Here is a 114,088-nt window from a genome sequence, read left to right as displayed (position 1 = left end):
TGCCAGATGTGAACCAAAGCAATGTTCTATTACTAGACTTCTGTGCAAACCACAAATTGTCCATAACAAACACCATGTTCAAACAAAAGGGCGTCTATAATTGCACATGGCAATAAGAGACCCTAGGCTGCAGGTCGATGATCAATTTTGTATCATCAGATCTGCGGCCATATGTTCTGGATACTTGTGTGAAGAGAGGTGCTGAGCTCTCAACTGATCACCTGATCCAAGTCATGTGGCGGGGTTGGATGCTGGACAGACTTGGGGCGCCTAAAGGTATAGTAAGGCGGCGACCTCCAGCTCGCACTGTAGCAGTTCGCAGCTGAGTGTAAAGTGGCAGGAATGAGAATCGGCTCCAAGTCTGAGGCCATGGTCCTCAGCTGGAAAAGGATGTTGTGCCCACTCCGGGTCAGGGATGAGTTACGGTCCCAAGTGGAGGAGTTTAAGCAGCTCAGAGTCTTGTTGATGACTGCTGGGTGTGGAAGATAAACAGACAGATTTATGCTGTGGCTACAATGATGCGGTTGCTGCTGAGTGTAAAAGCAAAGTTCTTGATTTAGCTGGTTGAGCTACGTCCTTACTCTCACCTATGGTCCTGAGCTTTGGGTAGTGACCAAAAGATTGAGATCACAGATACAAGAGGCAGAAATTAGCTTTCTCTGAAGGGTGGCTGGCCTGCGAATGCCTTGGTGTTCCTTGGGATAAGCTGGAGGAGAAGGCTGGTGAGAGGGAAGTCAAGGCTTCTCTCCTTAGGCTGCTGCCCCTGCAACCTGGCCCCAAATAAGGAGAAGAAGATGGATGGATGGGTAGACTGATGGATGGATATGGGATCATTTCAACAGGTTGCTCTCCAGTGAATTCTATTGAAAATGTAGCTGCATGGAACAGACTGCAGCATTGTAAATAATAATTTCTTTATGCAGTTTAACTTACCAATGCAAATGATATTGTGGGATTAGTTTCTGATCATGATAATATAATAATAAAAGCAGCTATGAAAAATATATAGATATATAGTGTTAGGGAAAATATTCTAAAACACTTCTTCAGTAAAGACTCAGAGAAGAGAAACACACAGAACTTCTTGCTAGCAAGGGCAGCCTCCAGACTGAGACTCGCACTAAGAAACTGCCCCGGTCTTTATTTATACTTCAGTGTGTGTGTGTGTGTGTGTGTGTGTGTGTGTGTGTGTGTGTGTGTGTGTCCTGCTGATCAAAGGGTCATAAAACATGAAAGCACAAAAGGTATATCCTTGGTCATAAAGAGGGTAGTCTCCCCCACCCTAGATGGCACGGTGAGGAAGTCCAGCAGTTAAGGCACTTAGACTAAAACAGACATAGCTACGTTAAAACAATAAAACAAGGTACGACCTCTCCCATGCTCCCAGGATGTGGGGGTGAACCAAGCCTGCTAAAAATCACACATCCTGTCACTACCAAATAACTACAAACAGCATCCTACCATAAGCAAACTTATATCACTAAAAGATTATACTGACTACTAAATACAATTTTCCATTGACATATAGAATAAAATATATATTGTTTACCATACTATGCTGTCTACCTTTGCACTTTTTTTGAGATATTGGGTGGACCCTTTTCTCCCACAGAGAGGAAAGTAAATGAGTGTGAGGCTTAAAACAAGAAATCATTGATAAAACTATGTTGTTTAAGTTGTATAGCATAAGTACAAAGTATGTTATAGTGTAGGTACTTCCAGTGTCCCTAGAAGCTGTGGTTCAGGTCCAGCTGTTCCCTGGCAAGGAGAGCACCATCTGATTTGAGGATTGGATGACAGTCGGTGAGCACAGAATATCAGCTTGACATAGTGGTCATATCTTATTTTTCCTGTATTCAGCATTGGGTACAACCCCCCAACCACCAGTGATATGCCTAAATATCTTCACTTTTCAGCCGTTTTTTTTTTTTTAAATCATTCAGAACTATTCCTGAAGACTACTTAAATAAATAAAGAAAAAAAAAACTCCGGTTTACTTGTTGTTTAAAGATTGTAGTCATGAAATTTTATTTTAGGACACAAGAATGCTTTATGCGTTTTAAAGTATACATTAGACCACGGTTTAGATGGGTTTTGCTTTTTGGCCTGTATTTGTATAGCGCTTTACTAGTCCCTAAGGACACCGGGCACACTGGCGCCACCGGGCCCTCTGACCACCACCAGTAGGGAACAGGTGAAGTGTCTTGCCCAAGGACACAATGACCGAGACTGTCCGAGCCGGGGCTCGAACCGGCAACCTTCCGATTACAAGGCGAACGCCCAACTCTTGAGCCACGATCACCCAACTTTGCACAATTTATATGTAGGAAAGCCCAGTGGAAAACGTGTCTTTATCTGTCAAGCGTCTGTTTGATTAAAAAAAGAATGTTAATCATATTTTGGGGGGTAAAAATACATAAGAAAACAAAAACGAAAGTAGCTAAGCAACAGTTAATATTTACCTTCGCGAAACGTATCCATCTAAATCTGCCCAAACTTACTGATAGCGCATAAAAAAGTGCTCACAGTTGAAATCTTTGCCATGTTTTGTGGCCAGTGCAAATTCCTGCTGTGTTGGCTCATTAATCACGACTACCATAAAAAGAACCAGTTGGGTTACATTTTACAGTTCAAATGGGCGTGTTTACTTTTTTTTTTTCAGGGATAATATCATATGATCCACATAACAGACTTCCTGTTTGTTGAAGAACACATCCACAGCAGCACTGTGCGCTGGAGGAAAGCAGCTTTTTTAGAGGTATGGTTTTTTTTTTTTCACAGATAGTTAAGGTGACCTAGGCTAAAGTCCAGTAATGCGACTTATTTGACTTTATTGCAAACAGATGACTTATGGGGACAAGGGGCATAAGGGTCACTTACCATTCCGTACTTTTAGCATTATAAGAATAAATGAAGTAGAAGTTACATTCGGAAATACTCATGAAAGTAATGAAAAATAGATGGGGGAAAGTGATCTGAATGAAAATTGTTCGCTCACATCTCTGCCGAATTTTCGAGTAGACAATACATGTGCTGTCAACTCTGGTTTTACGTGCACAAAAGTCTCCGCTGAGCACAAATTCGTTAAAAATGACATTTTGGATGGAGTTTGGCACGGTGCTGTAGGAAGATCGTAAACTCTCTGTTTGAAAAAAAAGAAACAACATTGTTTTTGTAGCCGGGTGGGCACGTGACCTCACGCACAAACATGGCTGCACGCAGAGCAAAGCAGTAGCGCTGTCAGTGGTGAACAAAACATCTAAAGTCAGCTTAAAGTCATCAACCTACACTGTTTAAGCAGCTTTCCCACGACGCGACTCCGAAATATGCGACACAGCAGAATCTGGCGCTCGGTTAACCACAGGAATTAGTCACGACATGTCGTCATCAAAGTTAGCTAGTATAGCTGCTAAAATCACGACGTGGTGCTTTCTTTCCTGTTGCTTTTTCGAGCTGGACACCTAAAAACACACCCAAGGTTTGGAATTTAACTTAGAGGTTAGCTGAACGTCTTGCACTGAAAATATTGTTATTATTTTGTTGAGGGGAAAACGACAACAACAAAAAATGATTATGATTTGTAATCTGCTTTAATGGGACATGACCGCATCCATGTACACGTCACCGCCACTTCCTCACAGAAGTATCTCACCTGGCTGATTTAATAAAGTGGTGACCTGCAACCCCTGGTTAGCTTAACCTCTGGTTTCTCCTATGTCCAGCAGCTATGATGAGTACAGCTTGGAGCACATGAGCAACCTCATGGCCAGCAGGAGACAGAAAGCCGGGGACGATGGAGAGCGGAGTCTCATAGGACCTCCATCTAGGCATGTGGATGAGAATCTCCCAGACCGGGATGCCCCCAAGCCGCTTTTTGTCTATTTGTTGGCGTTTTTCTCTGCCTTGGGGGGATTCCTCTTTGGGTATGACACTGGAGTGGTTTCTGGAGCCATGATTCTCCTCAAGAAGGAGATGAACCTGAATGCTCTGTGGCAGGAGCTGCTGGTTTCCAGTACTGTGGGAGCTGCGGCGCTCTCTGCCCTGAGTGGAGGCTACCTGAACGGGTGGCTGGGCCGCAGGATCTGTATCCTTGTGGCCAGCTTTATCTTCACTGTCGGTGGCATCATCTTGAGTCTTGCCCCAGACAAGGTGGTCCTCCTTGTTGGCAGAATTACAGTTGGTTTGGGCATAGGTAAGTTATTTTTATTTAACACTACAGCTTGTATCAAGGTAAAGTCACCATTATGATTTTGCTCCTTATAAGGAACCCTTTGTTTGACTCTCATTATTCAATATTTGCCTTATTCAGACACAGAGCTCTGAATTATACGGCAGAGTTAGGATGTAATATGAATTGTCTGTGGGAATGCATCTGTTGTGCATTAGCATGAAACTGTTCCTCTCCTTGCCTTTAGGCATTGCTTCCATGACTGTTCCTGTGTACATCGCAGAAGTTTCCCCTCCTCACCTGCGAGGTCAGCTGGTCACTATCAATTCCCTTTTTATCACTGGTGGCCAGTTCATTGCCAGTGTGATTGATGGGGCTTTCAGCTACGTGAGACAAGACGGCTGGAGGTACGCAGCTTTGATGCTCTCTCACCTGTGCTAAGGGCTTTAGTTTAGTTTGGTTAAATTTGATTTATCCCTTTTTTACCATTATTTGGATCTTTGCCGTGAATGCCAATAAGGGCACCAGAGTTTTCAGATTCCAAGAAGCTGCATCTTCTCCATGCTTTAGGTACATGTTGGGCCTTTCCTGCCTTCCTTCTGTGCTGCAGTTCTTCGGCTTTATTTTTCTGCCCGAGAGCCCCCGTTGGCTCCTCCAAAAAGGCCGAAGCCTAGAGGCTCATCAGGTTCTCAGCCAGATCAGAGGAGGCCAGAACATTGATGAGGAGTATGACACCATCAGAGCCAGCATTGAGGAAGAAGAGAAAGATTTAAATGGAGGTAAACGATGTCTAGGAAAAGGGAAACATAGCAGGTGTTATGTGCGCGTGCTTAATCACACTGTGTGTTTTCTTTTTTTTCCTGGTTATTTTTAGGTGGGCCTGTTATTTTCCGTATCCTCAGGCACTCGCCGACTCGTAGGGCTCTCATCGTTGGTTGTGGGCTCCAGATGTTTCAGCAGTTGTCTGGGATAAACACCGTCATGTAGGCCGACTTTTTGTTTTGTTCAGTTTCAGACCGCATGACAATGCTAACCATTGCTGTAAAACCTCAAGCGCTACATCAGAGCAAGTGTGTTTTCTGTAAATCTGTCCTGTGCTGTATCCTAGGTACTACAGTGCAACCATTGTGCAGATGGCTGGGGTGCGTGATGATAAACAGGCAATATGGTTGGCCGCAGCAACTTCAGCTACCAACTTCGTGTTCACCTTGTTGGGAGTCTGGCTTGTTGAGAAAGTGGGTCGCAGGAAGCTGACCCTGGGCAGTCTTTTAGGTTTGTAATTATAGAGATTACTTGATTGATAGATGCATTTTTTTTTTAAGTTTGGGGGGGTGTTTGTGTTAAGTTAATTTAACACAATTTGTCACAAATCAAAAATAAAAATATAGAAATGTGTTCTTACTGTAGCTAAGGCCAAAAGTGTTTACAGTGGGCAGGACTGGGGTCATTTTCATGTAAACATCTCTGGGACTTTTGCAACCAGACTGACTTCTAAAGTAAAACTAATGTGTTTTTATGGTAATAGTATTATATTTGGTCAATGATATTATTCAGGTATATGAAAATGAACTGCTTGTTTCTGCAGACACCCCTGCCGTCTTTCTCAGTGTGTTTGTCTCATTATGTTTCCGATGCAGGAACTGGTCTGAGTCTGGCTCTGTTGGCAGTTGGGTTCTTGTTATCTGCCCAGAACTCTCCTCCTATAACCCTCCACCCATTAGACCCCCAAAACTCAACCTGCAGGACATATGGGTAAGAAGAAAAAAAAAATCACACTGCACTAATTTTTATTTGTTTTTGTATTGCAACATAGCATGCAGGCAGTTCGACTTCCTGTCAGTTTACACTATGTTGTCGTTCAACATTTGGTTGTATTATGTATTTTGTGGCTCAGTGGTGATGCTTATCTTGGTATTTCTTCACTGTTGTGACAATGATTTCGCTAACTTTCATTCTTGGAGTGCGTGTATGCATCCTCTGGTGATTTTTAACCCCTCACTCTTCCTCCTACCTCCAACAATAGCTGTATTTGCTTAATCTTTAAAGGCCTGATCTCTGCCGCTCAGTAGATTTGGTGCTGTCTTTTGTGAAAGCTTTTGCATTCATCTCTGTCCTGCAGGTCTTGTGAAGGCTGCATGCTGGATCCAGATTGTGGATTTTGTTTCCTTGAAAATGGCACCAACGTGTACGACTCTTCCTGTGTTCCTGTCAATCAGTCATCCACGGATCATGCAGCCTGGGGAAGGTCAGATATTTGGGGTCTTTTGTTTTTGTATAAAGGGAAGGTGTATGCATTAGCTCACAAAAAATGTAAAGGTCCGAAAAGATGTTCCAGTGATTTCTTTCTTGGATATGACTGCTAAGTGGATGGATGGAAATATGGATGATATCAAAAGTGCATAAAGAAGTAGTGAAATAATAGTGCTAACAAACTCATGGAAAACCTGCATAATATCATCTCAACTTATTCACTAATGCAATCATTTTCAAGGTAAAAAACCAAAAAAACCACAGGGATGTCTTGCAATGCCATCAACAGACATCTTTTACATATATAATGTTAACAAAACACAGAACAGATGCAGATAAAACTCTCCATTATTAACTTGAATGATCCTCTTTGTTGTAAGACAATTGTTAGAAGGAACAGAAGGGTGGAGTTTTATAGCTTCCTGTCTGTGTCACATTAACAGGATCCAGATGTGTTGTGTGTTTTAAGCTTGAGTTGCGTATCTGAGAGTGTGAGAGCACGTCTCTTCCTGACCTTCAGTTCATGTGTCTGTGAACATTATTTGAAGGTCCAGTTTTAAAATACTACTAAAAGTAGTGCTTGAAATATTACAATGCTGTCTATGACCTGCACTGTAATAGATTGTTTTTCAAATACTTTTAAGCTAATCTGTGTTATTTACCCCCAAAGTTGAGATGATTAGCTCAATAAAAGGAAAATGAAACAAGTATTCAATCCCAAAATTTAGTAAATCAAAGAAGCAAAATAAGTAAAAATCTAAATGCAATGAAAATAAAGTAAGTAAAACATTTGATAACATTATGTTTAATTAAATAAAATCTAAATGTAAAACAGTAGGGTGGCTTTATGAAGTACAATATGGTTTCTGTTTTTTATTATTATTATTTTTGTTTTTAATCCAGGTGTTCCAGTGGAACAGAAGCAAGCGACAATCCAATTTGGGCGTACAACTACTGTCCTTCGTCTTACTCCTGGATTGTTCTTTTTGGCCTCATCCTCTACCTTGCGTTCTTTGCTCCAGGTTTAAAATTAATTTCTTCTTGTTTTTTTTTGTATTTGTTTTTATTTTGTTGTTTAAATTATTATTTCTCAGTTCATAGCCATCCCCATCTTATTGCAGCTGAACCTAAACGTGCTGAGTCTATTCCCCTAATTTAGTTTGACTGTGAGGTAACTTGGACAGTATAAATGATGGATATGGCTACTGTGTGACAGTCAGTGAAGTGGCATTATAAAGCTGAGGAGTGAGCACTAGGCCTGACTGTTGCATGGCTGTCTTATTGGCTGAAAACTTGTGATGAACAGCCTGTCGTTCGAATAATAAACCATCTACCGATGAGTCGCCCCATCTGAAAATGACTTTTCTGAAAACACATGATCTCATTTAAAAGTTGCCTTATAAATTCCTTCCTTATAAAAGGCGCTTCCACCTTAGCATCACTTTTCAAACAGTCTGGGTCCATCTTTTATACCAAATCATGTCTATTCAAACATTTGCAAATTCGAAAACAAAATCATCACTTTTTAATGCGTTGTAATGTGACACTAAGAAACGAGTTATGGAAATAGAACAAATTTTCAAGATGTAGGAAAATGCTTCTTCATACTCAACCTCTTTGAATGTTATCAGTGTTATCCTAATCATGAAGGCTAACCAACAGCTAATATGTCGTTGACACATGTCTAATGTGATAAAATAATGCATACAATACACGTTACAGGTATGGGCCCCATGCCTTGGACAGTGAACTCTGAGATCTACCCACTTTGGGCGCGCAGTACTGGCAACGCCTGTTCAGCTGGAGTGAACTGGATCTTCAATGTCTTGGTGTCTCTGACATTTCTCCATGTTGCAGAGTTTCTTACTTATTATGGTAAGACTGCATTAAGATAGCAGCTAAAGTGTTTTAGGGTATTAAGTAACTGGAAACGCTAAAAGTATAAAACTTGGCAAAAAAAAATAAAGGGACAGACATTTTTATTGCTGGTTGAGTTGTGGTTAATTGGGTTAAATACTTCTTTAAAAAAAGTTAAAGGATCAGACCTCCAAGGAAAAAATGATATGGACTGGGTAATGTGTTTGGAACGTAAGCATCCCGAGTTGTTTGATGGAAATGAAAATTATTCAAAGACACCTCCTGAAAAAGTGAAAAAAATGATGCGGCAGCCTGGTCCATTTTCCCGATCTTCATTCCAGCTATTTCGCCTGCAGTGTGAAAGTAGCCTTAGACTCCATGGTACCAGACAGTGAGCACAGCGCCCACTAGAGGACATTGGGCCTTCAGGCCACCCTCATAAGGTCTGTTTCTGGTTGTTTGGTCAGACATTTACACCAGTGATTGGCTGGTGGTCATTTTGTAGCTCTGGCAGTTTCCATCCCGCCAGGAACAAATAGTGGTCCTGCTGATGGGTCCTACTGAAGGACCTTCTCAGCCTTGTCCAGCTCTTTTAGAGTAACTGCCTGACTCCTGGAATCTCCTCTGTGCTCTCGAGACTGCTGTGAGACACAGCAAACCTTCCGCATTAGCACGTATTGATTTGCCATCCTAGAGGAGCTAGACTACCTCTTGCAACCTCTATAGGGTCCAGATATGATCTCATGCTGCCAGTAGTGATGCTGACCCTGGCCAAATGCAAAACAAGTGAAAAAACAGTCAGAAAAGATGAGGAGGGAAAATGTCAGTGGTCTCTACTTGTAAAACCATTCCTGTTTTGGGGGTAGTCTCATTGTTGCCCCTCTAGTGCACCTGATGTTAATTTTATTAACCCCAAAGAAGCTGAAACTGATGAATAACCCCCTCTGCTACTTAACTGACCACATCAATATCCTGCAAGCTTAACTTGATGCTGTGTTTTCTGAGCAGTGTGCATAGCTTTTTAAGGTTATTTTAAGGTTATTTAGAGGAATTGAATTTGTTTATTAGGTGTTTTTTCCTATTTAAATATTTAAATAAACAATTCACACAACTTTATCAAGTTTAATTTACAGCCAAGAACTTCATAGTTTTGAGCCTAATTTCCAAAATCCCTGTATTCCAGGTGCGTTCTTCTTGTACACGGGCCTGGCCATGCTGGGTCTCATCTTTGTACTGGGCTGCCTCCCAGAGACAAAGGGCCTACAGCTGGAAGAGATTGAGAACCTGTTCGCAGGTCAGCTCTGCTCCTGTGGAGAGCCTTCACCCAACAGCAATCGTCATGTCCAATACATCCGGGTAAAAGGCAGCAACTACCTCCCCTCTGACAACGACGCCTCAGATGTAGAGTAGACTGGGATGATTTCGCTTTCCACTCTGTCCTTTGGTTTTCCTGGGATGGCTGCTCTTGCGGGGAGGAAAAGGTATTCACGGTTCCCTCTGGTGGGTGTGATCGAATGGGACCAAACGCAGGCTAGAGCTCCCCTGGGGTTGACTTTAACTGGTGCTTTCTTTCATTTAAGCAACTTTTTCAAATTTCTTTTTAGTTCTGCCTTTATCTCACCTGGAAATCGTGTTGCTTTGCATTTCTTACTTTTGAATATCCTCCTTATTTCTCATCGTCATTTATGCACTAATAAAAAGGGAATACTGACTGGTGTCTACGCAGTATTGCTGTGGGCACAGTTAATCTGTGACAGTGTTGCTGGGATCAGAAAATCCTTGTTTTACAAACTGATCAGACCACAATGAAAATGAGTGAAATATTTCCATTTTCTTGTTGAGAAACCTTTTAGAAACAAGCCTTTTGTTGTTGTTGTTTTAACCACACAGTTGGTTGCTGACTCATCGTTTACCCTCACATATTTAATTCCATTAAGTTGCGTGATTTCCGTCTGACCATCCATCTTTTATAAACTACAAAAACAAGATACGGGCAGAAATCTGATTGTGGTGAAATGATAAGGATTTGAGAATTTGAAGATCTGTGAAACTGCTTTCACTGATTTCTGCCATACTTGGACGTTTGCACATCTTTTCGAAATCATTAACATGGGGTTAGTCCTCCAATCAAAGCTGGTGTCAAAAATACTAATCACGTGTTTCTGTTGTCAACTAGAAAGTGGGTGAGTTTGCACTTTAAAGTCTTTTATTTTTTCAATAAATAATAAAATTAAGTGATAAATAAAATGTTTCCTACGTGCCAGATTGCTATAGCAAGTTGTTGTTTTTTTAGCATGATTTGGAATTCAGCCAAGCAAACTATGGAGCCGTGGAGTCAGACAGTGCCATAGCCTATATAACTGTAAGTAATGCATCGAGGTATTAAAGTGCTACAAACTTTGATGTTATGTTACTGTACAAAGAAAAATGCCTTTTTGATGTTCAAAATGTTCAATTTCATATCTTTGTTGTTGCAGCTGAGATAATGGTGACCAAGAACAACGTCCCACAGAGGGCTTTTGTACAGAATGTCCTTTTTACACTGGGATACTTTGATAAGTACCAGTTTGCTTTATTGGCACTGCTGGCATTTACAAATATTGATTTTTCATTAAATATTTTTCATGCGGCCTTATTTTTATTTTTATTTTTGTACATCAAGCACAGGCTAAGATGTATTTGGAAATTGTACAAAACCTCCACATGGAAACATGAAAGTGCTTGATACCTAAAACTACGTGATCTGTAGTTACAGGTCCATTCTGCTTTTGTTTGAAATGAATGGATTTCCCTCTTGTGCTGGGGGAAAAGAATAGACTCATGACACTACCACCTTTATATGAGACAGAGTTTTTCCTCAGGTGAACAGAGCTGATTGTCTTGACAGCTTCGAGGGGAAAGCATTTCAGGTTAAAAGGCCATAAATGAATTTTATGGATAAATGGATCAGCATTTTGTATATGAAAAGTTAACTGTTTGCAAAGTTACAATATATGTGTGTTTTGTTTTCTTTTCACCAATGTCATATTTGATAAATAAACTTGTCAAAAGAGCCTGATCTGTGAAGTCAGTCAGTTTTTGTGTGAAAAGGTCATTTGAGTGTTGCTCAAATGTAATTGAAGATGGTAACATGACATCATTTCTAAGAGTCTAAGACGGCATGAAAAATTGTTGAAGTGCTCACAACACTGAAACAAAGAATAACAGAGACTTTCCCAAAGATCCTGAGGAAGAACATCTCCCAGAGGCTGTTGGTGTCCTACTGCTGCTCCACAGAGTATTTTAATATATTACTTCTGTGTGTGGTTTTCCTCTTGTACAGTGGCACAAAACAAGGCGCTCCCGAGGGTGGCCCAGAAAACCATGGGATGCCCCCTACCTACTCTAGAGGACCTACATAGTTAAAGCTAATAATATAAAAGATCCTTCTGACTGTCCATGTCCACATGAATGTGCTCTGTGTAATTTGGGAGAGTGGGGAAAGGCAGCTTTGGTCTTTTTGTGTGTTTCTTGTACGGTTTTATATAGTTTATAGTTTTTATTACTGTTGTGAGTGATCTTTGAACTGTTCAGAGTCCATTTGACATTAGTGTACACGTTGCATTATGTCATATGGTCCCCTGCTCATCCCAGTGAACTAAACCGGCACCCACAGTCTTAAAGTGTGTGTGCACTCCTGCTTTAAATCTCAGGCCACTTTAATGTTGGCAAAGGAGAATCACATATGATTTTTAACATAATAACAGTGGTTGATTTCTAGCCCATTTTTAGGTGAAATACTTAATGCAAAGTTGGGATGGTGTTTTGGTGTTTTTGGTCACAAGGAGACCCTGATCTTGAAACTGCTGGTAAATGTTGAGTTGATGGAAAAAATCAGTAGTCACTGGGTCATTTCTGTTTTGTGGCAAACCAGGTGATGAACATTCAGGATGTTTTGTATTTAATTGGTTGTGTTAAAAGTCTTCACTTATCCCAGGTAAACTAAAACATTTGGAACAATCCAGATTTTGGTCGGGTAAAGACAATTTTTCGTTATGGCATGAGAAAGGGATAAAAACTAGAACATGTTGTAGATAAGATGGGAAGTTTATTTCAATTAAAGAACTTGTAAATATATAAATATAAAATATGTAATAGAGTAACTATATAATACTTTTACAGGTGTTTGTGGGGTGGGAAGGTGGCATTAAATTCATTAGGATGAGTTTTTGTAAACAATCTGACACTGTAGAAAAAATAAAAATGTATGAAAAAAAAGACTTGCATATGATCCAAAATCTAACAATGCAGCCACGGGATATCGAATCCTGACCTGGTCTTAAGGTTTGCTGAGTCACAGTTTTGGCTCTGTAGACGTCAGGTTATGTTTATATTAGAGAAGGGGTGCAAATTACACATCAGGTCAGTTATTTCTGTGCAGTCGTAGGATTTGATTTCCATTGTGACCAGATGTGTTCCACTCTTTCTAAGAAACATAAATGCAGTGTTGGCCCCTACAGTTCCTTCGTGTGGCACTGTGATTATCCAATCCACAAGATGGCAGTAAAAAACAACTAAAGAGAATAAATAGTCGCGATGAACGTTAGCAGGGAGCAAAAGAAAAACAAAAGAAAAAAACAACAAAAAACCCTTTATTTTATATGTGAGCTTAAAAAATAGATTATCTGCCAGTGCAATTTTAGTGACTTTTTTATATTTATTGCTACTGGGAACATGGATTCATATATTTGTTATCTGTAAACTAAATGATTGCTTTTTTTTTTTAAATGGGATGATTACAGAGTATATTAAATAATAAACAACAGAATATTGCCATTTATTTATTTGGTAATTTAAATGATATTGTAAAATTGCTTAAAACAAACGTTTTGATATGGTATTAAATTGAATTCGAAATATGTACTGATGTCATTTAGGATTTCTTATAGAGACTCGTGTTTGCCCATCTTTTGTAGTCACATGAAAGTCCAACTATCTACCTGCTAAGCTATCGAAACTTTCATTTGTGTAAAAGAAGCTTGTGGTAGTCCAAGGTTACTGCTATCAGAAGGCTGCTGGTAGATTCTCTGCCGTTGCTGACATGACTTCATGCCTGAAAGCCAAATGGCTGATGCTGTAAAGCGGTTCATGGTGCTGTGATTTCTCTAAGACGCACAGAAAAAAAAAGTTTTAAAATTAAATTAATATTGTCCCAACATTTTCTATCATAAAACGATGATAACTGTCTGGAAAATGTACATTTTGGGCTACAGATTCATTCTGGACTGTGTCACGAGCGCTTTTTATTAATGTGGAAATGCAGATTTTGGTACTCCTCCAATATACTTGGGGGAAAAATAATACAGTGATTCTTACTATCGCCTCACTCCCCGGAGAGGGCGTGGCTTGCTGACGCACTGCGGATCCCTCCCAGTGTCTAAACGGAGCGGAGAGAGGAACGGCGAGGCACCGAGGGGCGCGCGCACATGTGCGAGTGTGTTTGAACCAATGAACGCGTACGCGCGCGCCATTGGCTCACCAGCAGCCGGAGTGGCAGTGTGCAGACTCGAGTCGGAGCATCAGGGCCAAGTTGCGCAGAGATGCAGCGTACGTAGACGCAGCACGCGGGCACACCACCGCGGCTCTTCCCCGATATCATGGTTTAAACACCGTTAAGATAGGTTGTTGTGGGTTTTATTTTTTATTTTTTAATGGCGGCGCTGAAGTCGAGGTGATCCGCTCGCCAGCGGGAGTATAGTGCGCACTCCTTTTTTTTGCCGGGGCTAGTAGCCAACGCAGATAAATCCGCACTATTATTATAATTTTTTCTTCTACCTGCTGTTGCATAAGGAATCATGACAACGGGACAGGATGAAAGCTCTGTCCGTGTGGCATTGAGGTAAGGCGCTAAAGACTATTTAAATGTTTCCATTAACTCCCAAATGCGTAGCAACATTAATTGCCCGGTGCCACCTGTCAGTCAGTGCAGCGGGCCTCGCAAACACCTGCAGGTCATCAGCATCATCTTGTGTTCGCCAAACACTCTTTGACCTGGAAAATATTCCGCGTCGTGACGTTGCTGTTACCGGCTTTCAGGACATGTTTGCGGCGCAATTGTTTCTCACCTCAGTTTGAATGAGCAGGTTTTGTGTTGGGGGCTCACAAACATAGAGCATCACGCCCATTGCACAGGTACGCGCACGCGCGCACACATTCACGGGCCATCCTCTGTAGCGTGCATGCTGGGAGGAGTGACGATATCTTTTTGCAGCGGCTCTCTCTATCATAGAAAAGGAAACAGATGGAGAAGGTGGGAGAGAGCCAGTCGGCCTGTCTTCGTCCAACGGTCTGGCGTCTCATCAAAGCCTCCTGCAGAGACAGTGGATCGATGAAAGAAGAGCTTCACTGACAGTCAGGTTCCAAGGAAAAGGGCAGTGGGCCTATAACGCTGTCAAGCCTGCTCTTTGTTTGTAGACATTCAGTGGACAGCTCAGTCACGGCTCTCAGCGATTCAGTACTGTTCCAATCAATTCACCAAACGGACAGGCTGCTTCACCTCTAATTTCATGCACTTGATGTGGGCGGCTGTATTCATGCTGAAGAAGGCCGCTCACACCCAGATGGTGAAGTGGCACTGACAGTGACATAATGGGGAAACCAATCTCTTTCTCTCCCCTCCAGTCTGTCCGTATCCATAGTAATTATAAAAATGACTCATAATGGCAGTATAGTTTCTCATATCTGTTTTTTCTTTTTTTTTTTGGTATCCTCATATTCAGCTGCTCGCCTGTGTTCCTTGTTCAACCTTAAAGACACACAAGTGCCTCGTCATTATTTGTGATGATTATGTTTGTGCTGAGCTTCCGGATACCATTCCCCAGTATCCCATTTATGAGGGGAATAATTTATTTTATGCTGTTGCTACTCCATGTAAAACAGGGGTTGAATTGGTCTCAAGTGTTGGTTTCGAACACAGTTTTTATGGTAGGACATTTTCCAACAGAAACTAGTGATTCTGGAGATGTTCTGTTTTGTACCGCCTGTTATTTGTTGCCAAATAACTCCTGAAAAATTTGCCTTTGCAAAGATAGACATTTAGTGGTTTTAATGGAAGGATGAAAGCAAAACAGGCAACTGCCTGGACCTGCCCAGTTAATTACAAAACAGTTCCCAGAACAAGCAGCATGTTGCCGTCCCAGTCTAAGTGGATCGAGTGCCACTTCTCCCCTGTGGAGCCTGTAATGCGGTCAGTTGTCTCTCCCCACCTGGAGTCTACTCTGCTGGGGCTTTCCTGTTTGTCCCTCTGGGGCTGCACAGTTGGTTGCACTAAGTAATATAACGGCCCTGCGCTGCCTTACTGTAAAGTTTTGCTGTTTGTCTCGATTCTGTGGTGTGATTTGTAGTGTTGTTTTGCTGCAGGCACTTTGGGTTTTTGTTAAGAGTTTTAGAAATGTTTTGATTACCTTTGATGTTTGCAGGGATGTAAGGTTAGGAATGGAGCAGCTCCTATAATGCTACCACTATAATGACAGTATGGTTATACAGTGATACGTTGTGAGACTGTGTGATGCAATAGCCAAACAGTCCTGAAGAAATCAAAAGTCCGGAAATATGCATCTAGGAATGAACGAACTGTGGTGTCAGTTGTGTGCGCGTCAGTTAGGTCAAAGGTCAGTGGAGGTAATGGTCATCATTAATCAATTTTAATAATGCATTTCTTTTAAATCTGATTAGCTTTTTTCCGCTGAACACTATTTTACCTCTTAAGAGTGTTTAATATTCTTCTCTGCAAGTTGGTTAACTTCTGTTCACCCTACACTCTTTCAGTTAATTATCACCATCACAAATCATAAAGTAGCGACTGTTTTTTTTGCCAAATTGTTATCCGAACCATAATCTACTTTGATGATGACAATAAATTACCCCACAAGATGAAATGGAGGGGGTCTACATAGAATAGAAAACCCTTTCTCCTATTAGCGTACACATGAAGTCAACGTATCTGATTACAAAAAATCACCTGTCTAATGTAATAATTCATATTGATTCACACCTCATACATGAGTGTAAGGTAGCAGAATTATGATATGCCAGTTTCATATGAAAGTAAAACGCACGCCTGTCCGAATTGGATGCAAGTGTATTTTTAAAATGATTTGCATTGTCAGAGAGTCGCTATAGGAGCATGCAAATTGCAGTGAAAGTGTAGACAACCATTCACTTAGGAAGAGGTGAATGTTTTGTGTTGTGGTTCCACCAGCTAAAATTACAGCTCTGATCTTAGTAAACTGTACTTCAGTTTGCCATATGTGAGACTGGTTATTTGGTAAATGTACCCTGAAAAGCATAATTGAGCTTTCTCATAATGATGCCTCTAAATGTAATTCTGTTACCACAGAGTTTTACTGAAGATCAGTTTTCATCTGTAATGGGTTTTCTAGTGACAAATGCATGTGCATAGATGCTTCAAATTGGGCATGACGGTTTCGTTTTTGTTTTTTCTCTCTGCTAAACCCAACAAGCCTATGGATATTTGGTTAGGTGTGTGTCAACAAAAACGCCTCATATGTAGACATCATGGAAAAATAGCTGAACTCATCTTGCAGACCAACAGTTTTCATGGTTCTGTTTTATACAGGGTTGGTTTTAAGGACTAAAAGGACTTCTTAAGGTAATTTAACAGTTTAAGGCCAAAACTTTATGTTTATATAAAAAAGGCCATCTTGCGCTGTCAGACTTCTACAAAGGAACTCAAAGCCGAGAACATTTGCTTGTCAGTGTTTACTCGTGCAGAAAAATGGTGGCAGTAGAGGGTGTATTGTGAAACAGTTGCACAGTCGTATCCCTCCCTGACTACATTATATTAATTGTACTGTACCTGGTTTATTTGAACAGCCCATTATGTCATAACAGTCTGTTTTAAATGGTAGGTGTGCATTGATGGGAGGGGCCGAAAGGCTTGCAGTGAGGACTTGCTGAACCTGCCTGCTGTGGTTGTTATTAGTGTATGTAGCAGAATCATTGTTTTTAATGTGCTGACAGCTTAGCACTGGGGATCAAAGTGAGAGAGAAGTATCTTTGACTTTGTTTATATCTGCTGTAAGAGCTTAGCTTGTGCATTAACCACTTAATAACATAAAGTGGAGGAGCTTGCAAAATCAAAAGCCATGCCACATCTCACCTTGAAATTTACCTCCTCATTTCCCCTGTAAAGACTTGTTGTCTCTGATGCTCAGCTGAAGGCCATAACAATGACGATAATGAAATTAAATGGGTCCCTAAACCTCTTAAGACTTAAGTTACAGCCATGCTTTAATGTAATCAAGTGTAGGCATGCAGCAACTGGTATAAGTGGGTAAGGCTAAGCCTCAGGTTGTGGCTCACAAGCCAGCTGTAGAGACAGGACTAACTGTGGTGGAACAATCTTGTTAAAATGAGCTGCACGATTAGAGCAGATATCTTATATTATTGACCAGAATGGGCTTCAGCTCAGCTGACAAAAGCTGTGTGAGCCGAGGTTTACAATGCAAATAGAGATTAGTGTCTTTCATCGGAGAGGGGGGGGAAAAGGGCTCAGTCGAAAAATTGTAAAAAAAAACAACAAAGGGGGAAAAGCATGTAGCTACATGTAAAATATCAATTTGTGTCTGTTGTTAAACAGTTAGCTGAAGCATTAGTTGGCTAACCTTAACATACCTATTTTCTGTGTTTAAAAGCAACTCATGTTTTTGTATGCTACATAAAAGCTAAAGGTTTATCTGTCCAAAAGTTTATAGTTGAAGTGCAAAGACATGAATTTTTTGAGTGAAGTTTTAACAGGTTTTTGGACACTGTAACAAGGGCAGGGCCAGTAGGTTACTGGCAGAGGACCAGTTGGCGCTCAGGACATTTAGATTCGTGTTCGTCGCCCATGGCAGCACCAACTAAACACAGCCCCTCAGTTTAAAGCCTCTGCAGACCTCGCGCTTTGTTCACATCCACTGAACTGTGAGAGTCTGTCAGGATGTAGCTGTTGACCCACAGTCGTTTAGATGTGTCTGTGTGTGGGTTTAAGAGTGTGTTGGTCTTTACCTGCGTTCTTTTTTTCTCCCATTCTAGTAAATTGTCCAGTGTAACTTTTTTTTTTTTTAACCCATCACTGCTGGTTAAGTTTCAAATGTTAACCCTGGGACTGGGTGATCAGTACAGATCTTAAGTCCAATGGAAGTTTTATAGCTTTTGAGCTACAATCTCAAAAGCACAATTTCCCTCTGCTCTGTGTATAGGTTAGTAATTAGTAAATGCACAATAGTGGTGTTACATCTTACAAGATTTAAAGCTTTACTATTGTTTATGTGCACTGCTACCGTGTTGGAATGTGAAGTTGGGGTCTGGTGGGTAATCTGAGTTGAGGAGGCATTCCAGTGGAAGATTCCGACTCAGAACTCGGGATTTCTGACTTTCAACTGAAAACGGAATACAGCAAGAACCTTTTCATATTACTTGATTTAACAAAACACAAAATGTCAGTAACATTTACAACAGGCACATGTCATAGAAAACAGTATTTCTTGGTACAGTGATGTGATTCAATCTGTTATTTACACAGTATTCCACAAACAAGGGAAGAATAGTGTTTATTGCTGAGATTAACAACTGTAGGAGATTAATATCCGTCTGGAGGACCTGGTTTACTTTTTTGGCTCTGTCTAGATCAAAGAGTTCTTCTTTTGCCTTGTGTGGATTCCGCACACTTTTTCATTGTCATTCTATTTAAATGCTTTTATTAAAGAAAGGGCTTGATGGAGGCTTTCATAGGACTGTATTACATCTCTGCACATGCCTCTTGTCTTTTTAAGCAGTAGCCAAAATGTGTAAATACTGGCCAAGTTACGCTATGAATAACACCTACTTGGCCTGCAGCATTAGATGGGAAGAGGTATGTGATCCCAACAAGAGACAGAGGCAAGCTTTGGATAGACTCAATTCATTATCATGTAACATAAGTGACCTTCATCATTTGTACTTCATGATCTTACTGTATAAAAATTACTCGAGCTGACAGCCTGCATGACTTTATAGTGGTGCCATTTAGGTTATCACAAAGCACTTAATCCTGTGTGATAAAGTGCTGTGATAACAGACTGTTAAAAGTGCTGCACTTCACTAAGATTATAGTCCTTGGTTAGTATCTACAATGTCAAAAAATAATGACAAAATGCCTTCTGCAAGTTCCAAACTAGAAGTGATATATTTGGTATGCTGTGTCAAAAAACTATTTGAGTATTTTAGCTTCACAAATGTCAGTAAATGTTTTGTATTGTAAGTTTGTAAATTGAATATCTTAGGATTTTGGTTGGAGAAACGAGCAGTTTGAAGACATAGAATTAGATTTTAAGGCACATTTTACTTAAAATACATAGCTCTATGTATTTGTTAGGAAAAGTTCCACAGCAGGCCTTACATGCTCACTGCAGCAGGACCACAATATCAGGAAGTCAAATTATCTTTAGTAACTGACTTTGTCGTGGTGACGGACTGCCCTGTATCACACTAATTTGAGTGTAGCCCAGATAACACTTCCAGTGTTTGGCCATCATGACCTCCTTCTAGACAGAAGGCTCTTCCATTCCAAGGCTATGCTAAGCATAGCCTACACTTAAGCTCAACTTGCCTCAAAATAGATTCCTGACTGGCCGCAGCACTCCTGGAAGACCTCAGTTATCTATATCACAACCTCAGGAGTCAGCACATTTCTGCCAGATGCATCTGCACCGATGCAAAGAGCCTTGTGCTGTGCAGTCTGCATGCACCACATGTCAACATGTTTTTTTTTTTTTGTTTTTTTTTTAAACAAGAACCGGATTTCCCAAATTCTCCTTCTCCTCCTCCATTATACAGCATAAAAATTAGATGGTTACACAGAATAAATTGGATGTAATCATAGAGTAGCTTACATGCAAACCACACCCTTAGAAAAATGTTATTGGCTCAGTTGTTGGCACTGTCTTGCTCTGGCGCACTTTGCATTGCTCCTTTTTTTCCCCCCTAGGTAGTTTTCTTTCCCAGTCCTTTAATTTTACCAGCAGTGTACCACTGCTTGATATGTATGCCTTTTCCTGTTCACTGTACAGATCTGTCCAGTTAAGGACTCAGCCAAAAATGAATGAAGTCTAAATGTAGAACAGAAGCCACAAATAGGATGTGGATGTAACTTAACTTCTATCATCCAACTGCCTGCATAATCACAAATAGGACTCAGACGGTCACAAATAGCTCTGTTTGCATAGCAAGCTGCCACCTTATTTATGTCAAGAGACTCTCTATAGTTAATGGGGACAGATGTTTTTTCTATGAAGTGATCTGTTTTTATTTGTGAATCAGATTTTGTTTTAAGGTTATGTTGAAATGTATAGATGTTGCTGTGCTGATATGGAAGATGCATGTTTAGCTTGCAGTCACCACGTTAGGGACCCATGACTATGTTAGCACTGGAATCCATTCATCTGGCACTTCATGTTTGTTTGTTTTTTCTCTAATCTAAAAAGTGTGACGCATGTTTTAATATTATAGTTAGAGAGACATTAAGGATGGTGATTTTCAGTTTTACTTCACTTTACATGTCAGCTTAGCAGGGGTGTTTTTTTTTTTTGTTTGTTTTTTTTACCTAAACCAAAGTGAGGTTTGTGTATTCCACCACAGTAATGTGATGGCATTGAATTTGGGTCGCAGTGTTATCTTTGGTTACAACACTGCAACTGAAGATAGGGTTATTTGCCCTTAACGTACAATACCACATTTGGTGAAAGCCAAACATGACACATATTAGCTTATCAAAGACCTCATACCGTCTGTGGTGAAGGAGTGGTAATTTGGTCTCGTTTTGGAGCCACTAGACATGGACACTTAGTCTCTGAACTCTGCTTTATACCTATAACTACTGACAGTTATTGATGAGAATTGGCTCATGCAACAGGACAGTGATCCTACACACAGCAAATCTATAACAGAATCGCTGAAAAAGAAAGGAATGAGGGTGTTGCAATGGTCCAAAGGTACATTATCAATCGTTGTTCAGCTTTGGATTGGATAGTCTTTATTTTCGCTGGAAGCAATTTTGATAACAAACTGTCATCAGCTATGCTAGTACATACCACAAATAGTTGCCTTTGAAGCAAAATACATGATACTCGAATGAGTATTTGTTGAAAAATAACCGTTAGCTTTATACATTTTCATTAAATCCTTTGAGGATGTCATTATGTACCCTTACCCTATCCTATCTGATTAATCGCAAAAAAATGCATCAGCAGATGAAAATGCAAAACAAAAAACGGAAAAACTGAAATTCTAGCTGTTATGATATCTAATTGCTGGAGGAGTAGTGGCTCACCTCTGCATCACATCTTCAATTTGGATGAGGAGTAGCAGGCAGTTACTTGAACAATAAAACAGCTTCTTTGCTTGTCAAACACCCCTCCTGTGTTTAGATGTCTTGCACCTAAAGTGCAGCCTTGGATTAAATCCTGCTGAAGGCACCAAAGTGCAAATGAAGTTCCACCACCTGCTGGCATCATATGGCAGCTGTTTGACTCAATCTGCATATTCATGAGGTGTTAGTCTTTCACTTTTTTTTGCTGCAGATTTAAACACTAAACGTGGACAATGCCTTTGTTAAATCTTTCTGTGTTGATTGGTCACCCACTGTGAAATAAAGTCTTGTATTTGAGAGCTGTAAATAGTTAAGTGCAGAGTCAAAGTGCCTTCCACTCTGTATTGAATGGTGTGTTTACCTAACCTGTTATCTTCTATCTGGCCTGAAAACTGCAGATGGTGGCTGGCTGTAACACACACAGTTTTTAGGGCTAGCCTTTGTGTCGCTGACCCATGTTTGACACAGAAATGAGATTCCTATGTCAACAACACATGGTTCAGTGACACTGCAGTCTAGGCCTAACTCTGCCTCTATCACAGAGGAGTGTGCTATCTCAGGGTACATTTTCTCCTTATTTTGTTGGTTAATTGGGGGTAAAACATTTTTAATCACAAGTTTTTGTTTAACAAAAAATACAAAAAAATTATTGTGTGTTTAAACCTGTTTTAACAGACTCGTATTAAAATAATGTGATGTGTAGAATCCTTGTCTGCTTTCCCTGTATGCTGATATGTTGTCAGTACAAACAATGGCAACAATAACATGGGCCTGGATTCTGGAGCATGGACCTTAGATTCCATATTTAATATTTAATTAGCGTAATTTCGTCTTCTGATTGTAAGTTATCTTTTTTAGAATCTGTTATGAGATGTTTGCGGTCATTACTTAACCAGACCCACATTAATGATGTCAGAGTTTATTTGCTGTGTGTGATGATCCACATTGAATTAGACACCTCGTATTAGATTCAGCATGTCTGTTGTGTCAGTGTTTCCAGTCCTGAAAAGGATGACTCATTCAAAGCAACACCGGAATATCTACAAATAAAGCCTGACAACCAGATTAGAAGAAGAGGCTTTAAAATTACTCCTGTGCCATCATTTTTTTTTTTTTTAATTAAAGCAGTAATTAAAAGGGAACATTTCTCTGGCTATGCTCTCACCACATATAGTTTGACACATTTTGCACTTCAGTAAGATCTGTCGTGGTAGGTGTGAATGGAGCAATTCAAAAGTATCAGCAGAGAGGAGAGGTGACTGAAGATTTTGTGCCTTGGCCCTTGGACCAGTGATTAGTTTTTGGAAAATCTGTGTTATGCTAGATGCCGGTGATGTGTATAACATAATTCTCCATAATCTTTGGCTAACTTTGGCTAAAATTTGCTGGAAATTCACTGAAATTAGTCTAAAGGTTGTTAGATGGAACTGAGAGTTAAATTACTTTACAATATATTTAACCATTGCAATTCCCTAGCTGAGGCCTTCTGTTTCCTAACCTTTCCCTCTGGTTACGATGGGGCAGTCTGCTGTCTGACCCTTGACCTGCAGGAAGCAGCAAAGTTGTTATCAGCATGCCACAGGGATTTGGCATGCCCTCATTTGTTTTCATAAGCACGGTTTCTGAAAAATGAGTGGGATATCAACACATATCCAAAACCTTATTAGAGGAATCATGATAATAAAGGAAAATTGGGAGCAGGGCAAGGTCAGATTTCACACGTCACGCAGACTGTAAACCAGTCAATGTGCCCCGACAGAGGCATGGGCGTGTGCCTTGTTTTTGCAAGTGCTGACCTTGTGCAAAGTATGTGGTGAATTTGTTTTTTCTTGCTTTACAGCATGCTTAAAAGTGTATCAACACAAGCCAGCAGCTTCATTATAAATATCGTAAACATTTCAAAATTAGATCAGTTGTATGTTTTGTGAATCACTATGGCAAAGAGCTTTATATTTTTTATTCCTCATAGTCCTAAGATGGCATTTGCAGCAGTTGGTATCAAAAGCATTGTTTGTGTATGTTTGTGCATTTATCTATAATTTCAGTCCAGAATCAATCCAATTCTATCTTTTTATTAAAGTTTTTAGCATTTGTGCAAAAGATTTGTGAAGCTGGAAGCTGGGGTGTGATCATTCTCATGCCCAGTCTCTTTTACCTGTTCCAGGATTAAGTTGCACCATGAGGTGAGAAGTCTGTTGCCAAAATAAGCTTTGTTTATGTTGAAGTGATTAGGAAAAAATTAAGGGCTTTTCCACGGGTTGTGAGAACCTTGCCCTTCCTTTAGGGTTTGTGCAGCCCTACCTCTAAATAAACAATGTGAAAAAAGTTGGATGTGCACTTACTCTTTATTGGAATTCATATGATCATTTCAGTATCAAACAAATATTGAGATGTGCGCATATTAGCATCTCTTTCTTCTCTTTGAATAGATCTGTGATCCTAAATAACCAAATATTGAAATGAAGAAACTAATTTGTTTTCATTAGAAGAGATCAAAAGCTCAGATACTAAGCGTTTGGTGTTTGTTAAAATTGTCTTACATTGTGATTTAATCTTTCTTCTGTAAGTGTTTCTTATGCCTGATTTTATTGTGATGGCAAGTTTCATTTATCTGTAAAAATTCCTTCCTTTCCTAAATTGAGAAATGTGTTTTACTGATTACCAAAGCTATTAGTACTTAAACTGAATCTAGAAAAGATGTACGTAGAGGTGTGAAAAACTTGTTTCAAATTGTTATATTGAATGTTCATTTGCTCTGACTGATATGTAACCGGTCTGTATAAGAATACATTTATGTAGAGTTTGTAAATATTTTTTTATGTGTGCAAGTATCAGTGAAGCACATGGTACTAAGATAAACCTGGTAGTACTTTACCTGTTTGAACTACATCACAGTGGATTGTATTGGAAATAGTTGGGCCTTTTTTATAGTATGTCTGTATAGTGTGTGTGGGTATGACTTTGGAAACATGGTGGAGGACAAGGGAGTCCTCCACCATGGGACTCTTCAAAAAACGTTACAATTATCGTACTACTGTAGTACGATAATTGTAACGCTTTTTGAAAAATGAAAATTCCTTATTTTATTATTTTCTGTTTTTATCCTCATAAACATATTTAGATAAAATGTAGGAGTCAGGCCAGTAAATTTAAACAGAAGCCAGCCTTTTGTCTCAACTTAGCTTTGGGCTAATTCATGCATCACACCATAATAAAATACACTTAATTTCCCATCAGCAACTCCTTGTGGAATTAATGCTTTCTTACTTTGGGCTTGGCTGAGTTTTAAAAGTTGAAATAGGGAAAATGATCCCAGTGGTCGGTAGACTGGTATTTCTCATGCTTGGGCTACAGTGGTGAGGATGAATAGGACTTAACTAATGTGTCACAAAATCAAGAAAACTCAAATGTACCAATTTGTAATTTCTTAATATCTTTCTAAAAATAATTTTTTGCTTTTCTAGTTTTACCCCTTTCAGTGTAACAGTACATTTTAAATGTATTTGGTAGCATTAAAGATAAAAATGTATATTTTAGTATGAAAAATATAATTCCATTTAAAGAGCTTGCATATACTGGTGGATTAACAATTACAGGTATGTATGTATGTATGTATGTATAATTTTTTTTTTTTTTTTTTTTTTTTAAATTAACAGTACTGTTAAATTAGGGCAGTTGTGTCATAAACCTTATATTTGGTGGTGGCCTAATAAATTTCTTGAGCACTGTAGACGGAGAAAATATTCTTGCCTAATTTCTTGGGCCGGTAGCAATTTAACCTCATCCTCAAGTCTTTGATGACTGCCACGAGATGCTGAGTCTCTTTCTGTTGCCCCTCCTCCTGGCATCTTTCGGTCGACCAGACCAGCATTATATCCTGCTGTGATCGGATTATGACTTTAATTCTTTGCCTCTATTACTGGTCACCATGGCAACCCCCACCACCCACCAGCCCTTTATTGTCATGCGTAGTCCAGAATGTATATGTGTGTGTGAGTGTGTGTATATATATAAAAATAACATTGCTAGTGATGGATTTGTGTCTTGCTGTAAGATGTCAAAAATTTATTTATATATATATATAAAATTTTTTATTTTTTTTCCCCCTCCTCTCTGGCCTAGTATTATGTCTAAAGTAGATGCTGCTCTCAGCTCTTTGTCTGGTGCTGTAGGTGGTCCCGTCAGGCTGAATGGGCAGAGCATGAAAGCACTTCTGGAGTTTTTTGATGGTAAAAATGCACTTTCTCATTGTACTGTGGGACTCTTTAAAACGATTCTCCAAATAGAAGCTGCCCAGGACCTTTTTCAAGCATTTATCGTGCATTGTTACGGTAGTTTTCTTTAAATGCTTTGTTTGGTTACCACCTCCTTCATTTGAGGTGGTAAGCCAACATGCCTACAGTAGGCATAAAGTGAAAAAGATGGAATGTAACATCCACTGCTGCCTACCAATGTCTCATTTCTGCAGTGAAGTCTCTCTCGCAGGTTTTTAATTTTGGTGAAGGCCAGATATAATTGCTGCTCCAGCTGCGTTAAAAATATCTTTAAATATGTAGTCAGCCTCTCAATTTCCCTGCACAAACCAGCAGAGCTTTAGCTTTAATCCCTGTACTGCAGAGTTGATTACTTGCATGTAAGTGTAATAATATGCAACCTCTGCCAGCATGCAGCATGTTTACACGGAGAAAATGCTTGTAGCTAACTCAAATGGTAAGATTTAATTGATAACAACGTCATTGTGGATTGGTTCATTTGTTTAGCTGTCCATGTGCAAAAAGTTAGGCCTACACAGGTTTTCAGCATCATCATCTTTTAGTTTACACACAATATAGAAACGGTTAACTGATGAACTTTAAAATTGCTGGTAGGCTTTTTGAATTGTACAAAATATCTGGTTTGGTAAGAGCTTCACCATGAAACCCTTTTCTATAAAGTAGAAGGAAAGTAACATAAATCTGCACAAGCACGAAACAAAGAGCTTTACACACATCTCCACCTAAAGCAAGACAATGCATGAAAGGTAGTGTATTTGCAGATTTTGAGAATTACCTGGTTTGTTTTAAATCTTTGGGTTCAGGTGATTTTTGCTATTGTCATAGAAAGGCCTACACACATACAAGTGTATTTCTAAATGACAGCAAAGAGCTTCAAAGGAATTCAATTTGTGTTCCTGTTATTTTCAACTTGCCTGGCTAGTTCTGAGCTTGCTTAGAGAAGGTGGACCCCACCCTGGTGGTGCAGGAGTGATATTTCAGAGCTGATAAAGGAAGCTAATGAAAACTGTCTCAAAGCAATTCAATGTTAAACTAACCAGTGCTTCATTACTCTGTTTACAACCATAAGAAGGCATGTAGCCACCAGCCTGCAGCGGCTGCTTTTCCCAGCCATTCACACAGACATAATTGTCTCCTCTGTGAAGGACATGGAAGCTTTGACGAGCCCAGTTGCAGGTGACATCATCTGAAGCAGCTACGCTGCTGTCCTCAGCAAATCTCCATATAAAATTCTGGCCTGTTCACTCACCCATCTACAACAACCATTGTGAGGGTGTTTTAGTTTTATCTTAGCTTTGACCTTTGTCTGTGTTTGAATTACTAAGGATTACTGTGTTTTTCCTCAAAAACTAAGATGGAGTGTGCATTTGAGAAATAAGATTACTAAAAGGAAATGGGACCATTAAAAAATGACCACTAATCCTTGCATAAAGTTGTGCAGGAATTGCATGAATTTAATACCATTTATCTCATTTAAACTTTTTTTTTCAGACAGCCAAAATTAAAACTTAAGGTTTTGGTGAAAGTGAAATGACTTTGTGGAGTCCTACACAGGCAGACAATTACACATTTATGCACTCCATCCCTCCTTTTAAAGAAAGGTGATATGCAGCACCTTTAATGATTTATTAAGTAGCAGTGAAAATGTGATTTGGTGGCAGTTCCAGGGATTCGGGGTGTGGTAGCAGGTTTGGGCGTGATCCAGTATTCATAGCTGAATGCTGGCAGCGTGTGAATGTGTGGAAGTATAAATGTAATCATTCAGTCATACAGTTCAGTATACGTTAGTGAAGCTGTCTTTCAGGTGGATCCAACTGTCATATTGAAGTCTAATACTTGCCAAATAAACTCATATGATCTAAGAATTTAATCAAACTGTTTGCCAGAGAGAGTGTGATTTGTATGTGATCCTTGAATTAGAATAACTTATAAGGCATACTTTTATGTTTGTGGCTGATCTCAAGCCACATACATAAAACACGTTTAGGTAAAATGACAGTCCCCATCCTGGCCACTGTATTCAAGACAGTGGTCTAGGTGAGTGACATGGCAGCTTCCACAAACCAGTGCCCGCTCCTGTATATTTTTAAAGGATGAATGTGTAATCAGTGCTTAGTGTATATTTATTAGTCCAACATTTTTTTTCTATTAAATATCCTCAGAAATTAATGCAGAAGCATGGTGTGAAAAAGTAAATACAGACTGTGATTCAGTAGCTTGCAGGACCTTTAGCAGCAATAATATGATGTAAATTGCTGTAAGACTATCAGTCTGTTATCTGTGGAGGCCTTTTGGGCCACTCATCTTTATATCTTCAGATCTCAGCTGCAGGCATTCTTTTATGCTCAGCTCTCAAGGTCTATAGTAGTTTAGTTGGGTTTTTAATTGGACCTTTGAAAAACCTTGGTGGTCACCGCAACGATTGGGGGACATGTGACTACAAAATAAGTTCAAATCATCACCCTTCTACCACTGTGCTTGATATGTTGGTGGGTATGAGGTGTTTGTGCTGATGTGCTGTGTTTGGTTTTCTCTAAATGTCCCGCTGTGCATCATGGTCAAACATCTCCACTTTGGTGTCTTTTATCCGAAGGACAAATTTCCAAAAGTCTTGGGGTTTAAGGTGCAACTTTGCAAACTGCAGCTGACTTTTCTCCAAGCAATATTTCCAAAAAAGCAATACTTGTTCAGTCTTTTGTAAATTGTACTCTCTCCAACTTTAACATTTTAAATGTTAACTGAAGTCTGAAGAATCTGATCTGGAGCTCTTGGGTTTTTGGTCATTCTGTGAGCACTGAGCTTATGATGATTTTCCTGGGACACCTCTCCTGAATATTTACCGCTTTTAAATCCTCTTTCTTGCTGCAGAATAATAGACTTCAGATTGGTGGAAATGGCTTTAATAACTATTCCCAGATTTATGGGCAGCAACAGAAACATCTTTAAGATCATTGCTGGTGTCTTGTGATAACATGCAACCGAGTGCTCCACACGAGCAAACTGCCAAAACATCTGCTTTCACAGAAGAGGTCACACTTGCTGATCTCTTGATTAAGTGCGTTTAATGAGAAACAATCTAGAGCTACCCTCTTAACTCCTATTGAAGCAGTAAGGTTAATAAGTTCTTAATGTCAAATTCACCTACACAAAAATAGCACAATCACAGTAATATACTGTATATCTGGGACTATAAGCAGTAAAACAACAAAAAAGTTCTTTTTTTGTTTTAATTACCTGTTATTGCTAAGATGGTGGCTAGTTATTTGTTCTAATACACAAGTTTGAATATAATTCTGAAAAAAAAATTGAACATAACTGTGTATAATATTAATGCTGAAATCCTGATGGCGCAGATGAAATGCAGAGTTAATTTAGGAAATGTCATCAGATTCCCAGGGTATTCAGAGAGACAGGATTACACACCCAATTAGTGAGTTAAATTATCTGCAACAAAGATACCCCCCACCCACCCCGTGTGGCCTTGGAAACATGTAATTGGTTAAATACGGTAAATTTGACACTGAATTTAATCGATTTTCTGACTAGGATTACATATTGTGCATTAAGACAGCAACATGACATGAATACAATAGAGCACGAGCTTTAACTCTGAAAGGTAGCATGGGCTGGTGCACTCTTGCTTACACAGGGTTTGTATTTTGAGCATGGATGACATGCAGCAACACCAGCTTCTGTATCTCAGTTGCTCTTCTGAGGCAGATTTTTAAAAACATATTTACACTTAGGCTAACTGGGACAATTACATATCTGTAGAGTAAATAGGATTTGCAACTTTCAGGCTACATTTCAGTTACTTTCTACGTACTGTGCAGACAAACTGTGCAGTTAAAGCAGAACCTCATAATCTCCTGAAGCCACACACTGCTCCGGCTGCTCCTGCTATGTGGATCCATGACAGTTCTGTTTTAACCGCTTGGGTTTGTGACGTACAATGGATCCTCCTCTACTGCGTCAAATGGTGACCAGAGGAGAAGACAAAGTGCAGCCAAAACTGTCTGCTGAGGCTTTTTTGGTGTTCCCAAAATACCTCTGCACGTCAGTGCACTCTCAGCAGACACACAATGGCACGTGTCACAAAACGGTGAATGTGACACTGATCTGAGGCACCACACTCAGGCTTGACTGTTGTGGACTCTTCCACAAAAACGCTGTTTGGTCTGTGGGTTGTAGAAGGAGCATTTTTCATGCAGCTTATTGAAATTCAGAGTACTCACAGATTTTTTTTAAAAGTCTTTTTTCATGTATTTCAGTGCTATGCACTAGGATCTCAAAAAAATTCTGTGGCTACAAACAAAATCAGTCGCCTGAAAACTGATGCAGTAAGAAATCTGAGAACCTGAGAAGCTTTAATCAAAACAATCAAATGAAAAAGCGTCCCAGCAAGCGAAGCATCTTTTGCCTGTGTACACATCTGTGACCATTTTGTTCATTATTCACCAACATTGCATGACCTTCTTACAGGACATTACCTCTCCTCCCTCGCCTCCATCTGGCCGTGTAATCCTGCAGCCGTGGCGTTGGTGTCAGTGCTGGGATCCACTGTCACACAGGCGGACACAATGGTTGCACTGTAGTCCCTTCACAGTATTGTTTTCCCCCGAACTCAGAGGCACAATAAGGCCCTTATCCACTCAGGACTGGCAAGCCTGCTGTCAGGTGCTTTTCTCCCAAGCTTGTTCGTGAGCTGAACCCATGAAGAGAATTTGTCTAAAGAACCGCTTGGAAAAAGTGTCTCTTTTGGTCCATATTGAACATGCGCAGAACATAGACTGAAATTACTTGGGTTTTTTTATGTTGTAGAAGCTGAAACCTTACATAAGAACATCAGATTCTGACTGATAAGCCCAGAAATTATTTAGTGAAAAATATGAGCATGTTAAAAGGAGACGTCTGGTAGAGCCTTACTCATATAATGTGAAACGTGTGTATATATATGAAACATAAACAGGTTTGCCAAACATTTCAACTTTCATTTCTCATGTATTTATTTACTCTTGCAGTTGAAGAGCATTTCCCTTAAACCTTCTTCTTTTCTTTTTACATTTTTATTATCAGCCAGTAAAAAGTTGTCTGAAATGGAAAAATGGCAAACATATCAGATTTAGGGATCACATTTGGAGGGTTGTCTTTAATCCTATTTTCATCTATCTATCATTTATCCAGCCATTTTCAGCAGCTGGATAGTGTAGTGGTAAGACTGCACACCTTTGGGGTGGGCACCCCCCCCCCCCCCCCCCCCCCCCCCCCAGTATCCAGTAAGGGTCCTGGCTAGACCCCCATGTTAAAAACCAAACCCTGGAATGGCGTGGCCACGTCTGCAGCCTGTCCACAGCTCGGACACAAAACATTTCACTGCATGTTGTATGTGTGTGTAATCATTGTGTATGTGACGAATAAAGCTTGGTTGTTGTTGTTTTTAATTCATAATTATAGTTATTTTTTTCAGTAAAATAGCCCTATTTCTTAGAATTGTCTCAAAACCAATGGAAGAAAGTTTCTCCAAGATTAGATGGTCAAGATCAGTACTTATTCTATGTTGGGCTGTAAGTAACAGTTTCCCACTACGATGGTTTAAAAGAGAAATTCCTCTCTCGCCCTGCGAGGCGGTTTTTATCCTTCAAGCTCGGGTCCTCTAACCAGAGGCCTCGGAGCTTGAGGGTCCTGTGCAGTATCTTTGCGATTCCTAGAACTGCCACTTGCCCTGCTCAGGTCCTCCACTGCACCGAGGGCTCCGAATACCGCTTGGACCACGGTTGCCTTCACCTTCCACATCTTGAGTTCTTCTCTCAGCCCTTGACATTTCTTGAGCTTCTCCTGTTCGTTCTTCTTGATGTTGCTGTCATTCGGTATAGCTTCTTTGCTTAGCATTTTAACAGCGCCCTGTTATCAATCAACCGACCTGCCTGCCTACATACCAAACTGACTGACTGACCAACCATTAAATAAGTGCTGCCGTTTGTGTTTGTCCTTGAATTCACGCCCTCTGTGGATATGTGGTGTGTGTGCTGTACTGTTCTTTCAACAAAGAAAGAAATGCTCATTTTAAATGCACAATGAGCACACACAGTGCTACTGTCTACCTTGTCTTACTCCTCCACACTCTCATTACTCTAGTTGATCCCTGCCAGATTTCAGTTGGCCAAAACCACAGCAGTTCTGTCATGCGCTCACACAGACACACTAAAGCACAGATTCACCCAGCTGGCATATTTTACAGATCAAAATACTGGGTCACAATAGGATCCAGAGTGTTGACCCTGTCCCTGCAGATCCACACATCTATCGCTGATGTGATTATGTTTAATCCACTATGTCCCTGTGATCTACCTATTGAAAAAGAACAACGTGTGGCTTGTGCACAGATTTAAGATGAATTTTGGTTAAGATGAACAGTTTGAACCACAGCTTTTGCATGCCTTTTTTTAATGTCATGCAGATGTGTGTTGTTAATGAGAAGGTGCCATAATATCCCTGTACAGCACTTTGATCTTCTGTTTACTTTCTTGTGTAGCATGATTGTGCTAACCTATACAGAAGTGCAGAACTAATTACTCTCTTCAACCTCAAGTGGTCTTGGCAGATGGCTGCCCTGAGGCTGGTTCTGCATAAAGGAGAGATGGTTTTCTGGAGACATCTCTCCTTCTGGAGATTTGTGATGAATGTTTTTCTAATTGGTCATATTACAGTGACCTGCAACCCAGGTGAGACATGGTGCTGAAAGAATCCTGGCCTAGAAGGGTCAGAATTTGTGTGACGATGTAATGCATCCCTTTCACATTTCTGATGGCTTTTTTTTTCTCTTTGTATTAACTGAAAGGAGCATTTTGCCCGAGTCATATAGAACTTTTAGCACTATTGTACACAGAAACAAGGAAACCTGGCAGAGCCTAATCACTGTTTCTGGATTTTCTGCAGGATTCGTCCTCAGCTGGCCAGGGAGAAGATTGAGGGATGTCACATCTGTACGTATGTGATGCCTGGAGAGCCTCAGGTGATCCTGGGGAAAGACAAGGCCTTCACCTATGACTTTGTGTTTGACATGGACTCGCAGCAGGAGACCATCTACGGTACCTGCACAGAGAAGCTGATCGAAGGCTGTTTCGAGGGCTACAATGCCACTGTGTTTGCATATGGACAGGCAAGTCTTTGTCCTTGGTGTCAAAACTGCAGCACTGCTGGTGTCCCTGGTCTTTTATGCACAATACTCTCTTGTTAACTAATATATTTGGCTGTTAAAATCTGCATTTGAAATCATGTGAGCTCCTCTGACCCTCTTTATCTGACTTATAATCTTGCAAGTTGATACTCAGAAAAAAAAAAAGGCCTGTTTCCACTGCTCAAAAACTGATTTGTGCTCATTTGTGCATCTGCATCATAACTGGAAAAAGTGCAGTAAAATAGACATTTTTCTATGATTTGCAGTTAAAAAAAAAATCTTATTCATCTTATACTGGTTCTTTACGTTGGTCTTTTTATTTAAAGATTTGGCCATGTTTACTGTTTACATTCATCACAAATGACAAACTAAGAAAAAGAAAAGCAGAATATTTCCATTGCATTGAGTATTTGCCACTGATGTTTACATAATCACTGCCAGCGATACTGCCATTATAAAGCTTTGTAAGGTATTGATAACTTTGTTTTATTCCTTAGCCATAAAAGGCTGATGGGGGTATTGTTGTCACCCCGCTGGCAGGCGGGTGGCGGGGACACCCAAATTTGCAAAGTGCAATAACTGGAGAATCTGCGAATATGGGATTTTGAAATTGATACCATAGGAGCATCTGCTAAAAGTGTTGGACAAGATTAAATCCCAGTGGCCTTGACAACAAGGTCAAATATCAAGTTTTCTGAAAATCTTGTGAATGCAATAAAACGAGAACATGGTGACGAAGGATTTTGAAATTGATGCCATGGGTATATGTGCTAGGAGGCTGAGTGGTAGCACCGACGGCAACCAGTTGCATCGTCAGCTGTAAAATCAAACACTGAAAAAAAATTAGTGGTGATGGCTATGTATTCTTGTCGTTAGATTTCTTGGTACTTTGTGGATAGATTTAACCCGAAAAGTCACAATTTGGCTAGTTACTTTTTAACAAAGGAAGCTTTACGCACAATAAATTGAAATTTTGTAGACAAAGCTTGATGTTTTGATGTTGTTTTTTTTCCTTGTCTTTTTAAACGGTTACATAAAGCACAATCATTTTTAACTTTGTGCCAAATATTTGTTGTCTACCTCAAAACCTTTCAGATATTAGATTGTTGTTGGACTTTTTATTTTAACATGCTGGGGTTGGTGAAATTGTTTTTGTAAATTTTTACTGTTTTAAAAATTTTTTAAATTTTACCTGAAGTAAGTAGTTCTCACTTTCACTCATTTTCAATATCATGTTTAATTAATACTAAAAACGAGTTCCAGCCTTTTAAAAATGTTTTTCTTTTTCAGCATTTCCATTACATGGAAATAACCTGTAGTTTCTGGTCCCCCTTCATCCCCCCTACAACTCGGGTTTCTTTAGCAGCAGAGCTCCTGCTGCATACGATTCAGTAGAGAAGTGAAGCGCACACACCTTGTAGACAGATATACATCTTTAATGTGTGTCCATATTAACCTGGATCTCCCTAGTAACAGCTTCTCTCAATGTTGGCCTACTTCTCAAAGCACATCCACACATTAAGCGCACACAGCGGTTGGTTTGTCCCAGATCAGATCTGCTTGCCTCTTAGGCTTTAGAGGCACTAATCTAGATTTAGACCGACCCACTCGGCTGCATCACAAGAACTCAGCTAGACTGGGTTACAGAAATAAACAGACGGCATTGATGTTGAGGAAAGAGAATAAATCAGTGATATTTAAAGCACTTTTGAATCTTCAGTGCCCTGGCTTAGTTTTAAGAAACTGTGTGAAATACAGCAGAATGTTTTATGTTTTTGTCAGTAGGATTGTAAAACTCACTGAGCAAATGCAGCCACAAGATGGCACTTTTCAGAGTTGCAAAGTTTACCTGGACTAGAACCTGCTTCATTTATAGCTCCAATGTAAATACACTGCTCATTTTGTAGTGTAAAACGTAATGGATTTTTTCCAGTGCTTTCAGAATTAGTTAACAGACACTGTGCAAACTGAGCTCTGCTAACACTGAATCTTTGCAAGCATCTACAGAGGCACCATGCTAATGCAAAGCCAAAAAGGTTTCTATTGTTAACTGATAATTATGCTGCAGTGCAATTCAGGTCATTTTACAGAGTGACAGGTTACTTTAAATAAAGAACTGAGTAATGTGTAATACATTAGTTTTTGAGGGCCATCCTTACCATGGTTACCACTTATGATGATTTGGTCCTCAGAGGTTTAAAAATATGAACAGAGCAAGATTTCTTTTCTTATTTGTTTTTGTTTTTTCGAGTTTCTTTTTTTTTTTTCTTTTTTTTCATTGGGATCATCCATTATCGATGCTCACACTTGAATATTTAATGTTAATTTCAGCATTCTGGTAAATGTCCAGAAAGAGGAAACACCAGTGGAAAACATGACATGTGCACAAAAAAGCTCCCTACTGTTTAAAGAAATCAGCCAAAGTGCTCTGTGAGCTCAAAGTAAAAACTGCTAAACAGATATGTGAAGTTAACAGTTATTGGAGATGCTTTACTTCTGCTTTACTAAGTAGCAAGTAGTAACAGCTCTTTATCACACAACATAATACGTTACTACTAGCAGTACAGAAGGAAAATGAAACTGATCGCAGCTGACAGCTTTACAAGTTTAAAACAGGCCACACTGTAATAAAATAAAAGCGATAAATCAGTCTAGTAAAAATGTTTCTCAGAACTAAAAGTTCTGCAAATTTTGACGTTTGAAAGCTTTCCGTGGTCATCAGGAAGGCCAGTCTGAATGCCATGTGTGCGGTTATTATATTTATTCTTCCCTTTCCATCCAGACTGGTTCAGGGAAGACGTACACCATGGGGACTGGCTTCGATGTCAACATAGCAGACGAAGAGCTGGGTATCATCCCCCGTGCTGTCCACCACCTCTTCAAGGGCATTGAAGAGCGCCGGCGGACTGCCCAGGAGCAGGGACGTCCTGTACCAGAGTTTAAAATCAACGCACAGTTCCTCGAGGTACACACCCACTTTCCAGCTTTTTTTTTTTTTTTTTAACCTGTTTTTTGTTGTTGTCAAAATTTAACCCAGTAAATGAAAACACACATTTCTTAAACTTTCCAGTGTCATGGGTCAGGCTAATATTGTTGACACCGCTGGTTTAACAGGCTTTGACATGGTGCTCAGTCATTTGAAAATATCCACACTACCACTGCAGCAGCTGTCGTCGGTGGGATTAGGAGGTGTTATGGGGCAGGTTGGGGGTGATAGAAGGTCTGTCTCTGGATAGAGAGAGTTAATAGGGATGATGTGACTTGACAGTTGTGCTAGGCCATCAGGCTCATCTTGAGCTGGGGAGGCAGTATAATGGTGATGGTCACACATGGCAAATAAGATGTCGTTTTAGATCTAAGGCTTCAAAAGTTACTAGATGGTGCAGATTACCTTAAAACTACTGGTAGCTGCTTTAAGTTTAACAAAAAAGAGAGAGAATGAAAGCTCCAAGCTGTTTGGCAGTGGATGAGATGTCTATATATCATTTAGACCCAATATTGTGAAACGTATACTGCTTTTTTTCTCAGTCGTTTAGTGGTTCAAGAGATATTTTCTAAAAACGTTTTAATATGTAGCTAATGAAACGCTCTGTTTTACTGCCATAATCAAAATGAGAGCAGAGTTGATTTAAAATAGCTGATTCTGTTATTTGACTCACCTTCAGTGATCACAGTGTGCTAAAAGCAGTGACCTTAATGAGCAGTGAGTCTTTCACTGTACACTCATTGCTTTCACCTCTCAGGGCTGTTTACTGTACGGGCTGCTGTAACTTATTGTTTGGCCTGTACACAGTATGAAAGACATAACACCCACTGGCATTTTTGCAATTTGTAAGTTATTCAACTTTTCCGTTCTGATTTTTACATAATGAGACGCTTGATCTCAGAATCTCTTCAAGAGATCTGAGAACAGCAAACATTGATAATAATATAGGGTAGTAGACAGAAACGACACAGCAATCACAGAATAATCTTTTGTTCCTACTAGTTTGAAATATTTTCTTGCGTCTTCCTGCAGCTTTACAACGAGGAAGTTCTGGACCTCTTTGACTCAACTCGAGACATGAAGCAGAAATCTCACATTAAGATCCATGAAGATGCCAACGGTGGAATCTACACAGTGGGAGTGACCACACGGACGGTGTCCTCCGAGGCTGAGGTAACACAGATTATGTGTTGCACTGTTATGCAGGTGTTCAGCGCGACATCATTGATTTCCCTTTAAGCATCAGTTTATTCTAAAACAAAACATCCCCAAGACAAAATGTGTGTAGGTTGGTATCAAAGATTTACTCAGTACTCTTGGGTATAAACCTTTGCACTGCTACAAGCGTTACTGGAGTAAAGCTTCATATATTCAGTATAAATATATTTTTAGCACTGCACTTTGTTTTGTGACTTTGCTGTTGTTTTTTGCACCAAATGTTTCAAAGTGGGTTCAACCATTGTATTAATATTTAATGCTCTGCCTGACTCTGTAGATGATGCAGTGCCTGAAACTGGGGGCTCTGTCTCGCACCACAGCCAGCACTCAGATGAACGTCCAAAGCTCCCGATCTCATGCCATCTTCACCATCCACCTGTGCCAAGTCCGCGTCTGTGCCTCTGACAATGTACGTCAATAAATCACTGCAAATCATGTCTGTTAGATCTTATCAATAATATCATTTCTTTCCTTTTTTTTTTCTCCTTTTTATTATCAATGATTGTTGGGGGTAAAAAAATCTGTGTGTACATGCTGCTGTCACTGAGTGCATTTACATGCATGATTTTTACACAGCAAGAAAATGACACTGATAATCGAGTCACCAACGGTAACTCTGAGATGGACGAGTATGAGACACTGACGGCCAAGTTTCACTTTGTGGACTTGGCCGGTTCGGAGCGGCTGAAAAGAACCGGAGCGACGGGTGATCGAGCCAAAGAGGGCATCTCCATTAACTGTGGACTGGTGAGTCTGCCTGTTCTTGCACCAGGATTTGTGAGGCAGCAAAGACTTCAAAGTCTAATGATATACTGCCATCTGGTGGCAGACTTTACAAATATACTTAAATTCAAAAATGAATGAATTATGAAGTATTTCCAGCTGAACAAAGTCAGCACAGTTAGAGTGACCAGGGATCCCACGTTGTTCCACACAAACATGCTGTTTCTGGGATGTGGCCACCCAAATCGCAACTAAAAAAAAGTAGTGCTAAAAGTGTTAACTGTAACTCTACAAATGGACTGATAGCAAATTGTTGCCTCTCTATGACATCCTGTCTCCCTTTGTCTCCTGTCTTTTTGACCAGCTCGCCCTGGGGAATGTAATCAGTGCTCTGGGTGACCGGAGCAAGCGGGCCTCACATGTGCCTTACAGAGACTCCAAACTCACCCGACTCCTGCAGGACTCATTAGGAGGAAACAGGTCAGAGGACCACAGATTTGAGCTTTTTCCTCATAAAAACATTTTGTCTTGATTTGTTTCTGATACGGCAACGATTTCAACCGAATATCATCAAACAACAGTATAAGATGATGAGAACCAGTGCTGTTACAGTATATTTAATTAAAACTGAACTAAAAGTAGATGTGGGGGAAAAGCAATTAAAATAAAAGCTAGACTTGTTTAAAAGAATTGAAACTACCTGGAACAATTTTGAGAACTTGGAAATAAAAATAAAGATATAGAGAAAATATCATTAGTTTTAGTGTTTGTTAGTTTGGAAAAAAAATTCTTAGAGCTTGCCTGAGTCAGTGATGAACGTGTGCATGCAATAATGATTAAAGCCACTAAAAACTAACACTGAAACAAATAAAAACTAAACTAAAACAAGATAATCCACCATGGAAACTAACTAAAACTAAATTGAAGATGAAAAGTCAAAATGGAAAAAAACCCACCCCAGCTAATTAGATGGATACAAAACTGTTAACTGTGGGAGATGCCTGGGTGTGGATACCCACACACTAGATTTTTCTGCATAATTTCCTTCTCTGACCTCACCAAACAATTTCCATTAGTGAGAACATCTCAAACATTTTATCTCTTATGTTAATGTAAGAAATAACTACTAGGTGCAGTGTCCCACAGTGTCATAATTCCAATACTGTGTGGAGATCATGTGTGAAAATAAATTATGAAATGTCACTTTCTTCTTTCTCAGCCAAACAGTGATGATTGCATGCATCAGTCCATCTGACCGTGACTTCATGGAAACTTTGAACACATTAAAGTACGCGAACAGAGCGCGGAACATCAAGAACAAGGTGATGGTGAACCAGGACAAGGCCAGCCAGCAGATCAGCGCTCTGAGGACGGAAATAGCTCGACTGCAGATGGAGCTCATGGAGTACAAGACGGTGAGAAGACGGGAGGAATTTAAAGGACAGGGATGAGCCTTATGTAAAATGGAAGGAGAAAAAACCCACGTGGCATGTCAAAAAAATTAAACTATATTGTTTTTGCCCCCCCTGCAGGGTAAACGTTTGGTGGGTGAGGACGGTGTGGAAAGCTTGAGTGACATGTTCCACGAAAACTCCATGCTGCAGACAGAGAACAGCAACCTGAGGGTGAGGGTGAAGGCCATGCAGGAGACCATCGATGCCCAGCGGGCACGACTCACCCAGCTGCTCAGTGACCAGGCCAACCAGACCCTCGCCCGTGCAGGTATGCATCAAACTTATGAATTAGTTTAAGCAGAGAGTTGTTGGGTTTTTGTTTTTATATTGTGCCGCTCTAGTCAGAGTTAATGCATGATGTGCCTTTTTTCCCTTCATTACTCTTATCATGTTTCTCTTACAGGTGAAGGAGGCACAGAGGAAATTGGAAACATGATTCAGAGTTACATTAAAGAGATTGAAGACCTTCGGTAAACGAATTCCGATTTATTCCCTTGTTCATTTTTGACCTTTTCCTGTATGTTTTCGCCTCCTGTACTCATAAACATTAAGACTACCTCATTCTTTTAACAGTCACTACCCTGAAATGTTTGATGACATGTGAGATCACAGTTCAAGTGTTTTGGTCTGGACTTTTGATCCCAGTCAATATAACACCTGTGAAACCTTCCCAGGATCTCAGTGCGGACCAAACTCCAGAGCTTTTTCTGATCTCAGTCTGGATGAAACTAAACCGTCAATTCTTTTTCTGCAACAAAAACAGACTTGGGATGGTTCAAACATTTAGACTAAATACTAAAATACAGTAGACACGGATAAAATGAAAAGGTAGAGATGAAATTAGCACGGGAGAAGAGAACTTTTTATTGAAATATTTTGTAACGATGTTATAAATAGTAGGCTGGAAAAAATAGAATTAGCCACACTGGTGACACGGTATCTTCAGAGGGGAAAGCAATGTTGTCTGAAACTGCAGCAGTGCACAAACGGTGCACACAGTTGTAATAAAATCATTCTGTTCATTGATTTAAATGGCGATAAAAATACTTCTTTAAACAACCTGTTTAAAAAGATTCAACCTGATTATATGAAATATGAAGTGTTTTAGTGGACTTTCATAATTGGCAATGAGACTGAACATTGTTATTTCGGCTGCTCTCTTTAGGGGGCACCACAGTGGGGTTGAATATCTACAGTGTTAAACACAAGCCTTGTTTTAAGCCTTTAAACACATTTATATTACAGATGAAATTCATTTGTGAGGGACCAAATCTAGAGACACAGTGAAGGCTCTGTATTACAATCTGTCGGTGTCTTGATGCTATCCTCAGGGCAAAACTCCTGGAGAGCGAGGCTGTCAGTGAGAATTTGAGGAAGAATCTGTCCCGTGCCTCCAACCGTCAGTCGTTCTTTGGAGGGTCCAGCTCCTTTTCCTCCACTCTTCTGGCCCCCGAGAAGGAGACTGCTGACATTATCGAACTCGCTAAGAAAGATCTGGAGAAACTGAAGAAACGAGAAAAGAAGAAGAAGAAAAGGTAACTGTGACAGTGAACAGAGCGAAGTTCTTGTTGTTTTTAAATGGTTTTGAGGATTGGCTCTGTTGAATGTTTTACTACAGTCGTGCATATATTTGAGTGAGTTTCATACTGGAATGGCATTTTTATTTATCCTAAACCATTCATAATTTTCCAAAGGCATGATTGCTTTACCCAGAGGTCAGTTTGACTTGTTTCAAAGGTTCGTCTTTGTATATTGGAACGAGGACACTTAAAAGCCACAAATAACTTATTGAATAATTTATAAACATTTGACTTCATTTATACACATAAACACATCAGCTTTATGTTTTCAGTCGTTAGTTCTCTGGTAGTGCTGTACTGTCGCTGCACTGTAAATTTCAGTGCAAGCAAACACAGCAGATTGATCGCAGGCTCAGGTTTTATTTTATTTTTTTAACTCAGAGCTGCCCCGGGGGCACTTTGGGGGCTGAAAGGTGGATTAAAGGTGTGGTTTTCAGTGCAGAGCTTCCTCTGACCAGTCTTCCCTCCATTCTTCCTTTGTTCATCTCTTGCTTCCTTCTCTCGTTTGACCCTTTGACCCTCCCTGAAGACTCCAGCTGCTGTTGGAGGAGAGAGAGAGGGAGGAAAGGGAGGAGGTGGTGGTGGAAGAGGTTGAGGATGCCAGGTTTGTCAGAGCTTCCACCCTCCTGTTGCCATTCCCATGCTTCCCCATAATTCAGCACTTTATTTTAATTTTATTGTTTATGTTTGGGCAGGTATTTCCCTGCTCTGACGTGAAACATACTACTGTCAAAGCACATCACCTCCCTGAAACACAGTTTTGCCACTTAATAAGCTTTAATCTCCTATTTTCAAACAATCTAAGGCTGGATGACAAAAAATCTGTATTAATCTTTTATTTTCTTTTTGATCACTTTACCCGGGTGTTTTTTGTGTGAAATGCTACCTTAGCATTGCTAGCCCCCCGAGTTTGGATAAAATATTTATCCAACAGATCTGCTTCATGGATTTGGTTAAAACATTTATTTTTCGTACTGCATTTTCCTTCCATGCTTCTTTACTTTGCCAGTTTTGACCAGCCTGATGAGATGCCTCCCTTCTTTTGTTTAAAAATACTGTCTTTTGCACAATCAAGCTTATAAAATTGGAGCAATCCCAACTTATATTTTGTGGTCTTATCTAAGTCTCACTGTGTAAGACTTGTTTATGTTTTCTCACAGAGACGAGTGTCTGCAGCAATCGAGTCATTGGAAACTAAACCTTGCATTGTGGTGAAACCAGTCAAAAAGCTTCTTTGCCAAAAAGACAGTGTTTTCCCTGATGTTAAAGATGCCATGCACAGATATGTTACTTACTACTGCGTTTATCCAGAAAATGAACGTTTCTTTATTGCCAGCAGATTAACGTGCAATCCACTTCCTGCAGAAAAAGCTTCCAAGTTCTCTTCTTACATTACAAATGGAAAACTGATTACAACGTCTTTTAAATCTTTCAGCGTCAACAAAGAAGAAGTTCCTGACAATGAGCAAGAAAAGGGTACAGAGAAGGAAATGACAGAGAGGGCCAGTGAGGACACGGAAATGGTATGACGGACTTCATTATGTTCCTCCATTATTTATATAATCAACCTCGTATATACAGTGTACTAACTAGTACTTTGAAATAAAAAGGTATTTGTTTTATGCTGTAGGAGGTCCAGGATGGCAGTGACCATGAGGAGGGAGAGGAAGAGGAAGAAGAGGAGGAGGAAGAGATGGATGTAGAGGAGAGCTCTGATGACTCTGACTCAGAGTCAGATGAAAAAGGTATCCTGCATGAATTTTTCTTTTTATTGATTTAATGAAACTGTCTTTAAAGTGTCACTTGTAAGCTTCGACCCCCTTTTTCCCCCCATTCAGATGGAAGATTTTGAGCCAGCTGGTTACACGAGATCTCGTTTAAATTCAGTACATTAGCAACTGAAAACAGACATGTTATGAACCCTGTTTAAATGTGTTTGAAGTTCTCTTTATACTTGTGACCCTCACTCATAGGCCGGCCATCTAAATCATTAAACCTTTGAGAACCCACTGTTCATGTGATAGTTTTCTTCTGAGTGACCTGAGAATTTTCTCTCATTCTGTTCATTCTCATTGAGGTGCTTATTACCTTTACCAAGAAAGTGACGTTTTTGGTGGCATTTGCACGTGCCTATACACACAGTAGCTCAAGGTTTTGAATGAATTTTGATCAAACTTTGTTGGGATAGAGTAGGGTCATGTTAACTATCCACTGAAACTTGCCTTACATCCACCAAGGTCTTTAAAGTCAGCTTAGGGCTGTGCGATATGACCAAAATCTTATATCCCAATATAAGAATTCTATCATCCCGATAACGATACAAATCACAAAAATGTAAAATTTTCTGTAAAGTCTGTGAATCTCAGGCAGCTCGTCTTGCAGGAAGTGTTTCCAGCTGCGCGTCATGTAGCTGGACTCCAGTGTTTTAACAGATGCATGAAACTATACATTTTTAGACATAAGTTGTAAAGGCCGCCGTTTTCTTTGTGAGTATTTATTACACGGCGTGCTGCGGGGAAAAGCCTGTTCTAATGTTTGAGTCTAAGGTTTATTTTTTACCACCTGGCGGCTCTTTTTTAATTCTCATCCGTAAATAATCTGCTCTTTCATGTGATTCCGTTTATTTTGAAAAGTCTCAACAGGATCTTGAGCTTTATTGTGAAAGGTTTATGTGAAACATAAACAAGCAGACACGCGATGCTGTTACCATCGTTGTTGCCAACCACAACGCATAAAAACAGGCGCTTGTCCGTCTGTAGTGTGGTTATATTAAATATAAGAGAAAGAGAGAACTTTAAGAAATTAATAAAGCCACCACAGTGACCATCACAACGATGAAAAAATATTGCCGTGAACAGTTTATTTTGCGACACCACGGAACAAACGATAGTGTAAAATGAAACGATAGACGTTTTTATATCGTCATCCGATATATATCGTTATATCGAACAGCCCTAAGTCAGCTTAATGATTTGTTGGCCTTACAAAGTGTGTTTTTACAGGCGTGATCTGTATTGTGAACATACAAAATGTACCGTATAAAGATTTAAAATATCATGCCACATTTGACCTCTGACCTCTCTTTCAAGGTCAATCATTTATTTTAAAATCATAGTGATAATAATGCTACATAGAGCTGTGTAAAACTCTTTCATACTGTCATTGTTTGTATTGACAACATAAAGGAATATTGGGAAGAACATATGGGAATTCTAAATCTCGCGTTATAGTTTGTATCCAAATATCATGTCACATTTGACCTCTGACCTCACTTTTACATTACACATCTGCTTTTCTTTCAAGTTGAAGAAAGTATTTCCAAGTCAATGAATCCATGTAAATGAAAAATTGTACTGAGAATTATGTCAGGTTTATTAAAGTGAGCTTCAACAGGACAAATACCATTTTAAAAAGGCTGCACTTTGTAGTGCAGTAAAAACAGCTGCAAACTTTTTAACCTATGTTTAAAAAGAACAAACCAAATTGAATATAAAGAAAATACAATGCTATTCCCTTAAAAGTAAACATTGTGCAGACAATGAACTGCCTTGGTGGGGGTTTGTGCTCACAGTGCTTCTTGTAAGGAGCATTTTTTGTTTTTAGGCTTCCAAACAGATACAAATTGTAATATTAGACAGTGTAAAAATTCAAGTACAAACTCCTGGTTACGTCCTGTTTTTCTGGGTTTTACATGGCTCATTATAGAATATACTGCCCTTCATGCATATACTCACTCCCAGACTTTGAGGGGTATATGCATGAAAGGCAGTGAGCAAAACAAAAATGTCTGCTTACATAAATTAAGACCCAATTACTCAATTAACAAAACTGGTTTACAAAAACATAATTTGATGTAATTGCTTGTGATGGTCTTTAGGCTCTGCCTAAAACTTTTTTAGGTTTAGCATTTCATGTTTTCAGGTGGGCAAAAACACCTTTTCTAAGATAAAATATGGAGTAGTACAAATTAATTTTCTTTCACTTCTTTTCAGTTTTCAAGTTGAACTTGGGACTAAACAAATGAAACCTGACTATGTGTAATCCAAGATTATTTAAATGGATCTTCTAACAACAATATACAAGAACTGCTTGAGATTTATGCCTGTACCTGTGGATGTCGATACTTAATCAGCTCGTCGGTGTCTCACAGAGAATTACCAGGCAGATCTGGCCAACATCACCTGTGAGATTGCCATCAAGCAGAAGCTGATTGATGAACTGGAGAACAGCCAGCGGCGTCTACACACACTGAAACAGCAGTACGAACAGAAGCTGATGATGCTGCAGTGCAAGATCCGAGACACCCAGCTGGAGAGAGACCGCGTCCTCCAAAACATGAGTAAGACGGCGAGGGAAGTGGGAGGTCACATATCAGTCAGAGGGGAGAGCACTGCAGTGTGTGACATAATTTATTTACATGTGCTCTGACAGTTTGGATAAAATCATCCACCAGGAGGCACTTGTGGGTTTGGTTCATCATATCTCTGCCTCTGATCATCTTATTTCAATCTCAAACAGAAAGTATATACTTATTTGATCTGAGCCTTTGTTTTTCTTTAGTAATGAAAAACCTGTTTATGAACGTGTGCTGGCAGATGGGGACAGTTAATACATCAACGTTTGTCTGAGACGGATTTTAAAAGTATGGATTTTAAAGCCAGACTTATTAGTTTTGTTAAAAAGCACACGCGCGCACACGCGCGCACACACACACACACACACACTAGTTGACCAACTGTGTGTAAAGCATGTTGTCTGCAAAGTTAAAGTGTGATTCTGTTCACGAACACTTTCTCCAGGTAGGTTTCCACGAAACAAAATCTGTTTTGTATTTTTAATTAATTAATTTTTATTTTTAGTAGCCTAATGTTGAGATTTCAGTTAGTCCACCTGCAGATAGCCAGGCACACACAGCTGGGGGAGCATGTCCCACAGCAGTGTTGGATTTAAAAAATGTTATAGTATTATATTTTTTCTGAATATTTTCAGGTTCAGTAGAAACTGGTACAGAGGATAAGGCTCGCAAAATCAAGGCTGAATATGAGAAGAAGCTGAGCATCATGAACAAGGAGCTTCAAAAGCTCCAGTCGGCCCAGAAGGAGCATGCCCGCCTACTCAAGAACCAATCACAGTACGAGAAACAGCTGAAGAAGCTTCAGATGGATGTGGCAGAAATGAAGAGGACTAAGGTATGGACTAAGGAGATATTTCAATCTTTTAAATCACGGCTTAAAACATATCTGTTTGAACTTGCTTTTTCTACCAGTTAAATCCTGGCCTTGTTTGCAGTGAGTTATTCTATTAATTTTTCTGTTTGTCTTGCGTTGTCTATGTTCTCTATCACTGTGTTGATGGTACAGCTTTACTTTGCTATAGCTATGTGCTATAGTTTACTCTTATTAGTGGTTTTTACCTGTGAACATAATTCCACACTTATATGACTCTGATGTTATAGTGTTAATTGTTTTATTGTTTTATTCTTTTATGTAAAGCACTTTGGCATGCCCTTGGCTTTTAAATGTGCTCTATAAATAAAGATTGTTGTTGTTGTTGTTGTATATAACTGTACCAGATATGACACTCGTGTAAACTGGAGATGCGGGCTCTCTAGTTTACATGTGTGCTGTTACTAAGCCCAATATTGTTTAATATGATCTATCCAGGTCCGTCTTATGAAGCAGATGAAGGAGCAACAGGAGAAGAACAGGATGAACGAGTCTCGCAGAAACCGAGAAATAGCTTCTTTGAAGAAGGACCAGCGCAAGCAGGAGGTTAGTAACAGTCAGTTTATAAACTTCTGCAGTTATATCACGGTCTGTGCCACGAGTTTCATTACTTTCTTTGATGATACTATATTCATGTTTCCTCCTCAGCATCAGCTGAAGTTATTGGAAGCTCAGAAAAGACAGCAGGAACTTATTCTGAGGAGGAAGACTGAGGAGGTGAGAGGCATCAAAAAATATTTCTGACAGAGGAAGCAGATTGAACTTTTTTAATTGTACTTGTGAGACTGTAGATGCAAGCATATGTCCGGTATATGTTGTGTTTACACATTTTTTGGTGTGACAAGTAAGCTCTGTGTGTCAGGTGACAGCTCTGAGGAGGCAGGTCAGGCCTACCTCGGGTAAGGTGATCCGAAAGGTCAATCTTCCAGAACCAGTCCAGGACTCCTCACACAGACCCCCCTCTGGACGCATGTACTCCTCCAGCAACAGTGCTCCCAATGGCACTTGGTGAGTCTGTGTGCACGCAAATGTTTGCTTGAGTGCATAATTTTTTACTTTTTTAAAGAGGCTGGCTGGAAGGAAGGTTCTGAGATGTACACATTGCAGAAATTTTCAGGAAACAGTGAACACCCTACCTGCCTCATTTCATAAAATGAAACCTAAATCTCTTCTTCAGTTATTTGCATCTGTGATTAGTACCCCAGGAGATTGCTGCAGGGAAAGATCATCTAATCTAAACAAGACTTTAAACTTCAAAAATGTCCCTGGATGGCACGACCGTGCTGCCCAAAGATCTAGGCAAAACTGTGGCTAGCAGTTGAAATTCTTATTAACAGTATAGCTTTAGAGTTGAATTGGTGGATAAAAGTATGGATAAACGGTTACAAGTATAAGCTGACCGCATGAAATGAAAGATAAACAGATGAATGTTATTAGGTAAAACATACGGTTAGTAGTTTAAAGTATTAACACACGGATGGCTATTATGTAAAACTTTTAGCTGTCAGAATGAATAAAAAAATCTATATATTTAATAAATTCTTAAAATGTGTACTAATTAAATATCCTAAAAGGATAAATAGTTGAAACACTTCACTAATCCTAAATTATGTTAAGCTAAAAGTCCAAATCCACTTTAAAATGCACACAATGTGAACATTTGAGTTGTTGTCGATGGAGGGTTTCTTAATCACTTTCTACATTCTCCCTGGATTTGTACATTTAGGTGTTAAATAAGTGGCTGTATTAATCGGACAGTTTACTGATGAGTGATGCTGCATGTACAGGTCTTCTTACAGGCGCACAGGAAGTGTTTACAGCACCAGAATGGCTCGCAACAAATGGCAGTCCCTGGAGCGGCGTATCTCTGATGTCATCATGCAGAGGATGACCATCTCTAACATGGAAACCGACATGAACCGCCTTCTCAAGGTAAAAACCTAAAGCAGGACAGTTGTATAGATTTTGAATGTTAGCAGATCAGGAGAAAGACCTAAAAGATATCTTGCTAGACGCCTGGAAGACATTAAATTGTTCTTTTATCTTCAGTAGGGAAATTTTAAAATCTATGACCTTGTGGCTGTTGTTAAGCGTAATGCAGCAAAAACAGTTGTTTCATTTAATATTGCTCTGCATCCTTGTGTGTTTCCTTATCAATGAGCTTCAAAGAACATGTCATTGCTTTAGGTTAATTTAATCATCGTCTGTGACTTTTCCCATATTCAGAAATGACTCAGTGATTGAAAATATATAAGAATTTGTTTCATTTTTAACACACAGCAAAGGGAGGAGCTCACCAAGCGCAAGGAGAAGGTCCTCAGGAAGAGGGACCGGCTGCTCAGAGAGGGGCCAGAGGCAGAGAAGACTGTTCTTCCCATCAATGAGGAAGTGGAAGCATTGACAGCCAACATTGATTATATTAATGACAGTATTGCAGATTGTCAGGCCAACATCATGCAGATGGAGGAAACCAAGGTGAGAGAGCCTGCTGATTCTGGAAATTGGCAGCCAGATATTGAAAACCTCAGACGGGTTGTTTAGCTTGTTTTAAGCCTTTTTTTCCTGAACTGAGATGTTTTCAGGCCTGCTTCCAGAATAAAACGACCGGGTGTGACTCAGCAGTTAGTGATGGTGATCTCTGCCTATACAGATTAATAGGACGACCCTCGGGAAAAACCTGGAAACTGTTCAAACTGGTCGTCAAATTGCATCTTTGTTGATTATATAGTGAGGTGTCAAAACTTGGGCAGAGGGGAGGTCGCCAGATACCATCTATATAAAAGAAATGGATAGACTGTGGAACGTGAATGACCTTCATTATGTCACAATCAGCTGAAATTCAGCGTTCTTAGCACTTGCTGACTGAAGAGTAAATTTGAAAGAATATATCTTTGATTTAAAATAGTTTCTTCTTTTGTATTTCTTCTTTTTTAAGCTGTATAAAGGGTGTTTCACTCTAACTCAGGAGAGCCCATACACATTTTTACTGTCAGGAAAACTATGAGAGAGTCAATACTGAAACTGTAACAACAACTTCATAGCACAAACACAGTGCCTGAAGTACCGTGGACTCCAGTTCCAAGAGAAAAAGTTGGCTTTCTCTGATTATTTTGCTAAAAATATGCGTTGTAGCACATAATAAACAACATATGGGCATGTTAACAAGGTTGGAAATTAAATTTCATTTCTGTTAACTATGGTCTTCAAATGTTACTTTTTCTTTCTCCCAGGAGGAGGGTGATTCTGTGGACGTCTCTGCTGTGATTGGTTCTTGTACACTGACAGAGGCTCGTTTTCTCCTTGATCACTTCATGTCAATGGCAATTAACAAGGTACCCTCCTTCAGAAAGAGAAATCACACCTGTTCAGTGAAAACATCACCATTTCCTCTCCTTATGAATAACATACAACAAACATGATTATACATAGATGTTATTTAGCTTACGTGTCTTTTATGTGCAAAATAGTAGAAACCTCTGTATGTAGAAAGAAATGCAGTTGTATAGTAACAGAAACTGTAGGACACCAGTTGACTGTAGGTGGGTTGTAAGCGACCAGGGGGAGAAGATGATAATAATAATAATAATTATACATTTTATTTGAAATGCGCCTTTCAAAACACTCAAGGTCGCTGTACACAGTAGAATAAAAGCAACATAAAAGCAAGAAGTTTACAGAATCATAAAAGCATAAGACATAAACAAATAAAAATAGGAGAGTGGAAAGGTTATGTGGGATAAGCTATTTTGTACAAGTGGGTTTTGAGTTTGGACTTAAAGAGAGAGAAGGAAGAGATGTTTCTTAAATCAGGAGGTAGGGAATTCCAGAGTCATGGAGCAGAGCAGCTGAAAGCCCTGCTCCCCATGGTTGCAAGACGGGGGGAAGGGACGGAGAGTGAAAGGGAAGAAGATCTGAGACAACATCTCATGTTGTTGTTGTTTGTTGTTCCTTCACTGTTGATCTTTTATTTAACCAGAATTCAACTTGGATAATTTTTTTATTAATAACTGATAAAAATTGCCACTGCTGTACAGTAGTCATACAGCCCAAGTATCAGCAATATGACATGCAAGCTCATTTGCATATGTGCACGATATTAAGTTGTAGCATCTGTTCCATGCATTAACTCAGAAACTTCCAACTCTAACCAAAAAATGAAATGAAATGCAGATGAAATGGCCTGACACTGTGGTCTGACCTCTTCAGGGCCTGCAGGCAGCTCAGAGGGAGTCTCAGGTGAAGGTGATGGAGGGCAGATTGAAGCAGACTGAAATTACCAGCGCCACACAGAACCAGCTGCTCTTTCACATGCTGAAGGAGAAGGCAGAGTTTAACCCAGAGCTGGACGCGCTGCTGGGGAATGCTTTGCAAGGTAGAATAAAAAAAATGAAAAGATACAATAAAATAAAAACGTATCCAGTTTGGACCAGGCCCTGCCCACCCACTGAAAGTGTCACTGATATCATGCTAGGCAAAGCTGAGATTAGAATTTAATTCTGGGATGTTTTAGATCTATTTCTCTCCCTGAGTGTACGTGTTTAAATTTAGCAGCATAAATGTTGCTTTCATACTCTTGTTAGAAATGATTTTGCTGTCAGGAGGTGCACTGGGTAACTGGTCAGTTGCATGATTGGGCCTTTTGAGGTGATATTGCTTGTTGCCTTCTGCCGAATAGAAGCTGGCGTCCCTGTTGTACAACCGACAGTTAATTCCATGGTTACATTTTGGTGCTGTGTACACAAGTATATACGATCACATTAGTATAATACTGTTTCTATTTACATGCTTGTAATTAAAGCTGATTACTTCTTTTTGTTTTGATATTGAATTTGCCAGCCTCTGTTCGGTAGGATGCTCTGACAGTTGGTGCATTTTATTTTATTTTTATATCTTTTTTTATCGATTTATTTATTTATTTATTTCGAATTTTGGGGGATGGTTTTTGATTTGTGCGTTGCCTTTTTCTGTTCCCCCATCTTTTCTTTTCCCTTTTTTTGTTTTCTTATGTGTTTACAGAGCTAGGTAACATCCCGCCTGGTAAGTGAAACCCTATTGGACTCTAATCGGTTATGAATGCATGGTTCCTTCCCTTTGCACTTTGAGAACTAACTGAACATAACATAAACAGGTGCATGAGGTGCAGTGCAACCAGGCTCCCCTCCATGTGTTGGCTGAAGCTTTCCCCTCTCCTTATCTGGATACACTCCTCCTACCCTCTGTCCTCCCCCTCCTCCTTGCAGCTCACATGTGCTACAGCCTCCATGTTTTAGCACCTGCTAACCCCAGACTCTTCTACAGGAACCATATAACGTGGATATTTTGCTCTGTTAGACCTTGTAGGTCAGCTGACCCATCAGGACCAGCAGACTAATGATTTCTTGCACTCGTCCACCCTGTTATCTCATGTTGGTTCTTTTACATTCATATCAGCTCCCTTCCCAATATGACCTCTCTCTGACTTTGAACCTCATCTGTTTTTGAGCCATCTGGTATTAATGAGCTCGGCGAGGGCCAGGTTTATCAATTAAACAGCATGGCGCTGTGCTGACATCACCCCTCATCTGCTTCATCTGTTCATTTTTCTACATGTTATACAAAAGAAATCAAAATTGCAAAGGTTAAAAGTTAAGTTAAGTCTCTAGCAAAGTATACTTACTAAGAACCATTTTAGCTGACCAGTCATCTCAGCTAAATCACTCCATCTAATATTCTCTGTTCACGGATCTCATCTGACAGAAAACGGGGACGATAGCAGCAGTGACGAATCTGCCCAGAGCCCCTCTGCAGAGGGAAAGTAAGTCTGTTATAGTGCTTAAAAAGTACTATAACAATGTATTTGTAGATTTAAAATATTATCTTGTGGCATATTTTGTCACATTTATGTTAAGTTGCTTCAGTAGTTCATGAATTGTTATATTATTGCATTATATACATATGATGTTTTATTGTATCTTTTAATGAAATTGCATTTTGTCTTTTATGTTCACATTAATGTTTATACTATTCTTATAATTAACTTGTTAATTATGAGAAGTATTGTTTAATTATACTGCAAAGCAGTAAAGCAGAGAGGAGCAGTGTAGTCCAAGCACATTCTATAATGAGTGTTTGCATTAAAAAACTTGTCTGTATTTCCTCCAGCACTCTGGCTACAGATTTCATGAAACTTTGTGGAGAGACCAAAACAAGAAATAAGGTATTGTAGAGTTTGTTGCACATGTTTGATGCCTTATCCTAAAACCATTTCTGTATTTTTAATTGTTCACTTATCTGTGCTGTACAGGCTCGCAGGAGGACGACCACTCAGATGGAGTTGCTCTACGCTAACAGTGACTCTGCCCCTGATGCACCTACTGTCGACTTTTCTAGTCCGATGTTGCCGTTAGCTGAAACACCCGATGCGGGCGGAGACATGGACTTGTCAGGCTCAGTCAGGGACTACGCAGCTCTCTCCCCTGGCTTTTCCTCTAAAATGGGCAGCATGTAAGTTCAGGCCCTGCACTCTTACTAACAGATTCATTCCTCCTTCTCTTTTTCCTGCATGTTGTTGCTGCGCTTCTTTGCTTTATTTGGTTATATATTGTTTACAAGCACCTTCACATTTTGCTATACCTTACAGCAATTGATGAATCTATTTGAGAAAAGCATGTAGAGACGAGCAAATATTTTGTATTGCTTGATTATTACTGTGCCCTGCAAAAGTCTCCCTTGCCGTTCCTCATTCCAGGTCAGTTGCACACTAATAAAAGAAATACTAACCAGGCTGCATTAAATGTCTCGTGACAAGCAGTGCTTTAAAATGGAGCCAGTTGCTTTATGTAAGAATAAACCTTAGCTGATAATAATCCATCAAAAATGATACAGTTAGAATTATATTTGTGGATGTGCAGCACACACTGCACTCATTGTTAAACATGAGCTTGACGAAGAACCATCACTGTTTTGGAACTGTAACATCAGGTAACTGTATTTCTGTGTGTACTGCATGCTCATCTCGTCATTGTTGCCATTATTTTGTATTGGTTTCATTTCCATTTGTTTTAAAAATCTTTTTTTTGTTATATTATCTGTGTTGTTTGTGGATAAATCGGTAAAACTGAACATTCAGTTCTGGCTCCAGAAATCTGCTAGGCGTGGAAAAGCGAGCTCCTGAGCCTTCCCCGCTCTCGCGCAGGAAGACCTATGACAAGGCACAAGCAGCGGCTGAAAGGGCAAAGGTCAAGGACATTAAACAGTAAGAGCTTGATGCCATCATCCTGGCTACAGAGCTTAAAGACAAAACTACTTCACTTTGACCCTACTAATACTCCTCCTTCTGGTTTCCTGGTTTGGAAAAGCATGTGGTGTCACCTACATAATGCTCTGCATCTTGTTTGATGACCGTCACATGCCAAGCTCTATGCTTCATTTGAAGTAATTTTTTCCCAACTTAAATAACACGTATCTTCTCTGAGCTCTAATGTTGAAAGCTGGTGATTACTGTATTTTTGATAGTTTGGGATCAAATTCATTGTTTGCTTGCTAATTGATTCGCTTGTTCCTGATGTCCTGTTCAGAAATCGCTCTCTTTACTTTTCTTTATCTCACCAGTAAGTTTTCCAGCGTAAGATTCAAATAGAAAGATTGAACAGTGAGCAAACAGTTATTATAAAACTGGCTGTGCATCAACTGAAAAATACTGACAGCAGTTTTTGATTATATCTTAAGAATTCTTCTTCATTGCCTGTCGTCCTGTTTTAGAATATGAGCAACTTCAAAAATATTAGTGCTGTGAAAGTGGTCAAGATGTATTTGTAGTACAGACTTGCAGATTAAATCTAAGTGGTTTGTAAAAGTAATGAAAAATAACAATTGCATTAACTATTTAGGAATCATAATTATTACATGTGAGCATTATGTCAGTATCTGTAATTATACCCAAGAGTCTTGATTGCAGTGGTTTTGAGGGTTACTGTTTAAAGGTAGTGTATAAAAGCTCATGACTAGATGTCAGTAGATTGCAGTCAACTGAATTCTATTCTTACCCTTCCCAATTTTAAGCACCTAATCCTAGATACAGTGGTCGGTTAAGGACAAACAATGCTGGCCGTCGAGTGTAGACTGCCAATCTGCCGTTTACCTCATCAGTATGCTGCTTGTTTACATCCATTTAATCTGGAGGAGGCTGTAAACCTTCTGAGTCTGATACGAGTTTATGAATCAGTGAAGCTCACTGATGTCTAATGACAATACTGAGGTTAGTTGTTGAGTTTTAGTGGATTTTGTTGCACTTAGCTACTCTTAGCTGGTGTCACTGAAACTTTCTTTGCAGTCGCTGTAACGTTGTTGGACTCGGACACTTGGTGAATAAACTCAGAGGGAAAGTGAGATTTTTATTTTTTTATTTTATTTTTTAAAAACATTTGAGTCCAACATTAGTTGGAATAATGTTAGCTTATAACCAGCAAGGCTCTGGTTTAGTTTTATTGTCTAATCTGCTGACAATAAGTAATTGTGACAATATTCAAAATAATTAAACATGTTTATGCGCATTTTTGTTTATTAGAGCCCTGATATCATTTCAGGAGGTGACGCTTGAGGTGAGGAGGATAAGGTGGAAATGAAGAAGAGAGAGATAAAAATATACATGTACAAATATTAAATTGTTTGTGGTCTTTTACAAGTTTATGGATGCGTTTTTATGACATGGCAGGAAAATGCCAGCAACAAGCCGCCTTGTATGGGAAGCATCCTGGGTTGCTGCATTTAAATTGTTTGTGTTTTGACCATTAGGCAAGGACACCCAACAGGATAAACTCTCTAGGCTACAGCATGGCATTTACTCTGCCACCACCCTCAGGCTAAACATGACATTTTTGTTAAAACGAGTCTCTTCATTTTTCTCTTCTTCTTTTTTTCATCCACCATCCACCAATTTCTTTCTGGTGTGCAGTGTAGTCACACACATGCTCAGCTATTGTTAGATTTAAGCAGTCATTAAAAGCTGTTTTGACACAAGATGAATCATTTTTCTTTAAATATATTCCAAAAATTACAGTGTTCAGATTTTTCTCCCAGAGCTCTAATTTGACCTCATTAAAGATGGATTTGGGGGGAAAAGTGTTGCGTATGCTGGGAAGATGGTAAAACCTGTTGAACTGGGGGATTTAGGACTGCATATAAATAAGGTTTTCAGTGAAACAAGGATAATAAATGCCTGAGGTCTGCCAGGCTTTTTGTGTAAAAAGAGAATAAATTGTTGCTCTAAAACAGGAACTTTAATGGCATGATGATTTGTTGACAGAATGATAGTTGCTTACACTGTCAACCAACTGGTAATCTTAAGACACCAGACTGAGCAGCAAACATTTCAGTAATCCTTATTAGCTTCAGATGAGTGTGAACAAGTGACAACGCCTTACTGCCAAAACCATCCTGCTGGTGGCTTCGATGACATAAATGCAGCATGTGCATCTGCTCTCTTCATGCAGTCCTGCCACACTTCTGCCAGCAGTGTTTTAACAGCTTAGTCCACAGTTTAATTATGCAGTAGCTTAATTGGAAGTGATTCTGCCTACCTTCAGAAACCTGAAGAGCTGCCTGCCATTTCCTGTCTCTCCCCTACTGCTTTTCTCAATAGCCACTTAAGCCGTATGACAGGTTACCTAAGGCATACTGCAAATGTTGTGCAGGATCAGATGGGCTTTCTGAAATGTTATTTTGTTAAATGCTGGCCAAATGCTTACTCTGTCCCAAGTAACTGCAATGATGTTTTGGTTAATACATGTGGATTTTGTACATAAATATAATAAAAGACAATGTCAGACATTCAAAGTTTATAAAAGCATATTGTACCATTGTAAAGTGGAGCCTGTATGCGTGCAGAAACATTTAAGACCATATTGTTTTTGATTCTTTGGCTAAAAGACTGCAGAAGAGATAGGTAGCCACTGTGACATCTATTTAGTTTCAGATTTTGTATTTTAAAGGCTCAAACTTTTAGTCCAGCAATTTTTGTAGCCCAGAGACATTGACATCTCTCAATTAGTGCGAACGCTTAAAATACATGGTATAAAACATAGTCGTGGCTTCTGTAATGGAAAAAAGAAGCCAGTGTGAAAATACCTTAAATCTATACGCTGAAAGCTGTGAGGTGTTGTTTACAAAATATGTCTGGTGCTACTGAAGTCTCTGGGAAAATGGCTTTGATTTGACCTCTGTAAACACTGTCCTGTTGAGTTTATAGGCTCAGTCACTCATTAAAAAAAAAAGTCTGTTTCCAAAGAGATTTATTTGTGGTATTAAAACCACATGCTCATTGGATAGCTTGTCACTCACTAATTATTGGCAAGTTTTAGAGTCAGAACTGCACCACCTCATCACATCAAGCTTTTTTCAACCAAGATGGCTGTGATGGAAACACTCAGGTCGAGGACTCAAAATGCACAAGCTCCTTAGACCATATCGATAGCAAACAGAAAATGTTTGTCATCTGATTCCTCTGAACTGGAGAGATCCACTTCAGTGACTTCAGTTAGCTGAGATGAGGCAGAGAAGAGGCCTTTCAGCCACAGTTGTCACACTTATTAATCAAAGTTGCAGCTCCTCTAACAAACTAATAAAGCGCTTACAAATTCTAAAAGGCACTCCTACTTCTCCATCCACAATCCATAGTCATGTTATATTAGCTGCTACACTCTGCTTAATGGAAAGTACATTCTCAGTGTGTGTGCAACGTCATTATGTATGTGAAGACATAATTTATCAGATTTGGAAGTAAAAGCTTTGGAAAACTATTACTAAATCGCTTTGGTAAAAATCTGTATAATTCCAATCGCTTTATGGAAGGTAGAAGTAATTGATGGGTATGGAAAATATAGATGCTCAGTATATTACACTAAAATGTATTCCTCCCATGTGTTATGTTTTTAAAATGCCTTTTTATTCATGGGTACACGCTCACACTACAATTAGCTCTTCTCGAGGTTGCACTGCAGATAACAACTCAGGAACTCAGGAATAGGAAGCAGTTAGTTTTATAATCAGTAGCTAATCAGCCCCCAGGAATATCAGAATATCATCCCCTCAGGGATGCCTGCACCTGTCCTTCAGCTTCCTCCTACAGTAGCTTTGCTCCACTCTCTGATTTCAAACAAGTATGAATACTTTCTTTTTGGGCTGTTGCTGATTTGCCATACCTATCCATCTGTTTTCTTCCCCTTAGCCAGTTCATGGTGAGAGTCTGGCTGGAGCTTGTTCCTGGAGCATGCCAGTCTGTTGCAGGCTGCAGGGCTGTTCTTTGGTTTTGTTCTCTCTGGGGTTTCTTCCCCCACTGCTTTGGCAACTTTGTGCGAGAGTTACCCAGGAAAAAAACAAACATGTTAAAACATGATTAAAATCAATGAATGGATGTCTTCTCCAAGACCATAAGATAATTGGAACAAAGCCAAACAGCGTCACTGTGTTTAGTGCATTGTTGGTATTGAACCTGAACCCTCTGCAGTCCTCTCCTGTGACTTCTGTGGAAGACTACAAAGCTCTCCAGAAATATGAAAAAGAGAAAACAGAAAAACAGATGTTTTTTCTCACATCTGTGAAGTTTTTCAGGCTTCAAACCTGAAGAACAAAAACCTACTAATGATAAGTGTCATCGTTTGGATAGCTCATGCTGCAGATTCGCTGGTTATGAAATTTTACAATTACACTATCACAGCCAGCCAATTAGTGATCAACCAGGCTTACTGAGATGCTGCAGAATTCTCAGTCCCCGATAAGAAGACTCCATGGGTTTCCAGTGATCACCTGTCTTCAGCTCTTTGGGTGTTTCAATCAATTATAGGCTGCAAAAGAAATCATCTCGATTATTTATAGGTTCTTGGCTTGTCTTTCCTTTCTTTCAACACAAGGGTGACTCCTTTCACAGCTGTCTCATCATTTTTCTCTTATTTTCATCTCTTTCTATTTTTGGTTTGCATCACTGAGAGAGCTGCATGAGTCTGTTGTGTGAATTTGTTGGAGTTTTTTTTCTTCTTTTTTTACTTTGCCATGTGTGATGCTGCCCTTTATGATGGTGGTTTGTTTGTTTTCCAGGGGCGTCATTAACCCGGTCCCACCCACCAAGAGCAGCCGGTCGTCGACATTACAGTGTGTTCATGTGGCGGAGGGACACAGTAAAGCTGTTTTATGTGTTGACTGCACTGACGACCTGCTGTTCACAGGATCCAAAGGTTAATGCTCACAATCCTCCCTCCTTCCTTCCTTCTTTCACCTCCTGACTCTAATCTTACACCTCTAATCAGTATTCTTCAGATGCCTTCTTGTTACAGCTATGGTAATTTATTACACTTGGACATGGTGTTGCATAACACCACATATAAAAGCCAATAAGGATTAATTAGGATTGTCATATGGTGGATAAATGAGGTGATGGAACATAAATGACATTGTCCAAGCCACAACATTGTTATGGTGATGGAGCTTTTAAGCATAACAAATGGATTTTAATGTGCAGGAAATCGGCTAGAGTGCCAATTTATCCCAGCAGGATTAATTGTGCATTCCAAGTGCAAGAAGGTGCTGTCCAGCTCTGTTTAGTTTTGCTGTCAGTTAAAATGGATTTTGTTTTGTATCCCTTGCACCGTGATAAATTTTATCCAATCAGTTTTGTTGTGGCGCTCTTCAGTTTTGACATCCCGTTCTCAGAAATGTTCTCTGTATTTTAATATTGTCATAAATCACAGTGAAAATGACAAGATGGTGTTTTAATTTGCAGACCGGACCTGTAAGGTGTGGAATCTGGTGACGGGTCAGGAGATAATGTCTCTAGCGGGTCACCCCAACAATGTTGTGTCAGTCCGTTATAGCTCTAGTTTGGTCTTTACCGTCTCTACCTCCTACATCAAAGTCTGGGACATTCGGGACTCGGCCAAATGCATCCGCACACTAACGTGAGTAAGACTATTTATTATGGACTGATGAACATTATGTTCACTTTCCTGGCACACACTTTCTGTATAGTTTCTATATAGCAAACTTACAACCCCGTCAGTTGGTATAGTTAAGCTTTATGTACTTAATATGGATAAAATAATAAGCACTTTAGTTTTCACACTTTTCTCTTGTTTCCCAAATATTTTTCTTTCCAAATCATTGAAAATGTTAAGTTGTACAGTCTATGGATTTGTTATTGTTTTAGCAGTATTTCTTTAGCTTTAAAGAAAATGAACATCAATTTGAGTTATACCCTTTAAAGCAGGAGTCCTGCAGGTTTTAGATATCACCCTGGCTCAGCACACCTGAATCAAATGATTACCAGGCCTCCGGAGAACTTCAAGACATCTTGAGGTGGTAGCTGCCATTTAAATCAGCTCTGTCTGTGAATCGCTACCTTATCGTGGTTTGTGTATCCCTTCGGATATGTTGTCTGGGGGCTTTTGCCCCCAGGAAGGAGCCTGAGTTAGTGCGTGAGGTTGAGAGGTACCAGCTAGATATTGTCGGGCTCACCTCTACGCATAGCTTGGGCTCTGGAACCAGTCTCCTGGAGAGGGGCTGGACTCTGTCTCAGTCTGGAGTTGCCCCTGGTGAGAGGCGGCGGGCTGGGGTGGGTATTCTAATATCCCCTCGGCTTGCTGGCGGTACGTTGGGGTTTTTCCCGGTGGATGAGAGGGTTTGTTCCCTGCGCCTTAGGGTCGGGGAACGGGTCCTGACTGTCATCTGCGCTTATGCGCCGAGTGGCAGATCAGAGTACCCAGCCTTCTTAGAGTCCCTGGGTGGGGTGCTGGAAAGTGCTCCACCTGGAGACTCTGTTGTCCTGCTGGGAGACTTCAGTGCTCACGTGGGTAACGACAGTGAGACCCGGAGGGGCGTGATTGGGAGGAACGGCCTCCCTGATCTGAACCTGAGCGGTGTTTTGTTATTGGACTTCTGTGCAAATCACAGTTTAGCCATAACGAACACCTTGTTCGAACATAAGAGTGTCCATAAGTGCACGTGGCACCAGGACGCTCTAGGCCACAGGTCGATGATCGATTTTGTAATCGTATCACCAGACCTGTGACCATATGTTCTAGACACTCAGGTAAAGAGAGGGGCTGAGCTGTCAACTGATCACCACCTGGTGGTGAGTTGGATCAGGCGGCGGGAGAGGATGCTGGACAGACCCGGTGCACCTAAACACGTAGTGAGGGTGTGCTGGGGACGTCTAGCAGAGGCCCCAGTCGGCAAGATCTTCAACGCACACCTCCAGCAGAGCTTCAACAGCATTCCGAGGGAGACTGGGGACATTGAGTCCGAATGGACCATGTTCAGCGTCTCCATTGCCGAAGCTGCTGCATTGAGCTGCGTCCGCAAGGTGGTTGGTGCCTGCTGTGGTGGTAAGCTCCGAACCAAATGGTGGACACCAGAGGTGAAGGGAGCCACCAGGCTGAAGGAGTCCTATCGGGCTTGGTTACCCTGTGGGACTCCGGAGGCAGCTGACAGGTATCGACAGGCCAAGCGAAATGTGGCTTGGGCAGTGGCTGAAGCAAAAACTCGGGTGTGGGAGGAGTTTGGAGAGGCTATGGAAAAAGACTTTCGGACTGCCTCGAAGAGATTCTGGCAAACCGTCAGACGTCTCAGGAGGGGAAAGCGGTGCTCTACCTGCACTGTGTATAGTGCTGGCGGAGCGCTGCTGACGTCGACTGAGAAAATTGTCAGGCGGTGGAAGGAATACTTAGAGGACCTCCTTAATCCCACTGACACGTCTTCCAAGGAGGAAGCAGAGTCTGGGGATGAGGGGAATGACCCGCCAATTTCCGGAGGCGCGGTCACTGAGGCAGTTAAACAACTCCTTGGTGGCAGAGCCCCTGGTGTTGATGAGGTCCGCCCCGAGTTCCTGAAGGCTCTGGACGTTGTAGGGCTGTCCTGGTTGACACGCCTCTGCAATGTTGCATGGAGATCAGGGGCAGTACCCCTGGACTGGCAGACCGGAGTGGTGGGCCTCATCTTTAAGAAGGGGGACCGCAGGGTGTGTTCCAACTACAGGGGGATCACACTCCTAAGCCTCCCTGGGAAAGTCTATGCCAGGGTGCTGGAAAGGAGAGTTCGTCCGCTAGTCGAACCTCGGATACAGGAGGAACAATGCGGTTTTCGTCCTGGTCGCGGAACACTGGACCAGCTCTTTATCCTCTCCAGGATACTTGAGGGTGCATGGGAGTTTGCCCAACCAGTCTACATGTGTTTTGTGGACTTGGAGAAGGCATTCGACCGTGTCCCTCGGGGTGTCCTGTGGGAGGTGCTGCGGGAGTATGGGGTGTCTGGCCCATTGCTACGGGCCATTCGATCCCTATACAACCGTTGCAAGAGCTTGGTTCGCATTGCCGGCAATAAGTCGGACTCGTTCCCGGTGGGTGATGGGCTCCGCCAGGGCTGCCCTTTGTCACCAATTCTGTTCATAATTTTCATGGACAGGATTTCTAGGCGCAGCCAAGTGGCGGAGGGCTTTCGCTTTGGTGGCCTCAGAATCTCATCTCTGCTTTTCGCGGATGATGTGGTTCTGTTGGCTTCATCGGGTGAGGGCCTCCAGCTCGCACTGGAACGGTTCGCAGCCAGTGTGAAGCAGCGGGAATAAAGATCAGCACCTCCAAATCTGAGGCCATGGTTCTCAGCCAGAAAAGGGTGGAGTGCCCACTCCGGGTCGGGGATGAGTTCCTGCCCCAAGTGGAGGAGTTCAAGTATCTCGGGGTCTTGTTCGCGAGTGATGGGAGAAGGGAGCCGGAGATCGACAGACGGATTGGTGCTGCAGCTGCAGTAATGCAGACGCTGCACCGGTCCGTCGTGGTGAAGAGGGAGCTGAGTGTAAAAGCGAAGCTCTCAATTTACCGGTCGATCTACGTCCCTACCCTCACCTATGGCCACGAGCTGTGGGTAGTGACCGAAAGAACAAGATCGCGGATACAAGCGGCGGAAATTAGCTTCCTCCAAGGGTGGCTGGCCTCTCCCTTAGGGTGAGAAGTTTGGCCATCTGGGAGGCGCTCAGAGTAGAGCCGCTGCTCCTCCACATTGAAAGGAGCCAGCTGAGGTGGTTCAGGAATCTGACAAGGATGCCTCCTGGGTGAGGTGTTCCAGGCATGTCCCACCGGGAGGAGGCCATGGGGCAGACACAGGACACGCTGGAGAGATTATATCTCTTGGCTGGCCTGGGAACGCCTCGGTGTTCCCCCGGATAAGCTTGAGGAGGTGGCTGGGGAGAGGGAGGTCTGGGCTTCTCTGCTTAGGCTGCTTCCCCCGCGACCCGGCCCTGGATAAAGCGGATGAAGATGGATGGATGGTGTTGGATCAAGGACACGTCTAAAACCTGCAGGACACTGGCCCTTGAGGCCTGGAGTTGGACACTCCTGTTTTTAAAGTTACACCTCCTGTAATGCTAATTATGCCTAATTTTTGCATATTTGTACATATTTTATTCATATATCTTCAGGTCTTCTGGTCAAGTTAATGTTGGGGATGTCTGTGCGTCCAACACCAGCCGGACAGTCACCATCCCTGCAGGAGAGAATCAGATCAACCAGATTGCGCTCAACCCCAATGGCACAGTCCTGTACGCTGCTGCTGGAAACTCTGTCAGGGTCTGGGACCTGAGAAGGTAAGCAGAGATACTCAAAATTAATGCAAAAGTAATATCCAGACAGTGGGTTAGCAGGGTGGCAGTCAGTCTGATTTAACAATCTGAGGGATTTTTCTTAAGTGAAATATCGTACTTTTTGTGTGGATTGTTTGGAGTTTGGTACAGATTATCGTGACACTTCGTTTTTATTTCCCTCTGCCAGCACAGTTGTTTTTGTTAACCTTATTTTGCTTGTCATTCTGTCTGTAAATATAACGTCACACAACAGCTTGAAAAGTTTTAAATGAATACTGATAAAAGTTAAAACCCCATTCTACACCACTACAATCTCTAAAATATGTCTTACATCCACCAATGTCTTCAAAATTGACTTAATGAATTATTATAAACTATGTGCATTACAGTAAGAAGTTATAACTCTCATAATTATAACTCATAACAAAAAACATTTCAGTAGATGCAGAAAGTTCCTCAATATGCTTTTTATTTTGTTAAAAAAAAAACAACCTTCGATCAAAAATGGGCACTGCCTTAATTTGTTTTTATATTTTAACTAACCAAGATTCAAACATTTTTGGATGTATCTGGTCTTGATTTCAAAATGCAAAACGGCATGGTGGAAGTGGGTCAACAGACCAATTTTCAGATAAATGGTCTTTAAAGTATTTCCTTAAAAAGGTAACATCAGTAACAGCAGTTTGTATGCATGTAAGGTTTTTAGGCAAAGTGAAGATTGTTGAGGAGAAAAGGTTTTGAGAGGGAGATGTGACCCAGCTGAGAAATGGTCAGACCCTTGTGTAACAGGAGCATTTGAAGAAGTCTAGAGTTTTTTAAAAGGAGGACGCCAAATTCACGTCTGGGATTTACTTTTTATAGGCGTAGATGAAAGTTTGATCAAAACCTTTTTCCTTTATTTTTTTTTTCTAAAACGTGTTGTATGGAGGTATTGATAAACACATGCACATCAATAACACTGACCGTGTGTTTATGATTTCCCCTGACATTTTCAGATGCATGACATGCACACTTCATTAGATAGTACAAACTCCAATTTCATTGTGTTGCCTTGGAACTTAATTGTGTATGAAAACCTGACAAGCATCCATTTCAAAGCTGTCACGCCTTTTTGACAGCTGCCTGATATTAGCTGTGATGAATTGCCTCTTTGTTCATCTTACGAACGTAACAGTCAGTAAGTGGTACTTTGGATGATTAAACTAACTGTGAATCAATATTCTGTATAAGAACGGTCCCATTTTCTCTGAGACAGAACTCAGCAAACCTCATTTTTACATATTTTCATGAGTGATATATTAAGTATATCATTACTTTAGTAATATCTTCTCTTTGTACTTTGATTTGATACATGTATTTAAGTTTTATTTTGGCATTTCCCCTGTGGTATTGGCTTGACAGTTTAACAAAAGACTCATTAACATTTCCTTTCCTGCATTAGGTTTGCCTCTACTGGAAAGCTTACTGGTCACCTTGGTCCAGTTATGTGCTTGACTGTGGATCAGTCTGGAAACAGCCAAGACCTGGTTATCACTGGCTCCAAGGACCATTACATTAAGGTGTGTTTCAGGCTTTCAAACTGCTGCTCTTCACATCTCTGTTGTTCACTTGTTTCTTGAGGCAGATGATAAAGTGAGATTCTTTGTGCAGCTGAGTCATCCAGTAATGCAATATAAGGACAGCTTAGGTTAGACATGCTACATAACCCATGTTTAACTGATTTTATTTATCTTTTGTTATAATAATCCTTATGTTCAGATGCATATCATCCCTTTTAACATGTATTGTTTTTGCTGTTGCAGCTGTTTGACGTGACTGAAGGCTCTCTGGGAAGCATCAGCCCTACACACAACTTTGAACCACCACATTACGACGGTATCGAGTCTCTGGTAATCCAAGGGGACATTTTCTTCAGCGGCTCCCGAGACAATGGCATCAAAAAGTGGGACCTAGACCGTAAAGACCTACTGCAGGTACTGGATGATCAATGCAAAAAGAAATATGGATAGGAGACATTCAGATGTTTGTTCCATTTGATGCAATATAGATTTTTTTTTTTTCATTTTGATTTTATAACTGTCAAAAGTAGCCTAAAATATTTTTATTTCCTCTTTTTTTATCACCATTATTGTCTTTCCAGAGATTTTTCTCCTGGAAAACCTGCTGTAAATCAATGTGCAGAAAACTGCCCTTTCTGTCACATTCTTTGTCACATAATGGCCGATAGTAAAGTAAAAGTACAGTTTTCACATGACTGTACATTAAGAAAAAGATGTCTTTCCATATGATACCCTCAAGTTACTGTAGCGATTGCATCATTATGATCATAATCTTTCAGTAAGTTACAAAAACATCAACCATTCATGACATTCTCACTATTAACCATACTGCTATACATCTCTGTGCTCAGCAAGTCCCAAATGCTCACCGTGACTGGGTTTGTGCACTTGGTGTCGTCCCCGGATCACCAGCCTTGCTGAGTGGATGCAGAGGCGGGGTGCTCAAGCTGTGGCACACAGACACTCTAGGGACACTGGGGGAGCTCAAGGGTCACGAGAGCCCCATCAACAGCATCTCTGCCAACAGCAGCCACCTGTTCACCGCCTCAGAGTGAGTTTTCCACACACACTGACACACATGCTTAGGCTCTCTGTTTGTCTCCAGAGAGGGAGACAAACAACTGTTTGTTTGTGTCTCTCTGGATATGAGGGAAAACAACTTCACCTGAGGCTCATATACACATGGGTAACAAATTAAAGTAAAAACATGAGCATTGACCCTGTGGTGAGTGGGTTCCATTGGGTCTGTTACGCTGCGAGCGACATTCTGCCAGCAGAGTTTAGATCCACTTGTCCTTATAAAGCAGGGTTTCCCAGAGTTTTGATGACTGAGTGACACTTTAGGGAGTGAGATGGATTCAGAGTTGTACAAGGAAAAATGAATACAAATGTCATGTACCATTATTGTTTCGAGGGAGGGAGATGAGGCTTTATGTTGATGATAACCCTTATTTTGCTCTTTTCCCCCCCCCCCCTTAAACTATCAGTGAATTGGCTGTTAAATTTTTTCTTCTTGGCTGTATTAGTTTATATTAGGTTTGGTCTGGTCTGCTAAGACAACCAAGAACAGAAGTCAAACTGGAGAGAAATGCTTCATTGGTCTTTGTTCTGTTAAATCATAGTATGACAAAACTGTAGTGCAATCTTTAGGTAAATGGTAATGGTAAATGGCCTGTATTTGTATAGCGCTTTTACTAGTCCCGCGTAGGGACCCCAAAGTGCTTTACACATCCAGTCGTCCACCCATTCACACACACATTCACACACTGGTGGAGGCAAGCTACAGTTGTAGCCACAGCTGCCCTGGGGCGCACTGACAGAAGCGAGGCTGCCATATCGCGCCATCGGCCCTTCTGGCCAACACAATTAGGCGGTAGGTGAAGTGTCTTTCCCAACGACACAACGACCGAGACTGTCCGAGCCGGGGCTCGAACTTTCCGATTACAAGGCGAACTCTCAACTCTTGAGCCACGATCGCCCTAGGTAACACGCAAATGTTAAAAACACCTCCAGCTCATGTTTCATGCTGTGAGAGAGCTGGCCTTAGGAAAGGGTTGCTGCAAATTCACACACATTTTCTCTTCTGGGTGATCTTTTGTCCTCTGATGAAACATTTCTTTCTGATCGGAGTGTTCTTTTCCTAGATGACAGATTTCCATCCAACCAGTAGTTTCAGTGAGCCTTTCTAGTGGCTCATAATGGATCAGGAGTTCACTGAAATACCTTATATTGGCTTTCCCCTTTAATTTGGCACCCCTCTACACGTATTTATGTATGTGATCAGCAAATTACATATACATATTGGTAATTTTATACGTAAATTCCAAGTAAAAAGTCTTCAAATCAGTGAAAATGTAAAGACATTAAGAGGATATGGAATATATTATAACTTTTGTGTCTTTGTGTCTTGCAGTGATCGGACTGTGAAGATCTGGCGTGCACGTGGTGGACTGGATGGCACCTTGGAAGTGGTTGACAGTGTAGACGAGGTTGCAAGTAACTGAACACGGTACCACTTGCCTGGTTTGACTCTAGAAGGACGTAAAGGCACTCCTGCCCTGCACTTTGACCCCTTAACTATCAAGCCTAAACGACGCACCTTCCATATCATGTGACGTTCATGACTGAGCCAACAGGAAACGGTAATCTCATCACAGTGGAAGCTAACGCATTAGTTCTTTTCTTTGACTCTGTATGCTTAGAGGATTTTGCTAATCAGGATTTAGTTAACTGTATTGTTAATGACTTCTATTTCTCTCTTCTTGCGCTTTAGACGGTTTGTCATTATTGTCATTGTTATAAGAACTTATATTCACAAGATACTATAGGATGTGGTGAACACACAGTAGACACTATCAGTGCAGCTCGGCTTACACGCAGCACAGTGCAACGATACAACACAGGCAACCCTGCCAAAAAAGGAAGTGGTGTTTTGTTGTCAGAGTACAGAAATACATACGTGCAGCAGAGCTAATGGGTTGGTAGCTGGTCTTCACAACCCACTTCTCTACTTTGTTGAGATTGTTTCTCTGCACTTGAAACAGAAGTGTTATTCCATCAGTCCTGTTTCCAAGAGCAAGAAAAGTGGCTGTGTGAGAAAGAAATCATTCTACCCCTTAACATCCTGCTCTAGCTTCTGTGCTCCCTTCAGTTTCTGCAGCAGCTTTAGATCAGTGACCAAAAATGTGTAACGTGTTCTTATTGCTGTCCTCAGCTGGACTTGTAAACAGAACACACTTTAGAGTAGCTAAAGTTTGACATTTAGGGAAATAAGCTCACTTGCTTTATACACTGCATGTCTTTTGACTGTGGGAGGAATCCAGAGTACCTGGGTTTTCAGGTACAACCCAGAGCTTGAACGGCAGTTTAGTGAAGGAGTCTTCAGTGTCAAGTTAAGAAGCATGATCATCATTACCCTTCAGTCATAAAAGGCGGATGGGGTACTGTTGTCACCCTGTCAGAGGGGCACCATGGACAGCCATTATAACTTCAGAACAAGATGACATAGGATTTCAAATTGATACCATACGTGTAGCTACTAAAAATCTCAGATGAGTTGAAATCTAGTTGACAAGGATTTTGAAATTTATACAATAGGTGCATCTACTGGACGTCTGTAGGGTAGTTTTATTCTGCATTCACTGGGCTGTGCGCGCCAAGAATTCATCTTCTGGGGGTCAGGTTGTACATCCTGAAGGGTCTGAGGACCAAGATTGAGTAGAAATGAACCAAACTTAAAGAATCTTTGCTCAACAACTCAACAACTCCCATACTCACAAGGTTTAAAGCTTATAATGCTAAGATTTTGACATAGTGGAGGCAGTGCACCACAGGTGTGCAAGTGGTCAGGAAAGGTTTTATAATAATGACAGCCATTTGAAGACCTATGAGGGACAATTGAGCAAATACAGCAAAAATCTTGAATTTATCTGGTAAGTGGTACAGTGGTTAACACAGGCCCCTCACAGGAATCTGGAAGCTGACCGAGGCCTCTGTGTCCCTGTTCCTGTGTGGATTGTTTCTGGGTTTCTGCACCCTCCCACAGCTTAAAGACATGCACGATGAATGAAATTGGGGAATCTAAATTTTCCAAAGGCATAAATGTGAGAAAATTAATTGATGAAGAATTTGCCTGGTGCAGTTTTTGTTTTTTAATTGGTGGAACTTTATCATAGGATCTCATATACCTTTAACCGCTGAGCACATGTAAAAAAACCAAACAAAAATCAACACAATTAGTCTCTGAGATTCACTTAATCCTTAAATGTGAGCAGGTTGAGCACTGATATAAGTCTGCACTTGTTGTCCATGTTTCATTGTGTGCACAAATATATCTTCACTCTTCACACATGCTGGTAACACTCACTAAACCTACACTGCTAAGTTGTGGTCTAATTCCCATGCTGCTAAGACACGTTCACCTTCCCAACCCTATAAGAGGGCTTCTTGTCGTGGGCTCCAGGTGAGGTCCACTCAGTACCGTAGTTGTGTATGTGTGTATATAAGTGTAACGCTATCTGTTTGTTGTTGAGAGGAGAGGCCTTCTGACGCAACCAGTGTTATTTTCCTGACTATTGACTCAACATCTGTCTCTGTTCTGATCTTCGTGGGGCCTTCCTGGAGGCACTCGTGGTCTCTGCAGTTTAACTGACCTGCCTGTCATGATTGTGCTGTCATTTATGAATGTTTGGTGAAACAGCAGCTGTAGGAATTATTCAACTACATATGAAATGTATGTAAACAATGTCTGTTCAAAACGAAAAACTAATCTGACTGAATGTTAGTTTTGTGGGACCACCGATCTGAACGTAGTCTCACACTAGAGCCCAGAGGACCGTGAATGGCACAAAGACTGACGAGTGCATCAGTAATGCTTTGGACTGAGCTTATCCTTCATACAGGTGGCAGGTCACGTTTAGTGGCCTTTGGTTAGTTTCTTTTCTTTGTTTTGTTTGTTATGCCCTTCTTCTTCCCTGTACCCATGACGCACCCCCTCCTGTTTTAGGAGCCATTCCCCAATGGCGGACTCTGTAGCGATTCTAATGTCAGATGCCTGGTCAGAATAAATGCCATCTGTCAAAAACAACCATCTGTGTGTGATTTTCTTGGTTCTGTATTCTTACTAGAGATGGCACGATACCACTTTTTTATGTCCGATACCGATACCGATATCATAAATTTGGATATCTGCCGATACCGATATGAATCCGATAGTGTTTTTTAATCAACAAAACTGTTTTTTAAATATCTTGCTGCATTTTGTATAAGTTCATACTCAAGTTTAAAACAACAACTACACTAAAGCTATTCTGTTATACCTGTATCCAAAAAAAATATTTCATAGTTCAGCAATACTGATCAATCTAATAAACTTAAACCTACACCATCCTCCCTATTCTGGTATTTTAAAGAGTACTTAGTGTAAATATTAAGCAACCTAACTAATAGGGTTCCAACTCCCAGCAACAACAAAAATAAATAAATAAAAAATAGGGAACCACCCCTCACCCTCCACCTCATGATGCTTAATCGACGTAATCAACCTTAATTTGATGCAGTGTGAAAAAAAATGCACAGAAATCAATTATTTTTCAAGAAATATTAAATAGATTCAACATCTTTCTTCAACAAAATTGCAGACTGCACAGATGGTACCTTCACAAAGGAAAAAGTGCTATAGCTTACTAGGGTATATATATTAGACTTAATAGTTACTATATACAGTAATTGACTTCTATTCATTTTGCATCAAATTAAAACTTTGGCTGTCAGATAATTATTTATTAAAAGCTCGACATTTTAAATGAGAATAAGAAAGAAAAGTATGTCTTTGTGCCCCCTTTTCCCTGTTAATGCCCTATCGGCCCCCCTGGCTAAACTTTGCTAGATCCGCCCCTGCACAGTTACCAGCCGTCAGCTACGTAGAAAAAGATCCTCGAGTAGAAAGTAATATTAAATACATTCTAACAACAGCTGATCAAGCTTAAACGTGCTGCTGTTGTTCAGCCGCTGGTTTCCTCTTTCTGGTGCAAAGTGGGCCAAAAGCAAACAAGAGAGACGGACTCCCGACAGAAAAGCCGATCAGCTGATGATTGAAGTAGCAGCAAGAAGAGGCAGTCGCTTGTTAAGCTTAACGCAGGAATGCTTTACAAACATTCAGAGATGGACTTACACACTTGCTTTACTTCTCTCGGGGATAACTTTGTCGGAGATGAAATGCCGGGTTGCTAGCGAAGCTCCACATGCTATCCAGACCACCGACAGGTCCCGCATGCCACAGCCGCTCTATCACGTGACCACACTGCTCCGACGTGCTAACGTTCTGAGGTGAGTTACGGCGTGTTGCAAGTTTTGTGAGGTGCTTTCGTGATATTTAATGGATCGGATTACATTTTTTATTTTTCTCCGATATCCGATCCAGTAATTTAGGTCAGTATCGGACCGATACCGATACGTAATATCAGATCGGTCCATCTCTAATTCTTACATACTATATATTATTTTTTACTATTAATATATCTGTAGGCTGATTTATTCAAGCAAACAAACTACCTCTAAATGTGTCTTTGGTTTTTACAAATAAGTTTGATAACTCAATATTTTATTTTTTATTTTTTTCCTGGACATCCTTAATTTTTCATCTTCTTAAAAAGTGGAATGCTAACCTGCTTCATTGCTGTGTTCAAGCTATCAGCTGGCCTGTGGGAACCAGGCTACGATATGACATTTGGCTACAAGAGGGCAATAGTTCATAGCCAGTGATAAACTGGGGAGAAGAATCAAGGTTAGGATGCTTCATCCTCTGAGTAATAAATGACAAACCAGAAGGAATTGATCTGAGGTGGAAGACTATCTGAGATCTCTGCAGAGGTGTACACTGGTGTGCCCACGGTAGCCCAACAAACCCTCCTTACCTGAAGACTCCTCCAGGAGGAAACAGTTCTTCATTTTATTGATTTGGCAGCACTTCACCTTAAGGGTCCCTTTATTTACTATTTATAGTCATTTCTTCCTCAACTCCCTCAGACTGGACCTCCTCCTCTCCTTTTCCTTCACATAACACTCTTATTATTTACACTTTTACTTAGTGGTTAAGTGGTTTTAACAGAAACTAACCCCATGTTGTGGACTTTCAAGCCAACTTTAACAATATTATGTGCAATACTATCATTTTCTTTTTTTGTGCATTTATTGCTATTTTGGAGCTCTTAGAAATGTTAATCTTTCCCCAAATCTTCAAGTTGGAGAGATTTAAGGTTCCTCCTAAGATGATCTTTCCAAACTTTCTATAGATGTTTTGTTTTTTTTCCTTTCTGCACACTGTAAAGCTACACTCTACAGAGCAGATGGCCATCTGACTGCTTTCAGAAATTAAACTGGTGAAAACTGGGCACAAGATGGCAGTAGTGGGTAACACATGCAAAACTGAACAGTGACAGTCAATGTACGGACTACAATGATCCTCTGCCTCCACAGATGCAGTTTACAAAACTCCAAGGCAGTTGTCTAATATTCCACATTGTCCTACTTGAAGATGCCAGTTCAAACCAGGTCTCTGGAAATCCCTGTGTGGTTTCAATTAAAACTGATCCTTTACACCCTGTAGATGTAATTGTCCTCTTTAGTTTCAGTACACCTTCATCTTGTTTTACTGTATTTGAGCATTGTAAATCCTTCATATTTTAGTTTTCATTTAATCCAGTTTCACTCCTGAGATCATGAGAAAAACGTGAGACGGACGTCAGACAGCAGATCAGACGACCATAAATCGAAGCAAATGGATGGAAAATTTTGTTTAAAGCCAGCCTCTGTAAAACTGACGGCGTTTTTATAGGAGACTTCTTTACAATACATTTATTAGTAACTGTTTCCTCTGAGCTGAGTCCTACATTTTCAGTGCACTATGTACTAATAAAGGACTGTGTACTAATAATTAACAATTTTCTCCTGCATATGCATTTTTATTATTACTACTACAACGGTAATTACTTGATTATCACTTGGAGCATTATTAATTTGATTATCTTTGTGTAGCAAGTAAGCTGCTCCTTCCTCGGGCAGATTTCAGTTTCTACCTGCAAATGTTTTACAGCAAACAGCTGTTTGCTGTGTTTACGCTTGTGTTGTTGAATAAAGATTCAGAGGAAAAACCTGAGCCTTTAGTAACAAGCAAGTACTGCTAATTAGTTTATGCTCATTGTTGATGATAAATTAAAAAAAAAAGACTGTTTGTACAGATGAGTCTAATTTTAGAAAGTGATAACAGTGGACTTATTACGTAAGTCTTATTTTTTAACTAATGACTCAAAATTGAAATTGATTATTTTAATAAGTGTTGATGTTAAATTAAAAAAAAAAAAAAAAAACTAAAAGAGCCTGGGCAGTTTTGGGGGAAACAGAAAAAAGTCTCTGGTCAGATGAAAGAAATATTAACTTGTACCAAAATGCTGGGAAGAGAAAAGTATGGGGGAAAATGTGCGGACAATCCCCGTCAGTATAGCACAGTACTTGAGTGAGCTGGAGAAGACTTCTAGATGGTGACCGCAATGATCCCATTAGTGTGACACATCATTAATTGTGTATTCTGGGTTTATAGGTTGTTTCATCCATTTGTCACAAGACGCTCTGCCGATCACAGAATGATTCTGTGAGCTGAGGTAAGCTCACCGCAGAATGATCAGAGTGTGTGTCGCATGGTGCACAGGTTACTTGGAAGCCCGCACGTTCTCCTTCCACTACAACCACTGACTGCTTCTTTCAGCTACAATGGTGAGCTGTGTGATTACATCGGTTACACTGGTTGTATCCTTTTGTAAGATAGGTGGTTGGTAGGAATCGTATCATCTAAAGCAAATGACAACAAATTTGTTTAGAAGATGTTTAATTATAGGCTTTGCTATTGTCTAATGAACACTCAAATGTTTGCACATGACTGTGGAGGGGCCCGACGGTGGGAAGCACTGAGATGCCCGGGGAAATAACACTGAATAAAAATGACAAGAATTACTCACCTCCCAACAGCATTTTACTCCTGTAACTGTAACATGATGAATAAATAATAGCTTCTGCTTCCACCACTATAGAAGTACAAATACACTCTGATACTACATAGATAAGGCTGTAGGACACTGTATAACATAACTGGAAAACCCTACATTTGGACTGCTTAAATAAAGGTGACTTGACTGACATCAATCTGAACCAGCGCCTAACATATCAAATCATAACACATCTGCAGCACTGTCTGACAGGCAGCACCAATCAGCAAACACCTGATGTGAATGTCAGAGCTGTGTGTGTGTGGCTGTTGCTGGGGTTAGGTGTCAAAGACTTAATCCTGTTTGAGAATGAAAGAGTTTCCTAAGCATCCAAACAGAGCCATGTGGCATTACAAAGAGTGGGATGAGTAATTTTGATATCTGCCGTGTGGACAGCCATCAGTCTATCAGCACATAAGATGACATTTACCAATGCTATTGGCTGATTTGTATCTGTTACATCACATCAAATGTTCAAGGATGGTGATTTATCTAAATAATAATGAATTATTTTTTTCCCTTGCAAAAAAAAAAAAAATGGGGAAAGGAGAACCTTTTAGTTGAACCATTAACCATGAGTTCTAAAGTTATCCCTACTCATAACTTCATAAGTGTTTGATTTTTAGGCTGTTTGAGAGTTTGGGCTGTGTGCTTGAGTTTAAAATAAAGTTCTGCAGGGTGAACAGAGGTGTGAGGAGGCTCGTGCAGCCACCGCAGCAAGACTCTGGCAAATTAAGAGAAAGGGAGAATGAGGAGACAGTAATTAGGGAGCAGCCAAGGCTTCTTCACACTCTGGTAATTTCAGCTCTATTTGTGGCACAAGGCACGAGTATATTGCAATTCTGTAGAACCAGATCCACTGACAACTTCAAGCAAAAAAAAAACTATCACAAAAAAAAACACTTGCAGCTTTAAGGATTAAAAGCAAAATTGTGTAATAGAAGTATTTTGATTAAGGTTAACAAGGAATCTCAGAACACAACTTTTTGCATTCCCGAAAGCTTCTCTGAAGCATTTAGACTTCAAATTCAGTTCAGATTTTATGACCAATTTTAATTTCCAAAGACTTAATATTAAAAGAAATGGAGAATAAGATCTAAAATTAATTCAGAGGAGGTTCAAGGGATAATAAAAAAGTTCCCCGATAATAAAGCTCATTTGTCATGCAGGTACAGCGAGGAGTTTGAAATAACACACTCTAAATCACCATCCTCTTTTTTTAATACAAACTTCATGGATCACACCCTTGGCGACTGTATAAAGCTGATATTGCACTCGAACTGAACAATGGCTGATGATGAATTAGACCCTTCATTCTGCATGACCCTACATCATGGCTCCTGGAAACTGCCTAAAACAAGACTTGAGTCTTCAGCTAAGTTAGCACCACTGCAGTTCTTCAAAAGCTAAATTCTGCTTTGTCACATGCTCACAACTAAGCACTGTCAGCCTATTGGCCACAACATTAAAAGCCCCCATGAAGTGTACAACATTCAAGAAAACTCTGACCCTTGTCTGCGTGTTATTTAACACAAACTACACCTGGGTGCACCACAATGGCAACAACATACTGCAGTGGCAGCTACCTCGTGATAATAATGATAATAATGGATTGTATTTATATAGCGCTTTTATGAGACCCTCAAAGCACTTTACAATTCCACTATTCAGTCACTCTCACATTCACACACTGGTGGAGGCAGCTACAGTTGTAGCCACAGCTGCCCAGGGGCAGACTGACAGAAGCAAGGCTGCCATATCGCACCATCGGCCCCTCTGGCCAACACCAGTAGGTGAAGTGTCTTGCCCAAGGACACAACGACCGAGACAGAAAGAGCTGGGGATCGAACCGGTAACCTTCCGGTTACAAGATGAGCTTCTCAACCCCCTGAGCCACGGTCGCCCCCATAGTGCTTTCCACCACACTGTGAAAACTGCATAAGAACAGCTGTTCGAACTTGACGGAGCACGAGGTGTTGACCAAGTATGCAGATTCTCCAGATCACAATCAGCAGAAGTAGGAACTGTATTCAATTCAGTTTTATTCATATGCCGCCAAATCATTTTATATTGTAAGGTAAAGACTGTACAAAAGTAAAGAGAAAACCTCAACAATCAGATAACGCCCTATAAGCAAGGACAGTGGGAAGGAAAAACTCTCTTAACAGGAAGAAACATTCAGTAGAACTAGGCTCAGGAAGTGGTGGCAATCTGTCACGACCAGTCGGACTCTATGAGGTATACGGACATAGTCCCAAGGGTTGGGAAGGGAAATTTCCTGATTTTAAAATAGAAAATAGCATAAATGATGAATAGGGGAGATCACTGTTTACAAATGGATGTGTGACTGTGTAAAAATCCCGGAGAAAATGAACTGCAATGAGCTGACTCTACTGCTCACTTGATTTACGACCTCAATTAACGCTTTTGCAATGAATTGATGGTCTTTATCACACGTCTTATTTAATGCAGCATGATGTTTGTTTTTATGTTGCTCCAGTTTAGAGGAAAGTGGATGACAGGGCAGGGTGTGTGTTAGGGCGTGGCTTCGTTTGACTGACAGGTCACTACAACTACCATTACTTTGTAGTGTCCTCAGTTTCATAGTCAGACTCAACGCTGACTCATAACATTTGATTTCAAAACCACAATATGGCAAAGAGCTGGTTTCAAGAGGGGCTCGTCCATCCGTTAACAATGTTGGCTCTTTCTCTAGGTTGCCACTTTGTACAGAGCCAAAGCAGCTGTGCTTAAATGTTTAGAAATATTACAAAGAAAAGGTATACACTGATCATTGCAAGACCTCATCCAGAACTCAGTGTACCTGTCAGCAAGTGCAATCTGCAAAAACAGTCATTAAATGTGCGAAGCTGAGACTTCGCACTTGATTAGGATTTTTGAATGTTGTTCTATTCCTGGCTGGAAGCAGAATCAGCAGGTGCATTAATTGTTTGAGGCAAGGTGCTTCCAACACTCTCGATGCTTTACCTGGATAGAGTCTGGATAAGGCCGTCTGTGATGTAACCACAGGACAACAGTCTAAGTATGACTAGCTCACCATTAAAAAAGGCCATTTCTCACTCAGTTATTTTTTAATGTCATGGACAATGGCTGTAAGATCATCTTTTGGTCATGCATATGTTCTACAAATGTCAGGTGCTGACTGCAGATGGAGATGAGCAGGCTGTAGAGCAACAAACTCAGGCCAGATAATTAGAGAGAATTTGGAAGCCACATTGAAAACTAACATGCAGAGAGATTGGGGTTTAGCTGATACTGAAAACATTAAAGGCAGAAAACAGCCTGTTATATTTGATCTAGGAGAGGTAATGGATGATTCCCATTGTGCAATTACAGCGACTTTAGTTTATTCTGTCTCACCTAGACCTACAGCAGGGAAAATAAGTATTTGACACATCAGCATTTTTATCAGTAAGGGGATTTCCAAGTGGACTATTGACACAACATTTCCACCAGATGTTGCCATCAAGCCAAATATTGAAGTCATACAATCAAATCAGAACATATAAGTATACAAGTTAAACCATAATAAATAAAGTGAAATGACACAGGGAATAAGTATTGAACACACTTTATTCAATACTTTGTAGAAAAGCCTTTGTTGGTGATTACAGCTTCTAGACGCCTCTTGTATGGATAGACCAGTCGTCTGCATTGCTCAGGAGTGATTCTGGCCCATTCTTCCACACAAACGGTCTTTAAATCTTGAAGGTTCCTTGGGCCTCTTTTATGAACTTTAATCTTCAGTTCTCTCCATAGATTTTCTATGGGATTTAGGTCAGGTGATTGACTGGGCCATTCAAGCAACTTGATTTTCTTTCTTTGAAACCACTTCATTGTTTCCTTGGCCTTGTGTTTGGGATCATTGTCTTGCTGAAATGTCCACCCTCTTTTCATTTTTAGCTTCCTGGTAGATGGCAGCAGATTTTTATCCAGAATGTCCCGGTACATCTCTCCATTCATCCTGCCTTCAATAATATGAAGTCTGCCAGTACCCCTTGCTGAAAAGCAGCCCCAAACCATGATGCTTCCACCCCCAAACTTGACTGTTGGTATGGTGTTCTTGGGGTGGTGAGCAGTGCCATTTCTTCTCCAAACATGGTGTGTAGAATGACTGCCAAAAAGTTCAATTTTGCTTTCATCTGACCATACTATAGTCGTCCAATAATCCACAGGCTTCTCCAAATGCTGTTGCGCAAATTTTAACCGAGCCTTGACATGCTTTTTGTTCAGCAATGGAGTCTTGCGTGGTGAGCGTGCATGGATGCCATGGCGGTTCAGTGCATTGCTTATAGTTTTCTTTGAAACAACAGTACCTGCTGATGCAAGGTCTTCCTGAAGTTCTGTCCGAGTGGTTCTTGGCTCTTGGAGAACCCTCCTGATTATTCTTTGGACTCCTCGGACAGGGATCTTGCGTGGAGCACCTGATCGTGGCAGGTTTATGGTGAACTGATGCACTTTCCATTTCCGGATAATGGCCCCCACAGTGCTCACAGGAACATTCAGCATTCTGGAAATGCACCTATAACCATTCCCATCAAAATGCTTTTCAACGATAAGATTACGAAGATCTTGAGAGAGTTCTTTGCTTTTACCCATCATGAAGTCTTTCCTGTGTGCCTTCTGGGTAATGAGGAGCCTTTATAGGCCATCAATTAGGACTAAAGCAGCTGATATCAATTAGTACTGATAGGGGACAGGATTTCTCTATCAATACTGACAGATTTCAGGTGATCTCCTGGCTTTCTATGTCATTTTGCCCCTTGTTATCTCCATGTATTCAATACTTATTCCCTGTGTCATTTCACTTTATTTATTATGGTTTAACTTGTATACTTATATGTTCTGATTTGTTTGTATGACGTCAATATTTGGCTTGATGGCAACATCTGGTGGAAATGTTGTGTCAATGGTCCACTTGGAAATCCCCTTACTGATAAAAATGCTGATGTGTCAAATACTTATTTTCCCCGCTGTATCAGTTCATCTCATGGACCTCGGGAAATGATTAGGTGAAAACTTCTGTTAAGTTTATCTGATGTTGAAAGCTTGTGGGTTTTTTTTTTTTCATTTTTAGGTATTGATTTTAGAAGTTTAGTCCTCATAACTAAATTTCAGGACTTTTACGGTTCCTTTTTTTCACCAGATTTACTTGAAAAGTATGTTAAAAATCCAAGAAACTCTTAGGATCATTTGCCATTGTCATTCAACCCATGTCTGGGGTTGTTCAATCTAGAAAAAAGTCATTAAGTTTAAAATGATCGCTCGGGGTTTATGGGATATTTTGTACAAACAAACAAAAGCAAAAAGCGAGCCCTTTATTGAGCTGATGAACAAACTAGCAATAGGCAAAGTACAAAACTTACTGAACATGACAAACCCTTGACAAACACTTGAGAACAACGACAGGGGAACTGAGCAGTACACTCAAGGGGCGACATCATGAATAATGAGACAAGGGAATTTAGACTCGACACAACGGACACTCGACCAGGGACTAAGGCAATAAAACAGGAAACACAACATAAGACTGTGACTAGGACTTGCCGACTTGACACAGGGATCAAAGTTAGGCACGGAGACAAAACACAGGTCAGAGATCCACTCTGACATCACCATTGTTGACGACCAGCTGTGTAAGTGTGAGCACTCATTGTAGCCTAAAAGCAATGAGGCTGTGTTCCCTATTTGGTGTAAATGCGTTATAAAGGGACATCACAATATTCAGGCAAATTAAATGAATGTGCAGTAACTAAAGCTGTGCACACTTATTTTTGATATTAGATTAGATAGAACTTTATTAATCCCTCGGGTGGGTTCCTCTGGGAAATTCGATTTCCAAAAAAGCACAGCACCGACAGAAGTTACAGAGTTACAGAATATTATATATATATATATATATATATATATATATATATATATATACACACACACACACACACACACACACACACACACACACACACATATATAAATACAGAGACAATATAAATAAAATATACGAAGGGGATAAATAGAATAAATAGGAATAAAAATAAAAATACAAGTGAATTGCACATTTCAAGTATTGAAAGTATTATCATAAGTATTATCATAAATGCATCATGGACAGAGTACTGACACTTGACAATTTTTAAATATCAGGGTTTTTGTGAACACACAATTATCATGATACTCTTACACTTAGACAAATGAAAGTAGTTTGAGGAATATTGCAGTGTTAATTATTTCCCTTTTGGATTTTGTTACAGTACAACATATTTTATTGTTTGCAAAAAAATGTCTAAATGTCTAATGAGACCATATACAATATGAGGGCTTATGAGTCTCGGCCTCATTATCAGTGACCTGAATTATTAGCCTAGAGCACATTTACGTACACCTAACTGCACTAGTCTTGGAATATTAGTATAAGGAATAAAAGTATTTTACTGTATAAGACCTACTTAGGGGAGCTGTAACATCCGTGTTAGAGAGATGCCGACCCAATCCAAACTCCCGGCTCTTTATTTGGGAAATTAAAAGGTGTTTAAACGGCTGCATGAACTTTCTGTCTGCTTCTTCAGACTAATTGGAGCTGACATATATGCCCATTTTTAGCTCCAAGGTTCATGCTGGGCTGGTTAATTGAGTTTGTTGTGGTCAGGTGGTTTTAGTCATCTGGCTTTCAGTGTGCCACCTTTTAACACTGCCCAATCACAATCTACTAAGCTTTTCTTTAATTTGACTGTTGTTGAAGGTAGCAGCTCACTCCACGTGGCCATAGATTAGAGGATGTTGTACAACTTAAAGTTAAAAAGAAAAATAACCCAGGCATGGCCTGATTATTCCATAATTACTTGTTTCTTTATGTCTGGCTGATGCCTTCTGTGAGCATTTAAAAGTTTGAATAAGTTATTGCAGTATTTAAGTCACATTTCTTTCCACTACTTTTTAATCCAACTCAAACCCTGACATTTTCTCCCACCCATGGGGATAAGTCACTTTTGTAGTCTTATGAATAATCCTTAATAATTCAGTGTGAATGCTGCCAATTTAAATGTTTTCTTTTCTTTTTTGCCATTTTTTTTTTAAGAATTCATTACTCCCTAAATGTGGAAAACTGGATTTTTGCAAGATTTTGTATTGGTCAAATGATTACTTGAGTATCTAAATCTCACTCATATAGGCATTACCAAACAAAGTACTGTCAGGCTACTGCTGAGATAAGAGATGTTTAACTGGTGAAGCTCACCGTCCACTCGTACAGACACATTCTCATAAATCAATATGTATTTCAAACCCAAAGGCCATGCTCTTCTGCAAGGCTGAACATAGCTTCCATTAAACTCCTATATGCCTCAAAGTAAATTAGGCTTACCATGGACCAAAAACTGAACAGGTCTGGCCCCCTGAGAGCTGGATTTCTTTCCCTGTGCTGTCCACACACAAACACAAACAAGCCTCCACCTATAACCCAAATTTGCCATAACCAGCCAGCCTGAACTAACTTGACATCACTGATTGGTTATCTTTTATAGAATCTGATGGCTGCCTCTCTGTGACCCATTTTTTGTTATTCTGAGCAGGATGCACACATTGAGGCTTTGCTGTGCTGAAGTCCTGACTGTCTTGGGTGTAACTGATTTTATTTAACATGTTTTATCGATTCCAGACCTTTAAAGATGATAGTTTCCCGAGTACTGCAATTTCAAACCAAAACAGAGCTTTACACATAACCCTGCACTCACCTCTAAATAGAAACGATCCTTCTTTTTGGTCCTCACAAATAGCTGTGGACTCCCACTTTGTGTGTGTGTGTGGTGTGTTTGTATATGTGTGTCTTCCCGCCCCTTCACACTGTCCTCTCTCCTCCGGAGCACAGAGCCGCACAGAGACCCGACTGTGGCACGCTGCAGGTCTGCGTCCGTGTGCTTTTCTCTCTCTCGCTCTCTGGTGTTTGGTTCTTCCAGGAAGCAAACGGCTCACTGAGCATCCATTGCGAGGTTTCCCCCCCTTCTATTTCTTTTACACCGCTTTTTCACATGCCGCCGTTACAGCGCTGGGGGTAGGGGACGCACTGTGACCGACCAAGCAGCGATGAATATGGCGTTTATTGGGGACGCGGACCCCTTCACCGCTTCGATACCTGCCACCAAAGTTGAACTGACGGTCTCGTGCAGGTGAGTGCTGACCACTTTTGCTTCACTGCGTTGAGATGTACAAAACAATAAATATTCCTTTCACTGTGATATCTGCCCGGGAGTTCCGTGCAGGCTGCATAGTAGGGAATAAACCCAGCACAAACTCGCTTTGCGCTCGTTGTTTCAATTTGATTTGTTTGTACAGTGCGGTGTGGAGTCACGCCACTTTTCTCTTTATACGAGAGCAGTGGCAGGTGAATGATTATATATTGGATTTGTGCAGGAAGGCACGTTTTCTTGCGCGTCTGTTGCCAGTAGTTTTCCTGTGGATGAGCGCCGGATGGAGGTCAGAGTTGACATGTCTTTACACTGCTGTCACGTTTCCGAGCTTCGGTGAAGCTGCCACACGCAGAGCTGCAGAAATTTATGTTTGCGCCGAAGCAAAGTGACCACCTCACCACGTCATCATCCTTACGAAATATTTATTTCATGTGGGAATTTCCTGCAGGGAGGACGGGTGGAGGATGCTGGAGCAGGCTGTTTGATTCGCGCTGTGGCAGTTTTACTACAGTGGACACGTCCAGTCAGCTTTTAAAAACACACCGACCATTTTCAGGCTGCTGCTTCTTACGTGGAAGGATTTGCTGTTTGTAATGATATGAAATATGCTATATCTGTCACTCTATCCATCCAATCATTTCTCCTCTCCGTGTATCATCTGGGGTCTCTCAGCAGGACTGTCAGGACTGTTGAGAAGATTAGGATTAAATTTAGATTCAATGAAATTTTAAAGTTGAGAAAGTAAGGTGTCATCATGGGTTTTGAGCTCTTGGATTTTTTTAAAAGCCAAGAAGACACATTTTAAATCCCATGACGCAATGAAAAGCAGCATGTGCTCTTCAATGACAAAAGTTTTTTTTAAATTGAAATATAGATCAGCGAGTAATTTTATGTTGATAGAATTGAATGTTTAGTGAACTACAAAGATCTACAGTACAGTGTGCTATTGCAGTGGATGGTAAAGCCCACTGTGTAAAGTGTCCAATCAAAGCAAAGCTTATGATTCACACATCACAGAATCTTTAAAATGGAGCAGAATGTGACTGAAGATTTACATAATAAAACAATCTGCATAAGCGCTAAATCGTTTAAGCCTCCTTTGAAGCATGAATTAAAAAGAATCAATCAATCAATTCAACACGATCAGTGCTGAATTGAAGCTGAATTTTTAATTTCTTTTTATTATGATCAAAGGTTCATTTGGTAACTTTTCAGGTGTGTGTGTGTGTGTGTGTGTGTGTGTGTGTGTGGGGGGGGGGGGGGTGCATCCATTTTCTCTTCTTCAGTTTGTCGTCTGAATGTGTAAAATCAGTAACGTGTTTTGACACAATCTGGGGATTTTTAGTTATCCTGGTTTGTTTGCCCCTAAACTGAAGAGGCAGTCACGCCCCAAACAACTTTTCAATATCATAATGCTGTATAAGAGTAAGATAAGTGACAAGGAATTCAGGGCATGTCATAAAACATTTTATTTGATTTAGTCGGTCGTTCAGGTCTATGTTCAGGCTGAGATCATGTAGTCTTTAAATCTTTATTTCACTGCAAAACTTTAATTCTTGTAAACCTTATTTGAGACTTTTAATGAACAGAAGAACAAAGACTTTGGACTCATTTAAATTCCCGCTGACCTAAAATCTGCCAGCTGTTTATGCAGATGGAGCTTCTGTTGCTGTTTTTGTCACGGTCCGGGGCAGCGGCCGTGTGAAGAGTGGAAAGGAGGACTCAAATGCAGCACTTACTCAGATGTGAAGGCGATTTATTGACAATATCAAACATAAAGTGGAGATGGCAAAACAGAACTAAGGATGAACTAAACTGGGTGAAACTACACAAAGGAGTGGCAAACCTGAACATGAAGGGAGAACAGCAGGGAGAGCACGCAGGGGATTTCACAGGGTATGAACACAGACGACGCGACGAGGAGCAGAGGAAATCACACACTATAAGTACACGAAGAGACACTGGGAAATCACACACAGGTGGGGGAAACAGCTGGACCTGATTAACCTGACGAGACAGGGGAACACTAACACCAGGGACCAACAGAGGGAGCACAAACCCAGAACCCAGTGTCTAAAATCCCAAACACAAACCATCCCAAAACAATCATGAATAATAATGAAAGTAATAACAATAAAGAACATAAACATAAAGTCACTGAGTCATGGTCGCAGGACCATGACAGTACCCCCCCCTCAAGGGCTGGCCCCCGACAGCCACAGAAACACACCACCAGATCCGGGCGGGCGGCAGGGGGCCCAGGACGGAGGGACCGGGCCAAGACCAAAGACGGAGGCCCCAGAGTCCCAAACAAATGTTCACAAAAAAAAAAAACTCACAGGGGAGCAGAGTCCAAAACACAGTTCAGGCGGCCGGCCACGAAGAAGGCCGTGGCGGCGCGTAAAGAGTTCGGGAGGCCGTCCACGAAGAAGGCCGTGACGGCGCGCAAAAAGTTCAGGGGGCCGACCGTGCGGAAGGCAACGGCGGCCACTCAGGCGAAGAGGGTCCGGGGGCCGGCCGTGCGGAAGGCAACGGCGGCCGCTCAGGCGATGGCGGTCTGAGGGCCGGCCGTGCGGAAGGCAACGGCGGCCGCTCAGGCAATGGCGGTCCGGGGGCCGGCCGTGCGGAAGGCAACGGCGGCCAGTCAGGCGACGGCGCCCGGCCAGTAGCCTAGCCAGCGGTCTAGAAAACGGCCGTTTAGCTCCAGACCCAAACGAGGCTGGGCCAGGCGAGGCTGAAGGCACAGAAGCCGGGGCCGCAGCGGGCGAAGATGCTGAAGACGCTGCTGCAGGCGATGGTGCGGATGCTGAAGACGCTGCTGCAGGCGATGATGCAGACACGAAGGCTGGACCAGACGAAGATGCAGACACGAAGGCTGGACCAGACGAGGATGCAGACACGAAAGCTGGGCCGGGCGAGGACGAAGCTGTAGCCGAAGCCGGGCTGGCCGAGGCTGAAGCAGAAGCTGAAGCTGGACCGGGCGAGGATGAAGCCGGACCAGGCGTGGATGAAGCCGGACCAGGCGTGGATGAAGCCGGACCAGGCGTGGATGAAGCTGGACCAGGCGAAGCTGACGCTGGAGCTGAAGCTGGGCCAGGCGAGGATGAAGCTGAAGCTGGGCCAGGCGAGGATGAAGCTGAAACCGGGCCAGGCGAGGATGAAACCGGACCAGGCGTGGATGAAACCGGGCCAGGCGTGGATGAAGCTGAACCAGGCGAGGATGAAGCTGAACCAGGCGAGGATGAAGCTGAAACCGGACCAGGCGTGGATGAAACTGAAACCGGGCCAGGCGTGGACGAATCCGGACCAGGTGTGGATGAAGCCGGACCAGGCGTGGATGAAGCCGGGCCAGGCGAGGATGAAGCCGGGCCAGGCGTGGATGAAGCCGGGCCAGGCGAGGCTGCGTCCTCAGGCTGAGGCGTGGTAGTAGCAGGTGGTAGCGCTGCAGGTGGTGGTACTGCAGGAGGCGGCGCTGCAGCCACGGGTGGAGAAGCAGCCACAGGTGGAGAAGCAGCCACAGGAGGCCGGACGGGCTCCTCGGGCCCCCCAGCCGACGTGGCAGCCGGTGTGGCATGAGGCCGGACGGGCTCCTCGGGCCCCCCAGCAGGCGAAGCAGGAGGCTGGACGGGCTCCTCGGGCCCCCCAGCGAAAACAGCCGCAGAACCAGCGGGCATACACAAAACAAAACTAGGAGGCACGTGGGCCTCTGGCACACACGAAACAAAACTAGGAGGCACGTGGGCCTCTGGCACACACGAAACAAAACTAGAAGGCACGTGGGCCTCTGGCACACATGAAACAAAACCAGTAGGCACGTGGGCCTCTGGCGCACGTGAAACAAAACCAGTAGGCACGTGGGCCTCTGGCGCACGTACGGAGGGCTGCAGCTGCGCAGAGCACTGACCCTGCTCAGGCAGTGACAGCCCGGTGCAGTTCACAGCTGGCATCTTGGCCTCCAGGGGTCCAGAGTAAGCTGAGGGCAGTAACCCAGCCTCTGGGGAAGCCCCGGAGTGAGCAACAGTCTCTAATGTTGCCAGCTTTTGAGGAACAGGTCCGTAGTGAAATAGTTTGTCTCCCTGCCCAGAAACAGCGGTGGAAAAACAGTGCGAAAATTGTGGCTCAGCCATTACCGGAACTGTGGGCTGTAGCGATGCTAGCGGTGGTGGTGGCTGAGTGGCTAACTGGAGCGGCGGCAGAACGGGTAATTGAGCCCTTGGGGAGGCTAACGGTTGAGCCACAGACCTGGGAGCTTGTGGCTGGACACAGAACTGAGCCGGAGAATGGTGATAAAGTCCTGGCTCAGAAGGAGCGGCAGAGAAACAGTCTCTCGGTTTTACAGAGGGTTTGTAGACGCCCACTTGCGAAGGATCCGTTACCACGAAGGTAGGTAAGCTATCTACACTGTCTCTCATCCCGCTCTGAATAGCCCCAGAAAACAGAGTCCCGGAATCTGGGGAAGCCAGAACATGTCGCTCGCTCACCGCCTCGGGCTGCTCGAAAGTAAAAGCAGACGGGGGGTGAAGTCCGAGGTCCAAAAGGAGGAACTCCCGCTCCCACGAACAAAGCGAGCCCAGAAGCCATGGGAGACCGGTCACCAGACGCTGTAGCCGCCTCTCTATAGCGCGCTGGGACGTGCCACCCGGGTTTTCCAGCCACCGGTCGATGAGCTCCTGTGTGGCATCGATGAGATTTTCCCGTAGCTCCCTGGATGGGTTAAGCGCTGCTGGGTCCATGTTGTGGTCGCGTCGTACTGTCACGGTCCGGGGCAGCGGCCGTGTGAAGAGTGGAAAGGAGGACTCAAATGCAGCACTTACTCAGATGTGAAGGCGATTTATTGACAATATCAAACATAAAGTGGAGATGGCAAAACAGAACTAAGGATGAACTAAACTGGGTGAAACTACACAAAGGAGTGGCAAACCTGAACATGAAGGGAGAACAGCAGGGAGAGCACGCAGGGGATTTCACAGGGTATGAACACAGACGACGCGACGAGGAGCAGAGGAAATCACACACTATAAGTACACGAAGAGACACTGGGAAATCACACACAGGTGGGGGAAACAGCTGGACCTGATTAACCTGACGAGACAGGGGAACACTAACACCAGGGACCAACAGAGGGAGCACAAACCCAGAACCCAGTGTCTAAAATCCCAAACACAAACCATCCCAAAACAGCCATGAATAATAATAAAAGTAATAACAATAAAGAACATAAACATAAAGTCACTGAGTCATGGTCGCAGGACCATGACAGTTTTAGTTCTAAGATAAAAGCTTTGCACAGCAAGTCAGCTTGGTAATGAACTTCATGATTTTGAGATCTGAACTTGTGAAGATATTTTGTGTTTGATTATGTATGTGTTTGTTTGTTTGTTTGTTTGTTTTAAGGGGAAAAAATGGCATCATAAAAGAAAAGCTCCCGCAAATTATGACTCATCTCCGCATTCTTATAAAAAGCTCTTTTTATTCATGCAAACATAATTTATGTGCTTTTCCTTATGCATATTCCTGACCGTGAAAAGAAGCGAGCAGTTATAGAAAATGGCATGGATGGAAAATGGACAAACTGCAGTGACATTTCTTTAATGCTTGCAAAGGCACTTTGAGTGACAGAGGCATTAGGTAATGCATTGTTTCTGTCACCACAAGCTTTCAAGCTTGTGGAGCCAAATGATAGACAAAATACACAAGTCACCTTTGACAAAATGAGTAAAGCTTCCAGGGAGCCAGTCGTGTATAGTGTTGGGATGTACAAGCTTTGCAGTTCACAACCAGCACAAAAATTATCCTAAAAAAGCTGTGCAATGGTGACGCATTAAACTGCACCACCTTTGGTTCGGGGCACTAACAACACTTGCAGTTTCATGTAGGCATTTGCTGTTATGTTTTTTCCTAATTGCAAAATTTCACCACTGTCTCATTGGAGCGTTAAACGAATTTTTAGGACTGACGACCAAAATCAAAAATAGATTCAGTTTTAGTGTCGTGTGTGTCAAAGAAAAAAGCCAAGTCCTGCATTGTAGGATTACTGCACTGCTTCATTGTTGTACACCAAACTGGCAGTCCTGGCATTTTCTTTTACCAAAGTTTGATATACTACATCATTTTGACACCGTTTTAGCTTGGTTTTCTTCTATGTTGATTTTAAAACAGGGGGAAAAAAAACCTACAGAGACAGATTCCTTGGATGAACGCATGCATTTTGTCTGGTTCTCTGAGCAGCTGCCTTATATTGGACTGTGGCAGAAATCAAGAACAGAACACCTATCTGAATCAGGTTATAGCTTAATATTGTTTTACTGTTTTTGTTTGTTTTTTGGTTAAGTGGATATTGGCTGTTAAATGCATCTTTCGTGTGAAAATCTAGTCCAATAATTCACTGTACTAGTTCATTTTTTTTTGACAGAACAAACATGCTTTAGCTTTTTGATCTGCCTGAGGTGAAACCATTAATAGCCACACCAAAACAAAATTTACCAGTCCTCAGCTTGTGGAGAGTGTGATTTTCCCACTTTTGTGTTGACGAAGCTACTGAAGCATTCAGCCCAGATAGAGTCCGTCGCTGAGTGAAAGCTCCCTCACTCAATAAATCCAAACCGTCTCCGGACCCGTCACATGTGCAGTGAAGCAGCAGAAGTGACAGATTGATTAACTCAAGACAAATATGGTGTGTTAGTGAGAAGAAAACCCCCGCACAGCCATTTGCCTGAGTTTCCTCACTCATGATCACGAGGCCTTGATGACACAAACACAAGTCAGTGGAGTTTAATTCTGTGCGTGGACAGTAGACAGTGAGCGTGGCGAGTCTGTAGAGCTGCACAGGCAAATGAACCTTGCAGACAGTTGGGCGTTTTGGGAAGTGTTTGTAGGGAATGATGTTGGTGTTCGCGTCAGCTCGGCTGTCTTGTGATCTGAGTGGTCCACAGCGGAGAGATAGTCATGACCTTTGGGCACAAAAGCTACGAAGTGTATCCCTTTGAAGAATTGACGTGCTCTGTGTAGCTGTATTGAAGCCGGACGCCGACCTGCTGAGAGGCTGGTCGATGTGTCACAGCTGATGTTGCACTTTCCACGAGGAAGGTGAAGAAAGAGACAGAAAGAGTTAGTGGAGCAGGGAAGGAAACTATAGCGTGCAGGTTTCTTAGATTTCTTTTGTTTTAGTTCTAAATACAAATGGCTTAAAACAAAAATAACTAGGTTTCTCTGGCTTTTATGAGAAGTGAAATAGCGTTGTTGTTTTTTCTCCAGTAAATTTAATGTCATTGGGAAGCACAGTTCAAGATTACTCAGCACCTGATGAAAGTGCAATCATCTGATTGGCTGCCTCTCGCAAACAGGTTTGAAATAGCAGGAGGGTGGAGCTTCTCTGCTTACAGCAGGAGCTCTGTGTCTGAAATGACCATATTAGGAATTTCCAGTGTCACCAACATCATAAAGAGGCAACAATAGAACAAAATGTGTGAAACAGTTTGAAACTTAAACTTTTGGCTGACAGGGATTTCTTTTATGCTGAATCTATTATTTTAAATGTTGTATTTAATATCAACATCCACCATAGTAACAGTAGCTGTATGACAGAAAACAGAGAAAAGTACAGCAGGTCCCCTTTAAAGCCTCTGTGTATGCTTTAAAAAGAAGCAATTTCTGGTACTGGTACTCAAATAACAGTAGCTTTCACTACCACTCTCACCCCAGGAGCCTGAGAAGAATGATGTGAAAGCAAAGAACACGCTGCGCTATTTTTCTTCAGTACGACTGTCTCATTTTCCACATACATAAACATGTAATCACACCAGCATTTTACACATTGAGGCTTTAAAGCTAGATAATGACTCCTTCACCGGAAGGCTCAGAATGGTACAGTCTCTGAAGATAAATTGTGGTTGGTGCTCTCGCTGTGGAGTCTGCAGAGATCTCCAACTGGTGCTGTGTTCTGCCAACAATTTAAACTCCTCTGTAATTACAAGAAAGAAAGCATGGCTGTGGTGAGGCTCATTTAGCAAACTAAAAGATGACACGTTTATTTGTCTGGTAACAGTGGAGCTTGATCTTTGTGTAGCACAGCTGATTGGGGCTGGTTAAAGAAATTAGACGAGGATAAATTAAAATCATTTGGTCCGGTAGAAATGAAGCTGACTGGTTTGACTGTGAATTACCTGTTAACCAGTTGGGGCTAATGATTAGAGCTAACATACAAAATGCTTTACGTCGTTGAAATATTATTTAGACATTTTGAGATTGCAGCAAAGCACCTAAGAAACAAGTTAAAAATATTAAAACATTTCAATTACATAAGATAAAAAATGTATAATTTGACCTTGACATATACAAAATGAAAAAGGCCAATTTATTTTGTATCAATATACCATCTTTCAACTTTGATAGTAAAATAAAACAGGACCAAAAAGGTACACAGTAGCCACAAAGTACAAGATAGCAGCGACATTGCTGCTGAAGATCAATCCGGTTGTTCAGTCTGACGTCACTAGCCGTGTCTGGGCCTAAACTCTGCTGCTGGTCCATATATCAAACGATCACTATGGCATTACTGAGCGTTGAAAAACTGTCTAAAGTCTTTCATCTTTAATAAAATGATCAGCGTTCTGCTCTACCAGGTGTAACAATTGAGTTTAACATCCAGGCATCCATGAAAACGAAATTTATGACATTTAACAGAGTTAGAAGTTAGCAGGAAGTTAGCTCGCTAGCTTCTATCTAAATACAATATAGCATGTCCTGACTGCGGGGTTTTGGAAACAAATTAAAACGTACAGCTCTGTTATCACTTCCAACATAAATGAAGACAGAAAACTAAACAGCAGTGACGTTTGTAGGGTTACTGAAGTTTGGCTAGCTGGTATATAATGATGTGCTACGTGACCGCTAGCGACACAGCTATGTTAGCATAATATAAACAAGCTAACTTTTTTTCCACTCAATAAAAGTTAACGTGAGTGTTCTCGTGGTCAGGAACAAATGTAATCGCATGGCAGGATGCTGTAAAAGGACCAAACTTCAGCCAGGAGAACAACTGAGATAATCCATCCACAATACGAGGTTAGTCATTCATATACTCCTGCATGGGCTGGGCTGTAGTTACATCCTAAGGTTTTAAAAACTGAGCTTAAATAAATGATCAGCGGTAATAAAAGCCGAGGAAGGTCAACAGTGATCACTGACTGTTTTAGGAGCCTTTTGAGATTAAATAGAAGAAAATACATAGCATTAAACATGTTAACAACACAAAAGCCATATTAAACGCAGACTACTTTAGGCCCGGAAATAGGATTCGCCACGTCATCACTTAAGGACCGGATAGGGGCTTCAGCTGCCTGCTAGGATATGAATGTTCTGTGGTTTTCACAAACTGGGAAAAGCTACCAGAGAAAACAGAAGCGCTGGTCTTCATTGTTTAGTTATGCATTATAATGTTCATTTACCCAGGAAATATCATAGATATCTAAATGTCAGTGGTGTGACTACACTGTATTCTACTTTGTATAATCACCATTTAGTTTACTTAACAATGAAAAGTTGCGTAAAATTATAGCTTGCCCACTTCAAATAACATCAGATCAAATGGAATGTGTTTACTATACAGTAATTACAATTTTCAAAGTCCAAAAAATGTCTGAAAAAAACTGATTCAAATACAGACTAAAAGCCCAGGACTTAGTAAGCAATAAGCAAATAGTATCACATGAAGAAATAGAAAGATCAATATGGGTTTTTTTTGTAGCTTTTTTGTATAACCAATAAAGCTTTTTCCATTATAAAAGAACTGCACACAGTAGCAGGATCTCCAACTCTCACAGGTTATTTGCACATTGTTTCACAATCTAATCACAGGGCTAAAATGATTAAAAACAACAAAGAAAGTGTTGTCATGAGGGGGAGTATTTTCAAAGCAGCAAAGCTCTTTGTGGCTGTGCACACTCTTACTGTATAATGAGGTGCTAAAATTCCTTCGTTACAGTTTATGTAATTGATCATGTTTTGTACTTTTTGTTTCAGTACCCGTTATTGCATACATTTCCACTACTGTTGTTTCCTCTTAATTGCTGCTTAGATCCACTGATTGCTAGTTAGCTCTAAAGAATTACTATTAAATCTTTAGTTCAAATAAAACTCTAATGAAGCTAAATGAAATGAAATCCGGCTAAGCTAATGTCATGTTTCCCCTCTGCTTCACTTCATCCTGCTTTACCTTGTTTCTTTGCTCCGTTCCACCTAAATTGTGAAGGATTTAGGGAGCAAAGAGCACAAAGCCAACAGATCAAGTTGGTCTCAGGTGGCGAGTCCTAAACGCAGGAAGGGTCGTGCTGGGTGGCTGCATTAATGAGTTTTCTGAAGCAGTCATTTGGTCGAATGAAGGCACCAGACAGCTGTCGGCTCTCAGAGGTAACCAGCTTTACCTGGTTACCTCTGAGAGCCGACATGCCTCCATCACATTACTAACCATCCCCCTCCCTCCCCCCACCTTTGTTCCTCTGCTTTCATCTTTTCCACAGCCACTTTCCTGCATCTGCGTGATTGCTGTGGACAGATTTGAAGACATCATGTTGATTAGTGTCCAGTATTTGATGCCTTTCTACTGAGCGCAATAGAGGATTTTTATGCAGATTTATGCAGTATTCTAAGTTCTAAGAAGCATTACTTCCAGGCTGTAAATATTAAATACATTATATGGTATTTATTGCTAAAATCCATTAAAAGTCCTCTTCAGATAATATACAGATATGCACCTGTATCTATGGACTGCGTTGTTAAAGTGCGTGTATGACTGTCCCTTTGTTCTTAGATGATAAAAAGATTATGGCAGCGATGAAGAGGATGACCAGATCGGTGATCACAGACCAAATAAGACAAAAAACTAGAGATGTCGCCATTAACTGGCCAGGGACTGGAACTGTTGGGTTTTCAGAATTCCCTGATGGCTCTATGACCGATTGGCCAACCTCACATCTGTCTAATTGTGACTTGGACCCATTCATGTTTGTGCAACATGCAGTCGCACAAATGCTTATCGCCACAAGCTAACATGTTGTTATGTCGTGGGAGTTCCTCACTGTAAATGACGACACAGCGTTTGCAGGAGAGCCATCACAAAATCTTTATAATAACAAACCTAATCAGACACTTATGCCACCCTCGCCCCGCTGAACAGGGCTAATAAATGCAAACAGACTAAAGCTAAAGCTGTCCAGAGCTCAGAGCCAGCCGCAAGACGAGAGTCTGGGTATGAAAAAGATCAAAAAGCTTGTTTGAGGAAACATTGTGGAGAAAAAGGTCGATGTCGTGTTATCTGGGGAAGCAATAAAAGCAATTAAAAATCATGTTAGTAACACTGAAATTTGTTTTGTTATATAAGCATGAGCCTGTTTTAGTTAAAAATGTCAAGTAAAGGTGAGAAGCAACTCATTTTCATTTAATTATTTCTATTTGTAATTATTTCTATTTGTAATTATTTCTATTTGTAATTATTTCTATTTTCATGTTTATTTTCAGTGAGAAAAGATCCTGAAAGAAAACTGTAAAATTTCATTTCTTTTATTATGAAAACAAAATTTTGCATTGTAGAAAAGTTTTTTTGCTTGTATTTTCTGTCAATTCTAGTTTCTCGGAAGAAAATTGGTGTTGGCAGGTCACACTTAGGAAAAAAATAAAGAATCGGATAAAAAAAACAAAACTGCAATCAATGTAGCTGCATATATCAATAATTTATCAATTATTGTATTTATTTTATTTTTTGTCAAAAAGTCTATTCAAAAACCTGAAAAGGTTTCAGTTTACTTTGAAACAGGAAAACAGAAAATCAGTCCTCACAGTGGCATCCTCAGCTGGGTCTGAATATTTTGGTATTTTTGCTTAAAAATGACCTATAATCCTTAAAATGATTGCACATTAATATTCCGTTGATTGTCTCAATGGTTATTCAACAAATCGGCGGAGCTCTTCACAAAAACGGATACTCTTTCTCGACCAGTCTTAGAAACAAGTGTTGCTAAGTGCACCGAATGACCCGATTCAGTCGCTTGAATACAGATTCTTTGGCAGCTTCATCATAAGCTATTATCAAAAATATATGGGCTAAAAATAGAATATGATGTAGCATGTGTGTAATGTAATTATGCAAATGACATTTAGAGGTTCTGGTGCAGCCTATAAAAAATGTCAGTACAATTAACATATAACCTCAGATTAATGTTTAGCTCCTGATTAAACTGCTGGAATCTTTGGGCTTTAAAAAACACAAAAACAAAAGTACAAATCGTACCTGAGAGGACATAAAACTTGACATTCCACAGCAGATTCACAAGAACTTGAAGGCATAAATCTTTGTAGTACCTGCCACATAGGTTCTGACCTTCACTCGAAGGAAATTTACCAGGACTTTGATCAAAAATGTAACCATCTTTTTTAAGTAGGGTGCTGTCATGGCAGCAGCTATTCTATTATATCTTGTCATAAATGACAAGGGAACCAGTTGAAATGCATAGTTCAGCTTACAAAAGTCCACAGCAGGAATGCACGCATATTGGATTGTGGTAGCAACATTCCTGCATTATTACTGGACTGAAGCTGGTTTGAAGCCGCCTCATTGGAGATATAAATGCCACCTTCTAATTGCATTAAAAAGACTGTTATCTTTGACCCCCCAAAAATCAGTTTCTCACCATTAGAGAAACTGTACTTTCACTAAAAGACATTAATAAGAGCATTGACCATGTTCTTCAGACTCATAAGTCATAGGTTAATTGTATCTTCCATCTATCATCTATAACACTCTTGTTTAATACTGGATCAATTTGTCATCTGAATTTAGGTTCCACCTTTGAACAGAGAGAGAAAATAGTTTGTTTGAAAAGTCTGGGTCCATATTAAACTGTTTTTCTTACCCACCTGTCTGGCCTGACATCCTGCCTACACCGAAGCTCTATAAAAATCTCACCTTTTATTTTGCTCCTTCTATGATCCACCGCACTCAAGTGTAGCTATGGCCCATAGGTTGTGCAAACAAACTCTGGGATCCTTAAGGATGGTCATTATAGAGGATTTATCATTCGTAGCAAGCAAAATATGCTTTGCTTGCTTTATAATAGCCATTAAAAATCTCCTTCTGTAACAATAGGAGCTTAAAGTGAAAGTGTTGTGAGACTTACTAATCTTTAGTTTGTAAAAAGCGTTCTCTTTAGTGGTAGCTCAACATTTAAAATATTAATAATGAAGCACACAACAAGGGAATTTTGTACCAGAAGAGCTTTTTTTAAAGGCATTAATTTCATTTATAACCCTATTACTATATAATAACTAATAATCGTTTGACTTTTGAACATAACAAGAAATCGGACTTTTGTCCCCAGTTGCCTGCACTGAAAACATATGAAGAAGAAATCGTTTCATAGCAAAGATAAGAGGAATGTCATTGTTCCAAAGCATTGTATGTTCACCTGAGGGGAATTTTCCTCTTATATGATTTAACATCAGAAGAAGAAGAGGATGGATGGAACTTTGTAGTTCACATAAATATTTAAACTATGACAATGCAACACCATAGTTACAGTTTCAAATTTTACATAATTTCTTTAACACCTATTATTGTAATTATGTCATACAACTAACACAGACTACTCAAATTGTGGCTTCTTTTCGTAAAGCAGGACTCTCGTGGTTCATTATTGGGTGAACATCAGTTTCCCTTGAAGATACAAACCCCCCTCCCACTCAGAATCTGAGAAAATCGTTCATAGTTAAGAGAGTTTCTCAGGTGTTTCAAGGCTAAACTGATCAAACCAGCCGAGTAATCTCTGTAGCTTCGATTGACTGTATTGATCTGGAGTTATCCTCCTAGCAGCTTGTGCTGTTGGTTACAGCATCTTTCGTGGGAACTTCTTCATTAACTGATGTTACGGCTCTGCAGACGACTGCTGCTGCTCCGAACAACACTCCACACTCTTGGAAGGCAGATGTCAAGCTCGTGTGCTTGCGTGAGGTTACGCTGTAAAAGTAACCACCCACTCCGCAGTTGCATGGTATCTGACTTTAAGACAGGGGTCGGCAACCCTAGGCATGCGTGCCACAGCTGGCACGCGAAGGGTTAACTGATGGCACGACCATAGCTGGACTGGCCATCCGGCATTTGCTCGGTGGGCCGATGGTGATTTTTCGTTTTCATGGGCCGATGATTTTTTTATTTTTTTTGTAACGGTATAAACAATGAAAGGTGGTGGATTGGCCAGATGCTGGCTGATGTGTAAAAATAACTCAGTTATTTGGTGGTGGCTGTGGCGGAGCTTCCACAGATTCAGTAACATTAGCAAGTGGTGGAGGCCAGCAGGTGGATGAGAGAAAGGGGAGGCAGGAGGAGAGCCCCGAGGCAGCCGCCGAGTGTCAGGTGAACTGAACTTCAGGTAAGAAGTTATGACCTGCAGTCTGTCTGGGTCAGATATAAACCAAGTTTAGGTGGAGTTTATTTTCGTTGTGCTGACTTTTTACCGTCAGTTACAATAACAAGTACTGCGTACTAGCTAGCATGACGGAGTTTCTATACAGCTGGGTGGGTGCTTTGATCAGAATCAGAATCAGAATCAGAATACTTTATTGATCCCTGGGGGAAATTATTTTTTGTTACAGTGCTCCATTTTAAACCAACATTAAGACAAGACAGACAATACGCTAACTAAGAATAGTACAATATATACATATATATACACATACATACATACATAAGTCACTTATAAATAAATATTTGGAAAAGAAACATGTGTAGTTGTAGCAGCAAACAGTGTGTTAAGTGGATGCGTTGTACAGGGAGATGGCCACAGGCAGGAATGATTTCCTGTGTCGTTCAGTGGTGCTTTTCGGTAATCTCAGTCTCTCACTGAACGAGCTCCTGATGTTATTGATAGTGAACTTTATTTTATTCATAAGGCTAATTATTAGAGTTGCCGACTGTCCTGTAAAAAACGGAATCGTCTGGTATTCAGAGAAAATATTACGTGTTTCATATTGAGCCGAAAAGGAACACAGTTTGTCCCGGACTTCAGCTACAATGAAAACGACACAAAGCTGGAGTTTTTCTGCATCTTTAAGCCGCACAGCTGCCTCTTCTTCTCTCATTCTCCCCCCTCCCTCTCCTGTTGCTACTTCAATCATGAAACTGATCAATGATCAGCTGATCGGCTTTTCTCTCTTGTTTGTTTATCGTCCACTTTGTGCCAGAAAGAGGAAACCAGCAGATGTCGCGCTAAACAACAGCAGCACGTTTAAGCTTGATCAGCTGTTGTTAGAATTTATTTAATATTACTTTCTAGTATCAGCTGATGTTTGCTGGAGCCACAGCTGTAAAAGCTGCTGGTCATGATGTTGGTTTGGATATGTGATGAGAGGGAAACATGAAGATGAAACCAGGAGATGTCCTTACTGAATCATCAGAGCTGTGATGGAGAAACAGGTTTACCTTTTAAGTGACATGAATGAGTTGAAGGGAAGTTGTGAACTGTTTCTGAGAGACAAATAACACCAGGATCCTTTTTTATGTAGCTGACAGCTGGTAACTGTGCAGGGGCGGGTCTAGCAAGATGTTGCCAGGGGTCCATGTAGGGCATTAACAGGAAAGGGGGGCACAAAGAAATACTTTCTTATTCTCATTTAAAATGTCTGGTTTTTATTAAATAATTATCTGAAGCTTACAATCAAAGTTTTTATCTGACGTAAAATGTATAAAAATCATACATATACCAACAAGACTGTACATCACTGTCACAACAGCGTTTGTTTTCATTCAAAGGCTTTATGGCTTTAATACCTGGTGGGCCGGTCTCTAGTCAAAATGCCCGGGCCGATTTTTTTGTCCCAGTTCAGCCCTGGGCACGACAATCTGAGAAGGTGCATTAAAAAATACATGGCCGCAAATGAGCAAATTCGCTCGCATACACATTAGTTGTGCCGCGACTTAATGACGGTATCTTAGCTAACAACCCCAACTGCCAGATTCAACTTGTAATTGGCTAAAAATCACTTCGCCTATCGGTGAGAAGGACGTTGTTAGCTTTCTACATTCCAACACTTCAGGAGCTTTCCGCTCAGCACAGCATCAGCACCACAGAAATACACGGATACATTCGTAGACTCGAGACAGAATTCACAATGCATTTTCAGGACTTTCAGGTGTATGGACCAATGTTTCTTTTCTGATCAAACCAGAAAGCTTTAATGAGCAGCTAGATTTGTCTCGCATTAACTGGCTGAGTTAATGCAACATTGAAGCAGCTGGAATCCACAGCTGTGCATGTTCATGGAGCTGCATTTTCACCTGCTGGACATCACTACCTGACAAGTTTAACTGTCTTCAGAACATTGCAGAGGCCTTATTGACAGTATCTCATGTTGTGACAGCCCTGTGGTCTCTCAAACTCTACGTGTACTTTTCTACTGAATTTGAGCAAGTTTTTATTTTGTTACTGTATCTGTTTATCATCTGTATCCTTAATATTAACCCCAAGAATCTTGTCGAAACTAAGGAACCATCATTTGAAGGTGAATAATAAGCAGATAAACTATCAGACTTTGTGGGAACGGGCTCTTCCTGAGGAGAGGAAGGTTTTCCACATTGCCCTGTGAACACTTTCACCATTTTATACGCTTTAAATATGGTAGAAATTGTTTACTTTGCTTTTAAAAAAAACCCCAACATCATTTGTGGTTAGAAATGCACGTGTGTCATTAGAAAAAGAATACTGGCTGATTTCCCCAGGCTAGCACTCTCACTGCTGAAGGAAAATTTAATCTCAGATGCTCTCAAAAGATGGAAGTCCCCCATCCCACCCGCACATGCAGGTATTTAAAGCTCCAGCTGCCATGTTTAGGTGCCTGTTACATAACTGGCGGGATTTCAAATGTAATTCTGGTGTTGAAGAGGGACTGCTAGCGTAAATGTTTGATGAACAACGATGCACTCTGTTTTGACCACCCAGACGTTTGCAAGGCTGCCTGTGCAGGAAAGGGCTTTTTAAAGAGTCCCCCCTCTCTCTGAGGGGCAGGTGGAAGCCCTCGGGTGTGTATGACTCATAGGGAGGTTACCGTATCCATAGAAGTGTGTGTATGTCTGCCTACACACACACACACACACACACACACACACACACACACACACACCACTTGGTGCTGTCTTTAGACTCTTGAGACACTCTGTTTTTTTCTGCTGCTTTTTTTTCTTCACTGCATCTTGTTTGCTGCCTCCACGCGTACTCCTCTGGGAGACAATCGGGTATACTATCCTCTTTATTGGACATTTATCTCATTTGGCAGGTGAAGTTGCCCACTTCTCACTCCTACGCAATCTTCCAGACTATCTGCCAGTCATAAAATACATCCCCGATATGACTAGGCTCAGTTCCATCGCTTATTGTCATTTATTTAACATCTCAAAGCTCTCAAAGGGCCAGTGGGCATGCCCTGACAGAGAAGCAGCAGAGCGTAGCGTTTTACCATCTGGGTAGCAGTGGGATTAGCACAACACGAGTGCCTGATCTAGATACATCACTAGCCATCAATGGCTTCAAGTCACTCGCTGCTTGTCACACAGGACAGGATGGGCGACTGAGTGCTTACCCTGCAGCTAGCCCTTCAACTTTTGTTCCCTGTGAGCCGTGCACAATATGGACAAAGTCGTGCTGCTGTGATTATCACAGTTTAAATTCATACACCACACAGCCTTCTTTTAAAGAGTCTAAATCTGATTTTTGTTTCTTACGCACACGTTACAGTTGACCTCAACAATCATGCTATGACTCAGTTCAGCTTTAGTTCTTGTCAGTAATAATAGATTTCAGTGATGACCATTTCATAGTGGATCATGACCTCAAAAGCCTGTTAAAAACTTCTTTTTTTTTCTTTTCACAGCCTGAGACAGCACAAACGCTTGAGCTCATCATCCTTTTAAATCTGTCTGTAGGTGTGACTTGTTTTGTATTTATTTTTGTCTCCTATTGTATATTTGCCAGTCCCCACACTTTAGAAATGTGTAGTATTTCATTGCTCTAATTCTCTGCTAATTACAAGCTATTATTGATTTTTAAACTATGTTTTTCTTTTAAAATGCAGATAACATAATCCCATCCAACAAACCCGGTTGTTTGCTATAGACAAAAGTGTTAATCTGTCTGTGTCTCTTTGTTACACTGACTCTTGGTTTTAGATTGTACATTTGTGGGTTTTTTTTCTTCTGATCATGCGAGTATTGAGCCCACATTATGCAAAAAATTGTCCAGTTTGAGAATAGAGTCGAAATTTTGAGATCAAACTCAAAAGGTTTTTCTGCAAATAAATTCAATATACCAAAAAGTCGAAATGTGGGGATCAAGTTGTTGTTCCCACGGCTGTTATACTCTCTGTGAAATGCTACAAAATACTTCAAATTTGGTTTTAGTAATAAGGAAATATTTCTCTTTTGTGCAAAGTCAGAAATGCTTTGATGCGACGATTACAGCCTCATGCCGTAAAGATGCAGTATGTTGTATCACAACACGCAGTAAGAGAGCTCTACACAAAGACTTTTGCATAATAACTTGACTTTATTCTGAAAATATTGTTCATAAAAAGCCAAGTAAACTTACGCATTACCAAGAATCTGAGTTACATTTAGTGCAAGACACTGGAAACTGGGTGGTGCTGTAAAATACTGTTGACCAGGCTACTCGTACTATTTAGCCTTTCTGGTTTGCTCAATGAAAGCTTTATGAAGTTCTAATGTAACATTTGGCAGGAGTACAAGCTGAGGGAATAAGCGAAGGGTTTGTTTTAGCCCCTTGGGTTGTTGTTGGACTTCTGACTACCTCCTCCTGAGACCTCAGGGCACTGTGAAGCAACTGACACACAGTTAAAACCACAAATGCTCCACCTCTGCTGACGTAACACGCCAGGTCTCCCTATCCTTATTCTGAGCTCGAGCTGCTTCTTGATTTCCTCATACACAGGTCTTAGGCATCTGCAACTTGTCATCTTCATTTGAATATTTAATTCCTTCAGAGCTGTCTTACTGTGGGATATCTCAGAAGCGCCGAGCATCTGCTTCGTGATGGAGCTCTTCGGTGCATTTATCCGTGCCCGTGCAGTGCTGGGAATGTCATGTAAATTTGATGGCAGCTTCCACAGTTGCTTCTGGCACTCCGGGAGAGTGCAAAAAAGTGAAAAATGCATCTTCTTTTCTGCTGCTTTTCCTGTATGTTTAAAATATAAATGGGCTGCACTTCAAGCTTGATTTGTACCGCTGCAGTGTGACTGGGTGAAATGGCTTTTGTTAATCAAGTCGTCGGAGGGTTCTGAGAAAACCAGTTGTCGGGGTCAGAATGGGAGCTAAGTAAGGAAAATTTAATGATGTAATAAATTTGTAGTTGCTCTTTATTTGTTGAAGTAGGACAGCTGAGTAATTAATTTTTTACGTTAATGGAAGTCTTTGTTTTCTTTCTCTCTCTGTCTTTCTCTTTTCTTTAGGAACCTGCTGGATAGAGACACGTTCTCCAAGTCAGATCCAAGTAAGCTTGTCTCTTATCACTCTCTCTGTGACACACATGTGCACACAAACAGATCAGTGCAACAGCTCCCAGTAGACCTAACACAAATCCACAGACACATATATATACGCACTCTCTCATGCACGTGTACAGGTGGATTTTAAATTCTACAGGCAAACAGACACAACCGCAGACAAACATCCACCACATGCAGGCAGATTTGGTACTGTGCAAACACAGCTTGCATGCACTACACATGGACACACACACTCTGCCTCGCCTGTGTGAATCAGTAGACATTTGCATATGTCAGGGGTCGTATTCGTCACTGTTCTCTGCTCCCAGTGTGAGTGAGGGGAACCAGATCATCTTCACACACAAACCAGCCGCTTCCCTCCTACAGATTAAACGGCACACATACACACTCCTCACTCACTTGATAGCAGGGGTTCAATTTGGCAACTGGTCCAGTGGTTTTTAAAGGCCCAGTGTGCAATCCAACAGCAATTTGCCTCAGTAGACGGACATTAAGAGCAGGATGAGAAGTCCATTTATTAAAAAAAAATTTTAATAAATGGACTTCTCATTTCAAAGAAGGGTTTTATGTTTAGGCAAACACTTAACACACAGGCTCTCTATCAGAACTTCATTCTTTTCTGTTACTGATTGAAATGAATTGTCACATCAACACCAGTGAAAACAAGATAACCAAACAGACACGCTGCTTCAAAAATGGAAATTAATGTTGGTGGTATTTGTTCTTCATATCTCATACACTGTCACATTTGAACCCAGAGTCCTTCTATGGTGCATTTATAATATTAACGAATAGCAGGAATACAGGCATCATCTTCAGATGTACCTATAGAATTTTTAATTGGGGGAAAAACAGGCTTGGTTTTCTTAAATAAGTACTGCAGTGCATTTTTGTTATTTAGAGAAGACGAGCAATGTTGGTACAATTGCATCTTCCTATTTTGAAGTTTGGTGGGGGGGCTAAAACTATTGTTATATCAAGAAAATCAAAGCAATTCCTGTAAAATTTGGGGAAAACAAACAAAAGGAAGATATGAGCAAATGCTGGTTTGACCCTTCAATAAGCTTGTCTACATAGGGTTAGAGACCACAGGGTTAGATACCAGTCGGCAACCCCCAGCACAACCCAGTATCGTGGCCCACCGGCATGCAGAATCTGCAGCAAGCTGCAGTACCAGCAGCGGTGAATGTTTTATGTTAAGTCAATATGAAAATAATGGCAGGAAAACATAAGAGACGATTAAGCCAGGTGGTTAAAATGTAAATATTAACCACAAGCATAATCGTTTGTGGCACAGAAGGACCCTGGAACCTACTTCATACTTTCCTTAGTCACGGCTGCTTGGCTATTGTTCCAATCTTGCTCTAAAAAAAAAAAAAAAAAAAAAGATTTCTCTTACTTTTTTATTTTTTCTATCAATTGATATCAGTATCAATTTTCCTCTGTATCAACTGGCACTGGTATCAAGTTTGAAATTCTTGTATTGTGACATCCTTGATAGGGGACGAATGGGGTTGTTGCTGTGAAAAGTGAATCCAAAGAGGAAGCACCTTAAATTTGGATTCTTTGTAACGGCTAGCTAGAGGTGACACCTCTGTTTTCAAAAAGAAGTCAGATTGCACAGAAGTCCAAGGAACAGACCAGTTTGGTTCCCTTGATCTCAGTCGAAGCTTGATGGTCTCATTCACTAGTTCCAAGTCTCCTTAAATATAACGTTTGTTTTTTAAATGATGTCTAATTTTAAAATCAAATACACAAGCAGAGTATGATTTAAGGCATTTCTGCTTTGACTGACAGTTGGATTAACAAATATGCATTTAATGACATTTACAAATCATCAAATGCAGATGGCAATGACTTGTTGATGATTGTTGTGATGGCCCATAATGGAAAGAATTGACAATATGTGATTCTAAACAATATCTGAGAAACTCAATAGCTTTGTTTGTCCTAAACACTGTGTACAGATCCTCTCATAGACAGACACACGTGCTCAGACAGGCTTAGGGATTGTAATGCATTTCCTTGTTGTTTTCATCTGTCATTCCTACTTTGTTTTCACCAGCAAACTGTGACACTCATGCCTGTTAACAGCCCGCTAAAAATAACCACGATTGAAAAAAAAACAAAAACCTCCACATTTACATGACATCTTAAAAGTTAAAATCATTTTTTAACTTCTGATCATCCGTGGTTTGTTTATCCTTCGTTTCTTTAGCTGAATTTCCTAAATATTAGCACTTTAGCACCTGAGCACTGCACAGCAAGCACTAGCATTTCTCCTTGGTTGGTGGTGTGTGAACCCATAATTGATGAGCTTCCAGAATTGCGGATTGGACCTTTAAATGTCAGATAGTGAGAAAGGAGGATGAGCATCCCTGCGTTTATGCAAGGAGGCACTTGTGCTGCGTCCATGTCTCTGCTCTGCTGACAGCACTGGCCCCAGTCACACAGCATTAGACCGCATCGGCAGAGCCACGCTCACACTCACATGCACACACAAAAGCGCACACATCCAGGGCCTCGGGCGAGCTCACGTACCATATTCATATTAGCTCATAAAACTGAACAACGGTCCAGTGTTTCTCTTTGGTGCATGCTTGTGTGCTTTTATGTGTGTTTGTGTTTTAGCAATTGTTCCCGCGGTGGGTGGATGTGCTTTGATCACACTGTTTCGACAATTGGGAAAAGCCCATTAAGAAGACGGGAACATTATCAAACTGTTTACGTTAAAAAAAGTCGCATTTGTGGTGCCTTTGTCAATCTCTTCCCCCCCTTAATTAAGGAAGAGTTAAAAGTACTGATGGTGAGGACGTATTGTGTACGGGTGTATGATCAATGGCTTTTTTTTCTCTGCACATTCACATGGAGACCATGTGTCATCCGGTCCTTCATAGCAAGATTAAAGGATGACAGTATATTCAACCAGCTGAGCCCTAGCGCACTGCACTCTGTACACTATGCAACTTATACAGACTCCAGACTGACAGACTGCCAAAACACAGCAAGTTTGAACACTTCTGCAGCCACACAGGAGGCGGGAATAAATTAGGACATGTTTTTTTTTAAGTTTGTACTCAAATTCAGTGTGAAATTTGTGAGGTGGGGAAAATAAACCCATAAAATCTACAAAACATTATTAATAGCTTATCTTGATCTTGACTCGACTCCAGGTCTATTCTAAACGATTAAATGTCAGTTTTGTGGTGGGTGGGACTTTATCAGCAAATCAACCTAACCTGATGTTGCAGGAAGATTTCTAAATCTTCATTTGAAGCTAACAAAACAAAGATTTTCACTAACGGCCACGAATGCTAATGAATACATGATTGCACTAGTCATGATATATCATCAGTTGATGACAGCTAATGCATTCACTTAGGCATAAATTTACAATTAATTAATGCTATAGTTAATTATAACGCAAGCCGTCTCAGTGGAAGGTGTTCCTTTAATAATCAGATGTCACAAAAATAAGTCTCTGGTCTGTCTGATTGCGGTTTTTTTCTGTTATTTTTTTCCTGAGAGGACCTTTCTGTTTTTAAGCTTTTATAAATAGCAGCCTCAGACGTATTTATTTCCATCTTCACCCTTAATGCTTGATGATATCAAGAAAGTATCAGAAACTGCAAATTAATAAATATGTATACCTTCATTATATACAAATAACTGTTTATTTTACTGTATTTCATCTTATCTGTATTATGAACCTTTGAATTTAAGAGCTGTTGGTGCAAGTGAACCTCTTACAGAGTTTATATAGCTGATATATGCTTTACTTAGGTAGGTAAACTCACTGAGACCAAGTTCTCATTTGCAAGAGAGACCTGACTCAGCACATGAAATGAGAAGAGGAAATGTAGCTGTAAGCAGTGATCAGAGGGCCGACTGCATACTCCCTATCATTTTCCATGTGGGGAAAAAAGATGAAAGAAAGAAAGAGGCATATTTAAAAAAAAATGAGGATTACAATAATACTGGTCTGTGCGAATCCTGTTTGTTTCCTGAGCTTCTGGTGACTTAACTCATTTTCATTCTTGATAACATAGAGCCGTTAATGTAGAGTGCCACTGTTTCTATCTAGTTGTTGGTTGACTTTTGTCAGAGTCAAGAAAAACTTTTTTAGACACAAATAATCATGTTATCTTGTTAAATAGAGACTTCATGCTAATATTGCAGTTGGGCTGAACTCCATCTTTCTCTAGCATTAATGTTTTTGTTTAATTATTAGCCGTTAGCCAGTATATAATATTGCTAATAGTTAAACCACTAACAGTAAAACGGGAGCTGTAGTGGCCCTCAACGAATTTCTTATAAAAACTGGGGCATCAGTCCTTAACATGCTTTGCCGAGTTTGTTGCGCTGCTGTTTATGTGTTCAGCTGCTAGTGAGGGGAGGGGCTGTGTCCCCGCCTGTCTGCAGCAGTACTGTGTGGAGTTGTGTGTCAGCTGAAGGCATATCAAATAAAATAAAATAGATTAAATAAAATATTCTGTGTTGGTGTTGGTTTTGTGACATACCAATTGGAGACTTGTCAGGAGCTAGGCCTACCTTAATGCATAAACTGTTTCGTTGTTCTCTTTGAATCTAATGGAGAAAATACATTATATTTTCAAAGTGATGTTTTTAAGAGTTTTAAGTAGCGATTGAGCTTTCATCATTAGAAAAGCATTAACTGACGTCAAAAAGCAACTGAGGGTGGTTTAACGACTTCTGTGGAACCAACCAAACAGTGAAGCTTCCCCCTGCTGGCCGTTAGCAGGAATGCCAGTTAACGGCACTTTCACATCGGCTTCATTTTTCAGACCCGGACACAACATCCAACTTTTTATATACAGTCTGCATTTTTAAAATTCTGTGGTAATGCTCCTTTACTTGGTCAACCTCATCACCATGTCAGTACACAAAGCAGTTGCTGAGGTATGACCTCATTTTCAGTTTCATAGCTTTGCTGTTGGAATTGAAAACGTATCCATAACTTAAGTGCTTTGTCAGCATTAGTATTCCACCATTCAACTATTCACTCTTCAAACAAATTTACAAGTGTGTGAGCTCAGAGTTTTTATGCGCTGGTAGATGACAGGTGGGTGTAAGTACAGTATTGGCTGCTCGAATCCAAATGATATGTCATGTTATTGCTACACGATTGCCTCGCTTTCTTCCCACAAGTGGTCACTCATCAAAACACACTCAAGACTCCTTTGGATGAAGATCCTCAAATGTCAAAAGGAGGACTTTCCTGCATTCAAACTAGGGCTGAACGATTATGGAAAATAATCTAATTGCAATTTTTTGCCCCAATATTGCGATGCGATATGCGATTATTTTTTAAGGTCTTTGTCTTCTGTATTATTAAACAAAGACAAGCAATACATCATATAGTATGGCCAATACTATATTACATTAATTTTAAACTGTTCTTTCCTGGAAGACAGACCTCTGTTATGATGACATGAGGTGATGCATGAATTGATGACTGACATTTTTATTTAACTTCTTCAATCACAACAGTATATTTGAACATACACAATAGTTTATTTTTAGCTTACAAACATCTGAGCATAAAGTGCTGGCAAGGAACCCTGGTGTAAACATTAAAATGAAAGTCAGTACAATGTGCAGATTGCAGAAATATACATAAACAAAATCAGTGGCTTTACCACACTCAGTTTTTCGACATCTGTGAACTACTAGACAGTCATTCAATTAAAAAATAATATTAAATAAATAAAACTAATAAATAAAAAATACACACATCTTACTGATCTCTGCAGTCAGTAACATTACACATAAAGTGCAAACATAATAGCAATTGTATAAACACACACACAAACACGCCTTTAAAGTTTAAAGGCGTGAAATTGGACGGTCTAGTTCTGATTAGCGTCACCGCTGTCTCGGTGGAGTTTAATAAACTCGGCCGTCTGCTTCTTGCTATCTAAAATATAACCAGACACTGGTGTAAATTCTCGACTGTCTCATACTTCTGTTTAATAAGTTTTCTGTTTGACGTTTAGTCAGCTGTGTGAAAACCAAGGAGGAACCCACCCGGGGGATTAATAAAGTTTTATTTTATCTAATCTAATAACTTTAATCTCAGCCAAACCGATTTACTCACGAACAAACAAAACACTGAAAAAAACCCAACAATAACATTTTTAGGTTGTCTAAGTGACTTATATATTACGTTTAACCCGAGCAGCGAAACTCCGCGGTGATCTGAAAATGATGTGCCGGGAGTTGTGCCGTTCTCGGCCGCATCAGTAACCCTCGAGCTCCCGGCTAGCTGTCGAGCTGGTGGGTAGCAGACGCCTCTGAAAACGTCGAAGCACTTTTACAAATATGGGATATCTTGATAAACCGAGCAGATATTTGATGTTTACACAACTACTTTCTCGCCTGAAAATATGTTAAAAGTTTATTTTGTGACCCAGAAAGATTAGTATGAGTAATTTTAAAACTTAGTAGCGGCCGCCATTTCTGGAAACTGGAGTTTGGCTGGGCCGCGCTATGAATTCTGGGATATGGTAGTAATTTGGACAGCCTTCGGCACGTCGCTGTGACGTAATCGGTCTACAAATGCGGCCTCAGGAGGATGCAGCCCATGAATTTGGACATGTCCAGAGTATAATCGCAGCCTTTGCGGTTAGAAAATTGCACTTGATCATGTCGCGATATTATCGTAAATGCGATATATCGTTCAGCCCTAATTCAAACACTCACCACTCCCAGCACCATCATCCTCATCCTCCTCTTCCCTCCTTCCTCTTCTCCTCTCTGAACTATCACCATGCTACAAGGCAAAAGTTCGAGTGACATTTAATTAGGGAGTTTTCCTCTCATGCTGGGGTCCAGAGGGGCGGACTAGCTCTCAGCTGACATCTTAGCATTGTTTTGTTCAGTGTTAAATACCCTTCAGTCAATCTGACTGTCTCCTGTCTCTTTTCCCCTCCCTGCTTCTAATTCAACAGTTTGTGTCCTGTACACTCAAGGAATAGCCAACAAGGAATGGAGAGAGGTGAGTACAGCGGTGGGATTGTGAAGGCATTGTGTATAAATGGCAGCAGTGCAGCTTTTCAGTGAGTCACGCTAAAGCCGTTTAAATCCTTTTTTTTTTTCAAGTTTGCCTGTGGGCCATTTGTTGAATGATGAAACAATTGCTAGTAATGGTGTTTTTGGGACATTTGTGTTAGTTTGAATTGACCAAATTTAACCAAGCTCACTCTGTTCTTGTGCTTTCTTGTGTTAATGATAGAATCTTAACAGTTATGTGCAGACATTTCTTTTTGGAAAGCATGAAAATGTTTAATTATGTTGCTGTCATTTGGTGCGCATCCATATTTATCCATTTGTGTAATTAAACTAGCTTAGCGAGTGCTATGTGGGCTAGAGATCTTTACAGGCCATCTTTCAGGTGTCAGTGAGACCATGGCCTGATTTGGACTAATGCAATAAATCTATGCTGTAACTTTCCACATAACTTGAGATGCACTTCTCGAGAAATGTAACTACATGTCGGGTCGACGTTCAGTCTGCGACGACTGAATTACTTGTGCATGGGTCATAAAATTGTCTTTGCTACTATAAGATGAGACTATAAATATGAGTAAGGTTATGTTGCTGTGCTCCATCATTGCATGGAGATATTCCCGTGACAGTTAAGGAGAAAGGCACAGTTTCGGGAAACACTAATATGATTCCATTCACAAAACGTCTTCTTATCCCAAGTCAAATAGCACACACAATATCTCATGTGACCAAGTTAGAGTTCCTGGTGAATAAATGAATGAACAAGAAAGCAGTTTTTAAAGGAGTGGCACATGTTGTGTATGTGCTGAAGGGGAAATTTAAATATTACTAGAATTAGCCTAGTTTCATGAAAAAGTGTCTGACATGAAGCTGGTGTGCTTATATGCTGTATGATTCAGATTGTCAGTTGTCAATGTCAGTGTGTCCCGCCCCCTTATTGCTCCCAGTAATAAAATATCACCTCTGTCATTTCCCTTCTAGTTTGGTAGGACAGAAGTCATCGACAACACCCTCAACCCCGACTTTGTCCGCAAGTTCATCCTTGACTATTTCTTCGAGGAGAGACAGAATCTACGCTTTGACCTGTAAGTTAACAGCTGACTTATCCGTGCTAATGTGTGCGCGCGTGTGTTTGTTATTGTGTACTAGCGTGTGTTGCGCAGACACGGGTGCTGCTCTGTGTGAGGCGAAGTTGAGTTAGGACTGAAATATTCATGGCTTGCGCTGAGGGAGATGTACGTCTTCTCTCTTCTAAATAAAAGACAAGTTTTCGTGCCACTTTTTCACCAGCGTTTTCATTTTGAACTCATCCCATTTGTTCATTGCTTTGTGACAAAATAGGGCCAGATGGCCACGGTGAATCACACATTTTTTGATGTCTATGATTCGCTTGTTGTTGGTTATTTCATCTTGGGTTCTACTAAAAAGACAAGTTTGTCATAGAGATATTTTAAGAGCGTCAACATACCACATCTGCCTTTTTTTTTTTTAAGCCCCAGCCTTATTTTTCTAAATGTGAAGTTCTGTGTGGTGTGCATAAAAGCCCTTATGAGAGTAACAAATGACCTCCTTTTAACAGCAGATGCAGAAGATTGCTCGGTCCTAATCCTTTTAGACCTAAGTGCATCGTTTGACACAGTTGATCATACAATTTTAATTGACTGCCTTAAGCACTGGGCGGGTATCTCTGGGTCAGTGCAGAGTTTCTTGCCGCTCACATAGAAGTTGTTATGCTAAAGGAGCTGATTTTTCCATCTGCCACATCAGAAAACAACCGACACCTTCCCTCAAGACCCCCTCCTGTTCTTTCCCCCTCCCACCTTTCCTGCATGTAATTTTGCACTCTTTGCAGACATAATTTGTACGCTCATTAAAATTCAGAATATTTCCTGGTGTGTGAGTTTGTGTCACAACAGGCAACACACAAATTTGACGAATACATTAATATTTTTTTAGTCCAGAGTTTTGATCTAAAAACATCGGCTCACTTTATGGCAACACTTTGAGGCCATGCTGTAGTTTTGACTCGCTGACTTTAGAGATCACACTAAACCTTCTACAAATCTTTTATAAATACATACTCCTGGGTTGGCTGTAGCTCAGGAGGTAGAGCAGGTCACCTACCGGTACTGATCGGGAGGTTGGAGGTTTGAGCCCAAGCTCCTCCAGTCTGCATGCCAAGTATCCTTGGGCAAGATACTAACCCCAAGTTGCTCTCCGTATGAATGTGTGTGAGTGTAGTTAGAAAGCACTCAGTATAGAGGTAGTGCTTGTGATAATGGGTGTGACTGGGTGAATGTGGTGTGTTGTATAGAGCGCTTTGAGTAGTCCGTTTTGAGAGTAGAAAAGCGCTATATAAGAATCAGTCCATTTACCATTTACAATATGTAATAATAAATTACCAGTGGGAAAAAGCTGACCTCAGAGGAGTGAGTTGTGGTGGTGGTGGACTGATCTGCATTGGCACACTGCATTGGTGCGGGTGGACCACAATAAACCATTTAATAAGTTTAATCCAAAGGCTGTGCTTGTGCGCATGTGACTGACTATGAGTAGGCATTGCTAGTCTGTTGGTAGAAAAGAAGCTGATGAATAACTGTGATTGCGAAGCATGAATCACATGGCTAAAGCAGATCATCTCTTTAAAGATTAAAAATTGTGAAACTAAATATAAAAAACCCCAAACATTTAAATCATCGCATTTATCCCTGCTGAGGCTGTGTTTTCACTGAGAGCCTTGTGTCAGGTTTGTTTCTTTGTACCAGGCTGAGTTTCATCAAACTACTACGGCCACAGAAAGAAGCCGATACGATGTGGCTCTGGATCATTTTTCTTTAACGTTGTGCTGGCTGGGTATTGGCTCTAGTGGAGATCTGCACTTTCAGAGTGCCCCTCTTTCATCTGACTCCCTGTCAGCAAGATTAGAGAAAACCACCAAGCTAAATTTAACAAAACTTGACGGAGAGGTCGAGTGTAGGCAGAGGACAAAGCCATTAAATCAGGGTGTCGAATCATTTCATTTTGTCAACCGCACACAGCTCGATTGGCTCTCTAGTGGGCTGACCAGTAAAACCGCTGCAGAATGACCGATTGAAAACACCTCTGAAGTTTTGCCTTTGTTTTAGTGCAAAGAATTAAAAGTACATGTTGAAACATTTGCATTTAATGAAGTTTAAAAAAAGTACCCAGATGAACAGCCTAAGATGTTTCTAGAAAAAAGAGAGCTCAGTCCTTTTTTTCTCAGTCAGTCTTTTCACTTCTCCATTTCTATTGCTGTAAGTCAAAAACAGACATTTACACATCTCGGCTTAGCCACTTTACTTAAATGCAGTTTTATCTTTGTCAGTACGAGGCTGTAAAACTGATGGTTCGGACTCAGACTACCACTCTCCGAATACGAGGAGGGCCAGATTTGATCTGGTTCTGGTCCCTTTTTCTTTCACTTAATTGTGCTCTCTTTATATTTATGCATTTTTAAATGCACGTGGCTTTTTAAAAATGGTGTGGTACCACAGTATCTGGTAGAAAATACACAAAACAACACAAGGAAAATATAAAATATAGCTAGTACGTATGTCCCTCAAACAAATTTAATCAGTAGCTCAATGAACAAAAGAACAGTTTCCAAAATTTTCACAAGGCTGAGTTTTATTGAACACTTGTTTTACGTAAAGTTATTTCAGCTTAGTAAAATAGCTGGTGGACAATTGGCAGTTAGGCTTATTTGCATTATTGGCTATGAAGCCTGTGCAACAGTGTGAAAGTTGTCCTAGTTGGTTCATGAGGCATATTGACACTGACAGATTTTCTTATGAATTAGGAATCTGACAAAATCAAGCTGCTTATTATAGCTAATGGTATAACATGTACATGCTCTGTTATCCACACACATACTGTACATACATGCTGTATGCATCTCCAGCCGTGGTGTATGAAAATGAACAGAGAAATGGCATTAATAGACAAACTATCAAAGCAAGACTGCAGTGCATTTTTTTCCTATTGTGTTCAAGCCTCACACATCATCATTGTATTTTCCTGTGGTAGCTCATGAAATATGGAATGGCTCTTTTGTTTGTTCACTTGTTGGCCTGTCAGCATGGCCGCATGCTGCTCACAAGCTGTGGGAGGTTATAGTTAAGGTCAAGGAGGGATTCTGGGTGTGAGTTTGTGTGTAGATGCAAAGTGCTTGTGCAGGTAGTGTATTGTACTTTAAGTTGGTTAATGGTTTGTGTCAGACACTCTGGATTGTTTGAATACATTTAGTCATGTAGATATGCACTGTGTGTTCCACTTTGTTTGAGGTGTAAGTATTTATATGTGTGCGTTAGTGTTTTTTTTAAAGGGTACATGTTAAGAATATATGATGGGGCTGGGAGATGTATAGCTCTTTTATTCTTGTTAAAAATATTTACTGCTAAACAAAATTAAAGTAACACTTTGTAAAGACATCAGATCACAAAGGAAAGAAATATTATGCTGGATAGCTATACTGACATAGAGTGGGTAACAGTTTGGTAGAAATGAAAATGATCAGCCTACCGGCGGCTAAATTCAAAAACACCAAAAAATAAAAATGAAAAATGATGGACTAAAGCATAATGTCTCAGATATGTTCTATTGGATTTAAGTCAGGCAAGTGTGGGGGACAGTCAATGGTATCAGTTCCTTCATCCTCCAGGAACTGCCTGCATACTCTAGACCATAGGTGTCAAACTCTGGCTAATTACATTTGGCCCGCGAAGCCATACCAAATTTGCAAAACTTGTTTGAGTCCATAAGAAAAGATTCATTCTTATATCTGGAGGAATTTTTTTTTTTCAATAAATATTAATGTAAGCCCGCGACTTTGTTCCAGTTTTGAATTTTGGCCCACTGTGTATTTGAGTTTGACACCCCTGCTCTAGACACATGAGGCCAGGCCTTGTTGTGCACCAGGAGGAACCCAGGACCCACTGTACTAGCGTAGGATTTCATCCATGGCAGGCAGTCAGGGTGCCGCTGCCTTGCCTGTAGAGGTCTGTGCATCCCTCCGGAGATATGCCTCCCCTGACCATCACTGAACCACCACCAAACCAATCATGCTGAACGATGTTACAGGCAGTATAATGCTCTCCATGGCTTCTCCAGACCCTTTCACGGCTGTCACGTGTGTTCAGGGTAATATATATATATATATATATATATATATATATATGTATATATATATATATATATATATATATATATATATATATATATATATATATATATATATATATATATATATATATGGGGTGCAACGATACTCGTATCGATATTGAACCGTTCGATACAGTGCTTTCGGTGCTTTTGGTTCGGTACGCATATGTATCGAACAATACAAAATTTGTAATTTATTTTATCAACTTTCCTTCTGACGATGCCGTCTGTGTTGAGCGCTCAGTGAATCTGCGTTTGACTACTCCGCCTAGGCTGCACTGTCGAGTGCAGATCCACTGAGCGTTCGACACAGACAGCATCATCAGAAGGAAGAGCGCAGGGCAAGCTAGCGAGACAGAAGTTAAGCTCTCCTTGCAATATGGCAAATTGAACCTTTCCCACTCTCATTCAGATCTGGCGTTTGGAATTATTTTGGTTTTCATGTGACGTATGACCCTGAAGGTAAGCAAGTCATGGACTAAAGTAAAACAGTATGTTGGATGTGCCATGCAATGCTCAATTACATGGGTGGGAACTAGTGTGTTAGCGCAGTTAGCTCGTTAACGTGTTGGCCGTCTAGCCCCACGCAGGGGTAGCTCGTTAACGGAGATTTGCCGTGTT

The 114,088-nt window shown here is 40.7% G+C and overlaps 4 protein-coding genes across 19 annotated transcripts in view; 3 read left to right on the top strand and 1 right to left on the bottom strand.

Moving 5' to 3' along the window:
- Positions 1–2,618: 2,618 nt before the first annotated feature.
- On the top strand, positions 2,619–11,333 carry LOC147325161 (proton myo-inositol cotransporter-like). 8 transcript variants are annotated; one of them, XM_086299528.1, is made up of 13 exons: positions 2,619–2,758; positions 3,723–4,192; positions 4,416–4,575; positions 4,739–4,947; positions 5,043–5,151; positions 5,277–5,440; positions 5,806–5,920; positions 6,288–6,413; positions 7,322–7,440; positions 8,141–8,293; positions 9,459–9,631; positions 10,569–10,637; positions 10,753–11,333. In XM_086299528.1, the coding sequence occupies exons 2-13, from the start codon at positions 3,751–3,753 to the stop codon at positions 10,759–10,761; spliced, it is 1,848 nt and encodes a 615-aa protein (XP_086155654.1). In that variant the 5' UTR covers positions 2,619–2,758; positions 3,723–3,750; the 3' UTR covers positions 10,762–11,333. The 8 variants fall into 8 exon arrangements, 7 of the variants coding, with proteins under 7 accessions (XP_086155654.1, XP_086155647.1, XP_086155648.1 ...); XM_086299521.1 differs by having other exon boundaries at positions 10,569–11,333; XM_086299522.1 differs by having other exon boundaries at positions 2,664–2,758; positions 3,726–4,192; positions 10,569–11,333.
- Positions 11,334–13,765: 2,432 nt separating this feature from the next.
- Positions 13,766–69,538, top strand: kif21a (kinesin family member 21A). Of its 7 annotated transcripts, none has more exons than XM_086299515.1 (35): positions 13,766–14,153; positions 32,876–33,098; positions 35,899–36,081; positions 37,135–37,275; positions 37,598–37,729; positions 37,897–38,067; positions 38,408–38,523; positions 39,263–39,458; positions 39,576–39,765; positions 39,901–39,967; positions 40,829–41,032; positions 41,607–41,681; positions 42,513–42,600; positions 42,708–42,822; positions 45,228–45,416; positions 46,067–46,266; positions 46,741–46,848; positions 46,951–47,019; positions 47,165–47,310; positions 48,090–48,234; positions 48,583–48,777; positions 49,533–49,634; positions 50,509–50,674; positions 51,319–51,339; positions 52,039–52,096; positions 52,444–52,498; positions 52,586–52,785; positions 53,423–53,536; positions 58,372–58,508; positions 59,054–59,228; positions 62,738–62,902; positions 64,341–64,458; positions 64,702–64,872; positions 65,310–65,509; positions 66,872–69,538. In XM_086299515.1, the coding sequence occupies exons 1-35, from the start codon at positions 14,110–14,112 to the stop codon at positions 66,960–66,962; spliced, it is 4,770 nt and encodes a 1,589-aa protein (XP_086155641.1). In that variant the 5' UTR covers positions 13,766–14,109; the 3' UTR covers positions 66,963–69,538. The 7 variants fall into 7 exon arrangements, with proteins under 7 accessions (XP_086155641.1, XP_086155640.1, XP_086155642.1 ...); XM_086299514.1 differs by having other exon boundaries at positions 53,411–53,536; XM_086299516.1 differs by lacking the exon at positions 51,319–51,339 and having other exon boundaries at positions 53,411–53,536.
- An 11,863-nt stretch (positions 69,539–81,401) lies between these two features.
- Positions 81,402–114,088, top strand: part of LOC147325158 (copine-8-like) — a 94,493-nt gene continuing 61,806 nt past the window's right edge. For all 3 annotated transcript variants that reach the window (XM_086299511.1, XM_086299512.1, XM_086299513.1), the window contains exons 1-4: positions 81,402–81,679; positions 101,201–101,241; positions 108,229–108,275; positions 109,268–109,371. In XM_086299511.1, the coding sequence (XP_086155637.1) occupies positions 81,597–81,679; positions 101,201–101,241; positions 108,229–108,275; positions 109,268–109,371 (275 nt within the window). In that variant the 5' untranslated portion in view covers positions 81,402–81,596. The remainder of the gene's footprint in view (positions 81,680–101,200; positions 101,242–108,228; positions 108,276–109,267; positions 109,372–114,088) is intronic.
- On the bottom strand, positions 83,399–86,263 carry LOC147325159 (uncharacterized). The gene is made up of 3 exons (XM_086302417.1): positions 85,912–86,263; positions 84,552–85,818; positions 83,399–84,473 (listed from the first exon to the last, which is right to left on the bottom strand). Exons 1-3 carry the CDS (start codon positions 86,110–86,112, stop codon positions 84,019–84,021), a joined length of 1,923 nt encoding a protein of 640 aa, XP_086158543.1. The 5' UTR covers positions 86,113–86,263; the 3' UTR covers positions 83,399–84,018.

The sequence above is a fragment of the Aulonocara sp. 'chitande type north' Nkhata Bay genome, linkage group LG7 (assembly GCF_057382095.1).
Source record: "Aulonocara sp. 'chitande type north' Nkhata Bay isolate Kocher_YH1m ecotype deep benthic linkage group LG7, A_spYH_male_GT1.1, whole genome shotgun sequence".
NCBI lineage: Eukaryota > Metazoa > Chordata > Actinopteri > Cichliformes > Cichlidae > Aulonocara > Aulonocara sp. 'chitande type north' Nkhata Bay.
Note: the sequence above shows the minus strand (reverse complement) of the source record. Positions and strands in the feature narration are given on the sequence as shown.

Bases quoted from the DNA above. Each gene is read 5' to 3' on its own strand.
- kif21a (XM_086299514.1), top strand. From the start codon at position 14,110: ATGACAACGGGACAGGATGAAAGCTCTGTCCGTGTGGCATTGAG. The intron at 39,459-39,575 runs GTGAGAAGACGG...CCCCCCCTGCAG, and splicing joins AGCTCATGGAGTACAAGACG to GGTAAACGTTTGGTGGGTGA. The intron at 65,510-66,871 runs GTGAGTTTTCCA...TGTGTCTTGCAG, and splicing joins CACCTGTTCACCGCCTCAGA to TGATCGGACTGTGAAGATCT.
- LOC147325161 (XM_086299521.1), top strand. From the start codon at position 3,751: ATGAGCAACCTCATGGCCAGCAGGAGACAGAAAGCCGGGGACGATGGA. The intron at 4,193-4,415 runs GTAAGTTATTTT...CCTTGCCTTTAG, and splicing joins TACAGTTGGTTTGGGCATAG to GCATTGCTTCCATGACTGTT. The intron at 4,948-5,042 runs GTAAACGATGTC...GGTTATTTTTAG, and splicing joins AGAGAAAGATTTAAATGGAG to GTGGGCCTGTTATTTTCCGT.
- LOC147325159 (XM_086302417.1), bottom strand. From the start codon at position 86,112: ATGAGAGACAGTGTAGATAGCTTACCTACCTTCGTGGTAACGGATCCT. The intron at 85,819-85,911 runs GCTCAATTACCC...GTAATGGCTGAG, and splicing joins AACCGTTAGCCTCCCCAAGG to CCACAATTTTCGCACTGTTT. The intron at 84,474-84,551 runs GTCCAGCCTTCG...CAGCGTCTTCAG, and splicing joins CGTGTCTGCATCTTCGTCTG to CATCTTCGCCCGCTGCGGCC.